This window comes from Panthera tigris, chromosome B3 (genome assembly GCF_018350195.1).
Source record: "Panthera tigris isolate Pti1 chromosome B3, P.tigris_Pti1_mat1.1, whole genome shotgun sequence".
Lineage (NCBI taxonomy): Eukaryota > Metazoa > Chordata > Mammalia > Carnivora > Felidae > Panthera > Panthera tigris.
In genome coordinates, this window is record NC_056665.1 from 145,465,563 (window position 1) to 145,602,148 (window position 136,586).

Genomic DNA, 136,586 nt, shown 5'->3' on the forward strand with positions numbered 1-136,586 from the left:
AATGTTTTTATTTTGCCTTTTCCTTTCACTTGGCACATTGATATAATATTCCAAGTTGGCAGTTACCTTTTTCCGGCACTTAAAATACACCGTTCCGTCGTCTTCTGGATTTCCTTACTTGCGTGGAGAGGTCAAACGCGTTACTGCTGCCTTTCTAGATGGTGTCTTCTTTTCTGGCTGTTTTAGGTTTTCTCTTTCGTTTTAGTTTTTCGGTGGTTTTCCTACAATTAGGAGCATCTCTGTGCTCCTCTGTGTTGAGGTGCGTGGCACTTCTTGAACTGGTCTTTCACCAGTTTGGGGAAAGCCTCAGCCATCCCTCTTCAGATATAATTCGGCCCCAATTTCCCAATTCCCCTTGCTCAGACTCAGTTTATACGTGCGTTAAACCTGTGTGCATGTCCTGTGTGTCTGTCATGCTCTTTCCCGCATTTTCTGTGCATTTTTCCTCCTTGTGTTCGTCTTTTATTGTGTCTGTGTCACAGCTCGCTAGGCCTCCTGTACTTCTGTCCTGGCTGTGAACCCATACGTTGCACTTTTTACTGTGGTTATTTCATTTTTAATTCTAGAATTTCTTTGATTTAAAAAGAATGTCTCCTTTCTCCAAGTGAAAATTTCCATCTTGCCATTTGTTGTTCTGAACATATTAATCACAACTGGTGCCAAACTTGTTTGATCGCTCCAATACTTGACCCCTGCTTCTCCTCTTGGTTCGATGTGCTGATGTCTGGGTGACTCTTTTTTTTTTAAGTTTATTTATTTAAAAAAATTTTTTTTACTGTTTTTTAATTTATTTCTGAAGGAGAGAGAGACAGAGCATGAGAGGGGAAGGGGCAGAGAGAGAGAGGGAGACACAGAATCCGAAGCAGGCTCCAGGCTCCGAGCTGTCAGCACAGAGCCCGACGCGGGGCTTGAACCCACGAGCTGTGAGATCATGACCTGAGCCAAAGTCGGATGCCCAACAGACTGAGCCACCCAGGCGCCCCTTTAAGTTTATTTATTTTAAGTAATCTCCACACCCAATGTGGGGCTCATACTCAAGACCCTGAGGTTAAGAGTCACACATTCCTCTGACTGAGCCAGCCAGGTGTCCCTTGATGTCTGGTGACCCTTTTTCGTTTGTTTCTGAGAGAGAGGGAGAGAGGGGGAGAGAGAGAGAGAGAGAGAGAGAGAGAGAGAGAGAGAGAGAATATGAGAATCCCAAGCAGGCTTTAAGCTCAACACCGAGCCAGATATGGGGCTTGATCTCATGACCATGAGATTATGACCTGAGCTGAAATCAAGTCAGATACCTAACTGACTGAGCCAGAAACCCCCAGGGACTCTGAATTTAAAGTGACAGACATTGTGAACGGGGATGAAAAGAGATCCTGTGGATGAGGTTACACTTATCAGAGAGGATCACCCCCAGAGAGGGACGGATCCCTTCAGTCCACTCAGGGACTGAGCCGTAGACAAGGCTTCCTCTACCTCCTGTCTGCCCGTCCTTCCGGGGCTCTGCTCTCCTGGAGTCCCCAGGAGTCCCACCTGTGGGGCGCATGACGTCACCAGCGCCCTCCTCCTCTGAAGGTCGCCCTGAGCGGTAATGTTCCGGAACCCCCCTGTGCTCGTGTCCCGTGCAGCACACGAGTCAGCAGGTGCCTCAGGAGGAAAACCGGCCCGGAGGGTCTGCTCCTCTTTCTCTGGAGGATCTGGACCCTCAGTCCCGGAGGCCCCGGCATTGCTGGACTGCGGTGTTTCCCCCCCTGGCTTGGCGAGTCCGCCCGACGCATTCTGCCTTCCTACCCGGCTTCTCGGCCCCTCACGCTTTCTGCTTCCCCTCCGACGACCAGAACATCTAGAACCGTGAGCTGAAAGTAAAATCGAAACCGGACGCAAAGCTGAGATTTTAAGAAAGAAAGGGAAACCCCGCGTACCAGGAGTCCAGGGCGGACTGGAAGCTGGACGGTCAGGGAGCGCCGCAGGGCCTCTGGGGGCAGCCGCGGGCCCAGAACCGCCCGTCGGGGCCGGGCACGCAGGCTCGGCAGACCGGGGCTCGTGCCCAGGAAGAGCAGCGGTGACGTCAAGACCCCCGCTCCGAGCTGAGGGCCCCCAAGTGTGCACGCGCAGGGGAAGGGTCAGGAAATCTCTCCCGGGGCCCAGCGAGAGGCCAGGGAGGCGCATCGGCTCCGGGCTCGGGGCGGGGGGGAAGAAAAGGCTGCGGCAAGAAACGGAAGCCCGAGAGAACGCCGAGCGGCCGGTGCACAGAGCTGGACACGCGACTCGGCTGGCGGGCGGGGTGGCGGCTGGAAACCGGCCCGATGCCACCGCGGAGGCGGAGACGCGCGGCGCTCACGGAACGCGAGCGCCACAACGCGAGGGCGCGGACAGTGGGCGACGGCTGAGAACCTTCCAGAAATGACCGCGGCACGCATCCTCCGGTTTCGGAGCCCCGAGCCCCACGGCGGACGGATGCGAAGCAACCTCACCGGGCCGCGCCGGGCGCGCAGGGCGGGAGGCCAGAGACGCAAGGACGGCCCTCGAGGCGGCGCGGAGGTGAGGGGAGCCGGCGCGCCGTGGGGGGCCGCGTGCAGGCAAAACGGAACCGCGTCTCCCTCCCGGGAGCCGGCCCCGCCCGCCCCCGACGCGGGTCTCCGGGCCTCCAGAACAGAGGCGATCGATGCTGCCGTGGCAGCCGCCCGGCGCCCAGCAAACCGGTAAACGCGTTCGTTCCGCACACGCGGTGTCTGCGGACGGGGTGAGGAGGGACGCCCGCTCTAGCGGCACCCTCGGACCATTCCAGAAGACCACAGACAAGGAGGGCTTTTGCCACGTGGGTTCGTTTTTGAGAGACAGAGCACGGGCGGGGGAGGGGCAGAGGGAGGGGGAGCCCCGGAAGCCGACGAAGCAGGCGCCGGGCTCCGAGCCGTCGAGCACCGAGCCCGACGCGGGGCCCGAACCCACGAACCGTGAGATCGCGACCTGAGCCGAAGTCGGGCGCCCAATCGACTGAGCCCCCCAGGCGCCCCCGCTCTGTTACTCGTAGGACGCAGATCCGAAATACAGGAACACGCACCAGCCTAAGGTAGAAGGATCTTTTTAAAAAGCCAGGCCAATATTCATCAGCACAGAGCTGGCATAGCTAAGTTAAAATCGGACAACATAGATTTTCAGACGGAATCCGTCATTCGGGGAAGTGCGAGCAGTGCGTGGTGACAGGTGGCCCAGTCGGGGACGTAGCCACCTGAAGTACAGCCTTCGCTGCGGGAAGCAACAGTCCACGTGGCAATCTCCGTGGCCCCGCGCCACAGACTGGCAAGAAATGATGTGTAATATTTGAACAGTGCGTCCGCGAGCCCCGCAAGACGGATGTAGACCCCAGGCCCTCCCCAGCGGAGGCCGCACGAGGTCAAGGACCCAGTGCCACCGGGGCCCCGGCGCCAGGAGGCTGCGAATCAGCGACAGAAGGAGCTTCACATGACACTTGGGAATCTGAAACCAAATTTCCTTTTTTTTGTTTTTTTTAAGATTTTATTTTTAAATAATCTCTACACCCAGTGTGGGGCTTGAACTCACAACCCAGGGATCAAGAGTCGCACGCCGTGCGGACTGACCCATCCAGGTGCCCCTAAACCAGATTTCCAGATCATTCATGAGTGACAGAAAAATAAAATACTCAGAGGTAAATATTGGTGGTGCCACATAGCGGATGGTGGGACGCAGCAAAAGCAGAATTCTGCAGAAAACGGATCCCTTGGGGGCGCCTGGGTGACTCAGTCGGTTGAGCGTCCGACTTCAGCTTACGGGTCGTGTGTTCGAGCCCCACATCGGGCTCTGTGCCGACGGCTCGGAGCCTGGAGCCTTGCTTCAGATTCTGTGTCTCCCTGTCTCTCGGCCCCTCCCCTGCTCATGCTCTGTCTCTCTCTGTTTCTCAATAATAAATAAACGTTAAAAAAATTAAAAAAAAAAGAAAACAGATCCCTTAAACAGTTGTAGCAGCAAAGAGAGCTGGGGATTAAGGAGTCAAACGCCCAGCTTAAGGCAGAAAAATAACCACAGAAATATATAATATATGACAGGAGGCAGAAGGACGGATACAATAAAAGGTGGAATCGTGATAGAAACAAAAAATATAAAAGTGGATTTCTTGAAAAAATATTAATAAAAGAGCCAGAATTCTGACAAGATCTCCCAAGGGGGAGAAAAGATAGGAGGCGTAAAGGCCAGTGTGTGGAAGGAAAAGGGGGCGTCACCGTGGGCGTGGGGGACGGATGCGGCGAGGAGGATGGAGTTATCCATACCCTTCGTCCATGCGACTCGTAAGAGCCAACAAAGAGACACGTTCCTAGAAAAATATCATTTGCCAAATGTGACTCTCAGAGAAACAGAAAGCCCGAACGGTCCTGTAACCACTAAAGAAACTGAATTAATGGTTGACCGCCTTCCCACAAAGATGTGAAAAATCAAGACAGGTTCCCAGGCTCCCCGCAAATGAAAAGGGGTATTTTAGCCTGTTTTCACAAACTTTGAAACGTAGGGCGAAGGGGAGAAGGGGCTGCGTACCTAATCCATTCCAGGACTCTGATACAATTTAAATACGAAAACCAGGCGACGCAGGACGAGAAAGAAGTGTGACGAGTGACGGTCGTGAGCACGGATGGACGAGCTGAAGTCCGTTACCGCCGCATCCAGTCCGACCGCGCGTGATCGCGGTTCGTATGGGACCCTCCCAGGAGACCGAGGGAAATTACACCCGAGAAACTCCCTGACCCGCTCCACTAACAGGTTCAGGGAGAGAAACCCGGGTGATGTCAGTAGGTGCGTGCGGAGCGCGAGGCAGTCCTGGCGAAGGGGCGGGACTTGCCCACCAGCCCGGCCGCACGGAGCGGTGACGTTAGGATTGCTCCTTGGACATCGTGGTAAAGATGTGACAAGCCAGAGCTGATAAATAATCATAGTGACGCTGGTGGGAACCAGCATTTTCCATGTAAGAGGAAAGAGATACAAGGACACACACGGCTGGGGGAGAAAACCTGGCGATGGACGGGGAGCCTCTGTCCTGGGGGAGCCGCGCGCCCCCACGTCCCCTGCAGAGCTATTCACGACAGCACACCGCGGCAACACCCTGCGCGTCCACCGGCAGACAAATGCATAAAGGAGACGTGGTGTGGGGGGCGCCTGAGGGGCTCTGTCGGCCGAGTGCCCGGCCCCTGGTTTCGGCTCAGGTCATGATCCCGCGGATCATGAGATCGAGCCCCGCGTCGGGCTCTGTGCCGACAGCACGGAGCCTGCCTGGGATTCTCTCTCTTTCTCTGCCCCTTCCCTGCTGGTTCTCTCCCTCTCTCTCTCTCAAAATAAATAAATAAACTTAAAAAAAAGATGTGGTGTGCATTCACAGAGGCAACAGAATACGACTCAGCCATGAAAAAGAAGGAAATCCCACCACCGGTGACCTTGGCTGGGCCTTGCGGGCATCCCGTGACCCAAGGGGAGTCAGGGAAAGACAAACACCGGAGGGTCGATCCCTTGGGTGGGGTCTGAGAACACCGGGCTCACAAAAACAGAGAACAGCCCCCGCAGCCATCCCTGCCCCCTCTGGCTCGAAGGGGGGAGAAAAGGGGAGGAGGAGGGGCGCGGGAGGATGGGTTTGGGATGGTGTCAGGAGGTGGGCTGGCAGGAGGCCGGGAGGGCCGGAGGGTGGAGACCCCGAGAGGCTATCGGTGCCCTCAGGACGGAGCCTGCAGAGAGCCCCCGCCCCTCCCCACTCGAGGACACAGCAGGCGAGCCAGGACACCCTCGCAAGGACACCCTATCTGCTGGCGCCTCGACCTTGCGCTCCCAGCCCCCAGAGCTGTGAGGAGCAGCTGTGTGCTGTTTACCAGCCCCCGGGTCCTCACTGTCTTGTTATGGCAGCCTGAACAGACTAAGACAAACCAGAACTATGACCCGTTACCATCAAGGAATCGCTGCTCTTGTGAGGGGCGGCACTCGTGTGGCGATCCTGTAGGGAATCTATTCGTTTCAGTCTTGATACATAAGTGGAAGTGCCCTGTGGGACTTCTGGGACGTCCCTCATGCCCCTAGGACGCGGAGGTGATGGCTGAACTCCAGCAGCCTTTGTGGAGCCACGAGGCTGTGGTCACCGCTAGGGAGTGGGAGCTGAGAGCTAGAGGGACCTGGCTCCCAGTGGCCGTGGAGCCCACCCCGTCTCCCGGCCACCAGCCCCTAAACCTGGTTAGTGGGAGAGAGAAGGGGACAATCAGGCCTCCTCGGGTCTCTGTGGCCGGCAGCAAGCCTGACCGATACCCAAGCCTGTGACTAGAGAGTGCCTCCCCCGGGAGGGGCAGATTTTCTCTGGAGGTGAAAGTTCGCAGGCCCCCACCCCACCCCCCCACCCCCGGCTGGCTCACCCAGCTCCAGATGTCTGCGGGAGGTGCAGAGGGAGGTACTCAGGACAAAGAGGAAGTGGCCAGAAGGGGAAGCAGCAGCTACAGAGAGGAGGCAGGTGGGCCGGGCTGGCGGCCGCCAGAACCCGCCCGCCCTCACAGAGCTGGGGGCCTGCAGTCTGCCGCTGGAGCAGGATGCACGCCAAGGCAGGAGCCCCAGGGGTAAGTGCCAGCCGCGCCACGGCCGGGCGGGAGAGCCAGGCGGAGGGCCCTGGAAGCAGGCTGCCAGCAGCCCTGGGCCCGGGGGTCTCCAGGCCTCCCCGCTTCCCCCTCCGGCCTGTGCAGCCGGGAGCAGCAGGGCCTCGGGGCGTCCCGGCCAGCGGACGGCAGGCCCTCTCCCCTGCCTGGGCCGGGCAGCCTCGTCCCACGCTCTGCGCCCTGCAGGGCAGGAAGTCCACGCCTCCAGCCATGACCTCTGACACCTGCAGGGTCCCAGGGCTGCCTGCCGCGGGGCCGGGGGTGCTTGGAGCTGCCCCGCAGGGTCTCCCCGCCCACTGTGCTAGCGCGTCACCCTCTGCCCAGCCCTGGTCGCCAGCGCTGCGGTGGCCCAGGGCCGCCCTGCGTGGCCGGCCTCCCAGTGTTGTTCCCAGTGGCCGAGAGGAGATGATGTGCTCTGGGCATCAGTGGCCGGGGTGGGGGGTGGGGCGGTGCCTGCGACAGCTCCAAGTCCCGGATGGGGGCCCTAGGGCTCTGAGCTGCCCTCTGCCTGGGACACCTGGGGGACAGGCCCTTTTCCGTGTGGTGCATCCGGGGAGGGTGTGCAGGGATGTCCCCGGTGCCGCCTTGGCCCCGTCCCCAGCCCGGACTTCACACCGACTGCCTCTCCTGAGAGTGAAGGCCTGGTCGCGGACCCGGATCCCCCAGGTTGAGGCGGGGGGGCGGTAGGGGCAGCCCCTGAGCTCAGCTCGGCCAGGTGGAGGGGGCACCTCGACGCCCCGAGCTCCCCTACGGGGGACTCTGGCAGGCGGTGCTGTCAGACCTCCCTGGCTCTGCCTGAGGCCTTGTTCTGGCTTCTGGGGGTCCCCGCCGCCCCCTCACATTCCGGCTCAGGGCAGACACGCCTCGTGCGGCCCACCGCTCCCCACACTGAGGCAGGCCAGCGTACCCCGTGGGGGGCGGCCTTAGAGCGAACCCCAGGCTGGAGTCGGAGGCCGAGCCGGTTCCTCTGGTCCCACCCACAGAGCCCGTGCGGCCACATAAAGGTCTGTAAGGGGGGCCCGGCTGAAAGCAGAAGTGACTCCGGGACTCGACACACATGTGGCTGAAAGAAGGAACCGAGATTCAGACACCTACACCCCCGAGAGGGAAACTGAGAGGGGAAAACAGCCCGAGGGCCGGGTCCCGGGCGCAGACGGACACACGCACGCACACGCACACACACGCACACGCACACACGCCTGCTCTCCAGCCTCCGCACAGAGACCACCACCTGAAGGCCAGGCCGCCCAGGGGGAGGGCAGCGGGGCGCCGCCTTGGGCGGGACGGGGAGGCCTCTGTGGGGGCCCCAGCTGCCCGGGCACCGCGGGGCCGTTCCAGGCGGGGCTGGAGCTCCCGGTGACGCCACAGCCCATGGGACAGAGGCCAGTGCGGTGGAACTGGGGGCCCAGGGGAGGGGGCCCTGAAGCCCGGCCGAGCCCCGGGCCAGACCAGCAGGGGCTCTGCACCTGCTCGCCTCCCTGTCTCCGGGGGGCCTGGGGGACAGCATGGGGTCACAGAGTGCGCCCCAGGCCCCCCGGCCCCCCGGCACAGTGGCCTTGGGCCCTGCTCGGTGCCAACCTCGCCAACCCCTTGCCTGTTGGGCCCCACCCCGCCGCAGGCCTGGTCCTCTCGGGGGCCCCGGAGGGGCCACGTCAGCCCACGCCATCTGGGGACCCCACAGTGATGCCCTTCTCCCCTTCAGGTTCCGGGAGCGCTGGCTGTGCTGTGGCTCGGTGCCATGACCCTGGCCTACCTCCTGTGGCAAGGGCACCTGTCCCCCACCTGGGGCCAGCTGCACCCCGAGGAAGGGCCCACCAGGCCCCGGGGCCACGGCTCCAGCCCCGCCCAGGAGCCCCTGCCAGGGGGGGCCTGGCAGCAGCAGAAGGACGCCTGCCGGTGAGTGGGCTTCTCGGCTCCCCACCCCGCCCCCCGCCCCCGCCCCCTGCCCCGGGGTGGCGCCCCTGCTCCCACCTGCCCGCGCTTCCTGCGCGTAGCCCAGCCCGCACACTCACCACCTCCGGTCCAGCCCTTCCCCGGGGCCATCTTGGGCCGCCTCCAAGGGCCTCCGCACCGGTAGGCGGCCCAGACCCAAAGCCCTGCTCAGGCCCACAGCCCTCCAGCAGCTGAGGTCTGCCCGGCCCAATCTGGTGGCACCCCCTGCACGCACCCTCGGCCTGGGCGGGGCCCCACGTTGGCAGCGGCCCCTCCGGCTCGGCCGGCCGGCGGGGACGGAGGTAGACAGAGGGGACGCTGGCCCCTGTGCCCCTCCTGCAGGCTTGTCCTTGTGGAAAGCATCCCGCAGGACCTGCCCTCCGCGGCCGGCAGCCCGTCTGCCCAGCCCCTCGCCCAGGCCTGGTCGCAGCTGCTGGACGCCGCCCAAGAGAGCATCCACGTGGCCTCCTTCTACTGGTCCCTCACGGGGCCTGACATCGGGGTCAACGACTCGTCTTCCCGGCCGGTACGACCGGGGCCCGGCCCGCCCCCTCCGGGCACGTGTCTCTGGCTCTGAGCCGTGGGTGTGCAGGGCAGGCTCCTGGGGAAAGGTCTGGGTCCCTCCGGCTCGGCAGGGGTCACCCTCACGGCCGGCCTGGCCCCGCAGGGAGAGGCCCTTCTGAGCAAGCTGCAGCAGCGGCTGGCCAGGAACGTCTCCCTGGCCGTGGCCACCAGCAGCCCGTCGCTGGCCAGGAAGTCCACTGACCTGCAGGTGCTGGCAGCCCAAGGTAGGCGGCTGCCCGGCCTGGGCCTCTGAGCCCCGGCGTGAGTGCGGCACCCCGGGACAAGGGGAGAGGCCGGGAAAGGCCGCCCCTGCTCCCCTCGGTCGCTAGGAGGGCGGGCGGCCAGGGCCGGGGGGTCATTTTCCGCAGGGCGGAGCGCGGGGTGGGGCTGGGACTCGGGCGGGCAGCTCAGCCAGGGAGCAAGCGGCCGTGGGCGCAATCCGTGCAAACCTGGGCTCCGGACTTGGGCTGCGCGGAGGGATCCCGGGCCGGTCAACGCCTCCATTTCCCCACCTGTAAAGTGGGGGCGCTGATGGCATCGGCTGAGGACCGATGTGAGGGTCCACACGTCGACCCGACGTACAGGGCTGAGAGCCAGCCTTGCCACAGCGCCCCCAACTCTCGGCCAGGTGCCCAGGTGCGGTACGTGCCCCTGCGGAAGCTCACCGGCGGCGTCTTGCATTCCAAATTCTGGGTCGTGGACGCACGGCACATCTACTTGGGCAGTGCCAACATGGACTGGCGCTCCCTGACACAGGTGGGTCCGGAGCCCAGCGCGGGGAGACACCCGGAGCTTATCCGCCGCCCACACTCCCGGGGGCTTGGCCTGACGTCCCCTGCAGCTCACCATCAAGCGGGGCCCTGCGGGGAGTCGCCAGAGCCGGGTCAGTAAGGCAGGGGCCCCGGCGGCCGCTGACACACTGAGCGACACCACGGCACCCCTGGGGAGGCCGTGCCAGTCACTTACACGGACACCTGCGGACCACGTCGAAACCCAGTGCAAGGACGGGGGTGGCAAGGACAGCTGCGTGTGTGGCCGGACCGCGACACAAAGAACGATTTTACGCATTTCCTGGTTTTTTTGCGAGACGTGTGTGTCGCTGTGATTACTAGAACCCAGTGCGCGAGAAGAGCCGGGAGCCCTGGGCACCCCCACCTCATCGCCTCCCCTGAGCACGCTGTCCGTCGTGGCTCCTGCGGGTGATGCTGCCTGGACCCGCTGCCAGTGGGGGGGGGGGGCTGCGCTCTGCCTGGGGGGCCACACGCGCGCACACGCGCACCCCGGGGCCGCCTCCCGCAGCCGCTGCCCTGTCCCTGCAGGTGAAGGAGCTCGGCGTCATCATCTACAACTGCAGCCACCTGGCCCGGGACCTGGAGAAGACCTTCCAGACCTACTGGGTGCTGGGGGCGCCGAAGGCCGTCCTCCCCAGAGCCTGGCCTCGGAACCTCTCGTCCCACATCAACCGCTTCCAGCCCCTCCGGGACAGCTTTGAGGGGGTGCCCACCACTGCCTACTTCTCGGTGAGAGGGGCTGAGGAGCCGGCCAGACCCCCAGGGAGGTCTGGGGCAGGTCCTCGGGGCACCGGTCTGGGAGGCCGGGGAGGGGAGGGACCCAGCTGTAGGGGAGGATGCCAGTCATCACCGTCCATGGGAGACAGGCAGCCTGGGAGGTGGCAGGGCACCCTGGGGTCCTGGGAGCGGCGGGGGGGGGGGGGCTCCAAGCACACTGCTGGGTGGGCTCGAGGGGCCTCGTCTTGGGACCAGGGAGGGTGGGGGAGGAGGAGACCCAGCATGGAGCCCCGGAAGGCCTGCACGGGTGGGGGGGGGGGCGGGGCCCTGACAGACACACGCCTCCCGGGCACAGGGGGCTGCTTTGTTCCAGGAAGTCGGGCCGAGCTGGGCCTGGGGGGGGGGGGTGCGGGGGGAGGCCCGCCGGCTTCCAGGCTCTCCCGCCAAGACTGGGGGCCGCCCCGAGTCTCCCCCCCTCTCCAGGCAGCACCTCTCGGTTTCCTCCAGGTTCCCAAACGCTGGGGCGGGGCGGGGGGTGGGGCGCACGCTAGGGTCACAGGTCCAGAAAGCAAACGGCTCGGCTCCGGCCAGGCCGGCTGTGCCCTCAGGGACCCCCTCCCCGAACAGGCATCGCCTCCTCCGCTCTGCCCGCACGGCCGCACCCGGGACCTGGAGGCGCTGCTGGCGGTGATGGGGGGCGCCCGGGAGTTCATCTACGCCTCGGTGATGGAGTACTTCCCCACGACGCGCTTCAGCCGCCCTGCCAGGTGGGTCCGGGTGGGAGCCCGGCGGCCCTGCAGGGTGGAGGCCCCTCCGCTGCCGTTCCCCGTCCCGCGGGGGCCCCTGCCCGCCCGCGGCTGGCAGGCAGGGACCCCGCAGGCCCGAGACCCCGACCCTCCCTCCCCCAGGTACTGGCCGGTGCTGGACACCGCGCTGCGGACAGCGGCCTTCAACAGGGGCGTGCGCGTGCGTCTGCTGGTCAGCTGCTGGCTGCACACAGACCCCAGGATGTTCCCCGGCCTGCGGTCCCTGCAGGCTCTCAGCGACCCCGAGGCCGGCGTCTCCGTGGACGTGGTGGGCACCCACTCCCTGCGCGGGACGGGACGCGGGGGGCGGGGCGGCCCCGCCCCTTCCTGACCCGCCCCCTCTCCGTTCCCCAAAGAAAGTCTTCATTGTGCCCGTGAGGAACCACTCCAACATCCCGTTCAGCAGGGTGAACCACAGCAAGTTCATGGTCACAGAGAAGGCGGCCTACATAGGTGAGCAGCGAGGGCGGTGGGCGGTGGGCTCGGGCCTGGGCGTCCCCGGGCCCTCGAGCCTTTCCGGGTGCCAACTGTACGGGACGCGGGGGCCACATAAACCCACAGAAGGGGGCCGTGGCCCTCGAGCGTGGCCGGGCCGGGGTGCCGAAGGCGACACTGCCCTTCTGTCCAGCGGGGGCCCCTCAGGGCCGAGGGCTAGGGTGCCCGGCGGGGCTCCGAGGACCAGGCGGCCAGCCCCGCTGCGACCCGGCCCCACCGGCAGGTGGCGAGTCCTGAGCACAGGGTTGTCAGAGCCCTGAGTCCGGACCCCCGTCCCAGGAGGCTGTGGGTGGAGCCTCACACACGAGGGGCCCTTGCCCCGCCCCGAGCCGCACCTGAGGGGACGCCAGCGGCCGTGCACACCTGTCCCCGAAGCTGTGGCTGAGCCACACACCTGGGCCAGGCGGCAGAGTCCCTGTGCGAGCCCGGTCGTCAGGGACTCTTCCCCACCCCACCCCCACAGGCACCTCCAACTGGTCGGAAGATTACTTCAGCAGCACCTCAGGGGCAGGCCTGGTGGTCAGCCAGAGGGCCTCCCGCGCTCGGCCGGGGGTGCCCACCGTGCAGGAACAGTTACGGCACCTGTTCGAACGGGACTGGGATTCCCCCTACGCCGTGGGCCTGGACGGACAAGCCCAGGGTCAGGACTGCGCTTGGCAGGGTTGAGGTCAATCCACACCTGATTCCCCGGCCCCATGGCTCCCGGTGGCCTGTCCCCACCCTCACAAGCCCCGCTCAGGCCCAGGACTTCCCCACCCCTGGCAGGTGCAAACTGTTTGCCAGCCCTCAGCTCTCTGAACCATCCCCTCTTAAACCTCACCTCCTGTAGAGAGCCCTCCAGGATGCTCCCTCCTGATCTGAGAGCCATAGTCCCCACCCACAAGGGGGGGTTGCTTCAGAAGCCCCCTGCACCTCCCTGCCTCTCTGTGTGAGTCCCACATGGGCTGCATCCCCTCCCGCTGGCTCCAGGTCGGAGTTCAGCACCCCCCACCCCGTGAGGGTCCACACAGCTGCCGGGTGAAGCTGCTGTCTGCCCGTGTGCCATGAGAGCCGCTGACTCTCGCTGCTGTCCGGTCCCTGCCCGCAGGAACCAGGGGACGGGGCAGGGGCAGGTGCCGGGACAGGGGGACCCAGGACTGTGAGGGCGGGTCTCGGAGAGGCGAGGTGGGCGCCTGGGCCCGTGGGGTGGTCCTGGTGCGTAGGGGGTCCAGGACTCCGGGCAGCGTCCAGAGAACCTGGTTTTGAGCAGGGGGCGGGGGCAGGGTGGGGACTCGGGTACACGCGTGCTGGAGCCCCCTGTCCTGGGAGCTGCCCTGCAGAGGCGGAGGCCGACACTGCAGAGGCAGGGTCTGAATCCCGTCGGACACCTCCCTCAGCTCCCGGCCTCCTGCCGGACCAGAGGCCTGTCTCTGGCACCCCAGCCTCCGTCACCTCCTGGCTTCTGGCCAAGGCTTTGGAGCCCACCTGGCCCGTGGAGACCCTGTGGCCGCCCTAGGCTGGCGCTTGGGGCTGGCTCAGTGGCCAAGGGACACTGGACGCCGAGGGACCTAAGGGAGTGGATACAAGATCCTCCTCTCCCCACATCTTGGGGCTCCTCCTCCCTGCCTCACCCGGTCCCCTCTGCCCCGGAGAGAGCCGGACGGGCTGGGGTGGGGCACCTTACCCATCCGCATCCTCATCGGTGAAGAGGGTCCCCCAACCCAGCCCGCCTCCCCGCCCAGCCCTGCACGCGTCCGGAGGGGGTGTCTGGGGGCCACGTGGCCCTGCAAGGCGTCCAGGGCCTCTGGGAGCTGGTCTGCGTGTGGGCCGCACTTGACCCAGCCAAGCCCCAGCGGCTGCCCAGCCTCCCACCCCGGGCTCACATGCCGCACGGCAGCTCCCCTCCGGAGCAGACGCCATCCGAGACCCGCTCTGCTCTCCAAGGCTGCCGGTGTGGGTTTGCCCTCTGCTTCCTGTGTGTCTCAGAGCGCGTGGCCTGTCCCCAGGCTCTGTGCCCCAGGCCACGCTGGGATGACGGGTCCAGTGGCCCGGTGGCCATCAGCCAGTGGAAGTGGTGGCCACATCTCGGTGGCAGGCTTGAAGGCCTGCTCCAAAGCAGACCCCACGGGAGACCCAGCTTGACGAGCCTCAAGAGACGCCCCGGGGGGCCTTGATGCGGCTGCTTCCGGGGGGGGGGTGGACACACCCTAAAATGGTCCCCACACCCCCGCCTCCCGGACCCACACCCGCGTGTGATCCCCTCCGCTTGGGGGTGCGGAACCCCTGCCTTCGCCTGTAGCCAATAGAGTGTGCGGCGGTGACCGTGCGACACAAGCTTGTGCCGGCGTCTTGCTGGGAGTCTGTTCCTTGCGGGGGTGAAGGAGCAAACCGCGAGGCCGAGGCCGGGGCGGCAGGGCGCTGACGGTGCCCCGGGCACACGGAGCTGCCCCACTGAACGGTGCGAGCCACGAGAGCCCAGCCCCGGCTCGCAGCCTGTGGGACCCTGAGCAGAGGACCCAGCTGAGCTGTGCTCGGATCCCTGACCCACAGGGAGGGACCGGGAGGTCTTAAGTGCACATTGTCTTCGGCTGCCGGTCTGTGGGAGCACGGGGACGCAGCCTGGGTGGGTCCACGCAGCATCGAGGCCCCGTCGGGAGACTCTGCGGCCCCTCCCGCCTCCGGCGCCAGGGCCCCGGGGCCTCGGGTCTTGACCCCAGCTTCAGGGGAGGCGAGACCCCCCCCCCACCTCCGCCGTGGAGTCAGGCAGACCCCCACGGCGGGGTCCCCAAGAGGGCCGCGCTCACCGTGTCTGCAGGACGGAGAGGAGAGGGAGGCTGCCGGCGTCTGGACCGTGGGATGGCCTCACTGGACTTTTGGGACAAAGACCCCACCGACCTCCTTCTCCGTCCTCATTCATGAACTGCCCAGAGGCCTCGTGCCCACTTGCCAGAGGATTTCACATCCCCTGACTTGGGTGGCTCACCCAGCCCGCCACAGGGAAAGGCCCGTGTGCGCAGGGGCGAGGGGGAGCGCTCCAGCCCTGCTCCTCCCTGCCAGGGCGGCACCGCGTGGGGGGCTCCCAGCCCAGCTCTTCGCTGCTGCACCCTCCCCTCAGCCCGAGAGCAGCCCTTCCCCTCGGGGGGCGAGGTGGCGGGTCTCCGGGAGCCAGCAGGGGCAAGGAGGGAGGGGAGAGCAGGCGGGTGCCCTGGGCCCAGGACGAGCACTGCGGGCCGCGGGGGGGGGGGGGGTGGGTGGGTGGAGAGCTGACACGGGGGTGGGGGACCCTGGAGCCTCACTGCTGCCCCCCCATGTGTTCCCCGTGGCTGCTGGGAAGGAGGTGAAGGAAGGCCTCCCAGACGGCCTGTCACAGCCAACTGCCCTGCTCTGTCCCTGTCCTTCCCGCCGAGCAGTGGCAGCGTGGCCACACTGAGCTCCCGGCCTGCGCCTCCTTCCTTTCGGTCTCTCACAGCCGCTGACTCGAGAAGGATCTGACGGACACGCGGGTAAGCGAAGGTCTGCTCTAAGATTCCCCCCCACCCCCCCCCCGCCCCGAACTCTCTCCTACGGCAACTCGGCCCAGACTGGTTCTGGGCGTGCGTGGGGAGCCCGAGCGGAACACAAGACCTCGCAGCCAGTGCTGTGGGTGCATCCTGTCCTTTATTGCCCATCTGGGGACAGCCAGGGAGCTTCCGCGGTGGGGGGGGGGGCCTGGTGGCAGCGTGTGCGCGAAGGGGCTCAGGGACCGCGCGGGGCCGTGCGGGCACGGACGGGTGCCCCCTCGGCTGGCTCACCCGCCCGCAGCCACCTCCCTCTGCCCCGCGTGCGTGTGTCGCGTGTCGTCCCCAAGCTCGCCTGGGTGAGGCCGGGAGTGAGCTCGTGACAGGCAAGCAGGCAGGGGGCTCTCTGGAAGGCGCCAGACTCCACCTGAGACGGGGCGGGACCAGGCAGGGGCTACAGGACAGCGAAACTACTACACCCTCCGCGGCCCCGCCGCCCCGGGGGTCCCCACAGGGCTCCCGCCCTGGAGGGCCACGTCCGTCCCGGCACCGCCGCCCTGCGCCTCAGTCCCGTGGGCCGCGGGACGGGAGCCCCGTGCGCGGCGGGGCCTCTGCGTCGGGATTTCGTTTGGGCACCCGTCCTCCGGGGAAGGGTCTCCCCTGCCCGGCCCTCATTCGCTGCCGGGCCTGGGCGCCGGGGGCCGGCTGGCGGCTCCGTCCCCCTCCAGCAGGATCAGCTCAGTTCTCGCCGCGGAGGCCACCATCGCCCCGGAGCCCGCGGCCTCCGCCGACCCCCCCTCTTCCTGCTCCTCGGGGGAGAAGCTTTCTCGGGCGTCAAAGAAGGTGCCTGCCTCTTCCTGGAGGTGCTGCTCGGCCGGACCCGCCTCCGCCTCCGCGCTCTGGCTTTTCTTGGTGGGAGACGAGGAGAAGCCCAACCTGGGCAATCGAAACCAGCCCGCTCTCTCCTGCGGGTGCGGCGGCCGCGCCTCGGGCTGCGTCTGGACCGGAGCGGGTCTCGGGGCTTCGGCCTGGGGGTCAGCGCTGGCCTCGGCGACAGAGGAGGAAAACCCGATGCTGGGGAGCCAAAACCGGAACAGGCCGGAGGACCTTTTACCTTCTGCTTTTGCCCTGGGGGCCCCGTCCTCCTCGGCCAGGGCAGCCGCCGCCTCCCGGCCCTCTTCCGGCGGGAACTCGAGAATTTCCGCGGGCTCCTCGTCAGAACAGCTGTCTGCGCGCCCATGGCCAGAGCGCAGGTCAGAAGAGCAGGCTGGCATTCCCGGCACGTCTCCATCGGGAGAGAGAATTTCAAAGGGCTCTCCGGTGTCGGGCTGTGGGTCTCCAGAAACAGGTCCTGCTCCTGGGGCTGGCTCCTGAAGGCGCCCTCTTGGCCCAGGGTCCGCAGTCGCCGCGTGTACCTGCGACCCAGCGGTGGGCTCAGGGACCCTCCCCTTTAGTAAGGAGAACCCATAGGAAGGCGTTTGGGCCTCTGACGCAGGGACCTCTGACTCCCGCACGATCCGGGCAGGAAAAGCCTCGGGCTCCGAGAGCTCTGTGTACACGGCTGTCACCGTGCTTTGTACGGTGACCTGCCTGCTCTCGGCCTCCGCGCTCTGAATGTGCACCCTGACCTTACAGATGGGGGCGGCTTCTGAGGGGACGGCCTCGGGCGCCTTCAGGACGCCGGCGTCCCGGGCGCCGGGGCTTTGCCCGAGCAGGGCAGTGTCAGGATGGCTCTGTGGGGACGGCAGCTCTCTGACACGGGGCACGAAAACGTCAGCCTCCGCACTGGGGGCTGGGAAGCTGAACCTCGGAACCTTTAACTTGGGGAACTGGACGGTGAGCACAGAGTCCTCCCAGACTTGACCCACGTTGACCACGGAAACCTGGGACGGCACGTCGGTACTGGAGGCCCTCAGTCTGAGGGGGCCTTCGGGCTGGGGAGGCGGCTCCTCAGCGCCCCCGGCCGGGCCCTGGGCCTGCGCTGCTGCTGTCCCAGCAAGGGGGCGCTGGCCTGCTTCTCCTGGAGGCCCACGGGGCTCTGCAAGTGTCCCGCACACCCGGAGGGGCAGGGAGCCTGCGCCTGGCCGGACCCTGACCTCGGGAGCGGACGTGCCGGCAGCAGGGGCCTGAAGGTCTAGATTCCTCTGCGGGACATCTGTGTGAGAAGCCTCGATGTCAGTGGCTCCCACGTCAGCACCGGCCTCCAGGGGCCGCGGGCACTCAGTCGTCTCCTCCTCGGACTCAGGAACAGGGACACCCTGACTCCGGACTGTGGTCGGTGCCTGTCCCTCCCCTGGCGCACTGGTGGCAGGCGCGGGCCCCTGAGCCCCCAGCCCTGCAGACCCAGGCCTCTCCTTGGAGGGGCGCCTGAAGCTGGGCAGACGCAGCGCGGGCATTCTAAACCAGCTCTCCCTGGGGCCGGCCGGGGTGACTCCCGCTGGCGCCTCCCGCGCTGGGCTCCCCTCCGTGGGGGAGGCGGCATCTGGGGTTGTCCGGGACGGCTGCAGGGGGACCTCTGTTGAGGGGGCCATCACCTCCCCACAAAGCTGGCTTTGTGAGCTGTCCCCAGGACCGTGCTCTCTGCTGCTGTCTCCAAGGGACGGGCCACGGGTGGACAGGCTCGCCTCCGGCGGGGCCTCGGCGGGTCTGAGCGCATCTTCGACGAAGCCGGCACCGGGAGCGTGGGCCTGTGCGGGGCGGAGGGTCACGTCCGCTCCTTCTGGGGACCCAGCTGCTGCACCTGCACCCCCGCCCCCACCACTTCCGCCGGCCCCTCCTGTGGAAGCCGTCACTGTGGGAGGTGAGACCTTCAGTAGGGCGAGGGCGGGTGCTCTGACCACCCCCTTCTCTCCCTCCTGCCCAAGACTCACATCCTCACCTGCTGCTGCTGGTGGCAGGGAAACCCCCGGTGGCAGGGCGGGTCCAGGGGCTGCTTTGGACTCCGCCCCCTTTTTTGGGGACCAGCGGAAAGAGGGAAGCTTGACTCTTGGTGCTCTCACAGGACCGCCCCTGCCCTCAGGCTCCGCGTCTCCGGCTGGGGCTTCCCCTCCAGCCACTGCTGATGTCCCCGCGGTGCCCACATGTCCCTCTGCCACCGTGGACACAGAGACACCTGCAGACGGCAACTGACTGCCTGGCAAGGGGGACCCCGTGGCTTCCCTGGCCGAGGAGTGCGGTCCCCACTCAGGGAGGGGAGGGGACAGGGCGGGGACACCCTCTGCAGCTCCGGGCTCCGCCATGCCAGCTGCTGACTGGGGGGATGACAGTTGGAACTTTGGCCGATGAAATTTAGGAAAAGTCACGCGGCCATAAGATTCAGGAAATACGGTGTGCACTGGGCCACTGTGGCCGTCAGGCTGGGACAGCAGAATATTCTCTCTGGATGGGGAGTCCACGGCACCGGCCACGCTGGGCAACTGAGACTCCGCCTGGGACCCAGACAGGCCTACACAGGGCAGCTCGGGGGAGGCGGGGTCACGGGGGATGGTCACCTGGTACTTTGTAAGTGTGACGTCCTCACCCGGAATGAGGCTAGAGGAATCCCCACGGGGACCACTGAGCCAGCCGGGCCGGGACTCCGGCAGGGAAGTTTCAGAAGTACTGGACAGCCCCGGGGACCCGCCATGCCCAGACTCGCTCGGAGGCGAACGCATGGCAACATCTCCTCCAAAAGCTAAGAACACTTTAGGGGTTTTCCCAGGTGGAGAAAAGACTTTGGGGAGTTTGAAATGGGATTTTTTGCTTTTGCTTCGACCTCCATCTTTCCCAATTGAGAGACCTACGTCACCTTTGACTGGGACGGCATCCTCATCACAAGCACGTACGACGGGATCCATGGGGCCAGAAGAAGGACTGAGGTCAACATCTTTGGCAATTCCCTCAACAGGTGGAGAGACCAGAGAGGACTTACTACTGGGGTGACCAGAAGAAGAAATGTTGATTTTAGGAAACTTCAACTTGCTTCCTTTAGAAAACAATTCCAGGTTCCGAGAGGACATATCCACATCTGACTTAGTCCTGGGTGACTGGGCGTCCAACTCCACGCTGGGCAGGGTCACATCCATGTCGGGGGCGCTCAACTCCCCTTCGGCGGTCTTCACGTCCACCTTGGGGCCCTTGATGTCCACCTGGGGCGCCTTAAAGTCCACTTTGGGCATCTTCACGCTGGGCATGTGCACCTTGGGCACGTGCCCTTTGAGTCCGGCTCCTGCTGAGGGTTCCTGAGGCTCCCCCTCGGGCATTTCGATCTCCGGGACCTCCTCGGCTACCATGGCAGCCTTGAGTTCTAGGTCGGCAGATGGCAGCTCAACGGTCACATCACTGGACTTGACCTCAGCTTCCATGGAGGGCAGGGACACTTCCGCCTGGATCTTGGGCAGGGACACGTCCACCGCGGCCTCCAAGGACTTGCTTGGCGCTGAGGCACCGAAGGATGGCATCTTGAACTTGGGCATTTTGAACTTGCTGTCTCTAGCGGTCACCTCCTTGTCTCCCAGGGTAACGTCACCCTCCAACTTGGCGGTGGGTGCCTGGACATCCATCTCCACCCTGGGCAGGGTCACATCCACGTCAGGGGCGCTCACCTCCCCTTTGGGTCCCTTGATGTCCACCTTGGGCCCCTTGATGTCCACCTGGGGGGCTTTGATGTCCACTCTGGGCATCTTGATGCTGGGCATGTGCACCTTGGGCAGGTGCCCTTTGAACCCGGCTCCTGCTGAGGGCTCCTGGAACTCTCCCTCGGGCACCTGAACATCAGGGAGCTTCTGGCCCACCGTGGAAGTCTTGAGTTCTAGTTCAGCAGCTGGCAGCTCAACGGTCACATCACTGGTCTTGACCTCAGCTTCCATGGAAGGCAGGGACACTTCCGCCTGGATCTTAGGCACGGAAACGTCCACCGCGGCCTCCAAGGACTTGCTTGGCGCTGAGGCACCAAAGGACGGCATCTTGAACTTGGGCATTTTGAACTTGCTGTCTCTAGCGGTCACCTCCTTGTCTCCCAGGGTAACGTCACCCTCCAACTTGGCGGTGGGTGCCTGGATGTCCACGTCTGCAATGGGCAGGGTCACATCCACGTCGGGCACGCTCACCTCCACTTTTGGGCCCTTCAGGTCTACCTTGGGCCCCTTGATGTCCACCTGGGGGGCCTTCATGTCCACCTTGGGCCCCTTGATGTCCACCTGGGGTGCCTTAAAGTCCACTTTGGGCATCTTCATGCTGGGTATGTGCACCTTGGGCAGGTGCCCTTTGACTCCGGCTCCTGCAGTGGGTTCCTGGAGCTCCCCTTCAGGGATTTGGCCTTCTGGAAGCTTCATGCCCACCATGGCAGTCTTGACCTCTAGGTCGGCAGATGGCAGCTCAATGGTCACATCACTGGACTTGACCTCAGCTTCCATGGAGGGCAGGGACACTTCCGCCTTGATCTTGGGCAGGGACACGTCCACCGCGGCCTCCAAGGACTTGCTTGGTGCTGAGGCACCGAAGGATGGCATCTTGAACTTGGGCATTTTGAACTTGCTGTCTCTAGCGGTCACCTCCTTGTCTCCCAGGGTAACGTCACCCTCCAACTTGGCGGTGGGTGCCTGGACACCCATCTCCACACTGGGCAGGGTCACATCCACATCAGGGGCGCTCACCTCCCCTTTGGGTCCCGTGATGTCCACCTTGGGCCCCTTGATGTCCACCTGGGGGGCTTTGATGTCCACTTTGGGCATCTTGATGCTGGGCATGTGCACCTTGGGCAGGTGCCCTTTGAACCCGGCTCCTGCTGAGGGCTCCTGGAACTCTCCCTCGGGCACCTGAACATCAGGGAGCTTCTGACCCACCGTGGAAGTCTTGAGTTCTAGTTCAGCAGCTGGCAGCTCAACGGTCACATCACTGGTCTTGGCCTCAGCTTCCATGGGAGGCAGGGACACTTCCGCCTGGATCTTAGGCACGGAAACATCCACCGCGGCCTCCAAGGACTTGCTTGGTGCTGAGGCACCGAAGGATGGCATCTTGAACTTGGGCATTTTGAACTTGCTGTCTCTAGCGGTCACCTCCTTGTCTCCCAGGGTAACGTCACCCTCCAACTTGGCGGTGGATGCCTGGACGTCTACGTCTGCACTGGGCAGGGTCACATCCACGTCGGGCACGCTCACCTCCACTTTTGGGCCCTTCAGGTCCACCTTGGGCCCCTTGATGTCCACCTGGGGGGCCTTCATGTCGAACTTGGGCCCCTTGATGTCCACCTGGGGTGCCTTAAAGTCCACTTTGGGCATCTTCATGCTGGGCATGTGCACCTTGGGCAGGTGCCCTTTGACTCCGGCTCCTGCCGAGGGTTCCTGAAGCTCCCCTTCAGGTATTTGGCCTTCTGGAAGCTTCATGCCCACCATGGCAGTCTTGACCTCTAGGTCGGCAGATGGCAGCTCAACGGTCACATCACTGGACTTGACCTCAGCATCCATGGAGGGCAGGGACACTTCCGCCTGGATCTTGGGCAGGGACACATCCACCGCGGCCTCCAAGGACTTGCTTGGTGCCGAGGCACCGAAGGATGGCATCTTGAACTTGGGCATTTTGAACTTGCTGTCTCTAGCGGTCACCTCCTTGTCTCCCAGGGTAACGTCACCTTCCAATTTGGCGGTGGGTGCCTGGACATCCATCTCCACACTGGGCAGGGTCACATCCACGTCAGGGGCGCTCACCTCCCCTTTGGGTCCCTTGATGTCCACCTTGGGCCCCTTGATGTCCACCTGGGGGGCTTTGATGTCCACTTTGGGCATCTTGATGCTGGGCATGTGCACCTTGGGCAGGTGCCCTTTGAACCCGGCTCCTGCTGAGGGCTCCTGGAACTCTCCCTCAGGCACCTGAACATCAGGGAGCTTCTGACCCACCGTGGAAGTCTTGAGTTCTAGGTCAGCAGCTGGCAGCTCAACGGTCACATCACTGGTCTTGACCTCAGCTTCCATGGAAGGCAGGGACACTTCCGCCTGGATCTTAGGCACGGAAACATCCATCGCGGCCTCCAAGGACTTGCTTGGCGCTGAGGCACCAAAGGACGGCATCTTGAACTTGGGCATTTTGAACTTGCTGTCTCTAGCGGTCACCTCCTTGTCTCCCAGGGTAACGTCACCCTCCAACTTGGCGGTGGGTGCATGGACGTCCATCTGCACACTGGGCAAGGTCACATCCACGTCAGGGGTGCTCACCTCCCCTTTGGGGCCCTTCAGGTCCACCATGGGTCCTTTGATGTCCAACTTGGGTGCCTTGATGTCCACCTGGGGCGCCTTAAAGTCCACTTTGGGCATCTTCATGCCTGGCTTTTGCACCTTGGGCAGGTGCCCTTTGACTCCGGCTCCTGCCGAGGGTTCCTGGAGCTCCCCTTCAGGTATTTGGCCTTCTGGAAGCTTCATGCCCACCACGGCAGTCTTGACCTCTAGGTCGGCAGATGGCAGCTCAACGGTCACATCACTGGTCTTGACCTCAGCTTCCATGGAGGGCAGGGACACTTCTGCCTGGATCTTGGGCAGGGACACGTCCACCGCGGCCTCCAAGGACTTGCTTGGCGTTGAGGCACCGAAAGATGGCATCTTGAACTTGGGCATTTTGAACTTGCTGTCTCTAGCGGTCACCTCCTTGTCTCCCAGGGTAACGTCACCCTCCAACTTGGCGGTGGATGCCTGGACGTCTACGTCTGCACTGGGCAGGGTCACATCCACGTCGGGCATGCTCACCTCCACTTTTGGGCCCTTCAGGTCCACCTTGGGCCCCTTGATGTCCACCTGGGGGGCCTTCATGTCCACCTTGGGCCCCTTGATATCCACCTGGGGTGCCTTAAAGTCCACTTTGGGCATCTTCATGCTGGGTATGTGCACCTTGGGCAGGTGCCCTTTGACTCCGGCTCCTGCAGTGGGTTCCTGGAGCTCCCCTTCAGGTATTTGGCCTTCTGGAAGCTTCATGCCCACCATGGCAGTCTTGACCTCTAGGTCGGCAGATGGCAGCTCAACGGTCACATCACTGGACTTGACCTCAGCTTCCATGGAGGGCAGGGACACTTCCGCCTTGATCTTGGGCAGGGACACGTCCACCGCGGCCTCCAAGGACTTGGTTGGTGCCGAGGCACCGAAGGATGGCATCTTGAACTTGGGCATTTTTAACTTGCTGTCTCTAGCGGTCACCTCCTTGTCTCCCAGGGTAACGTCACCCTCCAACTTGGCGGTGGGTGCCTGGACTTCCATGTCCGCACTGGGCAGGGTCACATGCACGTCAGGGGCGCTCACCTCCACTTTGGGTCCCTTGATGTCCACCTTGGGCCCCTTGATGTCCACCTGGGGGGCTTTGATGTCCACTTTGGGCATCTTGATGCTGGGCATGTGCACCTTGGGCAGGTGCCCTTTGAACCCGGCTCCTGCTGAGGGCTCCTGGAACTCTCCCTCGGGCACCTGAACATCAGGGAGCTTCTGGCCCATCGTGGAAGACTTGAGTTCTAGGTCAGCAGCTGGCAGCTCAACGGTCACATCACTGGTCTTGACCTCAGCTTCCATGGAAGGCAGGGACACTTCCGCCTGGATCTTAGGCACGGAAACGTCCACTGCAGCCTCCAAGGACTTGCTTGGGGCTGAGGCACCGAAGGACGGCATCTTGAACTTGGGCATTTTGAACTTGCTGTCTCTAGCGGTCACCTCCTTGTCTCCCAGGGTAACGTCACCCTCCAACTTGGCGGTGGGTGCATGGACGTCCACCTCTGCGCTGGGCAGGGTCACATCCACATCGGACGCACTCACCTCCCCTTTTGCGCCCTTCAGGTCTACCTTGGGCCCCTTGATGTCCACCTGGGGGGGCTTCATGTCGAACTTGGGCCCCTTGATGTCCACCTGGGGTGCCTTAAAGTCCACTTTGGGCATCTTGATGCTGGGCATGTGCACCTTGGGCAGGTGCCCTTTGACTCCGGCTCCTGCAGTGGGTTCCTGGAGCTCCCCTTCAGGTATTTGGCCTTCTGGAAGCTTCATGCCCACCATGGCAGTCTTGACCTCTAGGTCGGCAGATGGCAGCTCAATGGTCACATCACTGGACTTGACCTCAGCTTCCATGGAGGGCAGGGACACTTCCGCCTTGATCTTGGGCAGGGACACGTCCACCGCGGCCTCCAAGGACTTGCTTGGTGCTGAGGCACCGAAGGATGGCATCTTGAACTTGGGCATTTTGAACTTGCTGTCTCTAGCGGTCACCTCCTTGTCTCCCAGGGTAACGTCACCCTCCAACTTGGCGGTGGGTGCCTGGACATCCATCTCCACACTGGGCAGGGTCACATCCACGTCAGGGGCGCTCACCTCCCCTTTGGGTCCCTTGATGTCCACCTTGGGCCCCTTGATGTCCACCTGGGGGGCTTTGATGTCCACTTTGGGCATCTTGATGCTGGGCATGTGCACCTTGGGCAGGTGCCCTTTGAACCCGGCTCCTGCTGAGGGCTCCTGGAACTCTCCCTCGGGCACATGAACATCAGGGAGCTTCTGGCCCATCGTGGAAGTCTTGAGTTCTAGGTCAGCAGCTGGCAGCTCAATGGTCACATCACTGGTCTTGACCTCAGCTTCCATGGAAGGCAGGGACACTTCCGCCTGGATCTTAGGCACGGAAACGTCCACCGCGGCCTCCAAGGACTTGCTTGGGGCTGAGGCACCGAAGGATGGCATCTTGAACTTGGGCATTTTGAACTTGCTGTCTCTAGCGGTCACCTCCTTGTCTCCCAGGGTAACGTCACCCTCCAACTTTGCGGTGGGTGCATGGACGTCCACCTCTGCGCTGGGCAGGGTCACATCCACATCGGGCGCACTCACCTCCCCTTTTGGGCCCTTCAGGTCTACCTTGGGCCCCTTGATGTCCACCTGGGGGGGCTTCATGTCGAACTTGGGCCCCTTGATGTCCACCTGGGGTGCCTTAAAGTCCACTTTGGGCATCTTGATGCTCGGCATGTGCACCTTGGGCAGGTGCCCTTTGACTCCGGCTCCTGCAGTGGGTTCCTGGAGCTCCCCTTCAGGTATTTGGCCTTCTGGAAGCTTCATGCCCACCACGGCAGTCTTGACCTCTAGGTCGGCAGATGGCAGCTCAACGGTCACATCACTGGACTTGACCTCAGCTTCCATGGAGGACAGGGACACTTCCGCCTGGATCTTGGGCAGGGACACGTCCACCGTGGCCTCCAAGGACTTGCTTGGCGTTGAGGCACCGAAAGATGGCATCTTGAACTTGGGCATTTTGAACTTGCTGTCTCTAGCGGTCACCTCCTTGTCTCCCAGGGTAACGTCACCCTCCAACTTGGCGGTGGATGCCTGGACGTCCACGTCTGCACTGGGTGGGGTCACATCCACGTCGGGCACGCTCACCTCCCCTTTTTGGCCCTTCAGGTCCACCTTGGGCCCCTTGATGTCCACCTGGGGGGCCTTCATGTCGAACTTGGGCCCCTTGATGTCCACCTGGGGTGCCTTAAAGTCCACTTTGGGCATCTTCATGCTGGGTATGTGCACCTTGGGCAGGTGCCCTTTGACTCCGGCTCCTGCCGAGGGTTCCTGAAGCTCCCCTTCAGGTATTTGGCCTTCTGGAAGCTTCATGCCCACCATGGCAGTCTTGACCTCTAGGTCGGCAGATGGCAGCTCAACGGTCACATCACTGGACTTGACCTCAGCATCCATGGAGGGCAGGGACACTTCCGCCTGGATCTTGGGCAGGGACACATCCACCGCGGCCTCCAAGGACTTGCTTGGTGCCGAGGCACCGAAGGATGGCATCTTGAACTTGGGCATTTTGAACTTGCTGTCTCTAGCGGTCACCTCCTTGTCTCCCAGGGTAACGTCACCCTCCAACTTGGCGGTGGGTGCCTGGACATCCATATCCGCACTGGGCAGGGTCACATGCACGTCAGGGGCGCTCACCTTCCCTTTGGGTCCCTTGATGTCCACCTTGGGCCCCTTGATGTCCACCTGGGGGCCTTTCATGTCCACTTTGGGCATCTTGATGCTGGGCATGTGCACCTTGGGCACGTGCGCTTTGAACCCGGCTCCTGCTGAGGGCTCCTGGAACTCTCCCTCGGACACATGAACATCAGGGAGCTTCTGGCCCATCGTGGAAGTCTTGAGTTCTAGGTCAGCAGCTGGCAGCTCAACGGTCACATCACTGGTCTTGACCTCAGCTTCCATGGAAGGCAGGGACACTTCTGCCTGGATCTTAGGCATGGAAACGTCCACCGCGGCCTCCAAGGACTTGCTTGGGGCTGAGGCACCGAAGGATGGCATCTTGAACTTGGGCATTTTGAACTTGCTGTCTCTAGCGGTCACCTCCTTGTCTCCCAGGGTAACGTCACCCTCCAACTTGGCGGTGGGTGCATGGACGTCCACCTCTGCGCTGCGCAGGGTCACATCCACGTCGGGCGAACTCACCTCCCCTTTTGGGCCCTTCAGGTCTACCTTGGGCCCCTTGATGTCCACCTGGTGGGGCTTCATGTCGAACTTGGGCCCCTTGATGTCCACCTGGGGTGCCTTAAAGTCCACTTTGGGCATCTTGATGCTGGGCATGTGCACCTTGGGCAGGTGCCCTTTGACTCCGGCTCCTGCAGTGGGTTCCTGGAGCTCCCCTTCAGGTATTTGGCCTTCTGGAAGCTTCATGCCCACCACGGCAGTCTTGACCTCTAGGTCGGCAGATGGCAGCTCAACGGTCACATCACTGGACTTGACCTCAGCTTCCATGGAGGGCAGGGACACTTCCGCCTGGATCTTGGGCAGGGACACGTCCACCGCGGCCTCCAAGGACTTGCTTGGCGCTGAGGCACCGAAGGATGGCATCTTGAACTTGGGCATTTTGAACTTGCTGTCTCTAGCGGTCACCTCCTTGTCTCCCAGGGTAACGTCACCCTCCAACTTGGCCGTGGATGCCTGGATGTCTAAGTCTGCACTGGGCAGGGTCACATCCACGTCGGGCACGCTCACCTCCACTTTTGGGCCCTTCAGGTCCACCTTGGGCCCCTTGATGTCCACCTGGGGGGCCTTCATGTCCACCTTGGGCCCCTTGATGTCCACCTGGGGTGCCTTAAAGTCCACTTTGGGCATCTTCATGCTGGGTATGTGCACCTTGGACAGGTGCCCTTTGACTCCGGCTCCTGCAGTGGGTTCCTGGAGCTCCCCTTCAGGTATTTGGCCTTCTGGAAGCTTCATGCCCACCATGGCAGTCTTGACCTCTAGGTCGGCAGATGGCAGCCTAACGGTCACATCACTGGTCTTGACCTCAGCTTCCATGGGAGGCAGGGAAACTTCTGCCTGGATCTTAGGCACGGAAACATCCACCGCGGCCTCCAAGGACTTGCTTGGCGCTGAGGCACCAAAGGACGGCATCTTGAACTTGGGCATTTTGAACTTGCTGTCTCTAGCGGTCACCTCCTTGTCTCCCAGGGTAACGTCACCCTCCAACTTGGCGGTGGGTGCCTGGACGTCCACGTCTGCACTGGGCAGGGTCACATCCACGTCGGGCACGCTCACCTCCACTTTTGGGCCCTTCAGGTCCACCTTGGGCCCCTTGATGTCCACCTGGGGGGCCTTAAAGTCCACTTTGGGCATCTTCATGCTGGGTATGTGCACCTTGGGCAGGTGCCCTTTGACTCCGGCTCCTGCAGTGGGTTCCTGGAGCTCCCCTTCAGGTATTTGGCCTTCTGGAAGCTTCATGCCCACCATGGCAGTCTTGACCTCTAGATCGCCAGATGGCAGCTCAACGGTCACATCACTGGACTTGACCTCAGCATCCATGGAGGGCAGGGACACTTCCGCCTGGATCTTGGGCAGGGACACATCCACCGCGGCCTCCAAGGACTTGCTTGGTGCCGAGGCACCGAAGGATGGCATCTTGAACTTGGGCATTTTGAACTTGCTGTCTCTGGCAGTCACCTCCTTGTCTCCCAGGGTAACGTCACCCTCCAACTTGGCGGTGGGTGCCTGGACATCCATCTCCACACTAGGCAGGGTCACATCCACGTCAGGGGCGCTCACCTCCCCTTTGGGTCCCTTGATGTCCACCTTGGGCCCCTTGATGTCCACCTGGGGGGCTTTGATGTCCACTTTGGGCATCTTGATGCTGGGCATGTGCACCTTGGGCAGGTGCCCTTTGAACCCGGCTCCTGCTGAGGGCTCCTGGAACTCTCCCTCGGGCACCTGAACATCAGGGAGCTTCTGGCCCACCGTGGAAGTCTTGAGTTCTAGGTCAGCAGCTGGCAGCTCAACGGTCACATCACTGGTCTTGACCTCAGCTTCCATGGAAGGCAGGGACACTTCCGCCTGGATCTTAGGCACGGAAACATCCATCGCGGCTTCCAAGGACTTGCTTGGCGCTGAGGCACCGAAGGACGGCATCTTGAACTTGGGCATTTTGAACTTGCTGTCTCTAGCGGTCACCTCCTTGTCTCCCAGGGTAACGTCACCCTCCAACTTGGCGGTGGGTGCCTGGACGTCCACCTCTGCGCTGGGCAGGGTCACATCCACGTCGGGCGCACTCACCTCCCCTTTTGGGCCCTTCAGGTCTACCTTGGGCCCCTTGATGTCCACCTGGGGGGCCTTCATGTCGAACTTGGGCCCCTTGATTTCCACTTGGGGTGCCTTAAAGTCCACTTTGGGCATCTTGATGCTCGGCATGTGCACCTTGGACAGGTGCCCTTTGACTCCGGCTCCTGCAGTGGGTTCCTGGAGCTCCCCTTCAGGTATTTGGCCTTCTGGAAGCTTCATGCCCACCATGGCAGTCTTGACCTCTAGGTCGGCAGATGGCAGCTCAACGGTCACATCACTGGACTTGACCTCAGCTTCCATGGAGGGCAGGGACACTTCCACCTGGATCTTGGGCAGGGACACGTCCGCCGCGGCCTCCAAGGACTTGCTTGGTGTTGAGGCACCGAAAGATGGCATCTTGAGCTTGGGCATTTTGAACTTGCTGTCTCTAGCGGTCACCTCCTTGTCTCCCAGGGTAACGTCACCCTCCAATTTGGTGGTGGGTGCCTGGATATCCATGTCCACACTGGGCAGGGTCACATCCACGTCAGGGGTGCTCACCTCCCTTTTGGGTCCCTTGATGTCCACCTTGGGCCCCTTGATTTCCACTTGGGGTGCCTTAAAGTCCACTTTGGGCATCTTGATGCTCGGCATGTGCACCTTGGACAGGTGCCCTTTGACTCCGGCTCCTGCAGTGGGTTCCTGGAGCTCCCCTTCAGGTATTTGGCCTTCTGGAAGCTTCATGCCCACCATGGCAGTCTTGACCTCTAGGTCGGCAGATGGCAGCTCAACGGTCACATCACTGGTCTTGACCTCAGCTTCCATGGAGGGCAGGGACACTTCCGCCTGAATCTTGGGCCGGGACACGTCCACCGCGGCCTCCAAGGACTTGCTTGGTGCTGAGGCACCGAAAGATGGCATCTTGAACTTGGGAATTTTGAACTTGCTGTCTCTAGTGGTCACTTCCTTGTCTCCCAGGGTAACGTCACCCTCCAACTTGGCGGTGGGTGCCTGGACGTCCACGTCTGCACTGGGCAGGGTCACATCCATGTCGGGCATGCTCACCTCCACTTTTGGGCCCTTCAGGTCCACCTTGGGCCCCTTGATGTCCACCTGGGGGCCTTTCATGTCCACTTTGGGCATCTTGATGGTGGGCATGTGCACTTTGGGCAGGTGCCCTTTGAACCCGGCTCCTGTTGAGGGCTCCTGGAACTCTCCCTCGGGCACCTGAACATCAGGGAGCTTCTGACCCACCGTGGAAGTCTTGAGTTCTAGGTCAGCAGATGGCAGCTCAACGGTCACATCACTGGTCTTGACCTCAGCTTCTATGGAAGGCAGGGACACTTCCGCCTGGATCTTAGGCACGGAAATGTCCACCGCAGCCTCCAAGGACTTACTTGGCGCTTTGGCACCGAAGGACGGCATCTTGAACTTGGGCATTTTGAACTTGCTGTCTCTAGCGGTCACCTCCTTGTCTCCCAGGTTAACGTCACCCTCCAACTTGGTGGTGGGTGTCTGGACGTCCATCTGCACACTGGGTAGGGTCACTTCCACGTCAGGGGCGGTCACCTCCCCTTTGGGGCCCTTCAGGTCCACCTTGGGTCCTTTGATGTCCAACTTGGGTGCCTTGATGTCCACCTGGGGCGCCTTAAAGTCCACTTTGGGCATCTTCATGCCTGGCATTTGCACCTTGGGCAATTGCCCTTTGACTCCGGCTCCTGCCGAGGGTTCCTGGAGCTCCCCTTCAGGTATTTGGCCTTCTGGAAGCTTCATGCCCACCATGGCAGTCTTGACCTCTAGGTCGGCAGATGGCAGCTCAACGGTCACATCACTGGTCTTGACCTCAGCTTCCATGGAAGGCAGGGACACTTCCGCCTGGATCTTGGGCACGGAAATGTCCACCGCGGCCTCCAAGGACTTGCTTGGGGCTGAGGCACCGAAGGATGGCATCTTGAACTTGGGCATTTTGAACTTGCTGTCTCTAGCGTTAACCTCCTTGTCTCCCAGGGTAACATCACCCTCCAACTTGGCGGTGGGTGCCTGGACATCCATCTCGACACTGGGCAGGGTCACATCCACGTCAGGGGCGCTCACCTCCCCTTTGGGTCCCGTGATGTCCACCTTGGGCCCCTTGATGTCCACCTGGGGGGCTTTGATGTCCACTTTGGGCATCTTGATGCTGGGCATGTGCACCTTGGGCAGGTGCCCTTTGAACCCGGCTCCTGTTGAGGGCTCCTGGAACTCTCCCTCGGGCACCTGGACATCAGGGAGCTTATGATCCACCGTGGAAGTCTTGAGTTCTAGGTCAGCAGCTGGCAGCTCAACGGTCACATCACTGGTCTTGACCTCAGTTTCCATGGGAGGCAGGGACACTTCCGCCTGGGTCTTGGGCACGGAAACGTCCACCGCGGCCTCCAAGGACTTGCTTGGTGCTGATGCACCGAAAGATGGCCTCTTGAACTTGGGCATTTTGAACTTGCTGTCTCTAGCGGTCACCTCCTTGTCTCCCAGGGTAACGTCACCCTCTAACTTGGCGGTGGGTGCATGGACGTCCATCTGCACACTGGGCAGGGTCACATCCACGTCAGGGGCGCTCACCTCCCCTTTGGGGCCCTTCAGGTCCACCTTCGGTCCTTTGATGTCCAACTTGGGTGCCTTGATGTCCACCTGGGGCGCCTTAAAGTCCACTTTGGGCATCTTCATGCCTGGCATTTGCACCTTGGGCAGGTGCCCTTTGACTCCGGCTCCTGCCGAGGGTTCCTGGAGCTCCCCTTCAGGTATTTGGCCTTCTGGAAGCTTCATGCCCACCATGGCAGTCTTGACCTCTAGGTCGGCAGATGGCAGCTCAACGGTCACATCACTGGACTTGACCTCAGCTTCCCCAGAGGGCAGGGACACTTCCGCCTGAATCTTGGGCCGGGACACGTCCACCGCGGCCTCCAAGGACTTGCTTGGCACTGAGGCACCGAAAGATGGCATCTTGAACTTGGGCATTTTGAACTTGCTGTCTCTAGTGGTTACCTCCTTGTCTCCCAGGGTAATGTCACCCTCCAACTTGGCGGTGGGTGCCTGGACGTCCACGTCTGCGCTGGGCAGGGTCACATCCACGTCGGGCCTGCTTACCTCCCCTTTGGGTTCCTTGATGTCCACCTTGGGCCCCTTGATGTCCGTCTGGGGCACCTTGATGTCGACCTTGGGCATCTTCATGCTGGGCATCTGTACCTCAGGCAGCTGGCCCTTGATCCTGGGCCCTTCTGCTTTACTCTTCAGCCCAGACACAGACACGTGTCCTTTGGGGAGGGACATATCCACTTCTGCCCCACGAGGGTCGATATCAGCAGTAGGCAGCTGCATGGCGCCCTCTGGGGCTCGGATCTCCCCTCTCAGGTAGGGCAGTTTGGCCTCTGTGCCATCCTTGGACACGGGCACGTCCACGTCCACGTCCACGGATGTTCCCAAATCTTTGCTTGGGGCTGAGGTGCCAAAGGATGGCATCTTGAACTTGGGCATTTTGAACTTGCTGTCTCTGCTGGTCACCTCCTTGTCTCCCAGGGTAACGTCACCCTCCAGCTTGGCATCTGTTGCCTGAAGGTCCCTCTCCACACTGGGCAGGGTCACATCCACGTCGGGAGCCCTCACCTCCCCTTTGGTGCCCTTCAGGTCCACCTTGGGCCCCTTGATGTCCACCTGGGGCGCCTTAAAGTCCACTTTGGGCATCTTCATGCTGGGTATGTGCACCTTGGGCAGGTGCCCTTTGACCCCGGCTCCTGCTGAGGGTTCCTGGAGCTCCCCTTCAGGTATTGGGCCTTCTGGAACCTTCTCCCCCACCGTGGATGTCTTGAGTTCTAGGTCAGCAGATGGCAGCTCAACAGTCACATCATTGCTCTTGACCTCAGCTTCCATGGAAGGCAGGGACACTTCCGCCTGGATCTTGGGCAGGGACACGTCCACCGTGGCCTCCAAGGACTTGCTTGGTGCCGAGGCACCGAAGGATGGCATCTTGAACTTGGGCATTTTGAACTTGCTGTCTCTGGCGGCCACCTCCCTGTCTCCCAGAGTAAAATCGGCTTGAGTTGTCCGAACACCCTCTGTTTCTCCCTCTGTGGCTCCTGAGTCTCGCTCAGGTGTGTCTAATTTTGTTTTCTCGCGTTCTGACTGTTTGACTCTGGCACCTGTCTGTGCGGTCAGAATGGTGAGCGTGCTCTCCATTTCTCTGTCTTGTTCCTGGCCTGATTTTATGTCCTTTCCTGGAGACCACCCGAATGAGGGTGTTTTGAATTTGAACCTAGTTTTCCTCTCCTGTCTGCCCTGTGCGTGTGTGTCCCCGTCTTCGGCGTGTGCCTCTCCGTGCCCTGCCTCAGCTCCCTCTGCTCCTCCTTCCTCCCGTTCTGTCAGGGGCCCTGCAGGCTTTCCGGCCAACTGTGGCCCTGGTCCGTGGTCCGGCTGCTCTTCGATGCCCGTGGCCTCTGCTGTAGGACCTCCGTGTCTGGGTCCCTGCAGTCGTGCTGCTGTGCCCGCTTCTCCGTCTGGCATTGTTTCTTTGCAGAATTCAAAGTTGGGCGTTTTGACATCGGCTATTTGGATTTGGAACTCCAGTTGGCGGCCCTGTGTGTCCACTTTGCCTTGCAGAGCCGATGTGGCAATCCCAGTTTCTGTGCCCTGGACCGCTTCTCTGTGGCCATCTCCACCTGGCTTTGGGCCTGAGTCCTTCCCGGGTTTCCCATCTGACACAGAGTCGACCTGGTCCTTCGCTTCCTTTGTCTTTCTTCGGCGCCTGGGTGCCACGCTGGCCCCGTCCCCCAAGGCTCCCTCGCTGGGGCGGCCCGGCTCCACGGGTTGCTGGGCAGTGAGAGCTGATGTCCCCTCTGGTCCCTCCACCGGCCTGTCTGTGCTGGCCTTGGCGCCCTCTTGGCTGTCATCCCAGGATGCTGCCTCCTCTAGGACCCCGGACTGGACCTCTGTGCTCGGCTTCGCCCCCGGTGTTGGACCCTTCCCTGAGCCCACTCTGAATCGCAGGTTCAGGAACCTTCTCCTCCGCTGGCCGTCCGGTCCTGCCTTCTGCTCCTGCTCCTCTGTTGGGAGCTGGGCCTCTGTGTCTGTGCTCGTGGGGGACATGTCAGGTGGGTGTCCTCGCTCACGGGCCTCTGAAGAGCTGTGTGACCTCCGCGGCCCTGACCTGGGCTTGGTCTTTATTGACTGGAATTTGGGCCAGGAGAGCCTCTCGTTTTGGGACGGCCTGCCCCTGCCCTCCCTGGGCTTGGAGATCAGTCTCTCCTTGTCTCCACTTCCTTCCACAGTTTTCGTGGGGGTCTCTGTGCACCCATCGGCGACATCTTTGTCCTGAAATACAAGGACAGGGAGCGTGGCAGCAGTAGCATGGGAATTCTAGGGCCCTGGGCTCACGGGACAGATGCGGGAGGGGAGGGCGCCCCCCCACTCAGCCTCGGCCCCGGGAGTGGGGCGGTCGGCGGGGCCCAGCCTCACCTGAGTCTCACTGTCCTTGCGGCCGGGCTGAGCGCCACTGGAGACCCCTTCCTCATCCCCTGCGGCAGGACGTTTCCGTCTGACTTGGAATTGAACCTTGTAAGGCTCTGAGTACTGAAGAATTTTGAGAGCGTCTTCATATTTAATGTTGTCAAAGAATATGGTTGCACTGAGCAGCTGATCACCTAGACAAACACAGAGCGGGCCCTTGGCCTCAGTTTCCCCGCTCTCGCCATTCCTTCCAGAGATACAGGAGTGTGTGAGAGGGGTCCCTGACGGGGAGCCCGGCCCACCCTGCACGGAGCCCTGCGTGGGAAGGAGGCCACCCAGCCGCACAGAGAGCAAGCCCGGCTCAGCCCGAAAGGGCCTGGCGGGGTCCTCGGGGGCGTCCCGAGCCCCGGGGCCCTCCCGTCCTGGTGGGACCCGTGGGGACTGCAGGGGTGGGGCGGCCAAGGCACCTTCTCTTAGGCTGAAGAGCTTGGCGGCGGAGGAGTCCTTCAGCACCTGCTTGACGAAAATCCCTTGGTCCCCGCCCCCTGTGACGCTGTAGCCGCTGGCTCCGGCCTCCACCTCTGTCCTCAGCGTCACCTCTGTCGCCTCCTGCACGGACTGGATCAGAAGCACATCGGGGCCGTGGCGACCATCGGGCTGTGCCGCTGTGGCCGTCGGTGCTCGGAGCCCCCCTGCCCTGCACACGGGGATCCCAGAGTCCCGCCCCTCATCCAGGTGATGCGGGGCAGAGGAGGAGCCCCCAGCCAGAGCCCAGGCTGTGTGTCCGAGCTCCGAGCTCCGGAGGAAGCCAGCTGCAAGCCACCTCCGGTGGGAGCGGCCTCCTCGTACCCCCACCCCCACCCGCCAGGACTCGGGGGCAGCCCCGTCGGCCCAACGGGGCCGAGGAGGCTGGCCTTCCGGCTCAGCGGCCAAAGTCTCGTTCCTTCTGCACACACTCCGGCAGCGATGACGTGCAGCGTGGCCGATACTCTCTGAGGAGCCCCCGGGGCGCACGGCACACAGTGCGGCCAGCCTGACCTCAGACCCAGCGGATGCTTCCGGTCCCAGCCGGCTTCAGAGGTGCTGACCCACCGACGGCAGAGCAGGCCGCCTCGGAAGGCAGCGCGCCCTCCTCACAGGGAGCCCCCAGAACCCAGCCTCGCCCCTGGCTTGTGAAGCAGCTGCACCCATTACACAGCCGGGGACACCGAGGCCCACGCGCCTGGCTCTACCGGCCCGGTGTCCCTGCCCCCCCCCCATAGGTTTCAGGGGAACCCCGGACCAGCCTCTGGAGCCCCTGCCCGCAGACCAGGCCTGACAAAAGCGACAGGCAAGTCCCTCTCCTTGCTCCGACCCGCCACCCCCACCCCCCCAGAGCGGGCCCCCCCCACCCCGACCCTCGGGCGCAGCCACACCCACCTGCCGACGACTCATCCTGGAAAACGTTCGAGCGTCTCCCGAATCTCGCTTCCACCAGGACCTCCGACCCCCCGAGCCCGAGGAAGCCCGCCTTCTCCGTGTGTCCTCCCCCTGCAGGCACAGATGCCAGGGGTCACCCACCTGCCTCAGCCCCGAGCATGCGGGGGGCCCGGAGCGGTGCCGCGTGCCAGGGAGCCGAGCGCGTGGGGCGGCGGGGAGGCGGCCCTTGGCCCTGGTGCTTCCCGACCGGGCCCAGCCCCCAGGCCCCAGCGCCCGCACCCAGGGCAAACCCCAGGGCAACTGGGGTTTTGTGTGGAGGGGGAGGAGGAAATAAAAGGAAACAAGGATTTAGCAAGAAGGCGCCCCCCGGGCCTCCCCCGGCCCCCCAGGCCCCCTCCCCGGCCTCCCCCCGGGCCTCCTCCCCGAGACGGCGTGTGTGCACGTCCAGAGTGCGGGCTCTCTTCCCCCGCACGCACACACGCACACATGTGCCATCTCAACTGCGTCCCGGCCACCTGAAGGGAGGGGTCCCGAGGGACAGAAGGTCAGGATGTGGGAGCGGCTGGAACTGTGGCCCAGGGGGCGGCAGGGCAGGGCAGGGCGGTGTGGCTGCACAAATGGTGCCAGTTGCCCCCACGGGGCGACGAAGGAGACGCGGCCCCCTGTGGCCCCACACCCACACTTTCCCTCAGCCTGTGGGTCTCCGTCCGGCAGGCTTACCGGGAGTCCAAAGCCGGCACCCTCAGCAGTGCATTCGTAGACCGGCGAGGACCCCTGCGGCCTCGGCCGGACGATCTCGTCCACCGGCCCTTCGGTCACCTGGCAGGAGAGGACAATCAGGGGGGCTCTGCCGAGGCCCGCCAAAGGACGGGGGCTGTGTCGGGAGGGCATGCATCCCCCGGGCCTTGCTTACAGAGGGGTCCTCTTCCGTTTCTGCATCTGGGTCCTCAGACTGCAGCTGCCGGCCAGACACTGCGGAGAGAGAGGCTGAGTCAGTGCGGCCTCGGGGGTGCGGAGACCAGATGGCGGGCCCGGGGGGAGGGGCCCCGGAGAGTCTACGCACCGCGTTCGTGCACACGTGGCCCCATCCCGGACGCCGGGCCTGAGGGCACGCGCAGGCCGGATGGCAGAGAGCCTGCACGAGGGGAGCTCAGACAAGGCACACTTCACGGATTCAGTCCAAGAAAGTCAGGAGACAAACACGCAGGAAAGAACGCGCCCAGCCCCGAGGGAGGCCGGGGTGCAGGGCTGCCGCGGTACGGAACCCGTGGTGTCCAGCAGTCGGCCGAGGGTCACGCGACACGCAAAGAAACAGGAAAGTATGATCCATACTGAGGAACAAGCAAGTGCTGGAAATTCTCTGAATGTCCAAGCAGCCACAAGAAATGGAAAGTACGACGGCTTAGTGAGGAGACGTCGTCGCAAAGACGTACAAGTGACAACAAAGCTACACAGAGATTCTGGAGTTGAAAAGTGTACTACTGGGACTCAATATCAGAACTGAGATGCCAGAAGAAAGAATCGAAAAACTCGAAAGCGAAGAGAAATTGGCCGCTTTGGTCTTTTCAGCCCCCTGGCTGCGGGAGGCTCGGCCGCAATCGTGAGCCACACAGCAATTATCTGCACCAGGAAGTTCATGACCACCCGACGACTTCAGCGCAAGCAGCTGGTCACTGATGCTTCTCACCCCGGAAAGGCCACCGTACCTAAGACAGAAATTCGGGAAAAAGGAGCCAAATGGACAAGACCACACCAGACTCACCTCTGTGTTGGATTCAGAGCCCATTTTGATGGTGGCGCAGTTTATGATCCCTTGGGTGGTGCAGGAACAGCGAACCCAAACGTGGACTCGTAAGACACGGCCCGTCCACGAAGGAAAACGGGGAAAGGGACGCGAGAACAGAGCTAAGGACGTCAGGAGGTCTGCAAACGCCAGGTGGGCGCCAGCAACAAGGAGGAGGAAAGAGTCTGCAGGGACCATTGGTGATTCCTGAAAATCGCGGAGAAGTTTCCCGAGAGGATGAGTAAACTAAGAACTTGAAGAAGGAGAAGAAGAAGAAGAAGAAGAAGAAGAAGAAGAAATTGTCCAATTTGGAGAACAGAGGAAAAAAGGTTCAAGAGAACGAAAGCGCATGTGAGGTCGCGGGGCCACGTTCAGCCCAGCGGCACACAAGCAGTCGAAGGAAGGGAGAGAGAGAAAGAGGCAGGGGAAATGTGGTTTCCAACGGTATGTGGCGGTCACAGCGTGCCAGACACAGAGAGGTCCGGCCCCGAACGCATCCGGGCCACAGGGTTGAAGAGGAGGAGGAAGGTGTGAAAGTGGCCAGAGAAGCGAGACCCGCCTGTGACGGGCTCGGCCGCACAGTTCACCCCCAACGCCCTGGGAGCCGGGAGGACGCGGCCCGAGGCACCCAAGCTGCTCAGGGGAAAAGCTTGTGAAGCAAGAATCCCGCGTCCAGCAAACCACCCTTCAAAAATCAAGGCAGGCGCGCCCGGGCGGCTCAGTCGGTGGGGCGTCCGACTTCGGCTCAGGTCGTGATCTCGCGGTTCGTGGGTTCGAGCCCCGCATCGGGCTCGGTGCTGACGGCTCGGAGCCTGGAGCCGCTTCGGATTCTGTGTCTCCCTCTCTCTCTGCCCCTCCCCCATGCGCTCTCTCTCTCAAAATAAGTAAATAAACATTTAAAATGAATGAACAAGTTAAACCAATTAAAATTAAAACCAACAGAACAGAACAAAGATCCCAGAACCAGACTCCTAGACACGAAGCTGTGGGAAACAGATAGGTGTTTTCAGTCCCTCGTGCTGGGTCTGTTGGCGATCCGTGCAGAAAAATGTCAACCCTTACGTCAGCCACAGGAAGTATTAACGTCACGGGGATTGTCGTTCCAAAGTGGAAGGCTTAACAGCGAAGCTTCCAGGAGATAAACAGAAACGACTTTGCGGTAGGAAAGCGACTCTTAACCAGCGTACAGAAAGCGCGCTCCCTGAAGGAAATGGCCAAGTGGTCTACGTGAAAGTGAAGAGCTTCTGTTCGTCAAAAGACACCACTGAGGGAGTGAGCAGTCAGGCCACGGGTTGGGCAGAGATTTGCAACCCGCTTACCAAACCGCGGCCTCCTACCCAAAATGTACAAAGAATGCGTGCGACACAAAAGGAAAAGACAGACAACCCAGTGGAAGGACGGGCGAGAAGAACTCGGAAAGGCGAGTTCTCATCACAGACGACGCCGAGCCGTGAATTAACTTATGGAAAGGCACACAGCGTGCTGGGTCCTCAGGACAGCGGCCAGTGGGAGCTCCGAGATACCGCTCCACTGCCACAGTGGAACGGCGGGAACAGGCAAGGGGGCCCCCCAGAGAGCTGTCCCGCACGTGGGCGACGGGAACGCCACCCTGATGTGGGCGTTGGGTGCACCGGCACAGTCGCTTTGGAAAACCTCCAGCGGTAGCTACTGAAGTCTGACCGCCCTGCTCTACGGCCCAGCGGCTCCGTACCCAAGGGCGTGCCCCCAAAAATGCACTCCCCAAAGGACAGGTACAGAAATGCCCATCCTGGCACCATGGTAGTACCAGAAACCAGAAAGTCTCAAATGTCCACCGGCAGTGGAGCGAGGAGAAACCGTGGCTATTTGTCCGACGGAACGCTCTCTGGCGACGACGTGACGGATAAAGGAGTGCAGACGGAAGTCTAGTCTATGCCGTTCGCCGTCAGGCACAAGCCCACGCACGTGACAAGCTTTCTGGGGAGGGCAGAGCCTGGGGGGAGGGCCTCTGGCGCCCGGACAGCTGCTCCTCCGCGGGGGCACTGGGGACACGCGTGTGGCCACTCGGGGAAAATGCATCAAGCCACACGCTTAGGATTTGTACTCTTCCCCGATAAGGAATCTTTAAGGGGCGCCTGGGTGGCTCCGTTGGTCGAGTGCCCAACTTCGGCCCAGGTTCGTGGGTTCGGGCCCCACGTCCGGCTCTGTGCTGACAGCTCAGAACCCGCTTCCGACCTTGCGTCCCCTCCTCTCTCTGCCCCTTCCCCACTCTCTCTCAAAAATAACCATTAACGATTTTTTTAAAAAGAGAGAATCTTTAAAGTTCTACATAAAGTTGAAATGAGGAAATCATCAACTTCACGCCCGTGAACGCGCACATTCAGACGTACCGGGTTATCTGCAGACAAGCCCCCTGTGGACACTGCAGAGCGGACCAGACGGTTCTGTGATGAGTCAGCGATCAGCTCAGAACCTCCCCACACACACAGCTGAGCCCGGCGCCCCCCGAATCGTACTAAACATCCCGAGAGGAAACGCACTGATCTCACACCAGCTCTGGTGACACGGCTGGGGCCGAGGGGACGCACAGGTGCCCACCCACCCCAGCCAGCAGCACGTCGGGAGAGGAAGGGTCTGGTCGGGGGTGCGGCCCGGGCCATCAGGCGAGGTGGCGGGGGGGGGGGGGGGGGGGGGAGGCTGCTCAGGGGGAGCTCCGCCAGGTGTCACCGGCCCGCCCAGAAACCCGCGGCCGCCCGTCCTCGCCCACAGCCTCCGCAGCCCAGCCGTTTCCCTGAGTCACACAACAAAACAGGAGCTGGCGACCGCCCTCTCCCCGGGCGTGTCCCTGGAGAGGCAGCGGGGCGGAGTCCCACGGGCCTGGGAAGGGCCACCCCCCACCTGCCAGCTGGGCGCCCTGTGCCTGGGGGTGGGGTGGGTGGGATGGGGGCGCGCGGCGGTGGGAGCCTCCCGCGGTGCAGCAGGGATCCCCGGCCCTGAGAAGCTGCACCCCCAAATCTACTCCAGGAGTGTCCCGTGGGCGTCCAGGGCCCGGGTGAGGAAAGGTGTTGACAGCACGGAGGCCGGGGCACACCCCTCGCTGGGAACCAGCCTCACCACAGCCCCTCGGGCTCCACACCCCTGCAGGGTGAAGAGCGGCTCTAAGAGGTGGCTCGCTCGGCCCCAGGCCGCACCCCACGGAGGTGCCGGGAGGTGCCGGGCTCCGGCTCTAGGCCCTCCTGCACCCCCCTAGGCACAGCCATTGGATGGCCCGCTCGGGCCCAGGGACGCACAAACAGGAAGGAGGAAATCCCGCCTGTCTGATGCCAGCAGACTGCCAGCCTTGGGCCCGCACCCCGGGGAGGGAGGAGGCCCCAGTGCCCCCAGAGCCTCCTCCCACCGGCCCCCACGCCCGTGGGCCCCCCTCAGCGGTGACTGCAGGGGAAGGTGTCCTGTCCTTCTGCCTGACCCGCCCCCTGCCCCCTGCGGCCCCACAGACAGGCTCTGTGGACAGTCCAGCCCCGGCGGTAGTCTCGAACAATGGCTACTAAAAATACAGTCACCCCCACTTTGCAGGGGCGACAGGCTGAGCCAGCCCAGCAGTTCTGGCTGCTGGCACCTGGTGTCCCCCAAAAGGCCCTCCCCCGGCCTCCTCCTGGCTCTGGGCCCTGCCGCGTCCATCCAGCCCCAAACCCTGACCTTCCCATGGCCTCAGATGTGACCGTAACATCCAACTGGGGCCAGTGCTTGTACCCAGGGTCGGGGAGGAGGGGCTCAGGACTTGGGGTGAGGGGTGAGGGGAGTACGCACCTGGGTCAGCAGAAAAGTTTCACTCCCTAGAATGTTGGAATATTCTAGGGCGGGGCTCAAGGAAGTGGGTCTGGGGAGAGGGCAGAGCCAAGGTGAGGTGAGCTGACAGGGGGAGCAGGTGCAGGGGGTGTCTGCCCAGGATGACTCCCCCGCGCTCACCTTGCCCGTAGGGCTCTGGACCATGCTGGGGGCTCCCCTGTCAGCCCCTGGCCGTGGGGGTGCTCGGAGGGTCCAGAGTAGGGCCAGCCATGGGTGGGGCAACTTTGCTTAAACAAAACCCAAGTCTGCACGGAGACTGGCTGCCCTCCAGGCGGGCCGGGGATGGTGGGGGGTGTTTGCGTGCCGCCAGGGCAGCGGTGGGACTGGGGATCTGGGACAGGCAGGGAGGAGAGCTGCAAACGGGGACCCGGACCGTGGCCCGAGAAGCCATCGTGGGTGGGTGCGTGCGTGCATGCGCCTATGAGACCGTGGGTGTTGACGTGTGTGCCTGGCTCGAGAACCCTCCCTCGAGCACGGGCACACAGTCCCGGGCAAGGCCCCCCAGCCACGCAGGGAGCCATGGGGGCGCCTGAGTCAGCTCTCCCCTCAGGGGACACTACCCTTGGGCTTGGAGCCCAGGGCCGACACGGGCACACGGCACGCTGGGGCCTCACCCCATCCTGGAACTTCACGAGGAAAGTGCTGGGCTCGGCTGACTGGTCATGAGACCTTCAGACTTCCCGAAGCAACACCCGCAGGCAGCCAGGGCCTGCCCCCCTTCCCGACTTGCTCAGGGTAACTGTGCTGCTTGGGGAGGCCAGCTCGGCTCCCGCCTCTGCCCCCACGGCTCTTGCCTGGTTGCCCTGGCCTGGGGGCGAGGGTCCTGGCCCACCGGCTCCGCTGCTGCTACAGCCGCAAACTGGACACTTCCACACCACCCTGTCCCGCCCCCAGATGCCCAGCCCCGTCTGCCGAGCCCCAGGACGCCCTCAGTCCTGCCTGCAGAGGCCTGGGCCCCAGACCTTTGGAGCCGCACCCCAGACTGGGCTCTCTCCCCGGCCCGGGCACTTCTCACGTTTGCTTCCTCTGCCGACTCACGGGCCCAGTGTGGCCACCCCGCCGTCATCTCTGGCCCCAAGCGCTCAGAGCCCGGCACACAGTAGGTGCATAATAAGGGCTAGTGCAGGAAGGAGACGGGGAGCAGGGCAGATCTCTTGGGAAGGGGCACGACCCACCCAGTCTGAGGACGCCCCCGAGCTGTGGGACTAGGCGGGCAGTGGTGGGCCCAGCGCCTCTCCTTCTGCACCCGGAGAAACTGAGGCAGGGGGGGTGGGCACACCAGCCACCAGCTCCAAAGGGCCCGGCAGCCAAAAGGAAAGGCCCCCACAGTCCTGCCCGTCCCAGATGGGACTGGTGGGCCCGAGCCTATTTCTGTCTCTGAGCTGCCTGGCCAGGACCCCCCAGACATCCCGCCCACCCCCGCAGGCCCCCACCGCCCACGCGGCACCTGCAGGGGAGCTGGCCTTGCCTGAGGAGCCCTCCCCAGCCTCACGGTCCAGCCTGGAGACCTGCCTGTCCTGGGATGGCAGTGGCTATGCTTGGCCACAGCCTTGGCTGCCGTGAACTGACATGTCTGTCCTAAGGAGGGCTGGGGCTGAGGCAGGGCAGAGGGCCAGGGACATGACAGCCGTGCTCCCCAGCCCGAGCCCCCCACCCAGCCCCCTCAGGCCGACCGACTGGGCAGTGAAGAGGGCAGGGGCCCAAGGGCTGGACCTGGGCAGGGGGCAGGGGCAGGTACAGAGCACGGCCGCTGTGGCTTACCCAGCTCAGAAGTCCTCCCAGCTTGCCCAGGAGTGAAGGTCCCAGCTGGTGCTCCCTGCAGCTGCCCTCCCGGGTCCCTCCCCTCCACAGCCCTCCTCCGCTGCCAGGCCCTGGCCTCCTCCTCCTCAGGCCTGCCTGGAGCCCCACCAGAGGGATGGGCGGCCCCCTCACAGGCCCGGAGCTGGGCCAGGTCCCTCCCCCTGGGCTTCAAGGAGCTGGGGAGCCCGCCCCTCCCCCAGAGCCCCCCCCCGCCCCCGCCCCAGCCCAAGCAGCTGACTGGGAGAGGAAACGCCTGCCCGCCCAGGGATGTCTGAGTCACTACCACCCGCCCGTGCAGTCCAGTCCAGTCCTGCTGTGTAGACAGGTACGCAGATGCCGATGTCAGATAGGACGCTCCGGGCAAGCTTTTCTTGGGCCCCGCGCCTCAGTTTCCCTGAAGGAAGCTGGCCAGGCTAGGGGGTGCAGGGCAGGGGAGGCACAGCCCGAGGCATACATAGGCCCCTCCAACAAAGTCCTGCCCCATCTGGGCTGAGGCCCCGGCCCAGGGCACAGCCAGCTCCTTCCACAGCAGACACCAGCAAGGCCAGAGCAGGGAAGGACCCAGCCCACCCAGGGCCCCGGGCGAGCGAATGACCTTGTGGGTGGGGGGGGGGCACTGCTCACCCGCCGAGTCCCCCTGGGGCAGCCTGACCCCGGCCACCCTTCCAGCCCTGCTGCCACCTCTCCAGGTGGGTGCCCTGGGGGCCCAGGAACCTGCATCTGTCACCCCCTCCCCAGTCACTTGGCTAGAAGTGGTGGCTGAAGACCCCAGTCATCTGCTCCCCAAAGCTCCGGCTGCCTGGTCTGCCACATCTGGTCACCTCACCCTGCCGGCCCCGGGACTCAGCTCCCACGCTGGACACCGAGGGGCAGGTGGGAAGACGCAGACCCCAGGCCCGACAGGGCTGCAGGAGCCCCGGCAGGCCCGGGCAGGACCGCACCCGCCGTGCCATCGGCAGATCTCTTGCTGGGTCCCAGAGCCGCCCCGCCCTGCGCCCCACGGCCCCACGGGGTGGGGCCCGGCTGGCTGCTGGCATCTGCACCCCACGAGCAGGTCGGAGCAGGCCTGCACAGCTGAGGGACCCACACGGGGTTCCAGGGCAGCGAGGGGTCAGGCCCGGCCCTGGGGAGGAGGCAGTGGGGCGGCCGAGCACACACCCCTGCCTGACACCACAGGCCAGGATCAGCAAGGTTGGGGGCTCTGGGGACAGCCGAGGGCAGCAGGCCCCACAGCAGAACAGGAGAAGCCAGGGGTGGCCTGGGGTGTGGTGCCGGGAAGGGGGATCCCAGGGAGGAAGGAGACTCTGGCCAGCCTGGGCCCGGGGCGTCGGGCACTCTTGAGCCCAGGGGTGGGCCACCAGTCCAGGAAGAAACGACGGCACCCAGGCCTCTCCCAGCCTCCCCTGTCCCTAAAACTTTAATGGTCACAGATGACTCTATGTCCAGTGAGACAGGAAAGCTGGTGGCCCAGACGATCCTCACCTGGGAGCTCTTTGTTTCCTGCCTGACACCCAGCAGATGTCACCTCCCCCAGGGCAGGGCTGAGCCTCCCCGGAGGAGAAGCAGGGTCACCCCCGCCCCTCCTCTCCTGAGCCCGGGTGCCCCAAACCCACAGAGCCACGTCCTCAGCCTCCCGATCCGCCGGCCGCGGGCCCTGGGCCCTGCCATAGCCCTGGTTCCCCGGCAGCCCGCAGGCTGCAGCCCTGCCCTCCCCTCCCCGACACCCCCCCGCAGGCCCCCAGGGGTGCACGTGCTGCTTACTCTGCCCGGAGTGCTTTCCCAGCTCGGACCCTGGACTCTCTCCCACGTGTGGCCCATGGCCAGCGCTGTGTGCGGGCGGCTCCCCTGCCCGTGGTTCCACACAGGTGCCAGCCAGATGGGAGAACTGGACATACAGGGCTCTGGGTCCAGACCACTGTGGCCTTGCAGGGGCAAGACCTTTCATTCCTCGTCCCCGGGATAGTGTCCAGTCCCATGGGGGTCCCACCCGGCTCTCTGGCCGGTAAGGGCCACCGTGCAAGGCCCTGCCCGCCTGCCGGCCCCCCGCTGCCGGCCCCCCGCGGCCAGGCAGGTGCTAGGGCAGCTGAAGGGGGTCTGATGAGCTGCGGCAGCACGGGTCCTGAGGGCCAGGCTGCCCAGCACACGTGTGCTGATGCCCACCGCACAGGTGGTTAAAGCCACCTGCACCCTGGGCTCCCACTCGGAGCCGCCGTGGGAGCTCAGCTGCTGTCCAGGGCCGGGCAGGGCGACGGGGGAGGAGGCCAGGCCCAGGCACGGCGTTCCTAGCGGGGCGTGTCACAGAAGACCCCCGAGGTGCTGGTGCCACCCAGGAGTAAGGCCTGCCAGGGAGGGAGCCCGGGGAGGAGGCCATCCTCTTCCCCACCCGGGAGGGGCCCACGCTGATCCAGGGAACGAGGGCGTCAACAGGACGTAGGACGTAGGACGCAGGAGGGGGCAGAGCACCAGAGCCTGGCACAGGTAGCCCAAGGCTGACCCCACTCAGAGCGGCAGCCGGCAGGGGGCTTGAGCCCCAAACAGAGGGGGCATGACTTGGCCAAATGGGGTCTCCTGCCCACTAGCCTCCTGGCTTGGGAGACCCCTCAAGCAGCAGGGGGTGCTGACAGGGAGGTGAGGCCCAGACGAGGACCCCACGAAGTCCCATCCCCGGCTGCTCCTTTCTGACACCCACACCCGGCGATGTGTCCAGGCGGTGGGGGGGGGGGGAGCGGGGAGGAGGGGGAGGGGGCAGGGGGGAGGGGGGGAGGGGGAGGGGGCAGGCGGCGGTGCAGCTCGCAGACCCCCGTCAGGATTCCCACCCCAGACCCAGCAGGGCCCGGGAGCCCGCCAGCCAGCCTCTACCCCTGGCTCTCTGACCACAGGTCCATCAGTCCCCTGGCGGTGATGTGGGTGCCGCGTCCCTCCAGAAAGCTATCTGGAGACGGGGCCCGATGCCATCCCAGGGCAGGGGTGTCCCCCCTCCTGCCTGGCCCCATCTCGTCCCACGGGGACGGCCCTCCTGCCTGCTTGCTTTCCTCTCCCAGACACCTCTGCTCCCCACCCCCAGGCAGCCCGCCCCAGGCTGAACCTGAAACCCAGAAGCCTTCAGCAAAGGGCAGTCAAGGGGGAAAGGACACAGAGAGGGTTGGAATCTGCAGGGGAGTGGGGGGTGGGCCCGGCAAGCCAGGGGGCTACCTGGAAGAGGCAGTTCCTAGCCCAGCCAGGGATGGAAGAGACCAGCCAGAGGGAGGGAAGGCCATGAGAGCGTTCCTGCCACGGGCTCACTGCCCCACCACGGTGAGCCCCAGTGGAGTGGGGACGCAGGGGAGGCAGGGGGCCTTGGGGCATGGGACCCTCCTAGCACAGCTGGGCCCTCCCCCACCCACTTCCCTGAGACCTTGGGGCAGGAGCAGGCTGTGTGGCCTCAGTTTTCCGCAGGGAGAAGAGCTAGGGTGCCGTCAGGAACACATCTGCCACCACCAGTGGTGGCTTAGAAAATCCGCCCGTTAAAGCTCAGGGAGGGTCGGTACCCCAGCCTAGGACGACCTCTGCTGCCTCCTCCTTGGTGCCCGCCCCTGCCAGGGACACTTTAGGCTGGAGGGGGGCACTGGAGAGCACTGCCTGAGGGGTAGGGCAGAGCCAGCACCTGCCAGACATCACTGCACTGAGAGTGTGGTGTGGCCTCTCTGGCCCCCGTAGAGGCAGAGGCTCCGGGGGGGTGTGGGGCTCGGCCTCGTCGCTCCCAGACTCAGTGTCCCTGTCTGCAAAATGGGAGCGCAGCCCTGTGCCGGTGCGGACAACCCAGGGCAAAGCCATGAGTGCGGACAGCATAGACACGCTAGCCACCGGCGCTGGCACTCGGCCTCCCTGGCCACACAGCCCTCTGCCCAGCCTCTGCTGCGGACAGCTGTGGCCACTCCCGTTCACAGATACAAGGCACTGCCCGCGGCTCCTGGGAGCCCCAAGCCCAGGGCCGTGCAGAGGCCACCACAGGGACGCCCCACATTGCAACGCTCTTGGGAAGGACCCCTGCATTACCACGGCCCCCCACCAAGAAGAGACCACCCAGACCATCCCCCTCATGGTGTGTCACTATAAGCAAGGCCTCCCTGGACCTGGTGGGGGCTTCTCAGGGTGGGCATGGTGGGGGGGCGGGCCCAGGCCAGGAGTAGGGCGCTCCCTGTCAGTCTAGTTGCCCGGGACCCAGCTCTACCTTGGGAAGAAACTGGCCGTCCCCGGGATAGGAAGGGATGTGACAGCTGGTGCCCATCACAGGGCGAAGCCGTTGATGCCCCGTGTGGGGGCAGTGCAGCCAGGTGGAGCCCCTCCCCACACGGGAATAGGGGAAGGGGCCTGGAAGGAGCTGGGGGCCAGCTGCCTCGGACTGGCCGAGGCGCCCCGAGCCTGGGCGGATCCCTGAGCGGCGTGTTCCTGGCACAGCCACAAGGGGGCAGCCTCCGGTTGCAGGCTGGATGTGGTTGGCTTCCTTCCCCAGGCTGAGGGTTAGACGTGCACGCAGGCTCTGGGAGGGGTCTTCAGAGGACCTAGCGTGACTGGCCAGAAAGGGCAGTTTTGGACTGGGCAGAAAGACGAGGGCAGAGCAAGACCTGTCCACCTCTGGCCAGCTGGGAAGGAATTGCAGCTGGAAAGACGTGGACCAGCCCCCAGGGGGCCTTATCAGGGATGCTCGTTCCCTAGCTTCTGTGAAGGGTGGGGGAGGGCCTGGCCATCTGCACAGCAGACAGAACCCCCAGGGGCTCCGATCCAGTAGGTCTCCTACTAATGCCCCACGAGAACCACTGGCCTCATTCCCTAAGAGCAGAGGGGTTTGTAGGCGGGATGTGAGGGGTGGCCAGGGAACCACCAGGTCAAAGCAGAGAATGGAGATCTCGGCTGGGGAGGGGTGCCCGAACAGGCCTTTTCAAGGCAGGAGGGCGGATGAGATGGCCTTAGACCCTGCATCTTGGGAGCCTCTGGGTAGCCTGTGAGCTGGGGGGGGGGGGTGGGGAAGGGCCGGCGGGGGTCGGGGGGTGGCAGAGGCCAGTGTGGAATGCTGGAGGCAGGGCAATGGCCCCTCCTTCCCTGTGATGCAGCAGATCCCCAGGATGTGGGCTGGGGCCACAGTCAGGACGAGGGGGCCGGGGGCCATCATTGTCCCCCAGACAAGGGGGGCCCAAACAGGAGGTCAGCCGTGTTCATCAGAAGAGCCCATGGGGGCTCCTGCTGCAGCTGGAGGGGTGTGCCTAGGCCAAGGGGCCCCCAGAGCCCCTCTGTCTCAGCACACCACTGTCATCATCGACCTCTGTGACCCCGAGCGGTGGGGACCGGCCTGCACCATTGCAGCATGGCCCCAGCCCCCCCTAGATGGCAACTGGCCAGATGTCCTGGGTGTGGCTGCCGCACCACTGACCCAGAGCTGCAGGAACTGCCCCTGCCTCACCCCACCCTGCCCTGCAAGACGCTGAGACAGGCAACCTCTGGAACCAGACCTAGTGCGGGGACAGACAGGTAACAAAGAGCTCCTAGTTCCCATTCTGTGGCCAGAGGCGTGGGGAGTGGGAACTGCCCCATGGGCAACACCTGCCTTCCCTTGCCCAGCACTGGGCTACTCTGTGGCCTGATCTCTGACCCCACTCAGGCCCCTCACCAAGCCTCAGACCTCGGGTCTAGCCCCCTCATTGCCACCACCTAGCCGGTGACCAAGCCACACAGAGGCCACACACTGTGGACCCAGCCCAGCATGGGACTCTGGACCAAGGCCAACAGCCCTGACTCGGGGTCCAGCCAGGCTGCTCTTCCCAGAGCAGGTCAGAGGGCAAGCCTGACAGCAGCTCCCCACGGCCTGGTCACCCACGGCCCCCACTCACGCGTGCGGCCCTCCCCAGGCGGCCGCCTCTAGGGACAAGACGACGTCCCAGAGGGTTAGAGCAGGGGGACAGTGGCAGAACGGAAAAGACAGACAGGGATAGTGAGTGACCGAGGCGGGGAGCGACAGAGTGAGTGGTAGGGATGAGTCAGCGAGCGACCCGGAGAGACGGAGTGAGCGGCAGAGACGGAGAGGCAGGAGAGAGGCAGCAGGAGGGAAGCAGCCCGAGGCGCAGGACCGCGCGCGAGAGCCCGGGCCGGTCCCCGAGGCGCCCCACCCCGACCCGCCCGGCGCGCGGCCCCGCGCGGAGCCCACCCTCCCGAGGGGAGCGGGCTGCAGGCGGAGAGGAGGCGCACCGCTGCCGGGGGCTCCGGGCCAGGTGGGCAGCACCATGTGGAAACAGTCGCACATCGCGGCGGCCGGGCGGTGCGGGCCGGCGGCGGCCCGTCGCGTCCAGTCGCTGGTCTCGGCTCCGGCGCGCGGGCGGCCGGGCAGCCGGCGGGCGCCGCGCTCTGCCTCCGCTGGCTGGCGCTGCCGCGGGCCGCGAGCCTCTGACTGCGGACGGAGCCGGCGCCCCGGGACCCCGCTGCCGCCCGGACCCCGCCCCGCCCCGCCCCGCCCGCGCCTCATTCAGCCCATTGGCTGCAGCCCGCCAGGCCCCGCCCCCCGGGACCCCGCGGCCGCCCGGACCCTGCCCCGCCCCCGCCCCATCCAGCCCATTGGCTGCAGCCCGCAAGGCCTCGCCCCCTCCCGGCCCGGCCACGCCCCCCGGGACCCCGCCGCCGCCCCTCCCGCGTCCAGCCGCCGGTCCCGACCCCTGCGGCGGGCCGGCCCCGCGCCCTCAGCTGGCCTTTCTGGGTCCAGACAGGGGACTCTGGGCCCCTGCCAGGGAGGGGGCTCCACACGCCGCGCCTAGGCTCCCGGACTGGACCCGCGCCCCGCAGTCTTACCTCCCAGCCCAGAGAAGGACATTTCAGCTGGGGGGCGGGGCGCCCTGGGGGCCATAGAGGCGAGGGGCGTGTGTTGTGGCCTCACTGGCCCTGCCCTGGGGGCTCCCGGTCTAGAGATGTGCTCTGCCGGCTAGCACGGTGTTGGGGGTGCATGGGGAGGGGTTCCTGGCAGGCTCCCAAGGGGTCAGTCTAAGCTAGGACGTCAGGAGTGCGGGAAGTTCAGTCCAGAGCCCGGAGTAGTGTGTGCGCAGGACAGGGTAAGAGAGCCCAGGCTAGCTCACAGGGCTGAGAATCAGGTGCCGTGGGGCAGGGGGCAGCAAGACTGGTCAGAGAGCTTTGAAAAGATTACCAGGGGCTGGGACGAGGGGGGGGGGGGGAGTGTCCCTGGGGACACTGCTGCAAGTCAGAAGCTCTGCAAGACAGTGGGGGCTGGGCCAGAGCAGCAACATGAGGAAGGAGACAAGGACCCAGGATGTTCCAGAAGCCTGCAGGGGGCCTGCTGAAGACTGGAGTGGGGTCGGCTGCGGGCTGGCCCGGGCTCCAGCTTGGCGTTGTGCAGGAGGAGGCTCTCCTCGGCGAACAAGCAGGGAGTGGAGAGGCCCAGGAGAATTCTGTTCCCACCGAGTAGGGAAGGGAGCTGCAGTCCAGCCTGACGTAGACCTGGGGAAGGGCGCCTCAGAGGTGTGGGTCCTGCTGGGGCTGGGGCTGGGGGGCCTGGGCCAGCACAGACCCAGAGAAGCATAGCTGCCACCAAGGAGGACCATTCCTGCGGGCTTCCTAGGAATGGTGCTGGTGGTGCCGGGACAGACAGGTGGACGGGCACACACACACACACACACACACGTGTCGAGATGACAAACGTACTCACACTAATACACAGTCACGGATCTACTTGATATGTCCCTGTGCACAGAGACGGGCACACGCCCACACATACACCCATGTACCCGTTCGGGCCCATGTGCCCAGATGTGCACAACAGAACACAGACACGTGCACGTGCACTCTACTCCCGGACTCACCCAGCCAGTGGGGCCCAGGTGAGCCTGCCCAGCAGGATGACTCATGCACGCCAGTTCCCGCTAGCCAGGCCGCAGCTGGGCAGCCTTCCAGCAGCGGGTCACACAGGCACGCACATCGCTTCTGGGAAGAGGCTCTGGCAGCCTCCCATCCATTGAGCCCATGCCACAGTGGGGCACAGCCCTGTCCTTCAGGTGCAGACCACGGGCTGTGGGTCTCACCTTTCTTGCCCCGGTGCTTTGTCCTGGGCTGGGCGGCATTGCCCTGGAGCCAGGGACCCTGTGCTCTCCTCTCTTCCTGAGGTCCTGCCCTGCCCTGTCGCTCATGGGTGCAGGGAGGGAGTGCTGTTTGCGTCCCTAGTGTGTCCAGCATCTGTCCAGATCTGTCGGGATCTCAGCCTGCCTGCCTGTCTGCGTATGTGAGTCTGGCTGTGGGGGCCTGGGAACAAGGGAGCGGTCTTGAATAATCATGGACCTTGGGGTACAGACCCAGCTCTGTGTTCCCCTGCTCCATTGGGTGAGTGACCTTGGTAAAGTCGTGTGGACCCTGGGTCCCTGTCCAAATGAGGCGGTCTCGTTCCATGTGACATGTCCTGATTATCCAGCACGATGCATGTGGGACTATGGTGGCTCCTACCAGCTGTGTGGGGGAGGGGATGACGGGGCCCTGGGTGGGGAGGCCAGGGGGCTGCCCTGCCTAAGCAGAGGCCAGGAGGAGGGTCCCACTTGGCCCCCAGCTAGCCCCTCTGCAGGCGGGTGGTCCTTGGGACCCCTGACCGGCCAGGGCCTGGGGGAGACTGGGGCCACTTCTGCCCTTGGCCTTGGTGGGGGCTGGGTGGCTTACACTGTCACCCTCGGGCCTTGCTCACTCTGCAGCAAGGGAGTTGGCTCGGCATTGGCTCAGGGCCCCAGATTCAGGGTGGGGGTGGACAGGACACCCCTGCTCCAGAGGCTTCCCCCTCCCCTCTCCTGCCTGCTCTCAGCAGAGAGCGGACTTCACCTGTTATGCTCACCCCCTCACACTCCCCTGGGCCCCCTGTGGGCCCCACTTCACCTCTAGGAGGGCCTGGCCCCTCAGCTGTGTGCACCAGTGATGGCGAGCTGCCCCTGCAGACAGGGAGATGGCCCACACACTGGCCCTCACCCACCCAGGGCCAGCCCGACTGGGCCCCACTTCCCTGGGCCCAGTCCCTCCTCCCACCTGCTGACGCCTCAGAAGCCCCAGCCTGGCCCCAGGATCACAGGGGAGAGAGGGGAGGACGCTGCCCAGGCACAGCCTTGCCGCCCCCCCCATTCCCCTCCTGTCCCTGCCCCCCAGCCAAAGCCTGGCTGTGAGCCTGCCGCAGAGCCCTGAGCTGCTGCCAGGAGCTGCTGTCGTCACGCCCAGCTACCGCCCCGTCCTGATGGCCCCGTTGGGGACCGATGCCCTGCTGGGGAAGGCCCGGCAGTTGGACACAGCTCAGAAATTGCTGTCCTCCCACAAGCACGGCGTCTCGGGCTCAACTCATAGCCACCCCCGGCCCAGATGCAGCCCCCACCATCTGAGGGTCGGGGTGGCGGGGGACGTGGTGGTTCTGCAGTGCCCCACGCTCTCTCCTGCTGGCCACACGGGCTCCACCTCCTCCCTGGGACCACCACACCGGGGACACTGGGGGCCACGCCTCGGCCCTGGCCCTAGCCTGCCAGTCAGGGTTCTCAGGCTTGCCCGCAGCCTCCCGAGGCTGCGTACCTGGGAACCAGAGCCTAGGATGCTGGGCACCGGTGGGGCCGGGATGAGGAGTCGTGGCTGCCGGCTCCACAGGCTTAGCCCCTCAGCAGAGTTCGCTCCTCCTGGCTGGCTGCTCTCCGAGCCTCTCTGGTGGGCAGGGAGGCCCAGAACATCAATGATTGATGTCTCCTTGCGGCTGCCGCAGTGCCATAAACAAAAATAGCTCTGCCGTTGTCCCTGCCCTGGCCCGGCCCAGCCCAAGAGGCACGACTGGGTGGTGGGACATCTAGGACCCTGTCGGCCACCATCTGCCCACCCCCCATCCGGTCCTGATATAGGTGGGAGCAGGGGAGCTTCGGGTCTGCTGACCCCTGGCCTCTAACTGCCTCAGTCTCCCGCAAGCTGAGTGCCTGCTCCAGGCCTGGGGGCAGGTGGCCTCCTTGAGGTCCAAGAACCCCAGAGAAGCAGGACACCCAGGTGCTTCCGGGGGCAAGGGACACCTCCCCATCTTCATCAGGCAGTGCTGCGAGGCACATGATACCGTGGGCTCCGGGCCAAGCGGAGGCTGGCCCCTTCCTCCTGAGGCTTAGCTTGGTGGTGGAGAAGCTGTCCACCATTCCTGTTCAGCGGGGCTGGATATCAGGGGCGGACGGAGGTGTCCGAGAGGAGGTGGGGGGGCCACACAGGCTCTTCCTCCTGACCACACTGCACCCAATCCCTCCGCTACCCTCCAGGGAGTCCTGCTTGTGTCTCCTGCACACCTACTTTAAAGGCACTACGCTCCCTCTGACCAGTCTCCCCAGCAGGTGAGCCTTTGAAACTTGAACAGAAGCCTGCCCCACCCACCCAGCTGGAGGCCTGGCCCTCAGCCTGTGCCCCCACGTCTCATGCCCGGCCTGCCTGGACGCTGGCCTGAGTAGCCAGGGGCCACCTGTCAGCACCTGGGTTGCACCCCCCTCCCCCACCGCCGAGCACCCAATGGCGAGTGCCCTTTGCCACCTCCTCGGAGTCTTGGCTCCCCCAAGGCAGCACCTTTTTAGTAGCCAGGGGTCACCGGATATATTAGTCTCCCATGACTGCTGGAAAAAATAACCACACAGTGGCTTAAACCAACCTGCATTTATTCCCTAATGGTTCCAGGCCTCGGTGGGACTGCGGTCCTCCTGGGGGGTTCAGGGGAGGCCCAACTTCCTGGTCCCATTCAGCTTCGAGAGGCTGCCCACATCCCTGGGTTTATAGCCCTGCGTCATTCTGGCCTCTGCTTCTGTCTCTCCATTTTCTCAGACTCCGACCCTCCTGCTTCCTACTTGTAAGGACGTCGGCCTCAACAGCATGATCCAGGACTATCTCCCCATCTCAAAAGCCTGAATGTAATCGTGTCTGTAAAGTCCCTTGTGCCTCGTAAGGTCCCAGATCCACAGGCTCTGGGCATCAGGACGTGCACACCCGCGGGAGGCGTTATTCAGCTACCACGCCGGGGAATGCAGACCAGCCCGCCTGCACCCTGAAGCTCACTGTGCCTTCCTCAGTCTTCACTGAGGTCCACACAGGGTGCGGGAAACTGCTGAGCTTAGAAGAGCTGGTCCCAGCCCCAGCAACACTTCTCACTCAGGTCTTTGGGCCTGGGCCTCAGTTTCCCCACCTGTACATGACGGCACCACTTCTCCTACCCCTTTCCAGTTGCCTGGACTACGAGCACGGCAAGGACAATGGATGAGGGGGGTCCACGCAGTGGGTACGCAGCAGGAGTGCCTGGGATCGACATTGTCCCCGGGGTGACGTCGAGGCAGAAGAGCTGGCATCTGGTCACGTTCTCGCAGGGTCATCAGGTAGGTGTCTGTCCAGAGCTGGGCAGTCTGACTGCATCGCATGCACACTGCATTGCTGGCTCAGGGGAAGGGAGGGGACAGGAGGCTGCAGCCCAGAGGTCAGGTATGATCTCATCTGGTAATTTTCAGAATTAAAACTTCAATAGCTAGGCTGGGAAGGACCAGGGAGAGCGGGCGACTCATGCAAACAGGACAGGGCCCAAGGAGGTCACAGGGCAGAGAAACGTGAGCGGGGAGGGAGACTGGGGAGCCCGGTGAGGCTCAGGCATCTGATGATGGCGCTGGGGAGGCTGGAGTTAAGCTGACTCACCAAGGTGGGTGTCATGAGCCTGGGGTGGGGTCAGATGGGGACCAGCCTGGCCTGCCTGGGAGGGGCTGGCGGGAGGGCCAAGCTGGCCCCTCGGTGCCCCTGCCCCGGGGCGGGAGGCAGCAGGAGGGGCAGGCTGTCCAGGCCCCACACTGGGCCTGCTGTGCCCGGTGTTGGCGTCGCTCCTCCGGCCCGCAGGCGGCGGATCCCCACGCGCCCTCACGCTGGAGGAGCTAGGCTCTGGGATTCGGGGGTCGGCCGGGCGGTGGAGACGGCACCCCCGCGGGTCCGGAATCGGGGGCACCAGAGACGCCCCGCCGCTCCAACCGAACCGAGGACCCTCCTCGTGGGAGGCCAGGGGCCGGGCGGACACGGCGCAGGCGCAGCGGCGGCCGGGCGGGGCGGTGACGTCACGACGGCGGGCGCCCGGCGCGGGGGCTGGCGCGTTCCGTTGCCAGGCAACGGGCGGGCGTGGGGACGACGGACGGCCGCCGCGCGCGCAGGCAGAGGCGGCGGAGCGGCCGAGGTGGGCTGCAGGCCGGACCCTCGCGGGGACCCAGGGCCCCGCGCCGCCCCCGCTCTCGGGGACTGCTGTGCTCCGGGACACGCCGCTGCGCTGGACCGGCCGCCCGGGCGCGTGCAGGAGGAAGCCGGGCCGCGGCTCCGGCCCCTGCCCCCGGGCGGCTTGTGTCGGTCCCACAGCGACCCTGGCCACACAGCAGGCCTCCCGCGCTGCCGAGGAGGCCCCGGCGGCCCCCGGCCCCCGCCCGGTGCAGCGCTGGGCAGCCCCGGCACGGCGGTGTGGGTGTCTCCCCGCGGCGTCTATGCGGGCCCGGCGGCGCCGAAATGCAGGGCCAGCGGCTGCGGGAGGCAGGGCCCGGTCACGCGCCCCCTGTCTGCGGGTCTCCGCGCGCGGGCAACGAGGGAGCGGGCGAGGTGTCCCTCTACCGGGCCTCTAGAGACAGCGGGGCCAGCCCGGCGCCCGGGAGGCGGAGAGGAGCCGGGGCGCAGTGCATGAGGAGCGCCCCCAGGACCTCCGGGGGCGGCGACGGCGTTTCCGCCTGCACGGTCAGCACTCCGGACCCTGGGGAGCACAGCAGCGCCTGGGGGGAGTTCGAAGGCTTTCAGGAATCTTCAGCCAAGTCTCCACACTTCTCCCTACCCTTTGAACTCCGGGACAGACACGCGGGACGCGGGCTGCAGAGCGCGGCCTCCACTCCAAAGGAGCGGGGTTCTGGCCAGCCTCAGCGGGGCGGGCCTTGGGCGGCCGGGACCCCCGGCACCTCCGCCTCCGAGGTATTTCTGCCAGTCCCCGTGTCCGCCGTCGTGTGGCACAGCGAGCCCTCTACACGCCGCCGGCCTCCAGCTTCAGTGGGCTGGCCAGACAGGAGGCCTGTTTCTCTCTTGGCCTTCGTCCTTGGCTGGCTGGCCTCCTGACACAGGGAAGGAATGAGGCTGCAGAAGGGGACCGCGCCTGGGGGGACTCGGGAACTGGGCCGCTTTCTGTGCCCACCTGTCCGGGGTCGGGCACATCGGCCTCGCCTTGCCTCCCCTCCTGAGGCCTCTACGAGCCCTGTGCCCACCGTCCCCTACTTAGGCCTCCAGCATCCGACTGCCCTCAACCCGGCTGTGCTTTCCTGGCCTCAGGTCGGGCACTTGGGAGAGAGTTTTTTGTCTCAGCTGTCAGTCTGCCTGTTTAGACAGCGTCACCAAGAGTCATTTGCAGTCTGTGTGACGATCGGGTGCTGGGGATGGCCCGGAGAGCCCAGGCCTCATCCCCTGGGCGCCCTGCTCTGCCCTTCCCGACCTGACCACCAGGTCTACCTTTTCTGTGACTGCCTCTCATGCGGCTTTTTCTTGTTTTCCTCTTCCGCCCCTGGCTTCTCTTCCTCTACGGTCTCTTCCCAAGGGCTAACCCTGGATTCCACGAGAACAGAGGGAGTAAGATGAAGAAGGGACCAGAGGAAAGGTTCCACTGGTTCTAGGGACGAGCTGTGTGTTTCCCGAGCAGCTGGGCTCTCCCCAGCCTCTGACGGGCCCCTTTGTGCATGGGGCCCGCTCTGCTCACCACTTGTGTTGGAAACAGGACTTGTGTTCCAGCGTGATTAATAGGTCAGGGAACAATCTGAGGATAGTGTGAACTTTGCAGGAGACGCTAGGTGAACGCAGAAAACCACCCCACTGACCTCAATATATACATCGTGCACGCGCACATCTCCAACAGCTCTCTGGGTTCCCGGCCCTGTCGGCTTGCACCCCCGCCCTTGCCCCCAGCCTCCCAGCGGGCACACCTGTCACTTCCTGCTGGACTTCAGACAGCCCTCATTTCAGGGCTTCGCGCCCTAACCTTTCCAACCTCAGATCATCTCCCAAGGAAATGCCACATTACTGTCGTGCGGGTAGATTTCCCAGCCAGTTAACATGCGGGAAACACATTTTTATGAGTGCCTCTTTCTCAGGTGTCTGACGAAGCTTGAGTGTTGTGCCCTAATCTCGCTGTCCCACACCCCATGGGAACAAGCATGTCCTGTTTTGGTAACAGTAATGGTACAATCATTACACGTTTCATTTACGCCAAAATTATGTATTTGGTATAAGGTGATGTAATGTATTTTTTCTAGTCTTTTTTTTTGTTGTTGTTAATTTATTTTTTAGAGAGGGAACACGGAAGGGGCAGAGAGAGAGAATTCCAAGCAGACTCTGCACCATCAGCGTGGAGCCCGATGTGGGACTCGAACTCACGATCCGTGAGATCATGACCTGAGCTAAAGTCAGATACTTAACCGACTGAGCCACCCGGGCACCCTGTAATGTATCTCTTCTAACGTCCATGTGTTTTTCTCTTCTTTTCAGCTCATTCTCAGCTATGAGGATGTTTTCAGGTTTGCTTTTCAGGAAGTACCAGTCCAGCAGGCAACTGAAGGTGTCTCCCCCTTAGGCCGCATCTTAGAAATGAGCAGTGAGGGAAAACCTGGCTGTGGACCTGGACACATACTGTGGTAATGAACTTAAATCGCAACTAACATTTATGCTTCTGGTTGACAAAGTGGACCTTTATCGGGAGCCCGTCTCTCCTGAAGTCCCCACAACCTTGGGGCCATGGGGCCCTCACGGACAGAGGGGCGTGTGGGTTGACGCTCTGGCCACGGTCCCTTCTCTCAGACCCACGTGTGGCCCCCTCCACCCCCATCAGCTCACCCGGGGCAAGGCGGGCCGGCGAGTGCCAGCTCCTGGTGCCTCCCTGCACATGCTGGGGGTGCGGAAAGGACGGGGGCCTGGGCCGTGAGCACAGGGGCCTCCTGGGTGACCTGACCGAATGGTCCTGGGCCCCCAAGAAAACAGCCCAGCGCCCTGGAGGGACGTTCCTGACAGCCTGTGTGCATCTGGTGTGGAGCGGAAGGCTGGCCGCCCTGGGGACCGGCTTCCTAAAGGAGTCACCATGCGGCTGTTTGCAGACGGCCGTTGCCTAAGACGCGCTTCCACTGGGACTGACAGAGGGACGAGGGCCGCTCAGGGGGTGGTGTGTCCCGGCGGGAAAGTTTGAGGTCCACTGGGCCAAGGCCACGGCAGGAGGTGAAGGTCGGCGGGAGCTGGCTCCCCTGGCCCCTCCATGCCTCTTTGTCAGAGAGGAAGCTCTGCAGACAGGCCACTCCTGGGGTCCAAGCCGGTGGCTGCCCCCCCGCCCCGGGGAAGCCCCCGCAGAGGCCTGGGGACAGAGGCCCGAAGCCCAGGGGGCTGTGACCACCATGGCCCAGAGGGCCGTACGCCCTGCGGACGTGGTGCTTCCCCGAGGTGTGGTCCGGGCCAGCAGGCAGGTAGAGGGGCCTCAGGTGGCAGCATGAGCCTCAGACACCCAGAGGGTGGGTGGTCCCGGGGGCCAGGTCTGGCGGGGCTGGGCCCGGTTGTGGGATGGAAGGCAGGGGGTACCTTGGGGTGTGCGAGCAAGAGGACTACTTGGGAATGATGTGGGCACTTGGTGTAACTGCCCCTGCTGTGGTTCTCCGTGGGCACACCTCCCCTTGCCTCGTGGGAGCTGGGCCAGCAACCGGGGACGGCACGTGGTTGAAGGGGGGGCTAGAAATCGTGCACGGCACGTGGTGGGGGGATGGCTCGTGACCGTGGACGGTGCGTGAGAGACACCCAGGGGTTCGTCCTCTGAGCGTCGCTCTGCCCCTGGTTTTCGAGTGTCTCTGTGGCACCCAGTGCCGCTCGTGGTCCCCCAGCTGCTGAGGAACAAAACCAGAGGAGCACCGGGCTCTAGGAGCTTCCACCGCTTGGAGGAGACACTGAGTCGTGACGAGAAGTCAGACAGCGCCAGGGGTGTGCTCTCAGGGGAGAAATAAAGCAGGAGAGGAGGGAAGGCGTGCCGGGTGTCCCCGGGGTAGCAGGTGTTGGCTGAATAAATGCCCGGTGACACGGCCTGGTATTTCTGCAGGGGACACTCTGCTCTCAGGATTTTCAAAGGTCCACTGCCCCTCTTTTTCTCTGAAGACTTTCTTGTTACCTTTCAATTAATTTAATTAATGCATTTATTTTCCAGTTCTGAGTCCGGGAGGCTCTGGGGAGCTCTTCAGAACACAGATAGCACATCCACTTCCCGATGGCTCTGGAGCGAGTCCCGGTGCCAGGAAAACTTGTTGCTTGTTCTCGGAATGGATGCTGCCCGGAAGGTGATGCGGGTGTAGCTGTGACTCCGGGGGTGCAGCCGGGCTCCGCAGCGACCTGGCAGGCCATCCTGAGGCCACGGCCGGGGGTAGGGGACCTTGTTGTCAGGAAACAGCAGGTGGGAGAGAAGACTCCCTGGTTTCCAGCACGGTGGGGGGAGCGTGGAACGCAGGTAGGGAAGGGGCGAGATGGGTCAGTTCTTTGGCATTAGGCACCTGCCCTGCGCCAGGCTGACGGATGTCCCCGCGCGGCCCAGCCCTTGTCGCGCAGTGAGGAGGGGCTGTGGCAGAAGGCGATGACACACACAGCATGGTGGGGGGGGGGGGCGGCAGGCGGGTTGAGGTGGGGGGCTCCCCTTGAGGAGGGGAGGGTGGAGGAGGGGGCTGGAGCTGCGGCCTGAGCGCAGCAGGCAGAGGTGTGAGGTTAGCCACCAGGTGGGGCCCTCGCACCTGAGCTGGGAGCCAGCAAAGCTGGAGCAGAGGGGTGGCAGGGGAGGGGCTGGCGACGCCTGGGCTGCAGCGGGAGGGCCGGCTGCGAGTGAGCCAAGACGCAAATCGCAGCAAGAGCAATCTTTTGGCAACAGAGTGGGCAGAGATGCCTTTCTGTTTTTACGTGTTATGAAAATGTTCAAACGCGGGAAACCTAAAAGGGGCTCGCAGGCCTCAGCGAAGACAGGGCCTTGGGACCGGAGGCTGCCCTGGCCGAGGGGCCTCGTGGGGCCGGCCAGGAGGGAAGCGAGGGGCCCCGAGGCCACCCTGGCGCTGTGTTCGTGCGAGGAAAGCGGCCAGGAAGCCGGGGAAGGGGGCGGCCTCCTGAACCGGAGGCTCCGAGGTGGGACAGCTCCAGGGCTGGGGGCTCACCCTGGAGGTGGCGAAAGACTTGACTTGAGGAGGTGGAGGGGCCCTGCAGTCCTGGAGGGACAGGGTGGCCCTGGGCCGGGTGCCAGCAGGATGGGGACCAAGTCACCATGTCGCAGTATTCCAGTGCACTGTGCCAGAGGGCTCTGAGTTACCAAAGAGAAAGAGCAAAGTGGCCTTTTAGCTTCCTTCTCGCTGGCTGACACTGGTTTGTCTCACTAGAACCTTTCTGGAGACCTGGGTCACATTCTGGAACGTTCCGACCTCCAAGAGCCTGAAGACCTAGGTGTGCGCACCGTCTGTGCGCAGCCCTGCGGGGCCCTGGTCCACACTCAGGTGAGCCGCCTCTGGACAGGCCGTGGGCGGTGCTGGCCTCGTGGGTGTGTGTTGGCACTTCCCGCCTAAGTGCCGCGGACTTAGAGAAAGTCGCGTTCCCACAGTCTGGGCAGGTGCGGCCGGTGGGGGCAGGTCTCCCAGGGGAACTGGAGGGCGGCGGGTGGCCGCAGGGAAACCACAGGACGGCCAGGCTCCACTGGGCAGTGGGTTGGGGGGGGGGGGCGCGGCCAAGCGGGCGGCGGGGGCGGGGCTAAGCCTTTCCTGGGAGTGAGGGCGCCTCTGCCCTCCTCCGGTACCAGGAGCTGGGGCACCGGTGGGGTCGGCTCGGCAGGCCCCCGGCCCCAGGCGGGCAGCGGCACACGGGGGACAGTGCGTGCTGGGGAGGGCCGGGCTGCTGCGCGGACGCTGGGAGGGCAGGATGGAGCGCGGGAGAGGGCCCTGTCGCCTGGTCGCACGGCCATCTGCAGCAACGCCCAAGCACGCTGGTCGACCTGCTCTTTGGAAAATGCCACAGGGCAGGAGGCAGGGACCATCTTACAGCAGCAAGACATAGAAGCTTCCGCAGCGGCACCACTCACAGTAGCCCACACGTCCGCAGCAGGTGCAGGGGGAGGTTCACAGACGCTGCGGGAAACGGGCGGGAAGGGCCCGACACACAGCACAAGGGCCTTGTGACCCCTTGTAGGAAACGGGCCCACGGCTGCTTGGGGGGGGGGGGCCACGGGCTGGGGTCGTAGAATCACTCGGGTCGAGGAGGCCCCATGTGGCCCTGGCCCCGGCGCACAGCCTGGCCGTCTTCCCGGCGTGGTGCCCCATTTGCTCTGCGGGAAGCCAGGGAGCTGTCGGCGGTGTCCCGTGCGCGTTCACGTTGACCTCATGAGGACAGGAGAGAAAGCCCCGCGGGGCGGGGCGCAGCAGGCCGGCCCCGGGGACGGCGGGTCCACTGGCCCTTCCACACCCTGACCGTGCCCCTCCTCCCACGCCAGCTCTCGGGGCCCTCCGGCGGCAGACAGGGGAGCCTGACCGCGTGGAGCCTCTTTCTGAAGACCCCCTTACGCAGCAGCGGCCAGTACATCCCAGTTCCACGGAAAAAGAAGATTTTCAGTCCACGTAACCTAAAAATGACCTTGTTTAATAGTAACGTTTGCTAAGACGGGAGTCCTTGGTATTTTTATGAGAAAGTTTACATTTTCTTACTGGCTCAGTTTGCTACTGGAAACCAGAACTATTTTGTGGGGGAGTTTCTCAAACCCCAAGTCGGTTTCCTGGGATCCCTGTGCAAACCACTCCCGCGCCTACTGGCGCACGCTGGGGTCTGACCGCTTTAGGAGTATGTCCTTCTGCAGAGCTGTCCCCAACGGGAAGGAGGCGCCCTGCGCCCCCCAGGAGCTCTGCCCCAGCCTCACATGAACCCGGGTGGCACTTGGGGTCCTCTGCCTGGTGAGGGGCCCCAGGTCTGGCTGCCGGCATAGCACTGCGGGGGGCGCACCGGGGTGGCCTGGCTCTCGGTGGGGGGTGTCACCAGGAGACAGCCGTCCCGGCGCCCAGGAAGCCCTGAGTGTGTTTCGGGCGCACCTTGGGCAGGGCCCACGCGGCAGGAAAGCCAAGCCGTGGTCTCCCCAGAGCCCCGTGAGTGCTCACCTGGACCACTGCCATCCAGCGGCCTCTCTCTGCGTCGGCCCTGCTCTCCAACCCCGAGCAAGCGAGCGTTCTCTGGTTCTGGCGGAGGCACTGAGTTTTGTAAAATTTTATTAAATAAAATGGCCTGGATAAGCCCATGTTCTCGCTGATTCATCTGCTGTGTGGGTCTGTTGCCAGAGTCCTGTCATCTCAGCCTGTGCCTGCCCGGAAGCCCCGGCCCCGTCCCTCTGCAGAGGCCTGGGGACCCCAGGCTGGCAGAGAAGACCTTTCTGTCCCTCCAAGGCCACACTTGTGGCCGGGAGACCACAACAGGGGGCTGGCCTCAGATGCCAGCTCCGTCAACCCAGGTGTCAGACCCAAAGAGTGACGCTGTGGGGACACACTGACCGGCAGATGTCACCTGTCACGGGGAGGACCAGCACAGTGGGTCCTTGGCCACCCTCCGCCAGACTGCATGTGGTTTTGAGGTTCATGTTAAGGGGTAACAGTTTTGTTTCTTTTTAGTGCCATATGTCTGGGAATCTGCCCTGATTTTTTATTTTCAGCCAGAAAAAGGCACAAGTGTTCTCACACTGCTTTCACCAAAGGGCAGAACCACCTTGGGGCCTCCTGGGGCCCTGCCGTCATCTCCGGCCTCTGGTTAAAGTCAGACCTGAAGCTAAAATAGGCCATTCTGTGTCCTGCCTCCTGCCACCCAGAGTCCCTCTCAGACGCGGGCACTGAACCCCCCATGGCTGCCCCCCGCCCCACTGCCGGTAAGCCAGCGCCTCACAGACCTCAGAAAAGTGACCGCCCCTGGGCCCCAGCCAGCCCAGCGTCCGGCTCCCTGAGCCAGAGGGAGGGCTGTCCCTGTCCCTCGGTCCACGTGCAAGCGGACACCAAGTTTGGCTCTGGTTCCCTGTCCTGATGTCTGGCCAGTCTGCTCAAGCTGGGGGCCTAGTGAACCGGGAGGGTCAGTGCGGACCGGTCCCCTGACTCAGGGACACCCATCCCAAGAGGCTGCCACTGTCACCCTGACCAGAACACGCCCCGTTAGCTACACAGTCAGGGTTCAAAATAATCACAGAGCCGAGGACACACAGGAGCCTACGTTAATTAAATTCAGTGCCCCCAGGGGCGGGGCAGGACCCTGGGGTGGCTGACCCGGCCTGCTGGCAGAGTCTGGGGTCTCGAGGGCCAGCACCCAGTAGGTCTGCGGCTCTCAGCCCTCGCGGAGGGCTCGCAATGGTAAGAGTGGGTGTAAGGGGGGGACAGCCTGCAGAAAACCCCCAAGTAGAAGCCAGCCTCTCAGAAGTGGGGGCCGGAAACCGAGAGACCCCTCTGGGAGGAGTGGCGGGGCCGGGCCCTTGCCCTGGGCGAGGGTGGTCCACCAGGGCCAGGAAGACCAGCAGGGTGGATGGACCTGGGACGGGGGCAGAGGGAGCCTCCGGTGATCTGAGGTCATGGCGGCCCGGCTCGGAAACAGGCTGACGGCCAGCACCTCACCAGTGCTGCCCTGTTGCCACCTCGAGGCCCGGGCGACACTCACCGAGCTGCCACGGGGCCCAGACCCAGCCGAACGGCGGGTGAGGAGGACACGCCCCGCCAGGAACCTGTCCGGCTAACTGTGAGACATTCCAGTCTCTGCTCCCCTCATCCAAACGCCCGGCACTCGGGAAAACCTCGCAAGACGATCCAAATGCAACAAAACCCTGATCCCCAGTCAACGGGAGCAGAAGCAGAGAGGGCCCAGGCGGGCAAAGCCAAAGACCGGAAAATAAGAAGAGGTGGGGATCCAGCGGAAAAGCGGGCCACACGCGGAAGACGTGGGAATGATCAAACGGAACAATGGAGATGCCAGAAGTGAAGGCCGTGACCTCGAGGGTGAGTCCTTCTGCAGGAGGGCCCAGCGAAGACGGGTCACCGGGAAACATGCGGGCAGGACGGAGACCAGAGTGGGGAGGAAGACAGAACCGAGTGTCCGGGGTCTGCGGGGCGGACCAGGAGCCGGAGCCAAAGGGGAGAGATATTCGAGGATTTAATGGCCAAGAACTTTCCCGCAGGGAGGACGCGGGCGGGCTCCTCAGGTTAAACTGAATGAGGATGGAGGTGCGGCACCCAAACGGGGCGGCGGGAGGGACAGCTTGGAGGGGACGGCCATCGTGCGCGCGCGCATCAGGGAACGAGGCCAGCGTAAGAGCCACCGGCCGGGCTGTCACGTCAAGGTGCCAGAGAGAGAGCTGTAGGCTCAAAGAACGGACATGAGAGCAGAAGCCACCCAAACGGGGAGCGGCGACGACTGGAGCCAAGGCCCGTGCTCGACGCGGACACACAGGAGGTGACCGGCAACACCCCCCCCCTCCCCCGCCAGCCAGCAGGACAGACCCTCTCCGACCCCGCGCTCCACTGCCAGACCCGAGCCGGGCAGAGCAGCGCCGGTCCCTTCCTGCGCGAACCGCCACCAATCGGTCCCCGCAGTTCAGGTGCACGCGGCACCCCAGTGACGGAGCTCCACGTTGCGGTGGCTGGTGTGAAGGAATTAGTGTCTGTCTCCTCACCGCCACACGGGGTTGCGGTTCTGAGGTCTAGGATGTATTCACCGGCAAGATGTTTCAACATCTCACATCTGCTCTAAGAGTCTTTGAGGAAAAAGCAGAGAACAAAGGTGGCAACCGGTCGCCACTGGCAACAGGCACAGAGGCCGCCGGCCCCCCGACTCGAGGGTGCGTCCTGTCCTCCAGGAAGGCCTTCCTCCGCTTCCTCTGAGACTCCCGTGGCCCCCCGCCCCCCCGTCGCCGAGCCCCCCAGAGTGTGCTGTCCGCACGAAGGAAGACGGGGCCGAGGCCCGGGCTCTGGGCCCCAAGCGCAGGATGCAGGCGGCTTCCGCGACGCGGGGACCAGACGGGCGGGAGGTGTCCTACGGGACGGGCAGGTGCCAGGGGTGACACCGTGTCTCAGCTGCGTCTCAGCGGCTCGGGCGCTAGAACAGTTCCTTCCCACAGGGCTGGAGGCTGGAGACCCGCGGGGCTGCCCTGGTTCACGGCCAGCCGACTTCACCCCTTCACCGTGTGCCTCCAGGGCGGGGGGGGGGGGGCAGCAGGAAAGCACCTCCCAGAGGCCCCTCCTGACACCATCACACCAAGGGTTAGGCTTCAACATATGAATCTGGGGGACACGAACAACAATCCAGGACAGAAAAGCAAACCCTAAACCACCCCCAGGGAATCACCCCCTGTGTGCCTCGCCCAACAGGCACACACACGTGCACACACACACACACGTGCATGCACATGTGTGCACGCTCACCAGGGTGACCCCCGTACCCACTGGGCGGCCCCCACAGCATGGCCATGGGGCAAGGAGCTCACCCACATCTCCGTCCTCACCATGGGGCCTGGGCTTTGGGCACACAGGCTCCGGCTACAGAACTAGGCCAGGCCCCTGATATTGCCCCACCCCTGACCTTGGGGTAGGTGAATCCTGGGACACAGGGTCAAGAGGCACCCCCTGCATGAGGGCGCGTCAGGCCACAGGCCACTGACTCAGGGTGCCCGGCAGCTGCTGGGGGCCACTGTGGACCCAGGCTCCTCTCCTTGTTTTCCTGCTCTCCCTGCGAGGATGGGCTGTCCTGCATCCGGTGTCTTGGTGCTGATGACGACCTCCCTGACCCAGAGCGCAGAGCTGCACGGACAGGTGGAGTGAACACAGCAGCCTGAGCGCGCTGCGGTCCCCACACCTTCCTTCTGCAACGGTTATAAAACACGTGACCATGTCCACACTGGCGCTTACAGGGCCTGAGTCCTGCTTTTACGTTAGGTCCGTCCTCAGCAACCGGCCACCTGCCTCTGCTCCTCGGCGGGGAAGCTCAGGTGCTTCTAGGGGAGTCGGGGTGTCCACCAGCATGACTGGGATGACCGAGGGCCAGCACCCCCCCCCCCCCACTTGGCCCTGCCCAGGACAGCCAGGCCACCAAGCACCAGGAGGGAGCCTCTGGAACGAGAGCGGCAGCTGGGAGACCATCAGAAGAGCAAAGGGGAAAGGGCGCTGGTAAGAGCTGGGAGTTCAGGGTTAGCTGTCAGTGAGGTGGGGGCCCCGAAGGCCCGGCTTGGCTCCTCCCCTGGAGTGCACCATGGTCCACATTTTCAGAAAATGCCACACTTTCGAAAGCTGGGAAGACAGACACTGCAACTACTACCAAGACCGAAAAATAAAGAAATGATACAGGGGCGCCTGGGTGGCTCGGTAGGTTGAACGTCTGACTTCGGCTCAGGTCATGATCTCAGTTTGTGGGTTCAAGCCCCACGTCGGGCTCTTGTGCTGACAGCTCAGAGCCCGTAGCCTGCTTCGGATTGTCTGTCTCCCTCTCTCTCTTGCCCCTCCCCTGCTCACTCTCTGTCTCTCTCGCTCAAAAATAAACGTTAAAAAAAAAAATGCTATAAAGACACAAAAATACTAGTTAACCTTAAAAATAAAACTGCCAGTTATTTTATCAGCAAAAGATGGATCTACCTGGGAATAACAGAATTTCAGTACACCACAAGCAAGCTCTCCCCCAGAGCCAAAAGCAAACCCCGCGAAGGGGAGGATGCTATTTTATTTTATTTTTTTTTTTCAACGTTTTTTATTTATTTTTGGGACAGAGAGAGACAGAGCATGAACGGGGGAGGGGCAGAGAGAGGGAGACACAGAATCGGAAACAGGCTCCAGGCTCCGAGCCATCAGCCCAGAGCCCGACGCGGGGCTCGAACTCATGGACCGCGAGATCGTGACCTGGCTGAAGTCGGACGCTTAACCGACTGCGCCACCCAGGCGCCCCGAGGATGCTATTTTATAGAGGAGTGGCGGGTGGGATGGACTGTTGTAAGCAAAAAATCCATTGGAGTAAGCTGGGAAGTATAAAGTGGGAAGTATTGAGGTTTCTCATTGGCTGAGCTGGGACAGTCTCTCATTTGCTGGGCTATGGCCATCTCTCCTGGGCTCAGCTGGGGCGGTCTCTCATTGGCTGGGCTGTTGCCAGGGGAGGAGGAAATCTCCCTTCCTCCTGCTGGGAGAGTACCACAGTACCCATGAGCAAGGCGCAATTCTTCCCATCGGGTCTGCAGTGGGCAAGGAACGGTGGGCGTGAGAACTCCCCCTGCTGGCCTCCTGACTCCATTCTAAACGAAGTTCCCTTACTAATTGTCACATTGCTTCAGGTTTATTGGTTATAAAACACATACACTCTATTTTCCACGAGGCAAAAGTACTTTCAAAATCGGAAGGCAACAGCAACCCGTGGGATGTCGCATCCCACCACTGGCTCCTCCAAGGGCGCTGCCCTTGCTCCTGCCGGGGGGACTGGGAGAGAGGACGGGTGCTGAACCAGAAGCCCGTCTGCTCAGCAAGGTGGAAACGCTCCACCTCGTATTTAGCACATATTTAACACAAGCGAAATAGGTAACCCAGCCGAAAAAGATCCACTCAAGGATTATGCTGTGGCGTGACGAAGCAGATAATAAACACACTTCCATCTTGTTTGTTGGATAATGTTTTAATAAAGTGATGTATACACGACTGATTAATTAAAGAATGGTCCTACGCATGAGAGAAAACAAACCTTTTTGGCTAAGGGCTGGGTAAGGAAGAAAAAGCATGAGGAACAGCAACGGGGCAGGGGTGGGACGGGGTGAGCGCAGTCTTACTTGTAAACTAGTGAAAACAATACAGAAGGTCTGGGCGCTCCCCGTGGCCAGGGCAGGTCAGGGATGCATACACGGTACACCAGAGCCCACTTAAGTGGCACCGCCCCACCAACCCCACCATCAACTGCCCTCGGGACTGAGAAGCCACACGGGCAGGAGTCCAGACTTCCTTAGGTCTGGATTTAACCTGACTTAACCTTACGGTTCTGTCCCAGCACTAGTGTCACCTGGCACGCGGCAGACTCCGTGCACACCAGTGTGGCTAGTGTTGACCTTAAAATAAACGTCGGTTATTTTACCAGCAAACTAGGTTTATTCAGGAATAACAGAATTGTGACCTGGGAGAAACACGCTATGGGAGAACCACAGGCAAGCCCAAGCAACCAACGGGAGGAACGTCACTTACGGACAAAGGAGGGAGCCGGGAGGGCTGCTCTGAACCAAAGTCCACTGGAGAGAAGCGGGGTCCAGGGTGACGAGGGCTTCTCTCTGGCTGAGTGGTCGCGGGCCGTCGGTTTCTGGTGGGAGAGCAAATGTGCACCTTTTCCCGTGGGGGCTGGCACTGACTCCTTCCCGTTCAGGGGTCTCCTGTAGGGTCTGTGACCGGCAATTCTCGACGTCCGCAGGTGCGGCGCGGAAGCCCCCTTCTGGCCTCCTGACTCCCTTTGAGCGAGGTTCCCCTTGTTTAATGTTCACACCGCGGGGGGACTCTCGACAGCGGCGGGACACAGGGAAAGCCCGGTCGCGCTGGGAGCACCGCACGGGAAGGGCCGCGAGGGTCGGATCCTCTGAAGGCACCACCTGAGACCCCGCCCCAAGATCTCCGGTGGACAGGATGGGCCCTTCTCCAACACTTACATATAAATAGGCATAAATAAACCCCCCAGAATCCGCATGTGATTCTAACGAAGACACAGCCGGCGCAGCGGAGCCGGTAAGGACACTGGAGACTACGAGGCACTGCTCCGCCCGACGAGGACGCGGAGAAGGTTCGCACCGACGTGAAGTGGAAATTCATGACACACGTGCGCTACACGGAGCTGCCCGAAGTTCCACCCGAAACAAAGTCCTTATCTAAACCTTAAACAATGAAATACGCCAACTGCAACTGTTCAGGTTGTAAGTTCCTAATGTAGCAGCAGAAAATGTTTATAGGAAAAATATACTTTGAATAGCTGACAAAATCTAAAAAGATAAAAGTATAAAACGTTTAAAAAATAGATCTTAAGACAAAATATTGCCCCAAACATATAAAACTTAATTTAAAAAACGTCACCTATCTCAAATTACATCAGGCTGGACACCGAGCCCGGAACGGGCCCTGCACAGAGCTGTGGCGGGGGACGGAGGGCAGAGGGGCTGGCACCCAGGGCGCCGGCGGGCGTCAGGCCGGCTTGGATGGCTAGCCCGAAGGAAACCGCCCAGCCCGCTGGAGGACAGAGGGCACAGGGCAACGGGATGCTGTTCTGGAACGTTCTCCCCGTCGCAGACACACCAGGGGCCGAGCCCGCAGACGCCCAGGCCACGCGCTCCGGAGGCCGCAGGGGCCCCTCCGCCACGAGTCCCACCGGGGCCCGGCTGCCCTCTCAGGTCTCCACCAGGATCTCCACCGCGTGCTCCAGCTCCCCCAGATCCGACCTGCAGGTGGAACTGGGGGGCGCGGCGGCCGCGGGGGCGAAGGCCGGGAGCCCGGGGCCGGAGGGGGCGCCGCCCACCATGCCGGTCAGCACCGCGTCCAGGTCGTAGTAGGAGCTGTCCACGTCCGAAAACAGCTCTTCCACGGACCCGGGGGTTTTATTCTCCAGCGTCTCAAATATGTGATCCAGCGACTTCTGAAAGCCCCCTCTGCCCTCCCGGGAGCCGTCCAGTCCCCAGGGGCTGCTCTGCGGGCGCCTCGGGGCCTGTCCCGGGGCCGGGTCTGGCAGGGGGCCGTCTCCCTCGCCCTCCTGCTCCCGCCCCGAGCGGCACAGGATCTCCGTGGAGACGAGGCGGTCCAGGGGCGCCCGCCCTGCGGCCTGGGGCGCCACCACCCGCCAGGTCCCGTCCTGGGTCATCTCTTCCTGGATCTGCCGGACCGTGTTGGCTATGAGGACCGAGCGGCAGAGGTTGGGCTCGACCAGCATGTGGCACAGCTGGAGCTTGACGAGGGACATGTCCAAGAGCGACTGCCGCTGCAGGGTGTAGGAGGGCGCGGCCGGAACGCCCGCCACGCCCCCGTCCGCGTCCTCCGCGTCCTCGGCGCTCTTCCTCTTCAACCCTCGTGCGAACATCCTGCCCTGCGGAGAGCGAGGCGGGCCCCGATTAGCACGTTCCAGTCCCCCCCAGACACCCCCCGCCCCGACTCAGTCTGCAGTCGTCAAAGGTGGGGGTTCGGGCGGGGGCTGCCGCGGCCACCCCTTCCCCCCTCCGTGAGCGTCCTTAGGTACCTGCAGCACGGCCACGCCCGGCACCCTCTTTAAACGGCCAGAAGGTGCACCTCCAGATCATTTCTCCCCGAGGGCCTGCGTGTCTACAATTACTCCCAAATAAAAAGCCTAAAACACTAAGTAACCCTAGCTTATCGCCCCCCCCAGACTACTTTTCCCAGAACAGCAAACAGGTCGGACTTACCCACAGTCTCTGAAACTCTCTACCATTTCCACCACAGCACCTGGCTCACACTGACTTGAATCAGCGGTTTGTAAACCAGTGAATTAAAGCGTTTACCACCAAAACACATGAAAGAGGTTTCACTCACTGCTGGTGGGACAGGATTCAAGGTTTTTGTTGTGGCGGCAAATACAACTTTTACGCAAGTTTTTTCTCTCATCACTTTTGTAAAAGTCACTTACTTAGAATTGATGAGTACACTGAGAATCAATGTAAGATTAGGTCAAACTACAAGATAACCTGTGAGGGGGCGGGAGGGGGGGGGGAGAATTAAGTGTCCAGGGTTCCTCTGTGGCAAACCACTGTATCTCTTCGGCTTTTTTTTCTTCGAAAGAGAGGAGTGGGAGCAGGGGAGGGGGCAGAGAGAGAGAGGGGGAGACAGAATCGGCAAGCAGGCTCTGTGCTGTCAGCGCAGAGCGCAAAGTGGGGCTCGAACTCACAAACCGCGAGATCGTGACCTGAGCCGAAATCAAGAGTCGGATGCTTAACCAAGCGAGCCAGCCAGGTGCCCCCCGCCCCCCACGTTTAACTTTTAGTTCTCTTTTCAACCAACTCTAAAATCCCAAACCTGCATGACAACCGATTTGATTCAGGGCCCAACAAAACTCACTCAAGTGGCCCGAGTTACCACCAGGACTCTGGGCTGCCTCTCCTGCTGGCCCTGCACGGCAAGGGTGAGCACCACCACGGGGGCAGCCGGGAGCAGAGACCCACAGCTGGCAGAGCTCAAGGCGCCACATCGAGCACCCGGCTCCCTGGGGGCCCACCTCCCTCTCCTCAGGGGTCCTCTGCAAGCCCGAGAGATGAGTTTGTGAGCTGTTGGTCCAGCAGGGGCCTCTCACGCCCAGGCTGGACTCGGGGCCAGCCTCGCCGGGACGGTCAACAGCGGCCGCAGACCGTGCTAGACACACATCACAGCAGGAGCCGCCCAGAGAGAGCCCTTATTCATACCTGCTCCGAAAGACCGTATGTTGAGGACGGTCGCTAGATCCATCCAGGACCCCAACCCTTCCCTGTAGCAACCAGCTGAGAAAACAAAGACAAACTCACTAAAACGGAGAGGCTGGAAGGGGGAGCCAGGACCACTCACTGTCCGATCCCAGGAAGAATCACCAGTTATAGGCCCTGCAGGGAAATAAGCCCACTACCTCCCCCACAAGGACCTGAGCACCCGTGCCACTCAGGCAATGAGAAAGTCACCACCCTGAACTCCCGCTTTTCTCCTCCTTCTCCTTTCCTCCAAACTACTCCTTACTCTCCTTTGTTGGATTTGCCTATGGCTTTGAAAAAGCTTGCTTGTCCTGTTAACTTTAAAAATAAAACTTCCAGGACACCTGGGTGGCTCAACTAGTTAAGGGTCTCTCTTATTTTTGAGAGAGCGTGTGTGAGCGGGGAGAGGCAAAGAGAGAGGGAGACACAGAATCCGAAGCAGGCTGCAGGCTCTGAGTTGTCAGCACAGAGCCTGACGCGAGGCTCAAACCCACCAACCGTGAGATCACGACCAGAACCGACGTCAGATGCCCAACCGACTAAGCCACCCAGGCGTCCCAAAGGTCTGACTCTTGATCTTGGCTCCGCTCGTGAGATTGAGCCAAGTCAGGCTCTGTGCTGGGCATGTAGCCTAATAGTCCCTCTCTCTCTGCCCTTCTCTTGCTTGCACACGCTTTCTCAAAACAAAACAAACAAACAAAAAACAAAACAAAAAAAAACCTGCCAGTTATTTCACCAGCAAAAGATGGGCGTATTTGGGAATAACAAAATTTCAGTTGGTATTTTTTTTTTTAATGGGGGGGGGGAGAGGTTAGGGAATGGGGCTATTGTAAAAAAAGTCTATTGGAATAAACTGGGAATTCGAAGTATAGAGGCCTCTCATTGGCTGAGCTGGGACGGCCTCTCATTAGCTGGGCTGCAACCATCTCTCATTGGCTGGGCAGTTGCTGGGGAAGGAGGAAACCTTCTTTTCTCCTGCTGGGACACTAACAGGTAGTACCGGTGTGCAAGGGGCATCTCTTCCTGCTGGGTCTGCAGTGGCAATGAGTGTGAGAGCTCCCCTGCCCACCCCCGGATGCCATTTGAAACGGCGTTTCCCTCTACTATTTTTCACACCTGGAACTGCTATTCTGTCATTCCCAAATACACCCATTTTTGCTGGTAAAATAACTGACTTATTTTTAAGGCTAACACAGCCCAGGAAGTCAGACTTCTATCTCCAGTGACAGGCCAGGAAGCCGATGACTTCTGTCACAGTCGCCCCAAGGAAAGGACTTCAAAAACTGAGGGCTTCCCTAATACTTGTCCCCACTTCCTAGAAACGCCAAACGTGCTCCCCATAAAACCACCAGGGCTCCTTGCTCCCCCAGCCTGCAGGCCCACCGGGCCCCGGAACCCTGTTCCAGGAGGCAGTGCTGCCACTCGGCCGTCTGTAGCCAAGTGCAGCTACCCGAGTAGCCGCAAGCCAGGCAGTGACCCACTCCCTGGCTGCAACTGCGTCCGGTAAACAGCTTTTGCTCTTCTCACATGGGTGCCTCCATTTGTCTCCGCAGCTCACTGTCGATAGTTGAGAAGAGTATCGGAAAGTACAAGACAGGGGGCCTGGGCAGCTCAGTCAGTTAAGAGTCCGACTTTGGCTCAGGTCATGATCTCACCGTCTGTGGGTCAAGCCCCGCATCTGGCCGTGTGCTGACAGCTCGGAGCCTGGAGCCTGGAGCCTGCTTTGGATGCCGTGTCCCTCTCTCTGCCCCTCCCCTGCTCATGCTCTCTCTCAAAACTAAACAAACGTTAAAAAAAAAAAAAAGAAGAAAGTAGAAGACAAAAACCACCCCGGCCCTGCCCCTCTGAACCAGTTATCACGCAGGTTCTTAGCATCGTCCTAAGCACATTCTTCTCTGTGCATCTGAGAGCTCGTTGCGAGTTCTGCTTTCCTGCTGGTCACATTTTCCACGTCGTGCAAAGGTTCACCATCACCTCCGACGGCCGTGCGTCGCTATGAAGAACAGAGCCTTGTTCCCTGACATTCACACTGCTCACAGTCCTCTCGGTCACAGTGATGCTGGGCTCTAACCCTGGATGTTGGTATTTGTAGCACTTGATTCCGGAGTTTCTACGAGGGCTTAAAAAGGTAGGGGCAGTTGTAAGGCTCATGATGGACGTTATCAAGCCGCTCTCTGGGAAGGCTGAGTCAGTTCACCCTCCACCAGGTTTTTCCGTATGGTTCTTTCACAATCGCTGGAAGCTCCCCTTCACCTCGCCCATTATTCCAGCTCCTCCTCTGTGCCTCTGCCATTACCCTGTGTCACCACCCCAGACGTAAACATTATTTTCAGATTCAAAATAAGCAAGTCGAATGGGTAAACTGTGGGGTCTCTGACAACAGAACGCTCCCCAGCAACAAAATCCACACTCGTCTATGCAACAGCAAGGATGGGCCTCAAACGCTATGCCCAATCACAAAGCAAGACCAAAGAAACAGGTACCATACGACTCCATTCATATGAACTTCTGGAAAAGGGAAAGCTAACCTAGGTGCAAACTAGCAGAGGGGCTGCCAGTGGAGGAGATGGGATCATCCAGAACCCTCCAGGACGACGGAAATGCACCCTATCCAGACAGGAGAATGGCATTCGTCAGATTCACTGAGCAGCGCAAGTAATAACTGTTCATTTCACTGTATTAAGCGATGGCTTGATAAAGAAAAACACGTAAACGAGCTGACGGGGGCAGGCTACGTTAATGTGAATCCAAACCATTTTAGACACTGCCTCCCGTGTATCACTAAGTGCCTGGATCAGCATGCCAGGACCAGTATGTGCTCAGAGTCACTCGAATTATTGGCTTCAAATGGGCCAAATCCTGAGCAACTGTTAGGTTTTGTTATACTCCGTACAAGAAAATGCTGGCAGACTTGCGACTTGAGAAGGACTTCGAGGGCAGCACATGCAATCACAAAAGCCACCGGGCTGCCACCAGAGCCTGTGTCAGGGTGATGCGTCAGGCCGAGCCCAGAAGGTGGCCGGTGAGACTCACCCTCCTACGTGTGGTTCTGGGACACAGCACACAATATGGTTCTGAAGGCAGTGGAGGTGAGCACACAGATCCCCCGGCTGGACTGGTCCAAGCCCAGCTTCTTGGGCAGCCCATGACTATGGCCTGGGGCGCCTGACCCTTTGAACACAGGACACGAGACCCCAGACTTCCCAGGCTGTCCTAACTGCAGAGCCTGACTCACCATTAAGTTCTGAACAAGAAAGTACAGTAAAACCTTGGACCACGAGTAACTTGTTCTGCAAGACCAGTAAACATTTTGAATAAATTTTAACTTGATACACAAGCGGTGTCCTGCGATATGAGCCGTACGTGCCGCCAGATGTCACATGATCACAACTAGCCGATAGTTCTCTCTCTCTCTCGCTCACTCGCTGTGGGACTGTGGGTGATCATCTCCCATGCTCAGACGCTCGGTCTCAGGCCGCGGTGTTTGGAAGAAATCAGTGATTTTTCAGGACGTTGGAAGGTGCCCACAACTGGCACTTGTGTATTTTTGTCACTTCAAAGCGCCTCCGGACCGCCCTTTGCTTTTCCATCCAAGAGGGAGCTCGGGAATGCTTTGCTTCATTCTAGGTCATCGGACAGGTTCCTTGTTGAAGTTGCGCGAAAGGAAAGATTCCATGGAGCCAACAGAGAGCAGTGATTCCGTCAGTGATAAAAGTCATCCTACACAGCAACCCTCCTCTCTTGTGCCCCTCACACCAGCCAGGAGGGTTTTCAAAGGGCAGGTTAATTTAGCTTTGTAATCTGCGTTTTCTTATGTCGTAACCATTTTTATATGAATATATTTGGGTTGTACGACGAGTCATCTGAGTTTCCGGTATTTCTTACGGGGAAATTCGCTTTGCGATGCAGGTGCTTTGGATAACAAGCATGTTTCCAGAACAAACCTCCGTATTACACACCTCCGTCCACTCCAGATAGCCAGAACGTCTTGCTGAGTCACACCCCACCAACCCCTCAGGGTCGATGGTGTTTGGCTCAAACCCTCCTGAGCCATGGACAAGCAGGCCAGCGGTGTCAACCCCGTGGTCAAGGCACAGCAGCCTCCAGAACAAGGGGTGACCAACAGAAAAAACTGAAGAAGACACACTGAGTGGTTCCGTGTGGCAGGGGGAGCCAGGGAGGGGTGCTGTGTCCGCCCAATCAGGGCCCCCTCCCCAAGGCAAAGGGGAGCCTGGCCTGGTGGACCCCTCACCCTTCCTGCCCACTGGCCTCTCCTGCAGCTGCTCTCACAGCGTGTGGCCAGCAATCTCGAGGCCGGTGGAAAATGCGGATCCCCAGACTCCGAGCAGAAGAGCTGGGGCAGCAGGGGACAGACTCCGCTCAGACCTGACCCTTCACCACGACCTTCAGCCCGTGGCACTCAGGGTTTTCAGGCAGACCAACATGGGCTCTCAGTTTCTGGCACACGATCAGACTGTCTTTGAAATACCTCACCAGAGGAGAATGGGACGACAGAGCAAGCGTGGCCAAGTCTTGAGAAGCGCTGCCCGGGAGTCCAGCTGTGGCTGCATCATCACCGTCTGAGACTCTCCTTCGGCAATTACTAACAAGTGAATTTCGGGGACTTTTGCGACTTGGAATGATACACAGATTCCCTCCACATGGAATATGTCCCATCAGCAAGCTGAAAAAAAAACTTCCCAGCCCTCTTCCCAGGATAAAACCTGCCATTCTACCTAGAAAAAAGTCATAACTGACTTTCTATTCTGAACTTCAACTTCAATTGTAAAACGTGCCAAAACTTGAAAATAAAGAGTAGTTATATACAGGAAGTTTATAAGACATCAAACTTAATTTTGTAAACAGGCAATTTCTTTCTTGTTTTAAAACAACAGTTAGCTCGGTCCTGCTGTCCTGTGCATGCGACATAAAGGCCACCAGAGGAGGAAACAGTTGGGAAACCCTGGATTTGGACCAGCTCATCTCCTGGCAAACTGTGGTTACCTGGTAAGCTCTTTTCCTGGCGATCCTATTTTGCAGACAACAGGCTTTCAGGGAGGTGGACTCAAGCTTGCCTCTGACTAGCGGAAGAGTTTCTGATCCCTTTCCTAGTCCCAGCACCACCAGCTCCCACACACCTGAGTGCCACCGCAGGCAGCCACAGGGAGCCGACTGAAAAGTTTCCCAACTGGGGTCTGGGAACCCTCCTCTTCCCACATCCCACCCCGCCCTTCCCCGATGCCCGCCTCCACCGCCCACGCAGCTAGAGCTGAACAGCACAGGGGGCAGGCGCCATCAGCACCCTGAAACTCCCCTGCCAGTTTAAAGAGAAGCTGGGTCTGCTACAGAACGGGGGACAGAAGCCATTGCGAAATATCCCCAACGTTCCTTTTTCAAGCAAGTCAAACCCAGAAACAAAGGAAAAGAAGTGAAAGTGGACCCTCCCGGGCTCCAGAGCGTGGTGCCCCGGGCTGGGCCATTCTGGAAGGGCATCAGATTACTAGCGGAACCCGTGCCGCCCAGAGGACTTGGGATGAGGCACCAGCACTGCGCGGCCAGCCACCCACTCACTCCGTGAGGAAGGCGGGCTAGGAGGAAACCCAGGAGCGCGGGCATCCCGCACCACCGGGGAAGGGGCGAAAGATGAGCACGGACGAGGGCGAGGAGGGGAGCGCGGGGACTCTGATCAGGGCTGGAAACTCAAGTCGGCCGGGCTCCCCGCGCGGACCCTTCCCAAGTCCAAGGCAGGAAGGCAGTGGGGGCTGCCCTCGGAGGCCGCACCGCCCCAGCGGCCCCGCCGACCCCGCTTCGCGCTTCCCCTCTTAAAAAGCCCGCAGCGTGATGAGAGCCGGGGGTGGGGGGGGGGCGCAGGCAGTACTTTCGGACGCCAGTAGCGCAGGGCAGCCGGCACGAGGGGGGATTCCCAGGTGGCGGACGGCCCTCCGGGCGGACGGGCGGGGGGAGCCGGCGGCCCGCGTCGCGCCCCCTCCCCGCCCCCGCGACCCCGGCCTTCCCCCGGGGGCCCGCAGCCCCCACCCCGGGCGCCCAGGCCCGCCCGCCGCCGCACAAAGCCCGCCGCCCGCGCCGAGACGCTCACCTGGCCGCCGCCTTCCGCGCCCGCGCCCGCCGCCGAGGGAGGGGCGGGGCCGGCGGGGCGGGGCCGGGCGGGGCCTCTCCGCGCCCACAAAGGGTCGCCATGGCGCCGGCCGCCCCGCCCGCCGATTGGCCGAGTGCGGGGGCGGGGCCTCCTGTTCAAACCGCGGGCGGGGCCCGGCGCGCGAGTTCCCGCGCGGCCGCGTTGGCCGTTGGGGGCCCCGCGTCCTGGCCGCCCCGCCCCCGTCCGCTCCCAGGTCTCCGCGCGCGGCCCCGGCGCGCCGGCGCAGGGCCTTCGGGGCGGGGCGTGGCGGGAGAAGACTGGGACTGGAGGGGAGGGTGAGGGGACTCGGAGCAGTGGGCCTGAGAGGGGGGGGGGGACGGGAGGGTTGGGTGGGAGGAGTCAGAGCCGTGGGCTGGAAGGGGAGGGGAGGAGAGGGTGGGGGGAGTCAGAGCTGTGGGAGGAGGGGGGAGCAGCAAGGGGCAGCAGCTCCCCTTCCCCCCCCCCCCCCCCCGCCCCCAGCCCAGGTCACTGTAGGAACTTCCCCGGTTTCACGTAAGAAGTGAAACCATGAAAGTCCAAAGCAGGGGAGGTTTTTAAAAAATTTTCTCAGGGGAAAAGGTAAATAGAGGAGCAAATCCTGACTGTTAATTCAACCAACATTGCTCTTGTGCAGGCCAGGGCTGCAGTTACGGGGAGTAAAAGCCCTTCTGGGTCTGCTGTGTCACGTGATGGGGGGGTGGCTGTGAGTGTGGTGCCCCTCATGCTGTCAGGAAAAGCCAAGGTGAGGTGGGCACCCTAGGCACACGGGCCTCTGGGAAAAAGGGGGCATGGAAGAGGGAGAGAATTCCGGGCTGGAGAGGAAGGGAGTTTAAGGGAGGGGGTGAGCTGGAGATCACTGGAGGGTTGTGCAGAAGAGGGGCAGGTTCTGAGGGGGGCCGGGAGAGCATCGCTGTGGAGAACACATCTGGGAGGGGGAGAGGGGAGACGTAGGGAGGCCACTTAGGGTACGGCAGCCCTGGGGTGGGGGGACTATGGGCTGTGACCAGTGTGACCGCACAAATTTAAAATGTCCGTTTGTCAAACAGTGGAAAAGCTAGGGGGAGATTTTGCTCCTAGCCATATGCCACATGCCCCTTAACACACGTGAAAGCAAGGTGGACGAACCAATAGAAAGTGGGCACAGTTCAGTGCCTAACTGGTGAAGAGGCCGGTGCTGGGCCTCAGAATACGAGCCGAGCATATTCGACTACCCTAGATGCCGTTCGTGCTGTCAGATGGGCAAAAATCAAACATCTCTGGAGTAAGGGTATCCAGAGCCACCACTCTTTTTCACCCAGCATGTTCAGCATTAAATGAAAACAGGCAGAGCTAGACACAAAACCAAAAATGAGGGAAAAACAAGGGAAAAAAAAAAAACCGCCCACATAATACTAACAGACTCATGGGTGATCCTGATACTGGAATTATCAGAGGTTTAAAAACAGCACTCATTTTCTCCATGAGAATTAATGACAAGGAGAACTAGGATGTATTAAGAGGACCCCAATGGAAGACGTAGCAGCAATCTTACACGAAGCGTTCTGGAGAATAAGGAAGGAAGTCTTCCCACCGAGAGGACCGACATCGCCCCGGTGCTAAAGCTTGAAAGGGTGGGGGTGGCAAGAGGGAGGAAGCACAGGCCGAGCCCTCGTCAACTTCCAACCAAAATGTCGGCAACTCCAGCCCCGTGAGAAGACGACCATCACAGCCACGTTGGGGTCATTCCGATGGACAGAAGGTTAACGTTCCAAACCAACCAAAACAATTCCCGACGTTAATAAAATGCAGGAAGAAAAATAGCTGAAAATCTCCATAGGTGGAGAAGAATCCCCTGATGGCATGAGCCCACATCCGTGATAAGACACGTAGCAAACTAAATATACAAGTGCAAGGTTAGGAGCAGTGCACAAGGCCACCCCTCACTTCCGACAGGCACTGCAAGTTGGGGGCCGCCAGGACCACCCTGAGTTCAATAATTCAGTACAAAGACTCACCGAACTGGTTGAAAGCTTACAGTCGTGGTCTATTACTGAAAGTGTGCCCATTAAACTCCTGCAGGGGAAGAAGTTCATGGGGCAGGGACCAGGAGGGCCCCACGCCTGGGGCTTCCACACCAAGTGACCCGAGGCCCCCTCCCTGTATTCTGCTCTGCGGTGTGGTCCCTGCACCCCCCTCCAACACTCGCCACCGCAGGCAGGACAGCCCAGGGGTTTCGGGATCACCTCCCAGGACCCGGGGCAAAGAACAGACCTCTCCTTGGGCAAGGCCCATATTTCTGCTACACAACAAGGGGGCTCACTCCATCGAAGTGAAGTGCATTTACAAGAACCTATGGGCAGTGCCACGGTGACTAGTCAAACAGTGAAAGCTTCCTCCTGGGATCAGGAGTTAGGGGCGGAATTCTGCTCCCACACTTATACCAGACATTGTGCGGGGAGGGGGGCTGGGGGTGGCAAATAGGCGAGGAAAAGGATTTGCAAAGAACTGAAGTCATTATTCCCAGACGATCGGTTTTCGAATGTAGAAAATCCACAGAACCTCATCTTAGCCTGGAGCGCTGCCGAAACCAGAGACCCCAGACTGGGGACTGAGACCCTCGTGATTTGTGTTCTCACAGTTCTGGAGTTTGGAAGGCCAAGGGGAGCGTTCGGCCATCCTGGTTTGGTTTCTGGTGTCCACAACGGGACAGGAGTGCCCGGAAGGGGACAGGAAGGAAGAGAGGGAGAGCTTTCCCTGTGCTGAAGCCAGCAGCCCTGCCTTCCCAGCTCTTTTAACCTTAATTACCTCCTAAAAGCCCTGCCTCCAAAGACCGTCACACTGGGGGCCAGGACTTGGACAGAGGAATTTGAGGGAGACACAATTCCGTCCATAGCAAATCTCCAGGTGAATGGATCAAATGAATAAAGATTTAAGCATGACCATCAGATAATCATATTTATATATGCAAGTAACAGGCCACTATAACATTCTTTAGGGGCGCCTGGGTAGCTCAGTCAGTTGAGCATCGGACTCGATTTCGGCTCAGGTCATGATCCCAGGGTGGTGGGATCGAGACCCGTATTGGGCTCCGTGCTGAGTGTGGAGTCTTTAATGTTTTAATGATACCGTTGCAAAGCACCAAAAACATCGGCACCAGATAAATCTAACTACAGATGTGTAAGAACCGCCCCTGGAAAGCGCAAAGCCCTGCTGGGAGGTCAGTGGCTGTTTAAGTTGGGGAATGTAGTGGGGCCCCCGCTGGAAACTCACCTTCGTAAAGATACAGGTTCTCTCAAACCTACCTTCAGTTCAGTGCCCTCCGAATCCCAGCCCTCACTTGGATTCGTGGACACTGACAAGTTGATTCTAAAATCTGTATGGAAAGGCAAAGGGCCAGGGACAGCCAGGAGGTCGTGGAGAAGGGCGGCCACACTGTGAGCTGGGACGGCCGCTCAGGAGAACCGTGGGACAGACACCTGTTCACAAAAACACTTGTACCCGAATGCCCATAGAAGGGACTCTCCATTACAGCCCCAAAGGGAAAACAACCCAAGCGCCCCTAGCAGGAGAATGGGCATGAGGGGCGGGGCCTGCACCACCAGGCCACACCGCCAGCTAAGCCGTCACTGCCCAGGGCAGCATGGATGGATCTCAGCACAGAACATTGAGAGAAAGAAGCCAGACTGCAGAGCGCACGCCCATTCCACAGATGGAAAGTTCAGATCAAGTGGAGCTATTCTGAGGAAGGGGACAGTGGGCTTGGGGAGGCCCCGGGGAGATTTCTGGGACCCCGAGACTGTCCATACTTGGTCTGAGTGAAGGTGGCTAACGTATGTTTGATACGGTCCCGTTGGGGACATTCTCTACTCGTGCTCCAATAAGTAAGCCAATTAAGACGTCTAGGGCAGGGTCCACAGAGGCGGGCCCCAGCGGCCAACCCAGGCGATGCACTGGCCACGGGCCCAGGTCGGCTTCGAGCCTCATGTCTGCCTTTAATCCTGGGGACTCCTTACCACATGTGTGTCTGAGCCGGTCAAAGAATCCAGTCTCTTCTGTACTAAAGAAAACCGTGCATGTGGCTCTCCGGCCTCTTGCAGAACCCCCTCTACAGAGCCAGCCCTGCATGTGCCCGGGCCACGTCCAGGCAGAAAGAGGGGAGCCACAGCCCCTGCCTGTCACCTCGCACTCTGGGACACCTGGGCTCGCCTGGGACCACGCTCTGGGGGGGTCCATTTGTCGGCTCCTGTCTGGCAGGTAGATAGAGGTGGGGTGGGGGCGTGACAGGCCCGGGCACAGTGTGGGGGTGGGGTGGGGGGGGGTGACGGGCCCGGGCACAGAGGGGACTCCGAGGCTGTGAGCCGTGTGGCCCTGCCCCAGAAATGCTCCAGGCCCACCTGCTGGTGTGGACCCTCGCTGGACCCCAACCCTGACCCCCCACCCCCTTTCCCAGAATCTCTTGTCTGCTGCTGGAGGGGGTGGGGACTGGGCAGGGGACACAAATGCTGCCAGCTAAAGTAGGTCAGGGGGTTTACCTCACCAGTCCGGCCTCATCGCCCAGCCCTCTGGACACGGCCACGCTTACACTTACACTTTGAGGAGTCAGCTTCACGTCGACATCGGGAACATTGCTGCCAGCATCGGTGTGTCACTTGTGAACCTTTCCTACGAGATGTCCTCAGGTGGGCAGAATCCTGGAAGTTTCCTTGTTGTACTCTGTTGTTTACGAAAATTAGAACAAAGAAAAAGGATGACATTAAGAAATGCTTTCCTTTATGTCGTTTAGTTTTGTGCTGCTCAGAGCCGCCCTCATCACAGACGGGCTGGATGTGCCGCAGGGACAGAAATCCGCCCAGCTCTCTGGGGCTGCACGGGAAGGGGGGACGGGTGAGCCGGGCCCAGGGAGCCCAGGTGGACAGGAAGCGCGTCTGCCTTCGGCCCCTCGTCTCCTCCCCGCACGTCCAGCCCCGGCCAGCGCCACTCCTCTGCCTGGGTCTCTGGCCGGGGACCGTGCTGTTCTCTGCCCGTGCAGACCCCACCCCCAGCTCCCCAGCCTCTGTGTTCCCGACCAGGCGAACAGCCCAGACCCCCTCGGTGCCCAGGGAGACGGTCGGCGGGGGCCGGGCATCTCCCTTGAGGCCACCGGCACCAGCCGAGCAGGGGAACCCTCCCCTCTGTGTGGGCCCAGGCCTCAGGGGCAGGCAGAGGGTCATGGACCGGCACCCTGAAAATGCCCCTGGCATTCCATCCCCCCAGCATAACCTTGGGGTGCACACAGGCCACACGGTGCCTGAACTCACAGATGCCACCAGACCCTCGGGGTCCCCTCTGCCCACCCGCTCCCCCCCCACACACCTCTGAGGCTTGTCTCTCCACGCATGACCTCCAAGGGTGAGCCCTGTAGGTGGGCATCCTCGGAGGGCTGGGACTTGATTTTGTTGAAGGGGCCCTCGGTCTCCTTACAGGGGTAACTGCTATCTATGCCCACGTGCCCCCATCACCATCCGTTTCAGCCAGTGGGTGGCCCCATCTTGGGGACCCCAGAGGCCTGTTGGCCCACCTGCCTGCTTTTCCTCTGGGCCTCCCTAGGCCCCCCTGCAGAACCCCATCTCTGGTTCCTCCTCTTCTCCCCCCTCCAGATGTTGCAGTGTCCCAGGGCCCAGTGCTCAAACCACTTCTGTCTACACCCTACACATCTGAAATGGAAGTCTGCCTCCCCCACCCAAAGCATCCTGTTCCCTTTACTGGTTCAATCAGCTGCTCACCACTCCGCCAAAGACCTTGGGGTCCTCCCGACGCCTCTCTTTTGCTCATCTCTGCCTCCAATCTGCAGCCCTCGGTCTGCCCACGGCCTCCGCCTGGCTCGGACCCGTGCCAGGACCCTCCAACCACCCCGGAGAGCCCACTCCCACAAATCAGCCGTGTCTTCGCACTCTGCCCCCTTTTTCCTCCTTCCCTTTCCCGCCGTGGGGACCAGCCTTTGGCTGTTGGGGACCGCACAGGAAAATCCCCGAACGAATGGAGAAGGGCGCCAGTGCAGCTCAGCCCAGCGCTGGGGTGTCGGGAAGGTGGAGCGAGCAGAGGACACTCAGCTTAACATACGGGTCTGCACGCGGGTTTGTGGACACACGCACAGATCTTCCCGCTCTGGAAACGGTGCCGCCTGGTGACAGCAGGCGTCCCTGGGCCCGGCTCTCACTCGCACTGCTCTCCGCTGAGAGGAGCTGGGGCACCTCCGGGAAAAGGCTGAGCTGAGTGAGCTCGGCATCTTGTACCAGAAGGTAAGGAAGTGCCTAAACAAAACGACGTGTCCAAAGGACGCAGGATCCCACTGAAAGTTGCGGACGGTAGGCCCTCGAGTAGGACAGCAGCCCAGAATCCGTGCTGACATCAGTCCAGATGTAAGAAGGTACACCCCCAAGAGGGAAGGGAACCCCGGCCTCGTCAAAGAAATCACAAACGCCGTCCCTATGAACTGCTTCGTAACTACTTACTAATTAATGAGTGCAAGGTGCTCAGCAGTTATCTTCACAGGGAGGGGTCTTGGCAGGTGTTATCTCACCCAAGTGGCGAGACCTCACGCGAGCGGTGCTGGCTGGATGGGCACTCAGGGCCTCCGGCAGGCGGGACGTGAGGAGAAGGACACGGCCTCGCCTCCCGGGGACCCCACAGAAATACAGAAACCACAGGACACAGACGCAGCTAAGGAAGGGGGCATTCTGCAGAGACACGTGCAGCATGTCAAGATGGTGGGGATGTTAGATCAGTGGTGGTTTCCCGATTTTTCAGACCGCACTACGCTTATGCAGGAGAGACTCCTTATTCTCAGACGGTGCAGAAATAAATAGTTATATGGAAGGAGAGAGTGAATAATAGGGAAAATGCCATAAAATGTTGACAGTTGGGGAATCTAGGTAAAGAGAGAGAACATCCAGAATTTCTTAGTACTAAGTGTACCACTTTTCTGCAGATTGGAAGTTATTTCAAAATGGAGAATTGGATAAAAGCAAAAACAATCCCGCGTAGTTTCCACGGGTGCCTATGTGGCCAAGCCAATGTTTAGGAATAGTCTGGAGGAGTCTGCAAAGGTGCCCGTGACGATCTCAAGGGAGGAGAACAGGATTGGAGGTGGGGGGAGGGGGCGGACGAGCGTCAGCAGGGCCCGTGACACCCCAGCTGCCTGCACGGAGGTATCACAGGCAATTCGTAAGAGCAAACGTGGGTGTGAGAGTACAGGAAAGAAAATAGCATCCCTGTGAAATCGCAGAGAAGCCGAGGCGGGTGCCAGTGTGAGAGAGCAGAAGGAGAGGAGGTTTGGGTGGGGGGGCTGCCATGCCCTCTGAGGGGGGCGGGCCCCAGGCACAGAGCAGGGGGGTATTGCAGGACGACGTCACTGGCCCTGACGCGGCCAAGGAGTGGGACGGCAGGTGCAGGACACGGAGGCCCTCCCCTTGGTACGGGCTTTCTGGTTCCGTGTCTTTGCCCACAGTCATAGAGTGACTGCAGCAGCTCCAGACCTCGCACCTGGCCTCGAAGCGGGTCCAGGGAAAGAGAGAGCCTTTCCCCCAGGAGGCAAACTGAGTTCCAGGCTCACCTCTCACTGGTCGAAATTGGATATGCGCCGTTCCGATGGCATCGGGCTGAGACTCAAAGGCTCTCTAGGTGTGGACACGAGCCAGGGACTCCCAGATGCAAACGCTCTGACTCAGGAGCCATGGGGCTGGGTCCCTTCTGTATTTAAAAAAAAAATTTTCTTAATCTTTATTTATTTTTGAGAGAGAGACAGAGTGCAAGTGGGGTGGAACAGAGAGCGAGGGAGACACAGAGTCCGAAGCAGGGCCCAGACTCTGAGCTGTCAGCACAGAGCCCGACACGGGGCTCGAACTCACGAACTGCAGGATCATGACCTGAGCCGAAGTCAGATGCTCAACCGACTGAGCCACCCAGGTGCCCTTGGGTCCCTTCTGTGTTTAACAGGGCCCCTCAGTGATTTGGATGTAGGCTGACATTTAAGAAATCAGAGCCCACCCTGGGCCCAAACCCAGGGGCAAAAGGACAGGCTGGGCAGGGCTGCTCACCCCCAGGCTGGTCAGGAATGATCATGATGCAGGAAGGGGACTGTCTCCTGAGCAGCACGGACAACGGGTGCCCTGCTGACCTCCCACCTGACGGCTCGGGGCTGAGGCTGCTGGGAGGCAGATCCTGAGCTGCCAGGCCCCCTCTGCCGCCCTGTTGCCTCAAACGACACCGGACTGGGCTTGGGGTGGGGGGGGGTGCATCTGGGTTTCTCCCTGCCACGGGAGCCGAGGATCTCAGCCTCCCCCTGCCCCCTCTGAGCCATGGTGGCCCCAGACTGTCCCTTCAGGGGCTTTGGGGCCACAGTCTGATGCATCTTTGTTTTTTTAAACTGCTTCATTGAGACATAATCACGTACCATACAGCATACCTCTCTGAGGGTACGAGTCAGTGGTTCTGCCACAGTCACAGGTATGTGCAACCAGCCCCCCAGGAAGAAGCCTGTCCCCTTTAGCTGTACCCCCTACCGCCCCTCCCAACTCTGAACCTGCTCTGTCCTCACAGATTTTCCCATTCTGCACATTTCAGAGAAGTGGAATCCTACTCCACGTGGCCTTTCGTGTCTGCTTCTGTCTCTCCGTGCTGTTCCTGAGGTCCGTCCGTGGCCCAGCTGCCCTCCGGGTCCGTCCGTGGCCCAGCTGCCGTCGGGGTCCGTCCAAGGCCGAGCTGCCCTCCGGTCCGTCCGCGGTGCATGCAGCGTGTCAGTATTTCGCTCTTCTGGACTCAGCCACGTCCCACCGGGGGATACACCGCATTTTGCTGGCCTGTTTCCACCCTCCGGCCATCGCGAGCGTGCCCCGTGGACCTCCGGGTGCGCGTCCCCGTGTGGACGGTGCCGTCAGCCTCGGGAGGCCCCAGGCGTGGTTCTGCCCGGCAGGGGGCGACGCCTGAGTAGCCGTTTGGGGGGCCGCCAGGCTGTTTCCGGGAGCAGCCGCCCCCTCTCCGTCCTGCCGGCCGTGTCCCAGGGCTGTGACCTCTGCGCGTGTGCACCAACACTCGTTACCGTGTGCCTCCGTGGTCCCGGTGGAGTCTGCGGAGGGGGCGCGGGGCGGGCGGCGGTGCCTCCCGGGGGGACTTGCTGCCGCCGCCCGCTGCCCTGGCGTCGAGTCTCTGCCCCGCTGGCCTCCGCCCCCTCCCGGATCCGTGAGGGCGCCCCTCCCGGAGCCCAGTCCTGAGCCCCACCCCTGCCCCTGGCTTGGGGACTGATGGCACTGTCAGTGACGGCGTGGCCGTCGTTCGTCGCCAGGGCTCAAGGCCACTGGTCGTTTCTCTCCTTAGACTCAGCTCTGCGCGCGGGAGGCTTTCGGGGTCAGCAACCCCCCTCCGCCCAGGCGGCAGGGCTCCGCCGGCCCCGACCGTGGCCTCCTGCGCCTTCCTCCCTTAGAACAAGAGCGGGGCCAACGGGGCCGTGCTGCCCCCTGGTGCCCGCACGCGGCACCTGCAGGGGCCGCCGCGAACTCGGCACCTCCCAGGACCCCAAGAACAGTGTCTAACCTACTTAGAGCGTACACCCTGTGTCAGGCCAGCTTAAGCCAGGGACATACATGATCTCAGTTAATGTCCCCGGCGGCCCTGCAGGCATTTCCCCAAACAGGGAAGACACAGGGTGGAGTGACCTGGCCAAAGCGAGCTGTCCTCAGGAGCCCATGTCCCACGGCCAGCCCCGCCTACTCCCTGTGCACCACTCAGGAGAGCCTGCACACACCCCTCCCAGGGGCAAGAGGCTTCGGGGTCGGGGACATGCCACCCCTTCTAGGTCGACTGAGGACCGAGGGGCCCGGAACTCCCGGCTGCGCCCTTCCGGCCTCTCCTGCGGGGTCCACCCAGGGTGTGCACCTGTGGACCAGAGCCACCAGCAGTGCCCGGAGGGTGGGGTGGGCTGAGGAGGGGCCCCACCTGCACCTGACGTGCTGGTGTATTTGTCAGGGCAGGAACAGAGGGTGCCCGGTAGGTTGGTCCTATGTGAGGGTTCTGTGTGGGCTCCCCAGCCGGCATGGAGCTCGCCCACACACGTGGCCATCTGGCCCCCGTTGTCCCTCGAGGAACAAGAGGGGACTACTCAGGCACAGGCCGTGTCCAGGGAGCTGGGAAGGCCGTAGTGAGCAAACAGCGGGTGGCCCCACCTGGGGACACGCTTGAGGGAAAGAGCCTAGGAGTGAGGGTGGTGGGCTCCAGGTGAGGGGGGGTGCCACCCTGCAGGGGTCTCAGGGCTCCCACCTGGGGCGCTGGCCTTGGGACTGTGAGGGTGGACCTCACTGCCGGCGTCCCTCCTCCCTCCGGCGCCCAAGGGAGCATTTCGTGGAGGGAACAGAGGGAAGAGGGGAGAGGGGGACCCAGAGTGAATGAGTGAGGCAGTGGGAGGTGGGAGGGACAGGGAGAGGGGGTTAGGGACTGGGGGGGGTGAGTGGGGGAGTAAGTGGGGGGATGAGAAGGTGGAGGGTCGGGAAGATGGGGGGCATGGTGGGGGGCGAGTGAAGTTCTCATGTTTGGATATCTGGTCTGCTCACCAGCACAGCCCCACTGCTCACCAGAGAAGTTTCTGGAAGCAGCACACGTCAGATGAAAACACGAGAGGTCTGCGGTCAGCGAGTGAGGACAACACTATCGCTAATCTTCAAGGAGGGGAGCACAGCCAGGCGGACGGGACAGACCAGGCCAGCCCGTGCCCACCACGTCCCCAGCTGTCCCTGTCCCGCTGGGATTCGGGCCCGGTGCCCTCTGCCTCTTGCCCCCAAGATCTCACACTCAAGGGCAGGGCCGGCCTTGCTCCCTGGGTGCTCCTGCACCCACACCGGAGCTGGCACGTGGCCAGAGCCCAGCCCCTCCCACCTGGACTCCCCCAGCAGCCCCTCAGCTAACACCGCGGGGTGTGGATTGAGTAGTGTCTTAGTGTGGACACCGAGCTGGTTGGGCCTTCAGCACAGAGCTTCTCCTTGTCCCCAGTGGTCACCGTCTCTCCCCACATTCATTTTCTAATCTCATGGGTCCCCATGCTGTCACTGCAGACACACTCTGAGACCCCCAGGGAAGGGGACCCTGCAGGTCACACCCCCGGCCCTAGACCCGGGCCCACCCCGGCTCCAGCCGCTCTACCTTGTGCATGAGGCCCCGCCCCACCAGGCGTCAGTCCCCTCCCCCCCCACCCCCCCCCACCCCCCGCCATCAGCGACCTATGGTGACAAGAGGAGACACCCCCCACAGAGCCCCTAGCACAGAGCTTAGACCCACGTGATGGCGAAAGCCAACCGTCTGTTCCTTCTCTCCTGTCCGGAACGCGCTCCTGGGGTGGTACTGAGGCACAGGGACCACGCTGCCTCTCATGCTGAGGTGTGGAAAGACCCGGAAGCCCCCCCCTGCCCCCCGCCCCCCGCCAAAGCAGCACCGGCCGGGGGCCCTCAGGCAGCCTGGTCACCCTGGTGCCCACGGGGAGGGGGTGCAGGCTCTGAGCTCCCCGAGGACAAAGGACAGGAAGCGGAGCACGCTGGGCCGGGACAGCTGTGAACCCAGCGCGCCTGCGCCCGTGCCCCGCGGACACTGGAGCCCAGCACGTGGCCCTGGGACAGGGAGGAGAGGCGGAGAGTCCCAGAGGAGAAGGGCGCGGACACGGAGGCCGACGCGGGAGTCGGGCCGGGGATGCCGGGCACCGCCCACAGCTGAGAGAAGAGTCTGGAAGGGATCCCCCCCAGAGCCCCCAGAAGGAGCCCACCCTGCAGACACCTTGATCTTGGACACCCAGCCCCCGCGACGGCGGCCGGAGAGAACAAGTTTGGTGCTAAGCTGCTCAGTCTGCGCTGAGTGGTTATGGCCCCCGGCAGGACGGCGCGGGCTCAGCATGGACACCTTGTGGGCCTGTCCGAGGGCTCCGGGCTCCGTCCCCAGCGCCCCGTCCGGGGACACCGGGCTCCGTCCCCAGTGCCCCATCCAGGGACACCGGGCTCCGTCCCCAGCACCCCGTCCAGGGACACCGGACTCCGTCCCCAGCGCTGAGTGTTCCAGACTGTGCCCTGAAGCCACAGCCGTCACCCCAGAGCCTGGGCACATACCCCTCCCACGGGCTTGGAGCCCCCAGACAGCCCTAGAGGAAAACACGTATCTGAAAAGGGGAAGGTGGCATTATTTTGGTAGGAAGGCACCTGAGAGTGGCGTGTATTTTCGCATTTTTATTTCCAAGTGTATCTTTTCAATGGCTCTCACTACAAAGAACCACCACGGACAGTGACCGCTGCCTTACAGAAACGAGAGCACAATGTAACACGACGGCCCGGCACAGCTCGGGGGGACCCGGGGTGCCCAGGCCCCCACGCCGGGCGCACAGCCCGCCGGGCTCCTGTTTGAGGCGTGAGCTGCAGGTGTGTGAAGTGCCCGAAGGACAGGTAGTGGGTCAGCGTGTGGTAGGTGTCGTTGGCCTTGTTACAGATAGGGAAACCGAGGCAGCAACGTGACCGGGCCTAGACGAGCCCGGACGTGACCTGACGCTGTGCGTCTTCAGGGACCCCACTTTTGGGCCCCACGGCAGACCAGGTTCCGTGCTGGTCTCCATCCGCACCTGGTGGAGGGGCTGGAGGCCTGGGGCTGTCACCTGCTCACTCCTGAGCCCCCCCGTTGCAAGCCCTCGGCGGCCTCTCCCCTGGCATTGAGGCCGGGAAGCCTTGACGTGAAGGAATGAATCCCAGCCGTTCTCCGGGCCTCTTTAGCTGAGCGTCTGACCCTTCCCGGGTGTCCGCCGGCACTCTCGACCTGGGCCACCCTACAGGAGGCCCGTCGGCTGCCCTGCTGAAGTCAGAGCAGTTGGTGCCCCAGCCCACGGCTCCCCCGAGGAGTCCCCGGCAGCCCGTGACATCAGACCTGCGCGGCACAGAGTCGGCCCAGCCGAGGGCCCTCAGGCCTGGGCTCCTGCCCCCTCGTCGGCCTTGTCCCACAGCGAGCTGGCCCTGCGGGAAGGGCATCCTGAGACGGAGCACAAAGATGCCCTGCAGTACTATGCGGTCATCTAAGCACTGCTTGCAGAAAAGCACGGGAAATAAAGTCATCACTGCATGTGACCGGGCACCGTGCAGGGCCACACTGGGCAGGCACGCGGCCCCTGCCCACAGCCCTGCTGTTTGCTAGTGGCCGGGTGAGCCGGTCGGGATGTGTGCGGATGAAGAGGCCGGCCTGCCAGCCGCGCGCTGCCTGGGTGAGCCGCCTCCTGTGTCGGCCCGGGTGGGGGGAGCCTGGGGGGCCGGGACCCTGATGGGCCGACAGAGAGCGTGGCTCCAGGAACGAAAGATCCTGGCAGGTTTCCCAGAGGGGGGCTTCTCGGCCAGCGCCATGGGCACCCATTGGCAAGCTCAGCGGACGGGGAAGCCACACCACCGCTCCTGGGCTCCCACGCGGGCTCAACACGACTCTTCGCCCGGCCTCTCCAAGGTGCACGGTGAGCCCCACGCACGCGGCTGTGGCTCCAGGGGCTCGACGATCCTGGGGATCGCGTGGCCGTTAGTGAGCGTCGTGGGCAGGGGCGCCTCCTCTGAGTCCTTGGAACACGTGAGCTTGACAACGTCTGTCCTCACGGAGCACTTCCTCCATTCCCTGTGGATCCTGGACACCTCTTGCCACGAGTGGCCCGTGGCCAGCACGTAGATGATGGGGTCGGCCACGCCGTTGGCCGTGGACAGGCACAGGAACACCGCGGAGGTCGTGTACAGCTTGGCTTCGAAGGCGCACATGGAGCCCGGGTCTCCCTCGTAGTAGGAAAAGGCGACGGCCTTGACGAGGAGCGCCAGGTGGTAGGGCGCGAAGCAGATCAGGAAGATGAGCACCACCGCGATGGCCAGGCGCTTCGCCTTGGCCTTCTGGGCGGCGCTCAGGCCCGTGCTCAGCTTGATGCTCCTGAAGATCCGCTGGTTGGTGAACGCGATGACGGAGAGAGGGACGGCGAACCCCACGGCGAAGCGGGAGTAGCAGTAGCTGGCGACCCTGGTGTTGGTGGGCAGCGTCTCGAAGCAGGTGTCCCCGTCTTCCATCTCAAACACCGGGTAGTGGATGAGGCCGACGACGAGGAAGACGGACGCCGAGATGAGGAAGGCGGTCCTCTGGTGGCGGCGGCCTCGGGTCTCCAGGGCATACACCACCGCCGCGAAGCGGTCGCAGGACACGCAGCACAGGAAGAGGATGCTGACGTACAGGTTGCAGAAGAAGATGTAGGCCGTCACCTTGCAGGCCCACGGGCCCAGGGTCCAGCGGTGCTGGTTCCGGATGTAGACGACCCAGAGGGGCAGGGTGCCGATGTAGAGCAGCTCGCACAGCGCCAGGCAGAACAGGTAGACCGCCAGCACGTTGCCCTGCCGCGCCTGCAGCAGCGTCAGCCACGCCGTCAGGCAGTTGGCCGGGAAGCCCAGCAGGCACACGAGGCTGTACGCCACCACCAGGACCACTCTGCTGTCCTCGAAGGACACGTTACAGGGGCCCGTGCCGGGAAACGGGGTCGCCGAGACGGGGCCGCTTACTAGGGTGTCGTTCCCTGTGGGACAGAGACAAGCGTGAGGACGGGGGCGCCTGGGAACCAAGAGAACATACGACTCGTGCTCGCTCCAGACCAGAGGCACCAGGCGTTTAAGGGTTCTCCAAATGCCTGTCAGATTTTTGGGCTCCAGCCTGGCGGCGGCACGGCCCGTGGGCCGTGTGACGCCGAGTCCTCGTAACTCACGGAGGTCATTTCTCAAAGGGTTGCTTGTGTGTCGGAAAACAGAGTGTATTCTTTTTTTTTTTTTAGTGTTTATCTTTGAGACAGAGAGAGACAGAATGTGAGCAGGGCAGGGGCAGAGAGAGAGGGAGACACAGAATCCGAAGCGGCTCCAGGCTCCGAGCCGTCAGCACAGCCCAACGTGGGACTTGAACTCACGAACCGCTAGATCATGACCCGAGCAAAGTCGGGCGCTTAACCAACTGAGCCACCTGGGCACCCCCAGAGTGTATTCTTTAATTGTTGAGTGAGTGTTCTTCTGTGCACATTTTCAATAGAGTCTGGGTGCCCCCCCCCCACCGCCCTTCTCTAGCAGCTTTCATGCTTTGACCCCCACCCCTGACCCCGGCTCGTGCACACCACCATCTTGCCTGCTTCAACCGTCAGTTATGGAGAAAAGTGATTAACCACCCTGTCGTGATGGGGGATTTGTGTACTTCTTGTAGTTCTCTCAAGGTTTGCTTTATGTGTTTTAAGCCGTTGTTAATTGGTGCGTGTGAGTTAAAAACGGTTCTGATTTCCTGATGAATCGACCTCTGTACTATGAAGTCATGGTCTCTTTATCTCTGGGGTAGGCGGAATAACGCCCCCGCCCCCCCAAAGACGTGCACCTCCTGATCCCAGAACCTGTGAATCTAGCAGCTTGATTGGCTCATGTGCAACTCTGGTTCCGTGGCAAAAGGAGTTGCAAATGGAATTGGGTTTGTGAATTGCCTGGCACTAGGAAAAGAGGGAGGCTGCCATAGATTGCCGGGGCAGCCTCGGTGCTGTCACAGGGTCCCGGAATGTGGGGACGTGGGGGCCGCTGGCCCTTCTGAAGAGGGAGGAAGGGGCTGCCAGCCCAGGGACGCAGGCAGCTTCTGGGAGCCGGACATGCAGGGAAACGGCTTCTCCCTGAGTCTCCAGAAGGAACACGGCTGTGACACCCTGATTTTAGCCCATTTCTCACCTCTCATCCCCCGAGCAATGAAGATGGGCATTTATAAGCCTCTATGTTTGTAGTCATTTGCAACACAACCACAGGAAGGCAGTGTAATTTCTAATAATGCTTTTAATACTAAGTCTTTGTTTAGTACTTAATATAAAAAGAGCAGCTCTCTCTCGATGACTAGTCATTGGTATTTTTTTCCCCACCTTCTACTTCCAGACTGTCTGCATCCTTATGTTTTGGATGTGACACTTCCGACTGGAGTTAGAAATCTGACGCTCGCTGCCTCCCAGTTACTGATTGCAATCCGTTTATACTCTTGACATCACCGATATGGTTTTGTTGGTTTTCTCCACCTTCCTTTGTGCTCTTTTGTCTGCTTTTTCTGTTTGCTTTTATTCCCCTTTTGTCTTTTGTTATGGGTTGAACTGTGTCCCCCCCCAAAAAAAAACACGTGGGGGACCCCTGACCCCAGCACCTTAGAACATGACTGTATTTGGGGCCGGTCTTTGCAGAGGCGGCCGGGTTCAGATGAGGCCATTTGGGTGGGCCCTAATCCCTTGGGACCGTGTTCTTATTAAGTGGGCACATTCGCACACAGGGACACGGGTGGGGAAGACGGTGTGGGGACACAGGGAGACGGCAGCCCTCCACCAGCCAAGGAGAGCGGCTAGGACAGACTCTCCCTTCCCGCCAAGCAAGCGAACACGTCTTCTGGATTTGTTTACTTCTTAAATTCTGTCTCCCGCCTCTACTCATTTGGAAGTTATTATCAAGTCTATTTTTAGGTTTTCAGAGGCTACCCTGGCAACGAAATGTGCGCCTCCGTGTGTCGGGAGCTCGTCAGAGCCTACACCCTCCTGAGCGTGTGGCCCGGGAGCCCCGAGCGTTATCTCTCTGGGGCCCAACTGGCCGACGCACCGCTCCCCCCAGGGTTCCGGTCGTGTGGGAGCTCGCGCGTTTCTAGCTTCGCACGTTGGCCTTGTCGTCCTCCCTGTGCGACGAGCCACGCGGCGGCCGGGCTCCTGCCGGCTCACCTGCCTCCTCTGGGCCGCCCTCCCGAGACCCCTTGTCCTGCCTCAGGACGTCCTCTGCCAAGGACAGGACCTTGCTGGTAGGAGCCCCGCGGGTCCGCCTGAGACGCCCTCTTCACCCAGGGGCCCCCCGCGGCTTTGGCACGTGGACGCCCTGTGCTCCGTCCTCTGGCCTCCGAAGCGGGGAGCAGTCACCCGTCGGTCTGGCTGTCCTGCCTTCGGACCTGTGGAATCCGAGAATGTGTCGATCCCACCAGTGTGCAGGGACCCCGGGTTTCGCCCTCGGGGCTCTGCTCGGCTGTGTCGGACACACGAGTCTCATCTCGCTGTGGGGCCTCCTCCACCTCGGCCCCCTTGTCCCGTGCCATCCAAGGAGCCTGCTGGTGTCCAGCTACAGGGTAGGAGTCCCTTCATCGGTGTCTAACTCGTCCAAGTGATACAGCTTTCATTCCTGGAAACTCCATCTGGCTCCTTTCCAAGTCTGTCCGGATGGCCTGTGGCTCAGTCTGTGCCCTGCGTGCCCCCGACGCGCCCCAGGTGCCCCTGTCGCACCCATGAGGCCGTCCCAGCAGTTGGCACCGAGGGCTGAGGGCTCTAACCCCGCGGCACTAGCCCTCTGGCCCCTGCCCATGCGCCACAGCCCGGCTCCCTTGAAGGTGGGAGGCGGTTCTGAGCTCACGTTTGCTGGGCATTACCTGCGGGCATCGCCTGAGTGGAAGGGGCATCGCCTCCAGTCACCAGTCGCCTGGGACCCCCATCCGAGCTCTGGCGGCCAGCAGGCAGGAATCCTCGGATTCACTCCAGCCCTCACTGCCCAGGGCTGTCCTTTGGGGTCCTGTATGCAGGTGACCCCTTTCAAGCCCCACACCCACTCCCACACCAGAGCCACGGCTCACCTGCTGTCCCTGCCCATTAGGAAACAAACAGCAGTGAGTCAGGGCGGAAACGTAAAACGGCCTCTGTGCCGTCTTAGGCCTGTGAATGTCCCTGTGCTGATTCTCACTGAGGTTCAGTAACAGGGGACAGTCACCATCATGTGGCATCACACGAAGTCCGAGGGCCAGAGACGCTCAGGGCTCTGGAGTTCTGGGGACCCCAATGCCCCGGGACGGAAGGGACCGCGTCGGTGCACAGCCTCGGACACCCACCCACCCGGCCCGGTGCCGCTGACCACCTTCCCCACCCCTGCTCAGGGTTTTCCTTCCCCTCGAGAGTTCAGACAAGCTTTCACAGGGCTCGGCCGATGTGTGACCCAGCTCTGAGGTGTTTCGTAGCAGGAACGCGTTGAGGCTGGCCGACGGGCCACCGCATGGGAAGTGGGAGCCCCAGGGAGTGCCCCTAGGGTCCCTTCACCTACAACTGGGAAGATGCCCGGACACGGGGGGCCCTGCAGCACCTGCTTGTGACAGAGGCCCCTGGAGGAAGGCGTGACCTGACGGCCACCTTTGAGTCACCACCCCGTCCAACAGCAAGAAGCCGGTGAGGGGAACAGCCCTGAGCCCCGGCTCAAGCTGCCAGAGCCCGAGGTGGGTCCTCACTGCCTTCCCTCACCGGTGCCCCTGTGGGGCAGGTGCTGTGGCGGGCGGGCGAGTCACAAGGACGAAGCGTGCCCTCAGGCGTGAGCCCCCAGCTGTAAGCGGCAGGGACGCTGCAGACTCACGCACTGTCTGGGGACCCGCCGCGGGGAAGGAATCTGCCTCGTCCCGGGCGCCGCCCTCTCCTGCCCAGCCTGCTCTCCTGGGCCCCCTCTGACCGCCCGACCTGTGCCCGGGGCCACCCTGGACCCCGTCCTCCCTCCCCCGCCTCCTCTGGGACCTGAGACAGAAACGAACGTCTGTGTCCTTCCTGGTGACACACGCTTACCAGAGCCTTGGCCCCCGGCCCCTGCCTTTCAGTTCCTCAGGAGACGCTGGGGACGCTTGCCACACTGCCACACTGTCCCCGTTAAACCGGAAGTTAAACCCGAAGTCCCCTCGGCTCCCGCAGCGCCCGCGCCCCGTTCTGCTCAGTCCCTGGGAGTCGACCCCCCCAGGCCCCCGCAGGAGTGGGGTCACACAGGATTTGCGTTTCTACGTCTGGCTTCCCTCACTCGGCTTCAGGTCCTCAAGGCCCATCCCTGCCGCCACCAGTGTCTGAACGTCCTTCCGCGCTAAGGCTGGGCCGCGTGCGTTCACGCAGTCCTCCATCGATGGAGGCCCCGGTCGTTTCCACTCTCCCCCCTTTCGGACGCACGCCGCCGAGAACTCGGGCGTGCAAACGTCACTTCGACACCGGCTTTCACTTCTTTCGGGTAAATACCCATAGTGGGATTGCTCATCACACGGCAGTTCTGTTTTCGACTTTGTGAGGAACCGCTGGGCTGTTTCCCGTAGCGGCCGCGCCAGCTTAACGTTCCCGCCAACGGTGCACGGGGACCCAGTCTCTTCCCGTCCTCGCCAACGCTCTGGTGTTTTGTTTTGTGAGGGTCGCCGTCCTAATGGTCCTAATGGGTGTGAGGTGGCTTCCCCCCGCTGCTCCCCGAGACACGAACAGCCATCCCCATTTACCGGCGAGGGTCCGAGGCACGGGGGCCTGGGCACTGTCGGGCCCACTTGTCAATTGTCCCCCCTCCCCCGCAGGCGCATACGAGGGCCCCGACCCCCTGGGAAAAGGGCGGGAGACAGGTGACAGGTGACAGCTCTGGGGCTCGGCACTTGGCCAGAGATGGGCATGATAGGAGACCCCGGTCCCTCGCGGTCCTGTTCCCGGTGTTTCCTAGCACCTCGAGAGCAAAGAAACGGACGCCTCCCTGTGTCTTGATGGAGACCCTACACCTTTATTGTTTCGGAGACGGTTTTTTTTTAGACAAGGCTATTGTCCACGCTAAGTTTTGAAGTAATTACCCCCATGTTGAGGTGACGTGCATTCTAGAAAAATTCTTGCAGTCCCTCCTAAGTGGTTAAAGTCGGCGGAGACGCGAAGGGGGCTCACCTGGCATACTTGAGTTGCTCTGATCTCAGAGAGGCTCTAACACGCACTCCGGCTTCTAGTACATGTCATGTGTCTTCTCGATCCTACTGAGCAGTTTGCTCCAAGAGTTCAAAGTGACCTGGACAAAGAGTAGGACGGAATGGCTTTAGGAAAATCAGATTAGATCAGAAATTAAGTCATTCAACAGATGACTCAACCCTTAGTGAGCATTTATTATGTGTCAAATCTTGTATTTTGATATATAGATATAACTACGTATGATATATAGGATATATAGGATATATATAGATATATATGATATATATGATACATATATGATATATAGATATGTTTTGATATATATAGATATAACAACAGATCCTCAATATACAAAGAACATCTACAAATCAATAAATATAGGAAGTTTTGGGGCGCCTAGGTGGCTCAGTCGGTTGAGCGTTCGACTTCGGCTCAGGTCATGATCTCACGGTTCGTGAGTTCGAGCCCTGCATCAGGCTCTGCGCTGACAGCTCGGAGCCTGGAGCCTGCTTCAGGTTCTGTGCCTCCCTCTCTCTCTGCCCCAACCCACTCGCATTCTGTCTCTGTCTCTCTCAAAAGTAAACAAACATCAAAAAAAATTAAAAATGAATGAATATAAGAAGTTTCAGAGCCCATGAGCAGATACTTTGCAAAAGACGTAATAAACAGCTCCTAAAAATCCAAAAGGTGCTCGACTCTACTTATAATCAAAGAAATGCGAACATAAACGTCAAAAGGGCAGTCTTTTCTTGCCTATCAGGTTGACAAAAACAAAGGACTCTAATTCTCAGTGTTGGCCAAAGTGTGAGGAATCGGGTGTCTTTACTGCGTTGATGGGAGCGTAAACCGGCATGAATGTTTTGGGCCCAATTGTGCAGCATGCTTCCAAAAGTCTGGGACGCACTTAACTTTTGATCATGTAAAATCCTTTCTAGGAATTTCCCCTGGTGAAACGATGACCCAAAATGTGAAGTGCATGTGACTTGCAAGCGTGTCACGGCACCTCCCCCCTACGGAAAGGACCGGGACCCCCAGGAGAGCGCCCACCGTGCCTGCAGGGCAGGGCGTGGGCGGGCCTGAGCTACAGCAGGGCCCTGGCAGGTGGGGGACAGCGTCCACGGCACCATATCTCGATACTTCCTTCCCAGAAGGAGGCGCCCTTATCCGCCAGAGAGGGTCTGGGAGAAGGCGAGCGCTCTAAACGCACGCTCCCACAGTGTGCAGGGCACGCCCGGAGCCCCAAGGGGCCGTGGGCTCCTGCTGTGCTCCGTGAGGCAGGCCCATGGGCCTCTCTGTCCTGCAGGGGCAGAGGCTGGGCCCAGAGGGGCTGCTGTGCTGGCCCCAGTCCCGCCCGAAGCTGCCTGGGCAGGGGAGGTGCACCCTAAGAGCGCGGTAGATTACCCGCCCAACCCCCCTTGTCGGCGTGTTTCCAGCAGTCAGAGGTCACAGGAAGCCCAGGGCGTTTGCCCGAAGCTACAGAAAGTAGCGCCTGGAAGTCAACAAAGGTGAGTCTAGAAAGTTGTTTCCCAAGTGACGTTGACCTTCTGAGCCCACGTTCCCAGACACGCTGGCAGGCGTGGGCCCGGAGGGCCGCCGCTGGGCCTTGCCCATCCCGCCCCCAGGTCTCGGGTCAGCCCCCTGCAAGTTGGGAAGGCCCTACAAGGGGGGCGGCCCCCGGGAGTTCCCTGACAGGTCTGTGGCCTGTTCTAGAAGTCCCTGCCCTCGCAGGAGACGGTCTAAGGCGCTCCCGGCTGTGACCCAGCAGGGCCCGCGTGGCGCAACCCCCCAGCACGGAGCCCCGGCCCGCCAGGGGTGAGGGGGTGGGCCCGACTAAGGGGGGCCCCCAAAGGAGGAGCTGCGGGGACGCCAGGCCACCCGGAAGCCATCAGGAAGTCCTGCAGCCCCGGGAGCGTGGGTGCCAGCAGCCTCAGCCCGGGGCCCGAGTTCCACCGTCACGACGGTGAGCTGCCTGCCGCAGGGGCTCCGGGCCCGGCCGCCCGCACACTCACTCTCGAGTATTCTGGAAGCTGTGAGGCTGAGCCCGTCCCCGGGGGCCGCACTGCCCGGTCTCCCCTGCACACACAGGAGCGGGGAGGGGTGGGGTCTCTCGCAGCTGCTTCTGCAAACGCCCAGAGGAAGTAGCGCCCGAGCAAAACAGCGCACTCCTCTGAGCTGAGGCCTGCGGGGGCTGCGCGGAGAGCAGACCGGTGCGGGGCGAGGGGGGTCCTGGGGCAGCGTGCTCACGCGGCCCGTGGGGGCCCGGTGCTCGTGTCCAGGTCCGGGCCGCCTCCCTGACCGTCAGGCACCGGCTGTGCGGCCCGCCCCCGGCCAGCGCCCTGGCGGCCCGCCTTCTCCCCCACAGCCTGTCCTGCTCCCTGCCCCGTGGACGCATGGCTCCGGATCTCAGCCCACGGGCATCCCAGGGCCTCCCTGGACCTGGTGACCCCGTTTTCCGCCATCCCCTGCCAGCCACCCTTACTGCCACTACTGTCTGCTGCTTTCCTGTGCTCCCCACCCACCCCACCCCCCCCCCGCCCCTGAAGGCGAGCAAGCCCCAGAGCCGGCCAGCGCCTCGCTCCTGCCCAACCTCGGCGGGTCCCTGCATCATCCCGGTGGCCGGGACACGGGGCAGCCCAGGCCTGCGTGGGGGTTGGGGGCACTGGCCGCAGCACCCAGCACGGCCAGGGTGGCAGTGGCCGTGCCCTCTCGGCGTCCCCACCCCACCCGCCGCAGAGCACCCTGGCCGTCCCGCGGGGCTGGATGTTAGGTGGGGGGGCCAAGAGCGGCGGGGGTGGCTCCCCGTGTCCCTCCACAGCAGCTCATGGTCACGCACGGTGGCCAGTTCTTTCCGAGAGCCACCGCATGTGCGGGCGGCCGTGGGGACCCACAGAGGCGGTGTCAGCTGTGGGGCAGGCGGAGTGACAGATCCCGCGGGACGGCCCGCTGCAGGTGCCAGGCCTCACCCAGCTGGCTGCTCCCAGCCCAGGGATGCAGGGAAGGGACAAGCCCGCCGTGCCTGGAATGCCAGCCTGGGCCTGGTGGCCTGGGTTGGGGGGGTCTCTGTCCTCGGTCTATTCTCTCGGGGAGCTACGGCAGCCACACAGCCCCGGGCATGACCCTGCGCCTCCACATCCCCAGGGGCCCACAGGCCCCACCTCCCCCCAGCCTGACCGGGGCTCCGGTGACAGCTGGCTCCAGTCCCCTCGCGGCTCCTTCTGGTCCCCCGCTCCGCTCCCAGCGAGCACCCTCACCGGCCGCTGTTCAAACACAACCCGCTGAACGAGCGCATCTCCCACCACGTGCTGCACCTGCAGCCCGTCCCCCCAGCTTCTCAAATATATTCCTCAGCTCTGACGACAGGACTTTCAAACAGACCCCGAGGCACAGCCACGGGACACACACCGTCTGTACCCCGCCCTGACTGTGGCCCCCGTCCCGACACGTTGCTGAAAGCCCCGGGGATCGTCTGTGGTTTCTGGGGCCGTTTCACGAACACCGCTGGACGTTTCGGGTTCTTCCACGTTCCCCACATTCTCACACCCAGCCCTGACTTCGTTTCTGTGTCCCAGCTGGGAGTTTCTGCGCTCCCGGCCCTCATGGCACACAGACCACGTGTGTTTCCCACGCCCGGTGGCCAGGCCACTACTCTTCTCCTTTTGATAGACTCTTTTTGAGTAGGCTTTACAGCCCAGCGTGGGGCTCGAACTCACGACCCCGAGATCAGGGGTCACGTACTCCGCCGACTGAGCCGGCCAGGCACCCCCTCCTCGCATAGATTTTAAGTGCGAGTCTTAAAAATTCATTTGCGAGGGCGCGCGGCCGGCTCAGTGAGTAGAGCACAGGTCTCCCGACCCTGGGGTTTGAGAGTCCTTAAAAATAATTGTTTTAATTCATTTCATGTCTTCGGCAACAAGCTTGATGCCCCCCCCCAGCCCATCCATCTTTATTGTCGTGTCCCCCTCCGCCCCAGGTGGCTGCCTCCCCCCTCCTCCTGGCAGGTCCCCTGAAACCCTCCTGTCACCTTCCTGGGCACACACGTACCTGGGAGAATGTGGGGTCTCGCTCCCCGTCCCAGCTCTCGGCAGATACGGAACACCCTGCTGGCCTTGGCCCCGCACCGGACGGCGTCCTGAGGGGCCCCAGGACCAGGCCCTGCGGCCAGGCTGACTGTCGCCCCAGCGGAGACCCCGCTGTCCCGCCTGTGCTCCTCATGCCCACGTGGCCCCAGCAGCCCTGGAGGCCGGGGAGCCAGACGCTTTGTATTATCACCCGCCAAACACCCTGAGAATCAGCCGCAGTCCCACAGCGGCCAGGAAGTGCCACTCCCCGCCCCGGAGAGGAACCTGCCTCTGAGCTCCGACTCGCTGGCCCCCTGGAGCAGCGACCACCGCGAGAACTCGGAAGAGGCCGAGCGAAGGACCCCAGGTTAAGACCCTCGACCAAGCCCCCACCTTTGTGCCCACAAATCACCCCAGCCCCCCACCTGTCCGGGCGCCCCCCCCGCCGACCGCTCCCCAGCACATGGAGCCCACGACTTACTCAGGGAGGCAGACCTCATGCTCAGCTGTGAACTTTCAGGAAGTAGCAGGGGTCCAGTGATCTCTCGCAAACTCTCCTAACTGCAAACGGGCGGGCCCAGGATGGCCGGCGGGGTTGGGGCGTCCGTCATCCGCCTGGCGCCTTGAACTCTCCTGGAGGCAGATGCAGGGAAGCAGCCCAGACCTACTTCTCCTTGCGGCTCGTGGCGGTGACAACATCAGACACAGGCCACAGGCTCCGCATTCGCTCAGGACCTTCCCAGCTGGCGCGGCCCACAGGCGGGAGCAGCTGGAGTGACCGCTGGTGCGCGGCCGACCCAGACACCCGGCTCCTGCCCTGGCCCCCGGTGCGCCCTCCCCTGGCGGTGGTTGACAGGGTGACCTCCCTCCTCACTTCCCGTGCCCGGGGCGGGGCTCCCGCTGGAGGGAAGGGGCCCGCGCGCCCTGTCCTCGGCTCGGCGTCTGGCCGCAGAGCTCATCCCGGCTGGGCGCAGCGGACTTCGCCGGTGGGATCTCTGTGAGGGGCCACACGGGTTCCCTGGGACACAGCGTCCTGCACCGAGGCGCTGCCCCGCCCTGACAGGCCCAGCTGCCGGTCCCCCGTCCGGCTCACAGGACCCCAGGCTGAGGCACCCGCAATCCAAACCCCCACCCCACTTTCCTCGGGAAACGCTAGGGGGCTGCCGGTGATCCGCTGCCCTCCCCCACTGCCAAGGCCTGACCCGGTCCTGACTCTGTCAGTCCAGGGGGCGCAGGGATGGGCCCCCCGCACTTCTCGGGTGGCCGTGCCCAGCCCTGCAGCAGGGACAGTACGTGGGGGCGGATCTTAGGCAGCCGCACCCCCAGGCGTGTTCGGGGCCGGGAGGGCCCCTGTGGGGGGTGCCCCCAGGCCGCCCTTTCTCTAAGGGACTCTCGGGACTCAGCCTGCCACCCTGCAGGCTCTCGTGGCTCCGGGCGGGGGTCCGCTTGGGCCCGGCCCGAACGGCGATTCGGCGTGAGTGGCTGCCGAGTATCTAGAACGCTGGGCCTGGAGTCCACACAAGACTGGGTGCAGGGCGCACCTCAGCCTCCCAGAAACACCCGCCTGGGGCCTGGCCACTGCCCACGAGAACCACGCGCCTCCCGGGTCTCCGCCCCCGGCGGGTGGGGCCGCGGCTCGGGGTGGCCTGGGAGGTCTGGTCTCAGCAGGGCCACAGCCCCCATCCGGCCGGGTGTGCCGGGGATGGCGGGGGCCGGGCCGGGCCTCCGCGGAGGAGTCCGTGTCTTCTGGGGCTCCCCTGCGGCCCCGCTGATGGGTCCAGGTATGACACAGCTCCAACCTGCACCACCATCGGCTCTGTGCCCCGGTGGCCGGGTCAGGGACGGCGGCCGGTTCAAGTTAGGTCCGCTCAGCCCTCCACCCCCACCGCTGGTAGGGCCTCTTCCGGGGCACGGACTCCGGCCCAGCGAAGGGCGTGCGTGTGTGGGACGAAGGTCTCAGCCCCTCGCGGGGCTGCCGAGAGGCAGGGGTGAGCTCACCTGGCCGAGGGGCCGGGGGCCTATTCCCGAGGGCCGACTGCCTTCCAGGTGGGGGGAAGGGGGCCGTAGCCACCTGACGGTGCCCCCGGGGGTCACTGGCTCCTGACTCCTGCTGGGAAGGTCCCCCACGGAACCCGGCAGGACTCTGCACGCGTTGCATCGGGGCCACCTCATTCACACCGGCTCACCAGAAGCGGAAGTCATTCACCGTTTCGAGTAGGTCCTATTGTCTCAGATTGAATCTCAGAAGGTAGGGAAGGTGGGCGGGACGACTCTCTCCCACCTGCTCCGGCTCTCGGGGTGTCTGCCCAGGGCGGTCTGCACCCCCAGCCGAGGGACTCAAGGGTGTCTATTCTCCTCCCGAGTCCTAAAGTCCTTATAGTGAAAAGGAGGCAGGCTGACGAGCCCTCGAGGAACCACCGCCTGGATTCAACAGATGTGAAGACCTCGGACGGGCTTCGTCTAGAAGCGTCCACGCGTCTGAGTGGAACGCAGGCCCCCGACTCAGCCCCCGGGACACTGGCGCGTCCCCCTCCGGCCCCCCCAGTGCACGCGGCCACCCCGCCTCTCACCCGCGCTCTGTGCCTCCCCGGTTGCCCCCACGTGGTCTGACAGCGGGTCCCTCGAGCCAGGGTCCGTGCGAGGGTGGAGCACCCCCGCCCGTGTCTGCTGGGCCCCTCCCCACCCCCGCCGCCCATAGGGTCGACGGTTTAAAGTGACCCGGCGGTTGGATCTGCTGGCTTGGGTCCTTCTGGTGTCATTTAACGTGTTCTTCTGTCACCTGTTTCCCAAACTAGGAAGGGGGTTCTCCCGCCTGGTTTGGGGCAGTTTGGCGTTTCTGGCGGCCGCACCTCTGGAGAGCGTGTGGTAACACAAGAGGCTCACCGCCTCCCCTCCCCTCCTCACCGCCTCCCCTCCCCTTCCTCACTCACCCTGGGAGCCTCAGCGTCACTCGAGTCCCGCCAAGGCAACATTTCACCTGCTTTGCTAAGTGCTGATTTTGCACTTGCGTGACACCTCCACGCGTATCCGCTGGCCAGCGTGTGTGGGAGGCACCGTCGCCCCGCATGTTCCTCTGGCGAAGCTCTCCAGAGGTGGCTGAGCACTCAGAGTCTCTCTCTCTCTCATTAAGGGCTCATCGGTCTGTTCGAATGTGGGAAATTATAGGTATCACAAAACCTACAGTTCCGACCGCCTCTCCGTGTATGCCTCAGTGGCATTAAGTACGTCCACACTGGCCACCGCCACCACCGCCTCCAGGACACGTCCAAGGTCCCAGGCTGAAGCCCTGTCCCCGTGAAACACAAACAGCCCTTCCCTGGCCGGCGTCACTCTGCTGTCCGTGTCCGCGAAGCTGGCCACTCTGGGGACCTTCTATTTGTGGCTCAGACAGGCTTTGTCCCCCTGTGACGGGTGCGCGTCACTCGGCGTAGCGTCCTCAGGGCTCACCCGTGCCGGGGCAGGTGTCGGGACGCCCAGCGTGCGGGTGGACCGCACCTCGCGTGTCCATTCCCGTGTCGAAAAACGCTGGGCTGCTGTCGCCGGCCGGCTGCGGGGGCCTGGGGGATGAGGCTCACGGGTCTCCGGATCTCCAGCGTGTCTCCGTGAGGCACGGTCATCGTTCTGAAAGATGCCAAACTTGCCCCAAACCCGAGCAGTTGCCCACGCTGCCTCTGTGGGGTTGGTCGTACGGTTTGTCTCCCTAGACCTGCCCTCGAGGTGCCCTTTCTCCGTCGGCTGCCCACGCCACGTGCCTGGCACAAACCCTCCCTTGTCGTGGGTCGGTCTGTCCGCGGACGCCTGGTCCTGTTTGCTGGGATGGTCAGTTTCTGCTGCTCCGAATGGTCCTTCCAGCCTCCCTGACTCCTCGCGTCTCCCCACCCTCCTGTGGCTCTGCCGCCTTCGGCCGTCGTGATGGAGGAGGGGAAGGCAGGGGGCTGCGGGGGCTTCCTCCTAAAAGGACAGGAGTTCCCCCAGACGCGGCTCTGAAGAGAGTGGCCCTGAGAGGGAGGAGGCGGGGGAGCAACGGGGCTTCCGAGAGGGGCCATCTCAAGAGCTCAGTGATTTTGAAACCCTCGTCGCCACCGGGCCACACGCTGAGTGTGAACCATAAACCCTCCTTCGGCCCGGGACAGGCTGCCCCCACCCGCACGGATAAACACGCTCAACACACAGGGGTTTTCTCTCTCGGAGCTGACACGGAAGCGTCCACAGCCTTGGGAAGCTGGTGTCTGACCTCGCGGTCAAAGGTGGCTGCTTGAGCTCCGGCCTTCACAGCTGTATTTCACGCATCAGGAAGGAGGACCCTGGAGGATGGTGGAGCCCCCCGACTGTAAGGAGGCGTCCCAGACTTCCGGCCCAGTCCTTCCAGCCCTGCGTCCTGGGGAATGCCGTGCTGTGGCCACGCCTGGCTGCAGGGGAGACTGGAAGGCGTGATCTCTGCTGTGTCTGCCGATGCCTAAGAGAGAGGGGGACAGACGCTGCCTCGGGCACACGCGGTCACCAGCTTCTCTTCGACCTGGCAAGGTCGGGGGGTGTGCACTCGTTAGGCCCTGGGATGAAAGTGGACCAGAAGGGGTCGAGCTGGGAAAAGCACGGAGGAGCCTAGGGACCAGACGAGCTGGGGAGAGGGGCGTCCGGGGGAGGCCCCCGGGGCGTGATGGACAAGCGGAGGCCCCCGCGACCCCTCCGCGGTCCAGCCTCCGGAAGCAGGATGGGCATGGCTCCTGGCCTCTGTGCGCACCGACAGAGGTCCGCCCTTCCGGAGGGAGGTAGTGATGCCGAATAGCCTCGTTGCTCAGCCCGGAGTCTCCGAGGGCCACCAGCTATTCAGCAGGAAGTATCAAGTGTCACTTCGGGTGATATTTTGGGGGTGCACACACTGTCGCCTCTACCTGCTGGGGACGCAGAGGATCCCGGAGCCCTGCAGAGAGGGTCACAGCCACACCGGACCCTGCTCTTGTGACCAGCCGTCGACTCTGTCTGTCCGCCTGTCTCTTCAGTCCGCGAGCCCCACGGGCCGCGGGTCGGCACCCCATCCACTTTGGAGCCCCCGAGCCCACCGTGCCCTGAGCGTCCTCCCCGTCAGTGGGAACCAGTCTCGAAAGATTACGCGTGGGTGCAGCCTCCTGACGTCAGAGCTGCTGCCGGGTGGGCGGAGGAGGACGCCCACCCTCGGATTATGGGGCGTTTGGGGCACCACAAAGGGTCCCTTGCGCCCAAGAAAACCTGTTCCAGGGGGTCGCAGACCAAGTGGCAAACAAACAATACGCATCAGAAGAGAGCGGAGGTCTTCACGTCCTGGGTGCTGTCGGGGGAGGGGCACGGCAGGGGACCGTGGGCCCTCGCTGCGGGACGGCCACCCGCTTGGCGGGACAGAGGCGACCGGCGCACCCGCGAGCGGCGCGTGAAGGTGCAGAACCAGGCCGCTCAGGGAGGACTGTGCCGGAGGGCGCCGCGCCGCCCCGGGACACCAAAGGACCTAAGAATCCCCCCAACGCACCAGGAGGCCCCCGCCTGCTGTCCCTCCCCTGGCCACTTCAGGAAGCGCTGTCCAGGCGGCCAGGTGGTGGGGCTCACGGAGCACCGTGCATCAGCGTCCGCCTTCTTCTCCGGCTCGTTCCTCCAGTCCCCACACTGCCGAGGTCGGCCCCAGACGGGAGACAAAAACCTGGCCCTTCCCACCGGATTCCTCCTGCCTCTGGAGACCCCCGGCCACCATCGCCCCCTTGCAGCACGTCTAGGCCAGGGCCTCCCCGGTGGTCCCCAGGCAGGACAAGGTCTCACCCAAGGGGACACTCTTGGTTTCACAACTGGGGCGGGACGCTCCTAACGTCTGGGGCTGGGGGGCCATGGGTGACGCTACGCGTCCCCTAATGCACAGAACACCCCTCCCCCACCACAAAGAATTACCTGGCCCCAAACGTTGGCAGTGATGGCGCTTCCAGAGAGCCTGCCGGCCTGTGGGCACCAGGGGAGGGCTGGGAACCGCTCTGCCCCCGTCCCCATGAGGAGGGCGGGCCGGGCACACAGGCCGCCTGCTGCAGAGAGGAGGCCCCTGGCCCTCAGCGCCGCCCCCCCGCCGAACCATCCCCCCCCCATTCAGGGCAGCTTGCCTGGGAGCCTGGATGAGACCCTGTCCCCAGCCGCCCCCCCTCCCCCACCTTCCTGCCCCGCCCCCCCCCCCCCCCCCCCCCCCCCCCCCGTGGCATCTGGGACCCGGAACCTTCCTCCCGCCTGCACCCTCTGCAATACAGAGAAAAGCAGAAGTGCCCTCGGGCGGGGAATGCCAGGGGTGGGGTGGGGTGGGGGCTGCGGCTAGCCCCACCCCCCCCCGCCCCCACAGCTGGCTGACACCTCCTAGAGAGCAGCCCCTGCAAACACACTGTTGACATCTGACACTACAACTCACACAGGAAGCAATTTGGTTTCCTCTGCAGGGCCCCTAGCCAGCCTCAGGTCTCAGCAGTCTGGTAACGCCCAGCGTGGGGGGGGGGGGGGATGGTGGGGAGGGGGCCCAGGATGCCAGGCCCAGGTGCTTACAGAGCCCCTGCCCTGTGCACCACCTTGCGAAGCTTCTGGAGACCAGGCGGGTCTTCCGGGAGCCCACAGCCCGTGGAGGGGGCCCCCTCACGTCAGCGGGCGCCAGAGAGAGGCCGCTGTGGCCACCCCGGGAGTGTGACCAGAAGCATTGCAGAAGGACTTGGGGCCTGGAAGGGCGTCGGGGCAGAGGGACAGGGACAGTGAGGCTGGGTGGGGTGAGTGCCCGCTGGGCCTGCAGGGTCTCCCGGAGCGGGGCGGGGGGGGGGGGGTTGGTGGCGAGGGGCCGAGCGCTCCGTCACACGCTGCCCTGCCTCGTCAGGGTGAGGGCAGAGCCAGAGGGTGGCATCCAGGCCTGCGGCCCCAGCACCAGGAGACAGAAGAGCAGGGGTGGGGACCCACTGGATACGGGCAGGAGGGGAGGTGGAGGCAGGAGCTGGGCATTGCCCAGTGGACGGCTAGGCCGGGGGGCGCGGAGGGCTGCCCAGAGGAGACCCGGGGCCTCAGGGCACTACTGGTCAGCTGCCTGTGGTGAGGTGGGGCCAGGCCAGAGGGCGGGGGTGCAGGGGTGCGGCTGGCCCACTGCAGAGGTTATGCTGGGATGGGGGGGGGGCGGGGGAAAGGGGGCTGCGCGTGAAGCTCTGACGGGCTCCCCGGGGGCAGCAGGGGCCGCTTCTCCCCCTCATAGAAAATTCAGGCCAGAGGCAGGCGCCGTGTCCACTTCCTGCCCCTCGCCTGCCGCCCAGCGGGGAGGGGGACCAGGCCTCGGTCAAGCCTTCCACCCCAGCCCCGCCAGCACCCACCCGGAGACCAGGCCTTGCTCACCTTCACACGCATGCGTGGCTGCACACGTGTGCACACACAAACACACCACACACCCACCTGCACACCATCACGTGTGCAGGAACCGGCTCCTCGGGGGGGGGGGGGTCACACGGCGGGGGGGGGGTGAGGGTGGGGCCCGGGGGGATGGGGGTGAGGTGTCACCTGCGAAGCCCTCAGCAGCCCCCGGGGGAGGGGGACGTCTGGAGCCCCTGAGCCCAGAAGCAGGGCTGGGGGCTGCGAGCTGGGAGGCTGGCCTCCAGCCTCACCTGTCTGCTCCCGGGCCTGCCCCCCACCCCCTGTCAATTTTCTCCGCCACTGGGGGTCCCTCGAGACTCCAGGGGCATTTCCCAGTCCGTGAACTTGGGACATTACTCACGTCGTCCGTAATTTCTTTCCGCTGTGCAAATCTGTGGTCTCCTTGGATACCTTAACTCCTAAGTATTTCATTCTTTTTGATGTTATCGAAGAGGAAATTGATTTCGCAACTTCCCTTCCGGGAGGTCGCCACGAGCGCCGGAAACGCAGCGGGACCCCCGCGCCGCCTTTGTGTCGGGCTCCTTCGCCGGCTGCGCTTATTGGAACAGGCTTCTCGTGACACCTGGAGGGTTTTCTACGCGTGGGACCCCGTCATCGGCAAACAGTCTTCCTTCCTCCTGCCAGGTTGGATGCCTTTCGGGTGGGTTCTCTGGGACGCCCACGCGGCTTGTGTCTGCACAGAGAGCCCCCTCGTCCTGCTTTACCTGTGTGACCCCCCGCTCAGCAAACTAACATCCCGGCCTCAACCCGCGAGAAGCCACCCCAGCGCCACCGAAAATGTTCCTTTCTTGCTGGAGGTTGCACGCCACCCTGGGTGCCTCGGGGTCCCCCACGCCGTCCAGCCCCGAGGTTTTCCTGCAGCAGAGGTGATGGCACATTGTCGGCGGCCCCAGGCCGCACCTCGGAGCCCCGTCAGTGTGGTGGGGGTGGGGGTGGGGACAGGGGGAACAGGCCTCCGTCCAGGCTGCGGCCACAGTGGGGGCGGGGCTCTCCTTGGCTCTTCTGCCTGCGGGAGCAGAGTGTGACCCGTCACGCGAAGGCAGGACCGCTGGCCCCGCGCTGGCTTCGGGGCTGCTGTGCTGCGACGCTCTCTGCCACCTCCACACCCGCACTTGCCAGACCCAAGCGTCCACACGGACGACTTTGAACCATCGCTTCCATGGACCTGCTGACCATAGGACTAGTCAAGCTTTTTCTTTCCATTTTTCTAGTAATTTGTCTGTCTCATCTATGTTCCAGAAATGCTGACATACGCCTGTTTACAGTATTCTCCTGTTCACCCTTTTTTGGAATTGATTTTTTTTTTTTTTTTGCATTTAAAAAATGTTTAATTTACGAACAGTAGAAGTCACACCGGTATTCGGTCCCATGGGTCTTAAGAGAGGCACACTGCTGTGTCCCCGCCACAGGGGAACCACACGGAACAGGGGCACCCCCAACCCCCCTCGGCCTGCAGCCCCTTGTGGTTTGGTGCTTACGCCCCGCTCCCAACCCCTGGCAACCGCTGGTCTATTTCCCCCTCTCTCTGCTCCTGCCTTTTCCAGAACATCACGAACAGAATTGTACAGCCTGTGAAGCCGGCGTGTTTCCCACCGAAAACGCGTGAAGATCCGTCCGTGGTTTGCAGGTGAGTAGCCCCCTCCTTCTCGGGCCTGGATGGCATTTATCTCACGGACGGACCAGTGTGTTATCCATTTGCCCGTGGCTTTTCCCGTCTTTCGTGGTTATAAAGGAAGCTGCTGTAGAGGATGCGTGATCGTGAGTTTTCATTTCTCTCGAGCTAGCGCTGGGCACGGGGTTCCGGAGTCGTCCCACGGGGACCACGGCGGCTGCACCACCCACACCCCCGCACATCTTCAGCCCTCGCGGCGGCCACTGCGCGCGGGGGCGTCCTAGGTCCTAGCTGGCGGCCCTGGGACCGCTCAGTGGCTTTCATTCGCATTTGCCTAATGACCCGCGATGGGGAACGGCTCCCGTGCTCACGGCCTCCTTCCTGCCACCACCTTCCTCGGCACCCCGCTCACGTCTGCGGCCCATTTTTAAATTGGGTCGTTTCTTCACTGTTGAGCCCTGAGAGCTCTTCATACGTTCTGCATACGTGTCCTTTACCTGATTTACGTTTGCAGACACTTCCTGCCTGCCTGTGGCTTATCAATACTGCATCTCATTCATTGGTGCCTTTTCTGACCCTTCTGGTTGCTTCTGTCGCTGGCCTCTTCCACTGGGTTGTTTGACTTTTCAAATAACTAACTTTTGTCTTCATTGACCTCTATTGCAGCTTTGTTCGCTATTTCATGGACCTCCAATCTTACTTTTTTTAATAATGTTTTTAATGTTTATTTTTTATTTTTAAGAGAGACAGGGCAGGGGAGGGGCAGAGAGAGAGGGAGACACAGAATCCGAAGCAGGCTCCAGGCTCCAAGCTGTCAGCACAGAGCCCCATGCGGGACTCGAACCCACGAACCACGAGATCGTGACCCGAGCTGAAGTCGGACACTCAACCGCCTGAGCCACCCAGGCACCCGTCCAATCTTACTTTTATCTCTGGTTCCCTCTCTCTCTCTCTCTCTCTCTCTCTCACACACACACACACACACACACACACACACTTTGAGAGAGACTGCACAAGCTGGGTAGAGGGAAGAGAGAGAGAGAATCCCAAGCAGACTCCGTGCTTAGTGCAGAACCTGACTAGTGCAGAGACTGACATGGGGGCCCCACCCTGCAACCCCGGGATCACGACCTGAGCCAAAATCAAGCGTTGGACGCTCAACTGACTGAGCCACCCAGGCACGCCTTCATCTCTGGTTTTCAACTTTCTTTGGGCTTCTTCTATTTTTCCCCCCAACATTTTTTTATTTCATTTACAAAATTGGGGATAGCTTACGCACGGTATGGTTCACCCTGCCCAGGATGTGGTTCCAACTTTTGACAAATGCATGCGTTTGGGTAAGTGCTGGCCCCACAGATTAAAACGTCTCCGTCATGCCCCGAATTGCCTCAAGCCCCTTTGCAGCCGCTGCCTCCCCCGGGCCGTCTGCTTGGCTTGGCTTGCAGAGGTGGGGGCCCAGCTTGCAAATCCTGAGGCTTCCTCCCCCCCCCCCCCCAGTGCAGGCTTTGTGCTGGCTCCCCGGAGGGGCCGCCCTACCGCTCTCCCCTCTGCAGACGCACTGTCGCCTTACCATGCAGTTCTGGGTCTTTTAAGTTTCTCATTACAATCTCTTCTTTAGCTTGTGGGCTATGCAGCAGTCTGAGTGTATGTGTTACAGTGCACATCTATAAAACTTTCCCCAGCGCTGGACTGTACTTTCAAACACTCAGCACACTTAAAAGAATCACACTGAGAGCCCCTATGCTCACTCTTAACACCCTGTAGTTCGGACCTTGCTCTACCCCTGTGCTCTCACACATCCCTCCGTCCACACTTCCTCCATCCACCTGTTGGGGAGGAAAAAGTGTCCTCTACCCTTCAAAGTTTCTTCCAGCTGGTCTACAGATAAAATTGACATGAGACAGATTAAAAAGACAGAAGAAAAACAAATTAATTTTGTATGTACAGGAACCACTCTCTCTTTTCTGGTCTGGAATTCGTACCCAAGAAGACGCAGTGCAGGCCCTGGGGGGGTGGGTGCGGGGAGGAGGTGGCCATGGGCAACAGCCATCTGTAGCAGCCCCAAGGATCCAACCGCAGGACCTTTCTCTTGGCTTCCCAGTCACCAGGGCACAGGGCCTGGAAGGTGCTCTCAGTTGAAGCCAGTCCCCCACGATGAGATAAGAAGTGGGGGTCACAGGAGAAGGGAGAGGCGGAGTGAATGGATAGAGAGATGGCCAGGTGGAAGGACGAGGGGATGGGTGGGTGGTTGACGGATAGATGGTTAGGTGGAGGGGGGAATACAAGGGAGATGGTTGGATGGAGGGAGGGAGGGATGGTTGGATCTGAAGGCGTTCAGGCCAAGCGTCCCCAGACTGTGCCATTTTGGCATGAGAACTGTTTTGAGCCGAAGGCAATCAAGACCCTGTGGCCTCAGGAGGAACTTCTGGCCCTTTCTTAAATACCTAGAAGAATCTAAAGTGGGAGCCTTTCCCAGAATAAGAGTGGTCATCAGAGAGAAAGTTTACGTGACCCATCCGCGTGGCAGGGCAAGCATCTAATTAGCAACTGTCTGCTCTCCTTGTTGTCACCCTGGGAACTGCCCTCCTCCTCTTAGAAACCCAGGCCCCTGTCCCATTACTTAGCTCCAGATGGCGTCGATGCCCGTTTGCCTTCTGTCTTAGAACCTCTGGTGCCCCGGCGAATGGGAAACTGAGAGAAAGGTCCTGCGGTTGGATCCTTGGGGCTGCTACAGATGGCTGTTGCCCGTGGCCACCTCCTCCCCGCACCCACACCCCCCCCCCCGGGCCTGCATTGCCTCTTCTTGGGTACGAATTCCAGACCAGAAAAGGGACAGGGGTCTCCGACATTCCAAAGGCTCGGAGGTTGCTTTCTAGGTGCCGGGCCGGACCCTTCTTTGGGATGGGCAGGGTGTGGACCACCCGGGCCCGCTGAGTTAACCGTTCACTGCACAGGCTCAGGAAAGGGTTCTTGGACACCGAAGCCGAGCCCTGTGGGGTGAGTGGAGGGAAGAGCTTAGGAAAAAGACAGAGGTGTCGACGGACACGGGGCGCGAGTGAGGTGGGCAGGAGAGGGGCGGGCGGGCGGGGCCTGGCCCCCGAAGGGAGTGTGTGTTCTGTGAAAGTGTAGATTCAGGCGTGGATACACCTGCCTCAGCTGCTCTATGTAAGTATCATTCCAACCCACCCGGGGTCTCTGGCAACTCTTCCCGCCATCAAGCGGTTGTGCATTTCTCAGGACGGAGAGGACGTTACCGTGGGCACCTTGCCCTGTGAGCCCAGGGCCTGGGTCCTCGTGGCTCGACTTGGGGTGACGGGTCACCTGCTTCCCGATCACGCTCATTAAACCGTGAGCGGCAGCCACACCATGCGGCTTTCAGGGGCCACAGCAGCCACTTGAGCCCAAAGTCTGGGTTGGCAAGCAGGGCACCGAGGGGCCAGGGGCAGCCTGGGGCTCCCTGGGGACACAGACCTGCCCCGTCCCTCGCTCCCCACGTCCCCACAGCTGCCACACTTTGCCGTGAGACAGTGAGGGCCCACATCCCTGCACCCCACCTGGCCCTGACTACCCCCAAGAACACCAGCGGAAGAGGAGAAGAGGGGCGGGCAGTGGCTAGTGTCTAAGACCCCCCTGGCCTTTCCCTTCTCCCTTTTTTTTTTTAATTTTTTATGCTTATTTATTTTTGACGGAGAGAGAGAGAGACAGAGCACGAGCAGGGGAGGGGCAGAGAGAGAGGGAGACACAGAATCTGAAGCAGGCTCCGGGCTCTGAGCCGTCAGCACAGAGCCCGACGCGGGGCTCGAACCCACGGACCGCGAGATCGTGACCTGAGCCGAAGTCGGACGCTTGACCGACAGAGCCACCCAGGTGCCCCCTTTCCCCTCTCCTTTGACCCCTAATTCTGCGCCCACGTCCAGAGGAGGGACGCCGCTGGCAGCCTGAAGCTGGAAAGCCCCCTGACTCCCGCCATGACCTCATACTCCTTCTGAGTGGTGGCAGGTGCCCAGGCAGTGCCGTGGCTGCAAGAGGGGAGTCCAACCCCACCCCTCCTCCCTGCACGGAGCTGGCCTGGTCGGGCAGGCGTCTGGGTGGGGGGGGGGGGGGTCTCCCGGCACAAGGCTGGCAACATCCGGGGGCGGGGCGGAGGGGGGAGAAGCCCCCACTGGGCACAGGGCCCCGGGGCCGGCTCTGTGGCTGAGCTTTGATGTGGGGTGAGGGGTTACTGCTGACAGCTGGGCTCCCTCACCCCCACCCAGGCTGCCCAGGGACAGCCAACCACTAATGACTCAGGCCCTGCCACCTGCTGGAAAGTCAGCTGGAAAGTTTTTTTTCGTGATTCAGGGAATCCCCCGCTTACCGTTACCTTCAGACAGAAAGTCTTGGGGCGCCTGGGTGGCGCAGTCGGTTAAGCGTCCGACTTCAGCCAGGTCACGATCTCGCGGTCCGTGAGTTCGAGCCCCGCGTCGGGCTCTGGGCTGATGGCTCGGAGCCTGGAGCCTGTTTCCGGTTCTGTGTCTCCCTCTCTCTCTGCCCCTCCCCCGTTCATGCTCTGTCTCTCTCTGTCCCAAAAATAAATTAAAAACGCTGAAAAAAAAATTTAAAAAAAAATAAAAAAATAAAAAAATAAAAAAAAAAAAAAAAAAAAAAGAAAGTCTACCAGATCCTTCTCCCCTGCGATTGACATTTCCCCAAACCGTACACCAGGGAGGGGTGCTGAGGTCAGGGTCAGCGGGCCGAGGCACAGAGGTCTGGCCCTCAGTGCCCCCCCCTGTGCTCTCTCTGACCTGTGCGGCGCCTCTGACCCCCAGATCCCTCCACCCCACCTCCTGGCTAAGTGCTTAGTCTATGGGGAGCCTGGCCCACATTCCTGCCCAGCCACAGTGCCCGGGAAGGGAGACGCAACGTGGCACCCCCACCTGTGAGTGGCCAGGCCCTGGTGGGAGATGTGCCCTCGCGGCGGCCCGGCCCCCATGGCTGGGCCCCGATCAAAAGACCCCCAGGCTCGGGTCGCGAGCCTCTAGTCCCAGAGACACTCTCCTGGCTCAGCCACTCCCCAGCTAAGCCCAGGGCTCACCTCCCCCTCCTCCAGCTCGGGCGGGGCTCAGCCCCCCCGCTGCAGGGACCCCCTTTCTCCTAGGAACCGGGAGGAACAGCCGCCTGGGACTTCCCCGGCCCCCTCCTGGGCCCAGCTGCGGCCACAACCCGCTCTGCCCCGCCGCTTGCTGGCGGCTGCCCGCACTGCGCCTCCGGGCACGGCTCCGGGGTCGCTCCCGGCCGCGCGCGGGCTCACCCCGACCCCCGGCCCGGCGCCCGCGCTCAGGGCTCGCTTCTCCGGCCAGGGCCGCCCGCGTCCCCCCACCGGCTCCTGGGGGCTCCTCGGGACCCCTGCGCTGCTCCGACTCCCTCGCCTCCAGCCCCTGCTCCCGCCAGATGCACCGCACACCCGGGGCCTCGGTTTCCCCAGCAGGAAAGGAGCGCGCAGAGCCCAGAGGTACGGGGAGTGCGGGTGGACAGGAGGGGGCATCTGCCCTAGGGGAGCGGAGGGGTCCCGGAGCTCCCCGCGCCCTGCGCGTTCAGAGATTCCGCGCTCCCTCCGCTCACCCCTCCCGGACTGCTCCCCCTCGCTGCAGCCCCCACACCCCACAGCCCTGCCCCAACCGCCCCAGCCCCCCTGCCCGAAGCTGCCCAGACTCCTGGCTGGCCCGGGGGCTTCCTGGTGCCCACCCCCCGCCCTCCCCCCACCCAAGCCGGCCTGAGCGCGCCGGGGCCTGTCGTGGCCGCTGGCTGAGCTCTGCCGGGGCGGGGAAGGGCGGGCGGGGGGAAGGGGGGGGCTCGAGGACTGGCCCGGGAGGGCTGGCCGCGCCCTGGTTCCCAGGCGGCACCCCTGGGGGCACGCACGGCGCCCGCCGCCGTGTCTTATTGGCACAGTAGCTCGGGTAGAGCGGCCGCTGTTCCGTTTTCCAGATGCGGAAATCGAGGCACAACTGGGTTCGCTCTCACGCTCCAGACGCCGCCCCCCAACGCACGCGGGGATTCGCCCAAGCGGGCGGGCGTTTGCGACCCCGGGGATCGCCACCGAGCCCCAGGGTCTCCTCCCGCGACCCGCAGGGCAGGGCCTGCCCCGAAGGTGGTGAGAATTCGTGGCACCCCTGCGGGCACCCGGGCCTCCCTCCCTCTCGGGCGGAGACCCGCTCCTGCCGGGGCCGCTCTGGGGGTGCAGGGGCGGGCCCCCAACCCCGCCCTAAGCCCTGGGGCCACGCCGCCCCCTCGGAATCCAGCGCTCCGCGCCAAACCGCCGTCTGGGGCCGTGGGGGCGAAGCCGAGCGCGCTGACACACGCGCCTGGAAGTCCCGGGGGGGGGGGGGGGGGCGGGGGCGGGAGCCGGCGGCCCCCGCGGCGCGGGCGGGGTGGGCACCGACCCCTCCCCCCCAGGGCCCTGCAGCCCAGACACCTGGCCGAAAAGTCTGTGCCTCTATTTCCCCATTGTGCAAAGGGCGTTACTTTCACCAAAGCCTTGCGGGGGCGGGGGGGGGGGACCCCGGGGGGGGGACCCCGCTGGAGCTGGGGAGAGGTGCCTGGTGCCCACTCAGGAAGCGAGTTCTTGTTACAGTTACGGAGAGAAAGGAAGCACTCAGCGTCCAAAGCCACCGAGCTCCTGCCCTCCCCTCCCCCCAACCCCCCACCCCCACCCCCGGTGTTCAGGCTTGGGGAGGCTCACACTCGTGCGTGGGGTGCGCGTGTCATGCACGCGCGTTCTCGTGAGTGTGAAGGTGCTGGTGTGAACGCGTGCTCACCTCCGTGCACGTGTCTGCCCTCGGGTGTGTGTGCGTGTACGTACGCGTGCACACGCACACGGGTACTTCTGCCAAGCCCACTCCTCAGGTGGGGAGTTGCGTAAGCATTTCTCATGCACCAGCCCCTGGAGGCGCTGGCCCCTCGGGCTTGCCCAGCCTCCCCACACACACACCCTCACCAGGAGCACATTCTCATCCGGGGTCCAGGGAAGTAGGAGGCACCCGGTTCCAGGGGGAGGCAGGCTTGAGCCCCAAGCACAGATGTTCACCCAAGGGGTCCCAGCTGCCAACAGGGCCCAGGAAGGAGGGCCAGCCCCGCATTGTCCCCAGGAAGCTTACTGGCTACAGGACAGGTGGGGGCACTCAGGATTGAGGGTCCGGGGAGGAAGTCCCATGCTTGAGAGCTGGGGATGTGGGGGTGTACGGGGGGGGGGTGGGTGGGGGGAATGCTCGCTGCGGAGGCCAGAGGGTGCACAGAGCCCCTTCCCCAGGGGATGCTGGGAAGTCGGGAGCCTCTCCCCAGAGCTGCTTCTCAGCCTCCTCCTGTCCCTGCCATGACACCTGCCCCCACCCCGGCCGGTGCCTCACCACCCTCACAGTGACGGTAGCTTAAGGAGCAAGGGCCACAAGGCAAGATACGAGCCAAGACTTGTCCCTTTGCCCTGGGCCCAGAGACTGGGCAGGAATTGCCCCCTCCCCCAGCCTGAACCCGAACTCAGCCCCCTGCCCAGAGCCAGAGAGGCCCCATGGACTTGCCTCGCCCACCCTGTGCCCGTGTGACCTCCACCCCGCATGGCTCCTCTCTGCCTCCCTACCCCTACGCTGGGGGTGCTGGGCCGATGACCCTGCCTCCCACCCACCCTAGCCTCGTCCTTCTTGCCCCAGATTCCTCAGTGTTCGACCGTCACGGCCCACTTGCTCTGACCAGGAGGGGCAGCGCAGGGCCGGTGGCTGGACCCCAGGCTGGGACGAACAGGGCGCAAGGGTAGACTGGGAGCCCCACAGGAGGCTCCCCATTCATTCATTCATTTAGCAAAGTCCCATCCACACACTCACGGACCGTGGGCCTCTCAGGCCAGTGCTTCAGTAGGTGCCACGGAGGACGGGAAAGGGTGGGCCTCGGAGGGAGGAGGGGCAGGGGGAGGCCTCCCAAGGCCACCTGGTCCTAAGGTCTGGAGAGGGGTCAATGTCCCGATCTCCTGAAAGCCCCGAGGGCTGGCCTTCACCTCCCCCAGCCTGGTGGCCTGGAGGCCTCAGACTGACCACACCCCACATCTGAGCGCCCCTGGGGCCCTTGGGTCATCTGCCGGGAGCCTCGCCAGCTCCCATAGCTGGGGCTGCCCTCCTCTTGAGTTCGGACCCTGCCCCAGGCCCTGTTTCCCCTGCAACCACCCTGGGATGAGTCCGTCGGGCCTTCAGCTGCCCACAGGATCTGCTCCAAGCTCCTGACCTGGTGTTTGCAGCCTGCCCTGCGGACGCCCCAGGGGGAGTGACACTGTCCCCAGGCCCTCCGTCTGTAGCATTCGCGAGCCCCCAGGGACGCCGCTCCAGCCCAGGAGCCCCTGTGCCCTCCCCACAGCCCCTCTCCCCCAGGCCCACTCCTTCCCCTCCCTCCTCCTTCTCAACCTGTGCCATCATCACCAAGGACAGAGGACGGGTGGCTTCATACCATCAGTGGCCACCAGGGGGCGCTTGCTTCAGGTGCAGCGTTAGAGCGCATCAGGACCCCTGAGCTGGGGGCTGGGCTGGGACTGGGAGCAGAGGAGAGGCTCCTGGAGGGCTCTGCCGGGTGGTCACTGCGAGCCTACTTCCCAGGCGAGGAGACTGAGGCCGGAGAAGGGGCGCGACCCACCTGGCTCTCGGGAGCCTAAGGGCTGCGTCTTCAAGGTTTCACCGAGCCCGCCTTGAGTCTGCCGCGTCGCCACTACCTTGCTGTGTGACTCTGGGAAAGTCGCCTGACCTCTCTGGGCCTATCTCTTCACCTGTGAGGTGGGGGTGGAAGGTGGGAAGGGCCGACCCCCGACCCCCCGGGCAGAGGGTGACGCCTGGCTGTTCTGTGCCCTTGGGGGTCAGGGCTCCACCCCCACCCGGCACAGCGCGTCTCTGCGGCCGTGGCCTTGCCCTGTGGGGTCCACAGGCACTTCAGCTCTGGCCAGCCGTGCACTGACCCCTCCCCACCCCCACCCCCCCAGGCAGCTCTGGGGCTGCAGCCAGACAGGCAAGGCCGCCTTCCTGCCAGAGAGCAAGTTGCCGCAGGCTGTGTGTGGACGTGTGTGTGCACGTGTGAGTGTGCCAGCATCCTGTGCTCTGCGTGATGACGCCTGCCGGGGACGGCCCCCTCCCCCGAGATGCTCTCCCTGCCCCTGTGGGCCCAGAGGGCTCGGTGGGAGTCAGGGCTGGGTCTCCCCCAGGTAGCGAGGGCGACTGCCCCCCGCCCCTCCCGCTGCCCGGCAGCAGAGAGTCCCCACCCTCCCCAGGAACCCCCACCTCCTGGCAAGGTGGACCCCTCGCCGGTCCTGCTGAGGCCCTTGAGGGAGGGCGCAAGGGGCAAAGGCCACAGCCGGGCGGCGGAGGGCGCCGCCTACCTGGGAGCCGGCGGAGGCCTGGTTCCCACGCTCTGTGGTGCCAGTCTTGGCGCTCCTGCCCTGCCCCGCCCTTGCCTCGTGGCCACCAGGGCACCCAGCATGTGGCTGTGGATTCCGTCCCCTGGGGCCACGGATTCCTGTCTCAGTGGGCGAGGGCGGAGGACGGCTTTCCGCCCTTTGATCCCTGCCAGCTCCAGGGAGCCGGGCGCGCCGGGCCTTGCCAGCCAGGCCACAGGGGAAGCCGGCGGGGGGGGGGGGGGGCCCAGGCGGGTGCCCCGGGACTTTCCTGACTCCCCTCTTCCCAGCTGGGTGGGGTCCTGGCCCCTCACCTGTGGGCCCGGGTCTGTTCCCCACCCGCAGCCTGTCAGTGCCGCAGCGCTCTGCCCCTCCCCCAGCCTGCCCCGACCCCGGCCTTGACTCTTCCCTACCTGCCAGGCCGCCCTCTGATCACCTCCCACCTCCACGTCCCCTCTTGAGACCCCCGGGGCGCCTCGTGCTGGTCGGGGCTTTGGACCACCCAGTACCAGGAGGGGCCCCGGGACGTCCGGGGCCTCATCCCTGATGGCAGGGGAGCCAGCCCCGCAGAAGACCACAGGCCCCCCCTCTGCTGTGCTTGCTTCCCGACTGGAATAGCTTCCCTGAGCCTGTGACAACGGCCCGTTCACTCCGTGCACCCCACGTCACTGCCGCTGAGCACCCCTGACTCTGGAACGAGGGGCCGCCCTCTGAGCCCCGGTGAGAGAGCGGAGGCTCAAAGCCCCAAGCAGGTTGGGTCTCATCAGGGGCTCCTGAGGGGCAGAGGCCCCAGCAGGATGGCCAGGCTCCGTCCTAGGTCTGCTCACCTGCCGGATGGAAGTCTCCAGCTGGCATCCCCCCGCCCCCAGACGCCTGTCTGGGACCCGCTCCATCCACCCCTTGCTGCCGGGAGAAGGGACCCCAGCAGGGCACCACCTGCGGAAAGGGGGGCGCCCAGGCGCCCCGAGCCCGAGCAGCCTGGCCCTTGGGGAACCTTCCCGCCCACGTCTGGGCCCTGCGTGTGTCTCAGCGGGACTCAGGCTCTGTTCTACTGCCCACCTGGTCAGGCCTTGCTCCCAGGCCCTGCCAGAGACCTGGGGTGTCCTTTCCCAACCGGGTGCCTTCCCCTGGGGATGTGGGAGAGGGGCAGAGCCCGGCCAGGTCCTCAGGTCTACAAACGGGGAGTGCTTCCTGGAGGAGGGGGCAAGGCACGGTCCCCTGGGTGCAGGCGCGCGTTCTTGGCAAAGCCTCCGCCCGAGTGGAAGAATGGAGTGTGGCAGGACCCACGGGGTGTCCAGAGCCTTCCACGCGCCCGGGGCGGGGCGGGCGGCCGAACGCGCCTCCGTGCCCGGCTTCCCGAGCGTGTCGCTGCGGGCCCGGCGGCCGCCCCCGGCCCGCGCCCCGCCCCGGCCCCGCGCGCATTCCTGCATTCCTGGCGGGGCAGGGAGCTGCGGGAGGGGTCTGCGGGCCGGGGGCGGGCCGACGGACGGCCCCGGGGAAGGGGTGAAGCCGTCCCGGAGCACCCCCCCCCCCCCACCACACACACCCAGGGCGGTGGCCCGGGCGCGCTGCGGGGTGGGACCTGCGGGGGCGGGCTCGGGGAGGGGGGAGGTGGGGTGAGCGGGGAGGGCCCGAGAGCGGAGGCGGGGGTGAGGCCGCCCGCGTGGTCAGGGAAGCAGGTTGGCTCGGGGCGCGGCGGGGCCTGGGGCTGGGAGGTGAGAGCGGGGGCCGGAGGCTCGCGACGCTGTGTCGTCGGACCGGCTGACCTTCACCGCTCAGCCCCGCCTCCGGGCCCCTGTTAATTCATTTAACACCTAGCTGCCGGCGCCCCGGGTCCGCTGGGAGCCCGCTGGGAGCCGCACCCCTCCTGCCTTCGAGGGCCGTGACTCTCGCGGAGGTTGCGGAGGGCTGGGGAGAGCGGGACGGATCCGGGGCCCTGGGGGAAAGTGAGGGGCCCCCCAGGGACGGCTGGGCCTGGGGGTGGGCTGGAGGGCCGGCTGGGCCGCAGGCTGGGCCTGGGGGTGGGCTGGAGGGCCGGCTGGGCCGCAGGCCGGTCCTCCCGGCCCCAGGCGGGTCCTCACTCCTAGGCCCGGCTCACCTGGGCAGGAAGTGCTTCGAGGGCAGGGGGAGTCCGGTGGGTCTTAAAAGGCACAGGCCGGGGCTCCCAGGAGCAAACAGATCAGTAGGAAAGGTGCCCCGCCCCCTGCGCAGAATGTAACTGTGGTCGTCAGCATGGAGGAGGCTGGGCTCCAACGCGGTCCTGAGGGAAGTGGGGAGCCACAGAGGTGTTTGAGCAGGGGGGACTGACATCGTCAAGTGTGAGTTTTAGGAAGACCAGCCCAACAGACATGGAGAGGGTGTGGTGTGCAGGGTCGTAGAATATTCCATCTTTCAGGTTGGACCAGTTTTTACTGAATAAATCTCCTATTGTTGGGTATTAAGGTGGCTTCCAGATAATTCTGCAGTGAAAATCACTGTCCATCACCGTTTGAATTTTGAGTCATCGAGACAGATTTCTAGAGGTGAGTAAGGACTCAGTGATCTTCCGCTGTGGCTGACAAAGCTGTGCCAGCCTGACACTCTACTAACGGGACCCCTGGAGGCACACAGCTTCCTCCGGCCTCTCCCCAGCCTCTTCTGTCGCTGGGACCTGGCACCCTCCTGGGTGACCTCGTGGAGCCCCCAGTATGTGCCGGGGACTCCTGACCCCCAATGGGAGCACCAGCCAGCCTCGGGACTCTCTCAGTATCCTATCCACAGGCCCCATCACTCAGCACCCCCTTCACTCCGTCCTCTGACCTCAGCCTCCTACACTCCAGTCCCCCTCCTCACCTGCCCCCTCCCCTTTCTGCTCCCCGAAACCCCCTCCATTTTGGTTACCCACCAAGAGACATCTGACAGTCTGCTTTAAAGTCGGCAGCAGCTCCCCAGAGCCCCCAGATCAAACTTGAGTTCCCATGGAGCCCCTGCTCAGCAGCGCCCCCTCCGATGCCCACCCTTCCCTTCCCCGGCCAGAGCTCAGGCGTGGCCTCTTGTGCCAAGCCCGTCCGGCCGCTGCCCTCCTCTGCCTCCTTCCATGCTCACACATCCCTGGCATGCTCCACACCTTCTCCCTGCCCCCGGCCCAGGCTGCATCCGAACCACCGAGAAACCCTCTGGCCTCCCCAGGGCCTGCCGCGTCTGCACGTCCCGTGTCTGAGCCCAGGGCAGAGGGAGAGCCTTCACCAAAGTCCACGGAATGGGACCCTTGGCCAGGGCCGGGCCCTTGGCTGGGCGCAGCACCCCAGAGAGTTTTCGTGACTGGCTGGGTGTCAGGCATTAACTCCAGGGTCCACGTACCTGAGCAGAAGGGACAACCCCCTGGCCTGCCTGCTCCAAATGCCCCTGGGAGTTCAAGCCCCCACCCCACCCCCGCTCTTTAGGCTCAGGGAGGAGCTGACTCTGGTTCTTCTGCAGGGTCAGCCCCAGGTCCCCCAAACCCACCGCGCGCGCACACACACACACACACACACACACAAGCTCGGCTGAGCCAGGCCGTGGGTGGGCATGCTCCAGCACGCCCTGGCATTCCTCACAGGCTGAGAAGAACCCAGGCAGGCCTGGTCACCACCCGGATGTCTCTCTCAGGAGTTCAAGCCATGAAGAGCTGAGCAGAGAATGCCAACACGGCCCGCTGACCCGTGACCAGCCATGTGGGGTAGAGGGGCCAGGGCCTCTCGTTCCTGGAGAGGCCAATATGGGAGTGGCATCCTTAGGAAAGGCCAGGTCCCAGCACCCATGGAGGCTGGTGCTGAGGTCCAGGGCAACTCCATCCAGCCGTGGGCCAGCGGGGATCAAAGACAGACTCAGAGGGACCATGACGCTAGCAGAGCGGAGACCTGCTCCACTGCTCAGAGCCCCCGCAGGCCTCCAAACCCACAAGAGTGCGGGTGCTAGACCTGGCAAGCATGGGTCTCACAGCCTGGCCCCACCCACAAACGTGGCAGAAAGATGGCGTTTATTCCAGTCTCCTGTTAAGGCCTGGAAGGATAGTTCAAGTTTTGGGGGTTTTTAGGGGCATTCCCTCCATAAAGGACTTGTGGGTTCCAAATTAATTCCGGAATAGCATATATATATATATATATATATATATATATATAGGCTTTTTTTTAGATTTTATTTTAAGTAATCTCCACATCCAACTCAGGGCTTGAACTCATAACCCCGAGATCAAGAGTCTCGTGCTCTACTGACTGAGCCAGCCAGGTACCCCTATACATATATTTTTTAAGTAACATTTTTCCGGTTTCTGTTTTTCCAGTGACTTAGGGGAACACTGCTTATTGTTTTTTATCAAAGCAACCCTGTTGAACTCAGAATAGTACTAGTAGTTAATCTGTTGGTTATTTTGGCATTTCAGTGTGAGTTATCATGTTATCTGAAAATACATGACATTGTAATTTGGTCTCCCTCCATCTAGTTCCTAAATTGCTGATTTCTTTTTCTTGTCTTATCACGTTGGACATCCAGAATAACACTGAACAGAAATTGTAAGAATAAACACGCTTATGTTATGTGTAATGTGTTTCTGTTACATTTGCCAGGTTTGGCTGTGACAGCACTTGCACATTAGGGAAATTCCCTCTGGTTCTTATTTTCTAAGTTTCTTGTTGTTGTTGTTGTTGTTTTTTTTAATAATGAGTATGCATTAAACTTTGTCAAATACTTTAATCTGCATCAATGTAAGAATGATCTGACTGTCCTTCTTTAACCTGGTGAATTGCTGTGTTAAATCTTCTAATTTGAACTACGCCTACATTCCTGATATAAAGTTTGTGTGACCTTAACACACCGTTGGATTTTAGTTAGCTAATACTTTAAGGGTTTTTTTGAGATTTTTAAAATGTTTACTTTGAGAGAGAGAGAGCACGCACGAGTAGGGGAGGGACAAAGAGACGGAGACAGAGGATCCAAAGTGGGCTCTGCACTGACAGCAGAGAGTTCAATGCAAGGGTCCAACTCACAAACGTCAAGATCACGACTTGGGCCAAAGACAGACCCTTAACCGACTGAGCCACCCAGGTGCCCCAATACTTTAAGATTTTTTTTTAATTTTTTTTTTAATGTTTATTTCTTTTTGAGACAGAGAGAGACAGAGCATGAACAGGGGAGGGGCAGAGAGAGAGGGAGACACAGAATCTGAAACAGGCTCCAGGCTCTGAGCTGTCAGCACAGAGCCTGACGCGGGGCTCGAACTCACGGAGTGTGAGATCATGACCTGAGCTGAAGTCAGACGCTTAACCGACCAAGCCACCCAGGAGCCCCTGAATGTGGCTTTTTTAAAAATTTTTTTAAAGTTTATTAATTGTTCAGAGACAGAGACAGAGCGTGAGCAGGGGAGGGGCAGAGAGAGAGGGAGACGCAGAGTCTAAAGCAGGCTCCAGGGTCTGAGCTGTCAGCACAGAGCCTGACGCGGGGCTCGAACTCACAGACCGTGAGATCATGACCTGAGCCGAAGCCGGACACTTAACCGACCAAGCCACCCAGGTGCCCCAAGATTTTTAAAACTGGTGTAGAATTCACTGATCGAGTGCTTCCTAGACTATCTCTATACTAGCTTCATAACATGGGTTGGACCACTTTTCTCTCTTTCTCTTTTTCTGGAACACTTATATGTCATATGGGTTACCTGTCCCCAAGGATTTGGTGGATTTCATCTGTGGTACCCGCAGGGTGGGGGCTTTGGGAGGCGTGTGCGTGCTGGTGGGGAGGTTTGGCTATTATTGTGATTGTTAAATGATTATTAGACTCTTGTGGCTTTCTATTTCTTCTGGTCCCAATTTCAGTATTTTAAATTTTCTATAACTCCGGGTTTTCAGATTTATTGGTGTGTACTCTTTACAAAATGTTTCTTACAGGGGGGCCTGGGGGACTGACTCTTGATTTTGGCATAGGTCATGACCTCACGGTTCATGGGATCGTGCCCACGTCGGGCTCTGTGCAGACAGCTCAGAGCCTGGAGCCTGCTTCACGTTCTGTGTCTCCCTCTCTCTCTGCCCTCATCCACTCACACCCTGTTTCTGTCTCTCAAAAAATAAATAAATGTTAAAAAAATAAAAAACAATAACTCTCATACAGCTATAGTTAATTCTCCCTTTTCTCCTACATTTTGTTGTTTCTTTTGTTATTTGCCATCAGTCTTGAAGCCAGCTTTGACTTCCTCACTATTTCTTTTCTGTTTTTGTCTTTGTTCCATCGTAGTCTGTATCTTTATTATTTCCTTTCTTCTTTATTTCTAACAAAGCTATACGGTTGTTTCTAATACTATTTAAACGTGTCCCACAAATTTTACATAGAAGCTCCTTTATTCTTAAATTCTATGCATTTGGGGATTTACTTTATGAATTTCTCTCCAACCCAATCCCTACTGAGCACTTTAAAAAAAAAGTTTCTGAATGTGGCTTTTTTTTTTTAATTTTTTTTTTAACGTTTATTTATTTTTGAGATGGAGAGAGACAGAACATGAACAGGGGAAGGGCAGAGAGAGAGGGAGACACAGAATCTGAAACAGGCTCCAGGCTCTGAGCTGTCAGCACAGAGCCTGACGCGGGGCTCGAACTCACGGAGTGTGAGATCATGACCTGAGCTGAAGTCAGACGCTTAACCGACCAAGCCACCCAGGCGCCCCTGAATGTGGCTTTTTAAAAAATTTTTTTAAAGTTTATTAATTGTTCAGAGACAGAGACAGAGCGTGAGCAGGGGAGGGGCAGAGAGAGAGGGAGACGCAGAGTCTAAAGCAGGCTCCAGGGTCTGAGCTGTCAGCACAGAGCCTGACGCGGGGCTCGAACCCACGAACCGTGAGATCGTGAGCTGAGCCGAAGTCGGACACTTAACTGACGGAGCCACCCGGGCGCCCCTTGAATGTGGCATTTTTAAAGCCATGGTTTGGTTACTGGTCTCTTGTTTTGAAAATTATATTGTTCTTGGTTTCTTGCATAGGTAGTAAATACGCCCGGTGTTAGATCCACAGGATAGAGTCGCCCCCGCTGCCCTGCTCCAGACTTGTCCCCTCCCAGAGCCGACCAGCCCCACAACCTCTAATGCGTTCTTCTGAAGACACCCTCGGTACGACCAACACGGCAACACTTTCTCTGCCTTGTCTCCCTGCCCTTGTCTGTCACACAGTCCCCAGCCTTGGTTGGTGGCCGTACCGCCCAGGCTTCCCTGCAGCCAGGAGCTGCTGCTGGGCCCGGGAGAGGACAGAGAAAACATTTGCTTTTCCGTAACGCGTGGGACAGGTGTGACTGAAACTGCCTTTCCCTTCTCCTTTCCCTCCTTGAGCACGGCCAGACTTGGGGAGAAGAGGCAGCCGTCTTGTAACAACGAGGCAACAAGGCCTAGGGGAAACGCCGGGCTGCCGGGAGACCACTTCCTCTAGGCCTCTTGGGGGGAAATAAACTGCTATTTGTTGACATCACGCTAAGTTCGGTTTTCTTTTGCTTGAAGCCAAACCATTTATAAATTTCCAACACACACACACACCTCACAGATGATCGCATATTTTACCTTCAGCACACTGGTTCCCTTCACGTGTCCGTCAGTCTGGGAGACGGCCCTTTATCAGTCCCTAGAAGGCAGCCTTGTTCGCGGCCGCGACATCAGCCGCTGTACGTGCACCACGGTTCGCTGAGCCGGCCCGCTGGCCTTCGGAGACGTGTCCGGCCTTCTGCGATTGCAGACAAGCCTCCACTGAATGGATCGCACACGTGCTTCATTCCACACCTGTGAAGTCACATCCGTGAGATGCATTCCCAGGCATGGAGACTGTTATCTTTAGGACGCCCAGTCTCCTGACCCGGACCGTGCTACATCCCCGTGTGTGTCCCTCAGTGCGGTATGAGTCCTCTTACTTTGGGTCTTAGGAGTTTCTTGTTAACCTTATTCCTGGGCACTGTCACCAGGTAGCACTCTGGCCACCGGGATCTTCCTTCTCAGGACCCTTCCTGCAAACAAGCTGGTTTTGTCGAGACCAGGCCAATAATTACGTTGCTTTTGTCGCAGCCACAGCACCGAAATAGAGTTGGTAATAGAATCTAAGTCGAGGGGCGCCTGGGTGGCTCAGTCGGCTGGGCGTCCGACTTCGGCCTGGGTCATGATATCGCTGGTCCCGAGTTCTAGCCCCACGTCGGGCTCTGGGCTGACAGCTCGGAGCCCGGAGCCTGCTTTGGATTCTGTGTCTCCCTCTCTCTCTGCCTCTCCCGTGCTCATGCTCTGTCTCTCTCTCTCTCAAAAATAAATAAACACTAAAAAAAAAAAAAAAAAAAAAAGAATCTAAATCGATCCTCCTGGATTTTCCAGATATTTAATCGTATCGTCTGCAAAAACTAATATTGTATTTCCTTCTTTGCAGTTTTTAAAAAGATTTTATTTTTTATTTTTTTAAAGATCATTTTATTTATTTATTTATTTATTTAAAAGTTTATTTATTTTTGACAGAAACAGAGTGTGCGCATGAGTGGGGGGGGGGGTGCAGAGAGAGAGGGGGAGACACAGAATCCGAAGCAGGCTCCAGGCTCCGAGCTGTCGGCACCGGGCCCGACGATGTGGGGCTCAGACCCACGAATTGCGAGATCACGACCTGAGCTGAAGTTGGACGCTTAACGCGCTGAGCCACCCGGGCACCCCTTCCCTGTTTTTTTGTCTTGAGTTCCTTCCGGGGTACAGAGGCTTGGAACCAAATCACAGGCCGGCAGCCTCACGGGCTAAGGAAGCGACATCAGAGGACTGGAGGCTGCTTCGCGCCATAAGGGCATGTGGTGGGAGCCTGATGCCACTTCCCTTGCGGGGCGGCGGGGGGGCCTTTTCCCCACACCCAGCGACCCCCCCCCCCAGTAGCTGGATGTCCTGCACCCCGCTCAGTTCAGATCACCTGGAGAGGCCCCAAGGGTCGTCCCCTGGCCCTCACTTCCGATGCCCGTTCCATGTGCGGGCTGTCACCTGTGCTTCTGACCGACTGGCTGTAAATCCGAGGTTCTCGTGCCCCTTCCTTGGGCTCGGTTCACTTGCCAAGGGGCTCGGAGAACTCAGGAAACCAGTTTATTACAACAGGCATTGAAGCACGTGGAACAACAGCCAGACGAAGAGACGCGCAGGGACCCAGCAGCGTCCGTGCGCGCGGCACCCGGGGCACGCGGCTGGCAGGCTTCACCCACCTGGAAGCTCTCGGAACCCCGTCCTCTGAGGTTTCCCGGAGCTTTCCTTCCGTAGGCTGGCCTGGTTAAATCGCCGGGTGACAGATTCAGCCGCTGTCCCCTCCCCAGAGGTCAGGGCGGGAGGAAGCCGACAGCCCCCAGGCAACCAGCCCCCACCCAAAGTGGTTTCCGGAGCCACCTCATTAACATCACAGAAGGCACCTCCCTGGTCCCCCTCACGGGGGATTCTAGGGCTTCTTCGGGAGCAGGTGCCAGGAATGCGGACGAAGCCAAATGCAGATTTCTCATTTTGTAAATCACAACACACAACACACAACACACAACACACAACACACAACGCCTGCGCGTGCGTGGGGGTTCTCCTCAGCCGCCTGCCTGGGGTCCAGGCTGTACCGTGCAGGGAAGCGGGGACACAGGGCTGTGGGCTGAGAGGCGGGGAGGGGGGGCGGCGCAGGGCTGTGGGCCGAGCCGGGGACACAGGGCTGGGCGACACTGTGTTCTTGCCCAGCTGGAGGGAAGCGTCCCCGCTGGGCACCTGGGGAGATCAGGTGAGACCCCAGCAAGGCCAGGGTTTAGGAATAAGAAACACACTCCACAATAAAGGCCACAACATATGACCAAGAACAAACGCGGAACAGCCCCACCCTTGGAAGCATCCAGCCAAGCCTGACGTGACCAGACAGTCCTCCGGGACTTTAACTGCCGTCCAGAGCAAAACAACATCTTTTAAAAGATGGTCCCATCATTGAGACACCTTTCGACATAACAACCACCGTGTCTGGAACATAGCAAACAACGACCAGATGGAGAAGAAGAGTGAGAAGGCGACCCATGATCAAGGGGGACGAAGTTGATAGAAACAGAGTCTCAGGTGACCAGATTCTGCAGCCCACAACTTTATTTTTTTTCAATGTTTGTTTATTTTTGAGAGCGATCGAGCAGCCAAAAGGGGCAGAGAGAAGGAGGGAGAGGATCTGCAGCGGGCTCCCCACTGTCAGCACAGAGCCCGACGCGGGGCTCGAACTTACAGACCGTGGAGATCGTGACCTGAGCCGAAGTCGGACGCTCAACCGACTGAGCCCCCCAGACGCCCCGGTGCACTTGGATTTTTAAGTCTCCTCGGGGATCTGTTATAATTATGAATGACAATACTTTCTTAGAAAATGCTGTTTCAACCAGGCTTTATATGTTTGCTTACTGTTCATCAGATGGTTTCTTATCACGGAAAACAAGTTCTATACCTGTGACACTTTTCCTCTTTCTCCCTTTTCTGTGCACTTGAACTTTCTCCTTTTCCTTTTATTAAATTTTTTTCTTAATGTTTATTTATTTTTGAGACAGGGAGAGACCGAGCACGAGCGGGGGAGGGGCAGAGAGAGAGGGAGACACAGAATCCGAAACGGGCTCCAGGCTCCGAGCTGTCGGCACAGAGCCCGTCGCGGGGGTCGAGCCCACGGACCGTGAGATCACGACCTGAGCCGAAGCGGGACGCTCAACCGACTGAGCCCCCCAGGCGCCCCTCTCCTTTTCTTGACTAGGCCTTCTGACTGTTGTTCTGCTTCCTTGTGAGTTTTGCCCCCAAAGGGTTAGCTCCTCCGATTATGTGTCAGTTCCCACCATCTTCTGGTTTTCAAATCCGTTCATTTTTGCTTTTGTCTTTACCGCCTGGCCCTCCCCAAAGGTTTGCCCCCCATCCGTCAGCATTGCAGTCGGCGCGCCCCTCCGCCCGCCACCTGGAGAGGACGCCCTGAGCTGTCCCCAGCCCCCTGCGCCTTCCTCGCCAGGGCCCTCGGGGCCTCGCTGACCGCAGGCACGCTGCGGGGGGTCCTCGTGGGACCAGCATCGGGAGACCGGGGACCCCTTCCTCCCTTACTGTGGATTCCTGGCTCCCTCTGAGTCGTGCCCGGCCCCACCAGTCCCCCCGGCCTCAGCCAGCGGGTGCCCGTGGGCTCAGGTGTCCGTCAACCACCCTAGAAGGTGAGGGCACCCCCAGCTTCTGAGCTAAAACGTGGAATTCTAAATCCCTTGTAACCGCACACATCTCGAAAGAAGCCATCGGGTCCACACGCTCACTGGCCTGGGACTTGCAGAAACCTCGGCCCTAGTCACCTGACCGTTAGGTGACAGATCTTGCAAATCTTTTGATGTGTAAGCCGTCTTTTCCCCAGTTAGGTTTGTGCTTGTCCCCCGGGGCCTGCCGGGATCGGTTCGGATTGCAGACTAGGGAGCGGAGAGGGCGGCCCGCAGAGCAGCAACCCCCCCCCCCCCAGGTGGGATGGACACGGCCAGCACGGCGGGACGAGGCCCTTCGAGGGACCCGGGGCGCTGTTCCCGTTCAGCACGATTATCCTGCCGTCCTGGCGATCCGAATCTTCTTCCCTCCCAGTTCTGGGGTCCTGCTCTGTCCCGTCAGGGCTCCAGCCTTCACAGAGGGGCCTGGGGAGGGACGTCAATCCCGCGTGTGGGAACCGGCAGCCCCCAGCCCCGATGATGCTCGTCTCCCTTGGGAGTGCATCGACGCAGCAGCCACGAGAGACCAGAGACCCTTGCGGTGCCTCTGGACTCCTGTTCTCTGACCGGTCCTTGAGCTCAGAATCCAAACCCCCGATCACATCACATTACGTCTTAGACTGCAGTGCAGGCCCGGGCCGCTCGCACCACCGAAACACACGTTTCTGGGTACTTCGCTCCCGGTGAGCACGGGCGGCCGCCCAAGGCCGAAGTCCCTTCCGCCGCCCGTGCTGTCGGGGCCAGGAGTCAGTCTCGGGGACAGAGCTCTCCTGGCATGGAGTGTGCAGACCGTGGAAGCTCGGAGGGACCTCGGCTGAGTCTCAGAAGTGGCTTTCGGGACCCACGGCCGGCTTGGCCCCGTGCTGGAGTTCACATGACCGCAGACACCGGAGGCCCCCTCAGGCGAGGCCTCGCTGCTCCTATAGAGACCAGCCTCACGGCTCGCTTGACGGGAGAACGCGTCCGAGGGGACCCACTGTTGCTCCCATTACTGGGGAGCTGCCCCCGGAGTGCAGGCCCTGGCTGGAGCCTGGGGAAGGACGGCCGTGCTCCAGCCCCGGGCCGGTCAGCCGCCAGGCCCGTGTGGGAGGCCGCCAGGAACGGGCCGGACCCCGGCGGGTCCCCAGTCCCCTCAGACGCCCTCGGGGACCCGGACGGCAGAGGCAGGGGCGGCCTGGCCACAACTCGGGGAGAACCGCTCCCGGAGCCAGAAGCGTCGCCCGCAGAACACGAACACGTGAACGGCTGTTTTAACCCACGGGTTCCAGGGGGGCCTATTACACACGCGGGGTGATTGGGGCCCTCAAGGAGGCTGTGGTTCCCGCTGCGCTTGGGAATTTGGGGAACCTGAAGACGCAGCCCCACGTTCAGCTCCGGGACCCCGCCGAGCCAGGACCAAAGGCCGCTAGATGGAGGCCCCATGACCTGGACTGTCGGGGTGAGACTCGGGCCTGTTCCCGCCGCCACAGAAGAGCGTCCCCGCTCGGGCTCGCGCGGGAAACGGTGGCAGCCGCGGGAGGGCCGCCCCACCTTGCTTCCCTTTCCAGCGAAGGTCGAGTTCCTGGGTGCCCACGGGGGCCAGGTACCAACCACACCCACCGTCCACCGGAGAGGGACCAGACGAGCACTGGACTGTCTGCCGACTTCACTCGAGGGCCTCGTTTGGTCCCGGCTGGGGTGGGGGGGGGGTGGGGGGGAAGAACCATCATGAAGCGAATGGCCCCCGGAGCCACAGAGAGAGGCCACAGACCTGACCACTTCGGATCAGCCAAGAGCCACAGGCACCAGCCGGGAAACAGCGTGCAACACACAGCGAAGCGACAGGTCTGACCACGCGCGTGTAACACTTCCGTTCAGAGGAGGAAGCCACAGTTGACCCTGAACTTGCGGAAATGTCTGCAACACACACGGTGGGAGAGTGGGCAGGTCTGAGCATGTGCACGTGAGAAACGCCTCACAACAAAGCTTCCCGGACAGACGGAGCCAGTCAGTTCGCGGGCCGCAGTGAGCAAACAAGGTCACAAGCTTTGTCCTTCGTCGGAGCCCCGCCCACTCACGCGGCCGGGACCTCTCCTCCCCGAGGCCCTTGCCCCGGGGCACGGCCTCCGCCCGGCCCACGTCTCCAACGTGCCCACTCTTGCCCTGGTGCCCCCAGGGCGACACAGCCGCCCTCAGAAGCGGTTCAGCGGCAGCAGAGCTGGGGCACCACGAGGGCACAGCCTGAGCCCGCGCCATCCTGCTCCGGGGGGACTGGCCACGCCGGGTGCACTCGGGCGAGAAGGGCTGGGGTTCTGTTTATAGCCCCAGCACGCAGCAGTGATGAGTTTTCTCAATGTTGATTCATTTCTGAGAGAGAGCGAGCACTTGAGCTTAGGAAGGGCAGAGAGGCGGGGGGAGAGGGAGAGAGAGAATCCCAGGCAGGCTGCACGCTGTCAGCACAGAGTCTGATGTGGGGCTCGAACCCATGAACCATGAGATCATGACCTGAGCCGAAACCAAGAGTCAGACGCTTAAGCGACCCAGCCCCCCAGGCACCACCCCCCCCACAAATATTTTAATTGCCTTTCTTTAGTTAGGAAACAAAACTATTCCACATATATGCTTTTGATTAGCACTTAAATATATAAATTTAGTCTTATAATATGTTAATCTGTCATGTTTCATTTTTTTTAGTGTTTGTTTTTGAGAGACAGAGAGACAGAGCACGAGCGGGGAGGGGCAGAGACAGGGGGACCCAGAATCCGAAGCAGCTCCAGGCTCTGAGCTGTCAGCACAGGACACGATGCGGGGCTCGAACTCGCAAACCACACGATCATGCCCGGAGCCGAAGTTGGACGCTCAACCAGCTGAGCCGCCCAGGCGCCCCGAAGTGCTGAAATTTTTGAATAAAATAGTAACAAAATGCATGGCTAGGAGGCATGACAGTGTGAACGGCCACCTGGAGCCCGTGGGGACAGGGCCATCGGCCTCGCGTCCACCTGGGGCTGGAGCTGAGTTCCTGCCCAGAGCCCCCCCGTGAGGTTCTTCCCCTCAGGAAGGGGTCAAAGAGAGGTCACAGGTGCCAAGCGGGAAGGGGGGGGGTCCTTCCAAGCTGGCACAGCATCCCTGAGAACGCTGTGTGCTCCCGGCAGCTTGTGCACGCGTTGTCCGCGGCCGGCGCACGCAGCATTCAGAGACCAAACCCATGCTGAGGACAGAAGCGCCATCCGGGGGTCGTCTTCCCGTGAGGCAGGCGGGAGGCCGGGGACGCCTGTCAGTGCTGCCCTGGCCGTGGGCCCTCGGCCGCTTCCATGACCTCTCTCTCAGCCTTGGTTTCTTACTGCGCGAAGGGAGCGGTCACTGTAGCCCCAGCGCAACCGTCGCGCGGGCGGGCCACGAGGACCCGAGTCACCCTGGGAAGGCTCGGACCAAGGCCCCGTTACCCCTTCTCGAGTGGCGGTCTCCGAGTCGGCCCGGCCCAGAGGAGGCCCTGAGGCCCTGAGGGGGCAGCCAGGGGGCAGGAGGGGTCCCCCAGCCCTCCTCTCCACCGGCGACCTCGGGTCCTCCCAGCTGCCGCCCACCTCCGTCAAATGACCGCGACCTGACCCAGCCCGTGCCCCTACTTGGATGACCACCCTGGGCGTTCCAGGGGACTTGTGTCCCCCGGGCACGCCGGGTCTTAGTTCTGAGTCTAGATGACCGTGGGGGGCTGGGGGCCTCAGGAGAGCTCAGCACAGGGCCGCTGTGAGGCCAGAGGGCCAGCTCACTCTGACACCGGGGCCCCCGAGACCACGCTCGGGTGCGGGCCTCACTGCAGGCGCTGGCCGAACTCACCAGAGCCGATACACTCAGGAATGGGGTTCGTCCTGCGAACGGACTGGGCAGGAGGTGCAGGGCGGTCACACACACCCCCCCAGCCCCGCTCCCTGGGTCCGCATGCCAGGCCTCTGCCGTCCTGTCCCCCGCAGTCAGAACAGCACGACTTTCCCGACCGGGATGTGGGGGCGCCTGCACACAGGACTGCCAGCCGGGGGCGCCCACCCAGCGCTGGCGTCCAGGGTCCCTGCTGGCGTTCTGTGGTCGACTGAGCCTCTGGAGGTCAAACTGGTACCGCCTGACCCAAAGCCCCCACCCTGATCCCGCTGGGACGAGCTGGTGTGGCCCAGACCCCCAGGTAAACAGAGACCATCTTATCAGGCAGGACATCCTAGAGACCAGGGGCCGAGGGCGAGGCCAGACCCCCCTTGGGCCATGCAGAGTCCTACACCATGCGCCTGTCAGGGGAAGGAAGGCGGGTCCACGCGGGCAGGGGTGGGGGCGGCACGGCCTGGCCAGGAGCCTGGAGGGGGCCGGGCTCAGGGTGGTCAGATTCATTCAAGCCCAGCCAGTGCTCCCACCCAACCCCCGGCCCAGGCCGGCGTGCACGTGTGCCGAGGCTCTGACTGATGCTTCCGGAACTTCCGCACCTGCAAGGGGGAAGGGCGAGGGGTGGGCAAGGACGTGGGAAACTGGGCTCCTTGCACGTTGCTAGAGGGATGTAAAATGGTGCAGTTTGGCTGTTTCTTAAAATATTAAACTCAAATTTACCATATGGCCCAGAAATTCCGCTCCCAGGAATCCACCCAAGAGAAAGGAAAACGTGTCCACACGGAACCTCGAGCGTGAGTGTTCACGGCAGCCTGACTCCCACGGCTGGAAACGACCCAAACACCTACCCACGGTGCCTGGACACGCGAGACGTGACGTGTCCGGGCCACGGAATACAGCTTGGCGACAAGAAAGAGCAAGGTCCCGACACGCGGGAGACGAGACCGGACACAAAAGACCACAGGTGGTTCAGAGGAGGCGGGTCTGCCGTCGAGGGAGGTCATGGCCTCCGGGACTCGGCCGGGCCCCGCCCCGGCCGCCCTGCTCTTTCCGGGGAGATGGAGGCGTTCTAAAATGAGACTGGGGTGACCCCTGCAAACCTCTAAATCTATGAAAGATGATTGAACCGCACACTTCAAGCAAGTGGATTTTACAGCATAGAAAACATACCTCAACAAAGCTGTTAAACAGGAAGAACCAGAAAGAATTTCTGCTCTGTTCCGCCCACTCGCCCGAGGTCGCCTGCTAGCTGGCGGGACAGGGGCCCAGTGGGCCCAACGCCTCAGCCGACGGGACGCCCCTCCCAGATGTGTGTGGGACCATCCCAGCCAGCCCCCCTCGGGGGACCTTCAGGTGCCCGCTGCCTTCGCGAGCAGTAACACACACTCGACGGTTGGGGCCACCGTGGGCGGCGCTCGGTTACACGCCGTCGCTGGCCGCACACCGCCGTGACCTCTGCTCGCGGCGCTTTCTCGCCGGCAGCCGCAGGTGACGGGTCTGGTAACCGTGCTGCGGGCAGGCCTGTCACATCCCAGTTGCCCCTGG

General features: G+C 62.2%; 6 protein-coding genes and 1 long non-coding RNA gene across 12 annotated transcripts; 3 read left to right on the top strand and 4 right to left on the bottom strand.

Annotated features, from left to right (window-relative positions):
- The first annotated feature begins 6,467 nt into the window (after window positions 1-6,467).
- Window positions 6,468-14,613, top strand: PLD4 (phospholipase D family member 4). The gene is made up of 10 exons (XM_042990718.1): window positions 6,468-6,584; window positions 8,323-8,516; window positions 8,895-9,078; window positions 9,220-9,340; window positions 9,745-9,872; window positions 10,436-10,636; window positions 11,252-11,391; window positions 11,533-11,698; window positions 11,787-11,883; window positions 12,389-14,613. The coding sequence occupies exons 1-10, from the start codon at window positions 6,558-6,560 to the stop codon at window positions 12,589-12,591; spliced, it is 1,461 nt and encodes a 486-aa protein (XP_042846652.1). The 5' UTR covers window positions 6,468-6,557; the 3' UTR covers window positions 12,592-14,613.
- Window positions 14,614-15,465: 852 nt separating this feature from the next.
- AHNAK2 (AHNAK nucleoprotein 2) lies at window positions 15,466-36,937 on the bottom strand. Its single transcript, XM_042990719.1, has 8 exons — window positions 36,702-36,937; window positions 36,509-36,607; window positions 35,789-35,899; window positions 34,837-34,987; window positions 34,379-34,563; window positions 32,603-34,234; window positions 26,951-32,065; window positions 15,466-26,404 (listed from the first exon to the last, which is right to left on the bottom strand). The coding sequence occupies exons 3-8, from the start codon at window positions 35,801-35,803 to the stop codon at window positions 16,073-16,075; spliced, it is 17,430 nt and encodes a 5,809-aa protein (XP_042846653.1). The 5' UTR covers window positions 35,804-35,899; window positions 36,509-36,607; window positions 36,702-36,937; the 3' UTR covers window positions 15,466-16,072.
- A 16,903-nt stretch (window positions 36,938-53,840) lies between these two features.
- On the bottom strand, window positions 53,841-55,180 carry LOC122239330. Its single transcript, XR_006218299.1, has 2 exons — window positions 54,876-55,180; window positions 53,841-54,680 (listed from the first exon to the last, which is right to left on the bottom strand). It is a non-coding gene; the product is annotated as an uncharacterized LOC122239330 (long non-coding RNA).
- A 226-nt stretch (window positions 55,181-55,406) lies between these two features.
- CLBA1 (clathrin binding box of aftiphilin containing 1) lies at window positions 55,407-62,520 on the top strand. Its single transcript, XM_042990720.1, has 5 exons — window positions 55,407-56,168; window positions 57,726-57,871; window positions 59,413-59,542; window positions 60,617-60,730; window positions 61,717-62,520. Exons 1-5 carry the CDS (start codon window positions 55,719-55,721, stop codon window positions 61,879-61,881), a joined length of 1,005 nt encoding a protein of 334 aa, XP_042846654.1. The 5' UTR covers window positions 55,407-55,718; the 3' UTR covers window positions 61,882-62,520.
- A 5,223-nt stretch (window positions 62,521-67,743) lies between these two features.
- Window positions 67,744-97,599, bottom strand: CDCA4 (cell division cycle associated 4). 6 transcript variants are annotated; one of them, XM_042990722.1, is made up of 3 exons: window positions 97,515-97,599; window positions 82,374-82,498; window positions 67,744-70,307 (listed from the first exon to the last, which is right to left on the bottom strand). In XM_042990722.1, exon 3 carries the CDS (start codon window positions 70,299-70,301, stop codon window positions 69,618-69,620), a length of 684 nt encoding a protein of 227 aa, XP_042846656.1. In that variant the 5' UTR covers window positions 70,302-70,307; window positions 82,374-82,498; window positions 97,515-97,599; the 3' UTR covers window positions 67,744-69,617. The 6 variants fall into 6 exon arrangements, with proteins under 6 accessions (XP_042846656.1, XP_042846660.1, XP_042846661.1 ...); XM_042990726.1 differs by lacking the exon at window positions 97,515-97,599 and adding an exon at window positions 85,377-85,485; XM_042990727.1 differs by lacking the exons at window positions 82,374-82,498; window positions 97,515-97,599 and adding an exon at window positions 81,088-81,141.
- Window positions 90,003-97,602, bottom strand: GPR132 (G protein-coupled receptor 132). Its single transcript, XM_042990721.1, has 2 exons — window positions 97,515-97,602; window positions 90,003-92,360 (listed from the first exon to the last, which is right to left on the bottom strand). The coding sequence occupies exons 1-2, from the start codon at window positions 97,519-97,521 to the stop codon at window positions 91,237-91,239; spliced, it is 1,131 nt and encodes a 376-aa protein (XP_042846655.1). The 5' UTR covers window positions 97,522-97,602; the 3' UTR covers window positions 90,003-91,236.
- Window positions 97,603-106,769: 9,167 nt separating this feature from the next.
- On the top strand, window positions 106,770-116,388 carry LOC122239526 (nascent polypeptide-associated complex subunit alpha, muscle-specific form-like). The gene is made up of 3 exons (XM_042989284.1): window positions 106,770-107,232; window positions 115,738-116,091; window positions 116,231-116,388. Exons 1-3 carry the CDS (start codon window positions 106,770-106,772, stop codon window positions 116,386-116,388), a joined length of 975 nt encoding a protein of 324 aa, XP_042845218.1.
- Window positions 116,389-136,586: the final 20,198 nt, after the last annotated feature.

Coding starts and splice junctions, on each gene's coding strand:
- PLD4 (XM_042990718.1), top strand. CDS start 6,558: ATGCACGCCAAGGCAGGAGCCCCAGGG. Junction 10,637..11,251: donor CCACCACTGCCTACTTCTCG/GTGAGAGGGGCT, acceptor CTCCCCGAACAG/GCATCGCCTCCTCCGCTCTG. Junction 11,884..12,388: donor AGAGAAGGCGGCCTACATAG/GTGAGCAGCGAG, acceptor CCACCCCCACAG/GCACCTCCAACTGGTCGGAA.
- AHNAK2 (XM_042990719.1), bottom strand. Junction 34,564..34,836: donor GCTCTTCAGCCTAAGAGAAG/GTGCCTTGGCCG, acceptor GTGTTTGTCTAG/GTGATCAGCTGCTCAGTGCA. Junction 32,066..32,602: donor CCAGCATGAAGATGCCCAAA/GTGGACTTTAAG, acceptor AAGGTGCCCCAG/ACGGACATCAAGGGGCCCAA.
- CLBA1 (XM_042990720.1), top strand. CDS start 55,719: ATGCAGGGCCAGCGGCTGCGGGAGGCAGGGCCCGGTCACGCGCCCCCT. Junction 56,169..57,725: donor CCGGCACCTCCGCCTCCGAG/GTATTTCTGCCA, acceptor TCTTCTTTTCAG/CTCATTCTCAGCTATGAGGA. Junction 60,731..61,716: donor GGGCCCTGGTCCACACTCAG/GTGAGCCGCCTC, acceptor CTCCCACGCCAG/CTCTCGGGGCCCTCCGGCGG.
- CDCA4 (XM_042990722.1), bottom strand. CDS start 70,301: ATGTTCGCACGAGGGTTGAAGAGGAAGAGCGCCGAGGACGCGGAGGAC.
- LOC122239526 (XM_042989284.1), top strand. CDS start 106,770: ATGGGGCGTTTGGGGCACCACAAAGGGTCCCTTGCGCCCAAGAAAACC. Junction 107,233..115,737: donor CCAGTCCCCACACTGCCGAG/GTCGGCCCCAGA, acceptor CCTTTCTCCTAG/GAACCGGGAGGAACAGCCGC. Junction 116,092..116,230: donor GGAGCGCGCAGAGCCCAGAG/GTACGGGGAGTG, acceptor CCCTCGCTGCAG/CCCCCACACCCCACAGCCCT.